The following is a 144,179-nucleotide window of genomic DNA, read 5'->3' on the forward strand; positions in this document are numbered from 1 at the left end:
ATAGCATAATCTCTTAAGTAGTACTTATTTTGAACAAGTAACTACTTCAAGTATGTTCTATTTAGTATGAATGTGTGTAGTATGAATGTAATCTGGATGTACTACATTCGCCATGTTCTCATTATCATGTGACCAGGGTCAGTTGCTTCACTGCCGTTCACAAATCCTCTCCCATGGTCTCAAGGGATAGTAAAGTGTCCAACCATACTGGTTGTGCAGACCATGTGCGTAGGGCACCAGTGGAGTAACAGGCCAAACATTCACCAAACTCCAAATAGCAATTTTTAACCTTTTTGCGGCTTGTTGTCACAACATTGTTAGAAGGTTGTCTGCTTTACGATAAAATTCTGTGCTTGCATTTGCATTGCCAACTTACAGTGACATTAGTTACAATAAAATTTCAACACACCCAAACTGTATAGTAGCTATATCCTTAATGGATAAAAAAAAAAAAAAAAAAATACTGAATGGGGTGCACAATACTTTGGCTTCATTTAGTGAGGCCCCCTTTGTGCACCTCCCCCCACTCTTAAGCGAATGGTACACTCCAAAGACACAGAGCATGTGAATCAAAATGAAAACACTGAGTGCCATCAGATATACACTAGAAAGAAAGGAAATCCGGAGGGTTACTAAAAAAGGCAGGTTTATCGTGATCCCGAATCAGTTTGAAAGCATCTGGACTTGTTTAAACAAATGATGTGAATCAGTTCCATAGGCTAAACATCGTGACACACCAGTTGTCTTATTAGAGCACAAACCGGATTCTGAATGCTTCGGAATGGGAAAAGCCTTCGCCACAAAGGATGCTAAAACTGAGTTATCAGCGCTTTGTGTAAGCGGTTAAAACCACTGATCTCGAGCTGTCACAACGGTAAGTTTTGTGTTATTTTTCTTTATCGACGTCCTTTGTTGTTCATATTTTGCGCTGTTATTATAAGCAAAGAAGTTTGCAAACCTAAATATGTCGTTAAAAATAAAAATTATAGTTAATTTTTTTCTTCTCCCAAGAGTATTGCTGGTTATGCTAAACACTGGAAGGTTAGCTTATATGTTGGAGGGTTTGTCCATTCCTTTGTCCACAATGCGTTTGATTACGATGGACAGAGTTACGTTGTTAAAATGTAGTGCAACAAATAAATGCTTTTAAGAATATCGTCTCAAAGATGTTTTCTGCCATTTTCATCTACACGCGATAACAATTTTTGGCAGCGAATTCGCTGAGGCATTGTTCAGCCCATTGTGTGTGTTCTTTTGTTTCTCGCGCTGTATACATTATGCCATATGGGATTGTTTTTCTCCTATAGTGTACATAACAGCTGAGTACTGTATCATGGGAGCAGCAACAAGCTGCAATCACAATATGCACTGCTTTAGTGCTTGGTTGTGTAGAAACGTTTTTCACAAACACTTATTAAGGTGAAAACAAGCGGGATTAATCGCGTGTTCGATAGCCGTGGAACAAGTCACGTGTTCCTCCTCTCTTATTGTTTTATGTCGTCACTGTACAGTGATATATACCCACACTTTACCAGTGAAATGTTTCTAGATAGACAATTCACAACCATTGCGTTATAATAAATTGGAGGTGATTACACAACTTTAATATTTCAGTGCTTTGCATTGTAACTTCTTTAAGGTAAATGTATGTAATGTGCCCACAAAGGGCCTATAAACAAGTCTGAAGTCTTCAGTTTAAGATTTGACTAGATGCTGAAAGATTTGAACAATGATTTTAATAATTAAAAAAATGAGAACATAATAGGTGTGTTTCATCATTCAAAAGTCATGGGAAAGAACTCTGTCACGGTCTTAATGATTTGAAAGTAGTAGTCTACCTCAGACTTTTGACAACATTATTGCATTCTGTCTATTTTCAGCAGCTGGGTTTGAATCCTGCTCTTTAAAATCGCTCTAAGAAAAGGCGTTTGGCTTTGTACTTTGGTGTGAACTAGTGTTGAAAACCTTTAAGCCATCTTACCTTATTTCAGACCTAATCTATATCAGCTAATCTTTCAACAATATTTGGATGGGAAAATAAGAGTGCATATATTTGAAACAATTTGCATCCTCCTTGTATTAGATTGCTTGCTATTGCGTCACTGTAAAAAAACAAATAAAACAAAGTTTTTTTTTTACAAGAAAATACAATTTCAGTCTTTCTACTGCAACATGTCAAGCTTAATTCAATGTGTTACTTGTGATTTGTGAAATTGACTTGCAATTTCTGTGTGAAAATTGTTTCAAAGTAAATCCTTCATTTATTTAAGTGTATGTAAATGAGTGTTATGCAACTTTCTGTTTTGGGCAGAATGGGATTTCGCATCAATAATTAAAAATGGTATAAACATCTATTTGTTTGACGGAAACCAGGGCTTTTATTTACACACACACACATGCACACACACACACTTAAACTTTCTAAAAGCTTTTATTGCTGCCTTGATTTACTGAACACCTCTAATGCGCCATAGAGAATTAATGTATTCTAAGTCTGGCCATTGTCCAACTACCCATCCATTATGAAACATTTGTAAACAAGGAAACAGCTTTTGTTCCCCACAAACAAGAAAGCATGACTATGTGCGGAAAATACAGTTTAAAAAAAGTAGTCACAACAATAAATCCTCATCTGTTCAAGGATGCCCAATATAATTATATAAATGTCCGGCCGTAAGGCACAGTTGTGTGAAACAATGCACAAAAAAAGAGAGGTTAAAATAATGGGTGGGGTGGAAAAAGTGTGAAGAGAGCGAAGTTGTATGAAAGCCAAGTGCTGTTTTCCGTAATGATGACTATTATGTAATAATAGATGGAGGAAGCAGCAGTGCCCCTCAGAGATCCGTGTCTAAATGAGTCAGGCTGAAGCACACAAAACATTTTTGTATTTGATTCGAGGGAGAGTGGAAGATGACGCTCAAAAGAGATATAGTGATGCAAAGAATGAATAGATTTGGGTACTGCAGAAAGAAGAATCCATGAAGATAGACCAGAGCGGGGAAAATGGAAAAAGACATGTAGAGAGGTGAGTTGGAGAGTTAGAGAAAGTTGATGATAAATCCATTAATCCATTTCACTGCTGTTCTGCTTAGCAGTCATAGTTCCTCCATGCAACAACACTTGAGACTCTATGAAGCTGGCTATATTAAACCAATAATATCAATAAAACTATAAGTATTAAATTCTAAAACATTTCTAAAATCATAATATATGTGAGGATCTTTTACAGATAAAGGTCTTACCAGACTCTCGTACATTTCATTTGTACAGAGAGTCTGGCCACTCTCCATTGACAAGTGTTTACTTCCTTGAAGGCGGGTACTCTGTTGAAGTTTAAAACTATTGGATCTGCCCAGAGCCACTCTGGATCTGCCATAACCAATCGCTAACGTTTGGTCGTGACGTATGTCATGCGCCGTTCGCCTCTGTTTCTCACATGGAAGTCCGTAAAAATAACTGCAGATTGTGCACGCCACCTCAGTGATAAAACCTAAAACTTGTGCATTCGGATTGTGATTTACTCACAGTGGAAGGGAGAGTTTTGTGATTGGGAACGCGTTGCTCACGTGGTCCGTAACATGTTATGCTGTATGCTGTAACATTGTATGCTGTAAATAAAATGTCACATGCTTGGTATGATGAGAATACATGCTGCCGTAAATAACGGCCCAATTCAAATGTTTACGTTACGTTATTTTTTGAGCGGTGATGAAATATATTGCTCTTGTAAATACTTGCCAGCATTTAAAGAAATACAAGTCTAGAAATGCATCCAAATTACAGCGAAGCGCAACCGCACGGTGCTCTGCAGTGGTCAAAAAGGATATAAACAGTGAATTTTGAAGTGATATATTCTTGAAAACTCAAGAGATGTGGATTCGGACAGCAATTTAATTACCACACGACCTTGGTGTTTGTCTAGGTAATTCAGCCGGGGATTTTTACGCGGGTGGTGGGAGACGGATGGCAATAAAATCACTGACTATCCCCTGTAAATGATGACAATACCTCCCAAACTTTGCAAACTTTTCCCCAACCCTGTGGGGAGGAGGGCCACAACATCATGGCCACCAACAAAACTCAGCAAAGCTTGTTCTTGCTCCGGCTTTAACTTCTGGATATTAGGCAGTGGTGCCACAACGGAATGAATGGCTTCGCTTGCATCTTTCTCCGCCGCCATTACTGAACTACAACTCAAACTAGCGCACGACATCAACGTCATCATTCTCAGCCACTCCCTCTGTTCGCTGATTGGACAGGTAAAAATTTGTTCGGAGAAAAACTAAGAATATACGGCAATCCCAGATGGAGTACTGAAGGAAAATGAAAATTGAGCGGAAGTATGTTGGAGGGCGGAGCCAGGTTATTTCAGATATCCATTGCCATAACTTTCTTGATGCTGAGAATGAACTTTTGCTACACTCTTAAAAATAAAGATTCCCAAAGGGGCTTTTTTTGCAGCAATCCCATAGAACACCCATTTTTGGTTCCCCAACGAACCTTTCAGTGAAGCGTTCTTAAAGGCACAATATGTAAGATTTTTGGATTAAAATATCCAAAAACCACTAAAACAATGTTATACATTTTGTTGACTTGTGTACTTACACTATCCCAAATGTTTCCAAGAATGTTTAAATCCAGAGAAATATGAAATTTTAACCAGGACACATTTTTCAATGACATCATACCCGCATTGCCCTCGATTTCCGTTTTTATTTTGTAGAAACCATGGAAACACCAAAGACGCTTTATTATGTGTTAAATTAGACAGGTAAGCAACTGTTTGGAGACATTTATTGACAGAAAACGAATCATTGTTATATTGCTCAACACAGTTAGTCTTTTTGTTTAAATCTTGTTTTCTTGATTTACCGCGAGTACCATGTTTTGCCATGCCTAATATTGATCTAGCTTACTGCAGTGTGCATCAAGTGCCTCATAGTAGCCGCCAAGTGAACGCAAAGAGTAGCATTATAACATGACTTTCAACACAGTCAAATGTATCTTATATGATAAAAACAGCGATGCGTATGCATGACCAGCTCTGTGAAACTTGGCTTTGTTTTAAATAAGAGACATTTTCATTTTCAAATAAATTTCTTAGTGAGAAGAACGTTTTAAAAATCGAAAGAACCTTATTTTCCCGGTATAAAGAACCTTTAGTGTAATGGAAAGGTTCCATGGATGATAAAGAGTCTTCATGGAATCATCAATGCCAATAAAGAACCTTTATTTATAGAGTGTATACTTTATATATATATATTATAGAGTACTGTTCACAAGAGGCAAGACATTTTCATGCAGTTTGTCTGTAATCCTTTTGTCCTGTAATTACATTCACTGTCTCTTTTGTTCGAGCTGTTCTTAGCTTTCCATTCTTATCTCGTATTTGTCTCCGATCCATTTTTCTACCTTCTGCAAGCAACATGTCTTTGTGCGTGGGAAAGAACCCTGGCAGATTGTAATTGTCTCATAGGCACATCACTCCTCTTTTATACATCTTTGGCTTTTAAAAGACTGTCTCTATAAGCTTGTACTCCATGTGATACATTAGAGCAGATGTTTGGTGAGTCATGTAATGATATAAGAGCCAGGCAAAATATTCCCCAGTGAATATTGTACATCTATCTACTGATCCTCTGCCATGCTATTGAGATTTATGGTTTAAATTAGTGCACCACACTGTCCTTTCTTTGCTGTGGATGTGAGAGACTGTCTTTGTTTGGCTTCAAAATGTTCTCTCAAGTGAAAAAAATGAAATGATTTTTGTATGAGCTATTGAGCTTGAACTGGAGTAAGTTTATCATTTTTATCCAGCCTTTCATAAATTCCCTTCAGCTGCATTTATGATGCATCATTTCTGAAAACGTAGTTTATCTGTTGAAGTCAAATTCCAAGCTTCTTAATGGGTCAGCAGATGGTTTAAGCAACAGATGACGTTTAAGCTAATGTTTGCTTGTAGACGCTGGTGTTGATTTGCAGTCGTCATGTTGGACTTGGCTGAGGAAGAACACTTTAATCTGAGAAAAGCCGTCTCTTTAGATCTCCGTCTCTCATCCCCAGCTAAAATCACCAGAGGTTTCCAAGGAATCAGTTCAGAGAAGAGAAATGGGCATTCTTATCTTGAAGATGTTTCTGGGTTTGGCTTTGGTGTTGGTTAAATCAGGAGTTGTAATAAAGGCTAGAAAAAATAGGGACAGAAGAGGCAAACTCCTCCTGGTGCATTGTATCATTAAAGTCAGCATGAAATGGATTGTGATCATCTTTTATTCCCTATTGTGGTGTATGGGCTTCTTGAACAAGAAAAAATATAGGGCAGGATTTGATTTTGTCCATTGGCAATTGATTGGTCTTTGAATCACAGTCGTTTGCGATCTCATTTGATTGACAGGAAAGGAAGTTATTTTGATGAAAGATTATGAGGGCTCATGAATTTAACTCTGTAAAGCCTGGCATATGAAATAATCTCAGAATGTAATTTTTTTTTTTAATGGAACTGTTTATTGAACCTTTAGACCAACATGTTCTCAAGAGTATTTGTATGCATTTTTATGTGATTCTCCCACACGTACATTAACTTGCGTTTCAATGTACACTGAAACGTACAATATTGACAGCCCTAAATGTAAATTATTTACATGTGAACGACTTTACAGACGTACATGTACAAATCGTGGCATTAAAGGGATAATTCACCCAAAAATGTAAATTTTGAACAAACATAAAAATACTATGGAAGTCAATGGCTAACGTCAACTGTCTGGTTAGCAACATTCTTTAAAATATCTTCTCTTGTGTTCAACAGAAGAAATAAACTCATACAGGTGTGGAACAACATGAAGGTGAGTAAATGATGACACAATTTTCATTTTTGGGTGATCTATCACTTTAATATTTTGATTCTATTGTATTAAATCGTCATTTCAGTGAATCATTTTTATTAAATGCATCAACTTAATATGAAATAATGCAAATTTTGAACGATTATGTTAAATGGGTAGTTCTTTGTTCACCTTCGGAACACAAATTAAGATAATTTAGAGATTTTTGATGACCCCTCCATAGACAGCAATTTAATTAACACTTTCAAGGAAATGTAGGAAAAAGATTGTTAAAATAGTCCATGTGACTACAGTGGTTCAAACTTAATTTTCTGAAGTGATGAGAGAACTTTTTGTGCACAAAAAACAAACAAAAATAACGACATATATACACATATATATATATATATATATATATATATTTCTTCACGTCTGTGTCAGTCTCTTACGCTGACCCAAATTCAAACCTAAATTTATTCATTGATCTTATTCTCCATTCTCAGTAGCGACCGTAAGCATCAAATTCTGCGTTTGTTATCAATTTAAAAGCTGCTTAAATAGTTTAAATTCTGCTCTGTACCTCATACAAAACTATTGCATACTGCTATAGAGGACTTTTGACATTTTTGGTATGAATAAATTATTGTGATTACACTTGTCTATCTGTTGTTTTTCTTTATAACTGTACATTTTTTTTAAGAAATGGTAGATTTAGTTTAAAGGTGGGTGGGATTAGCCTTTTGTTATTATCTTTTTAATGCTAGATTATTTCTAAAAGTGTTTTTTTTTTGCCCATTATTATGCTTATTCTTTTAATATTCGAGTGTTTGAGTTTAGGGGTGGGGTTAAAGGATCTAAAATATATCTATAAAATGGTTGAAGAGCAATTATACAAATATAAAAGTATATACATTTTTTTTAGCTGTAAATGCATAATGTTTCTATTTAAGTGTTGCTAGTATGTCCATATTGTGCATTTCAGCATGTATCCAAAATGTACAAAATTGTGCATTTTGTACCTGTAAATATTACATATTAATATCTACGTATTAACAATCAAACCAGAACAAAATATTTAATTTGCTAATTGTTGATATTACAGTATATTTGGGACTTAATTGTATTCACCGTGTCCCCCTGAGTTAGATAAGTCCATACATCTCCGTGCGTGCCATAACTCTGTCTGACGCACACACCGCTAGCCTAGCTTAGCACAAAGACTGGAGGTAAACGGCTCCAGCTAGCCTACAGCTCAATAAGTGACAAAATAATGGCTATTCTCTCATACCTGTGTAATAATCAAGGAACTTTGCTGCCGTACCATGAGTGCAGCGGTGCATTGATATTACACAGTGCCTGAAAATAGTCCCCAGCACGCTCTCTGTGCAAGCAGGTTGTCACGTTGGTTATGTTGACGGAAGTTAGCCTATTTTCAGGTGCTGTGTAATATCATTGCGCCGCTGCACCCATGGTACGGCACAAAGTTCCTTGATCATTACACAGGAATGAGAGTATAGTTCCTAGCCACATCGGTCTAGAAAATCACAACTTTTAATTTTCCGTCTGTCTTAGTACACGATGTGACTACACACATCACAACATGTAAATAGGAAAATGATGGCGTTATTTTGTCACTTACTGAGCGGTAGGCTAGCTGGAGCCGTTTACCTCCAGTCTTTGTGCTAAGCTAGGCTAGCGGTTGCTTCAGTCCAGTAAGTGTTCATTTTAAAATATTGCTAACTATATAAAATCAGTAAAGATTTTTACAGTAAAAAAGGAACATTTTTAGAAATATACTAAAAGGCTTTTTCCTGCAAAAATCTATAATATAACAGAAGCATATATTCAGCCAAGTTTTGATCATGTTGATATAATGTAGAGGCCTTAAAATTTGCGTATCAAATATATTATAGTGTTGAAAAATAATGTGCGCGGATAAATCATTTATAATAAACACTGTAATTTCATGGTGACTCATGGTGATTTAAAAAAAATAATAATTTTCCCCATTGATTTCTTCTAATTATTATGCCCATCTGTGACTTTGCCTTTTTATTTTAGCCTCAAAAGCTCAGAGGTCTTTATAATCGGGGTTCAGCAAAAAGAACATGATTTTAACTCAGAGGGCTTTTCATACACTGAACCTCTTTAATTGTGCTTAGTATACATTTTTAAAGCTTTTTTTTTCTGGCTGCAAGGGAGAATGACGCACTTAATGTATATCATTTTTCATATATCTCAGTAAATAGTTCTTTATCTATAGTTCCTGCTTTTATTTCTATTTATTCCTAGTTTCTAGATTTTTTACATGGCGGATAGCACCCTATCTTCCCTCAGGCCTGTCTTTACTCTATCCACTTCTGCTCCAGTGGACTGTCAGAGACTCTGTTCAGAGCCAAGCCAAGAATAGCTCAATAGATGCTCTGTATCATCCCCAAGAGCAGCCTGGGAAAATCACCAAAGCATTTGATATGGACACAAAGTCAGTGGCAGAGGTCACCCAGTCCTTTTGTAAGCTCGTTTTGTTTGTATGTGTGTGTGCATAAGAATATGCCTGCCCCACATGTGTATTAGGACAAATGTAATGTGAAGCCGAGGCTCCGGCATAATTACGTTATGTACTCACTTCATTTGTTTGCTCAGATTTACATGCTAATGACCGATTGTGCCCGAGGCCCATTGATTACAGATCCACCCACAGCACAATCAAGAGCAATCAGGGGTAAAAGGACTCCTAATGAAACAATGAAAATAATGAACAGATGATGATGAATTATCAGAGCAGAAGTGTGAAATGCCACTGCTTTTGGTCTTTTTTTCTTAGAATTTTCTTGCAATGTGCTCTTTGAAGTCCCTAGCTTTTATCACAAACCTAAGAAACTCTTTGTCCTGTCTGTGAAAAAAAGTGGAATGTGTTTGGAGGGGTTCACCCAGGGGCCTCTCAGCTTGACTGTGTGCCAAGAGCATAGAGTGCTCTGTTAGCCCCAATGCTGATGCAATGTACTTTTTTGAAAAAGTTAGGCCCCGTCCACACGGAGAAGCGTTTAGCTGTATATGTAAAAAAAAAAAATCGTATCGTATCAGCGTTTCGTCCAGACGGATCCGGCGGTTTTTTTTTAGTCCCAGAGTGGATAAATCTGAAACCGACAGCCTTGTTTTTTTGTGTGTACCATCAATTCGTATATTTTGTGAAACGGTGATGATGTCATTACGCCACGTCCCACGGGAAGACCAGAAAAAGACTAGAAGGGCTACAGCTACGACCACTGGGCATGTGCACATCAATATTGCGTCATTTGTATTTGCATTATTGTAAGGGTAGGTGTAGGCGTTAAAGGGTTAGTTCACCCAAAAATGAAAATTCTGTCATTAATTACTCACCCTCATGTCGTTCGACACCCGTAAGACCTCCGTTCATATTCGGAACACAAATGAAGATATTTTTGTTGAAAGCTGATGGCTGAGAAAGGCTTCAGATAGGCCTCCATTGGCATTCAGTACATTTATACTCCCAAGACCCATAAAAGGCACTTAAAACGTCGTTACAAAGTCCATCTCACCACAGTGACTGTACAATAATTTTGCGATGCGACGACAATAGTTTTTGTGCGCAAAAAAAAATCAAAAACACCTTTATCCAACTTGTTCTTGTCTTCCGTGTGTGCCTCCACGACGCATGCGCGAGAATATGACACAGATCCGGCGTTCGGACACATGACCCAGAAGCGATTTGTTTACAAGCAGAGGAAGGCGCGCGTATCTAAGCTGTTGAATTATACATTAATCGTGCTTTAGGTCTCGGCGTAGTTCTCAAAATGGGGTTAAAGTGTGCATTTCATGGATTCCCGAACCCCAGCGCTACGTCATATTTTCGTGCATGCGTTGTGGAGGCACACACGGACAAGAACAAGTTGGATAAAGGTGTTATTTAGATTTTTTTTCCGCACAAAAACTATTGTCGTCGCATCGCAAAATTATTGTAGAGTCACTGTGGTGAGATGGACTTTGTAACGACGTTTTAAGTGCCTTTTATGGGTCTTGGGAGTGTAAATGTACTGAATGCCAATGGAGGCCTATCTGAAGCCTTTCTCAGCCATCAGCTTTCAACAAAAATATCTTCATTTGTGTTCCGAATATGAACGGAGGTCTTACGGGTGTCGAACGACATGAGGGTGAGTAATTAATGACAGAATTTTCATTTTTGGGTGAACTAACCCTTTAATAAAACACATCTGGTAAGTAGCAAATTGATTTATTGTTATTTTATCGTGAGATTTTGCCTCACTTCCGACCGTTGCTGTACCCCTTCTAGCCACAACTCTCACAACTCAACACTTCTCCGTTTTTAGTGTATTTCTAGTCGGTTTCGGTGGTTTTGTGTTTACGCAGATATTTCTTGAGACGAGGGAACAAAAAGATTGGATAGGGAAAGCTCTGGCTTTGTGTGGATGTTGCCTTAGATTGGTATGTTCCACACTTCCACTCTATAGCATATCAAACAGTACAGGGCTGGTGTGTACTTGTGCAACTTGTGCCAGTTATAATGTGAAGCCGCAATAGCACTAAGGTGGTGATTATGTTGCTAATGATGATTGCACTCATAAAATCACACACTCTAATCAGTGACACACACATACACACACACATACAAACAGTATAGTATTAAAGGAGTAGTTCACCCCCCAAAAATTATTTGATAATCATTCACTCACCCTGTTGTTGTTGTTCCAAACCCATATGTTGTTTTTGTTTTCACTGGAACAAAACATTTTGAAGAATCATCAAACAGGTCTGTACTTTTAAAGCAACACTATGGGTGCGTCTCAATCAGCTCCCTAGTTCAGTAGTCAGGGCACTGATCAGGGAGTCGTCTATTTTAAGGGCTGTCTCAATCAAATAACCCAGGGTGCATCGATGCTCACTATGGTCCCTTAACCAGAAGTTCTGAAGCGCGAAACTCAAATCACATGAGCCAACTCACTACACATGATGACTGATAACGACGCGCGATATGTGTTTTTAAAAACAGAAACCATTATTTTATTATATTTCAGCATAAATATACATCGTTAGACAGGTAATGAACACAATCTAGCTAACATTTCTAAATTATTTACGGCTGAAATATTGCACGTATATGTAACAAGCAAAGTATTTATCATATTGTACTTTAAATACCATTACAAGTAATGTCAGAAAGATATCAGCTCTGCTGTTGTTCATAAATACCAGTAATGATGTTGTACAATGAAGATGTTGTCACATCGCCGGAAATAGAGTCATCAGTGTCCCAATGTGTAGTGAGCCAGCGTCTTTTACTGTCCTTACCAGTGCCCAAACTCGTGTACACGATATACTGATTCACGAGCTCGGGGGAACTAAATGAGACCCACCCTATGTAACTTTTGGCGCTCTAGCGGTTAACAAACAGAACATTGGCAATGTCTATGGCGAGTCAAGCAGGTACTGGGCTACTCCGCAGTGGTGCCGACCCGAACCGGACTAAAATAGTCAGAATATAAACGCTTATTATAAGTGTACTGTAGTGATTCAGGATAAGACAACAACACGGTTTGGAAAATTGATTCATGATGTACTCCCTCGTAAATTGGATCCATTTTGAGCACATAATGTTGGTTTAAGGCAGTGTTTCTCAAACTTTTTCTGCCATTCCCCACTCTGGAGGTAGTGAAGGGTTCCGAGCCCCACCTGTCCCCAATCGCCCCAACAAATTTTTTCCAAACTATCAGTATCAGTATTTATGATGGCCGATAAATTAATATTTGACAAAATTATAAAAATGGATGAAACACCGCTCAACCACATTATGAGTGTTGGTGTTTCATAGTTTTAATACATTTTATTTATCAGAACTTTAATATATTTTTATGTTCCTCTGTTCTGTTTTGACCATAATGCAGTTTAAAAATAAACTTGTTTGTTTTATCACATTATTTTAGAGAGGCTGAGGGATCATGAATAACTACAAATAACTAATGTAAGGGAAATCTATATGCGTTGTGTTATATGTGTTATATATATATATATATATATATATATATATATATATATATATATATATATATATATATATATATATATATATATATATATATATATATATATATATATATATATATATATATATATATATATATATATATATATATATATATATATATCAGCCGATATATCAGACGAACTTGACAAACTTGCTTACCATGTCATAAAATCTAATAATCGAATTCTCAAATATGTGCAAGTGAGTGTGTTTTGCCATTTAAAAACCTTCATAAATTATCTTGATTTTGATCTATAACGTGAGATGGGCGCCTATGTTTGTTTGCGTCGCAGTTCAGAGAGTCCTGTCAGTCGGATTCGCGTGAATTTATCAGTTTCTCCCGAAATACATGCAAGTAAGTGACCGGTGAACTGGGAGAAGAATATAGTAAACTTTTTAGTTACCTATACGTGTATCTGATATGAATAAAACGTCGGCAAATTATTTTTGAATGGATTGTTATTGCTGCGTCTAGTGACACCAGTGTGTAGGCCTATTTTACAAACTCTAAATGTATTGTTTTACTAGTAGGCCTACTTATGTGTATTTAAATGTTTGAAACCTAAAATAAACATTATGCATGATATGTTAAGCCACCTTCATTTATTTAGCGCATTTTACAACACGGATTGCTTCAAAGCTTTAGTGATAATCGGAAATAGGCTACATTTTGCTTTAGAAGAAAAGCTAAAGTAGGTTTTTTTATTATTATTATTATCAAGCACTGAGCGAGTGCTTTTATTATCAAGCACTGAGGCCCTAGCCCGGCCCGTGTCCGACAGCTTATCAAAATTCCGACTGAAGCCCGTGTTTTTTTTCCTTCTAATTTTTATCCTCCCTATTAGGCCTACACATTGTTGCAGCCATTAAAATAGTTCAGTTTTGTTTTTAATGTCAAAGTAGTTATATTTCGTTTCGTTTCTTTATTAAGTTAATTTAGAAAAATGTTTGAAGCATTTATTTGTTTGTTAAATCTTTTTTTTATTTTAAGTAACGACCAAGCGGCCAGCAGCCGACAGTTAGTTAACCACATGTTTGATTAATTTAGCCTCTCAAATCAAAACTGGACTTGTCTCTTGCTTATAATAAAATCCATAGATATAAAACATTTCAAGCATCACAATGTTAATTTAAATGTTTAGCCTAAAAAAGGCATTTTTTTTACAAGCTGAGGCAGGCTGCTCGCAACGGCGCTCACAAACAAAACGGGCTGATCGAGAAAAAAAAAAAAAAAACACACACACACGCTGTTTGTCCTATCCTTACACCTATCTACAAAATTATTATAAATCCGATCTTCAATTCCCGGTCTGAGCTATATGCACATTTAACGGAGTTCACGTCAACGAAAGCAACAGATGAGCTGCATTATATCAACTCATTTCAAGATCAAAGACCGCAATATGAGAGAGCGACCTGAACATTGGGAAGAGCATTTAGTCTCATTCGTTTTAATGAAGATGATTGTGTTTTTGAGCATCTAAGACTTAGCCTATTTTCTGTTTCACTTGCGGCCGTTTGCGTGTTGGCTTGCTTTACTCATTTGTGGCGATGCGTTGCATAGCGCCAGCCCCGCGCCACTCTAAACACTGAGCGAGTCATCTTGACAGTCGCGGTGTCATGGTCTCATGTTGTTTCCACCAGCGCAGCACATCTCATCTCAGGTGCACCGAAATAAAAATCCCACATGTGGGACCACTCAAAAGGGTAATAAAGATGGGCTCAAAAATGACCACATTTCCTCCCGTTTGTCGCGCCCCACCTGTCGCGTCTCTATTCCCCACCAGTGGGGCGCGCCCCACACTTTGAGTAACGCTGGTTTAAGGCCAATTCATGCATTGACAGACACTGACCAACGTGAGCAATCACCAGTTATAGTACGTCACTTCTCAGACATTCCTCGACCCGACAAATGCTGATTCATTCAACATGTTCAGCAGATGACAGATGTCAACAAGGGTAACACAGATCCAACAAAACCCGACAAAGTGTCTGTTGTCGTCTGTCTGTCTGTCTGTCGGTGCAGTATGAATTGGCCTTTAGTTCATAGTGACCATGTGCCCTCAAAAACACCAAGAAAAGGGATATGCCATTAAAGAGAGAGTTCACCCAAAAATGAGAATTCTATCATCCATTAACCTCGTCGATCCAAACCTATTATACTATTATACTTACATCTTCAAAACACAAATGAAAATATATTTAATGAAATCTGAGAGATTTATATCTCTTCATTCAAGGTCCATTTCACCAAAACTTTGATGCTTCAAACTTCATAGAGACATTGTAAAAGAAATCCAAATGCGTCAAGCGTTTTTTTAATCCAAGTCTTCTGAAGAGACACGATTGATTTATATGATGAACAGATTTCATTTAGGTTTTTATTCATATATAAACTTTGGCTGTGTCCGATATTGCCCCCTTATCCCCTAAATAGGGCAATATTTGAGGGCACAGCCATTTGTAGTGGTGTCCGAAACCATAGTGGACGTTATTGCTAGTTTCAATATACATTTTTTTTCATTACTGGAGTTGCCAGTTTGCTACATTTCAAATAATTATTAAACGGCAAAGCACAATATACAAAAGCGTCAGCCCTTCCGGCGCAAATTCACTCACTCGTTTTCATTCACTCCTTCAAGTGGAATAAATTAGTGGAGTATTGTAGGGAATAGTGAATGAGGGTATAGGGGGTGATTTCGGACACCGCAATTGATCACCCCATAGAGAACATCAAATATTGTAAACAGAATTACAAACCTCATTGGTTCCTGGCATCAAGGAAGCACATTTGAGCTTCTGTTTATCATGATGTGCTCTATGTATGTGCATTGATCAATGTTTATTAATGTTTATATAATATAAAAGTCTAATCTGTTCATCATATAAAGCAATCTTTTCTCTTCAGAAAACGTAGAGCTCAATACAAGTGGTTTTCTTTTTCGATCTCTTTATGAACTTTTCGACGGGAAAATCTTATGGGTTTGGAACACCATGAGGGTGAGTAAATGATCTTTTGAGCAATATGTCACAGAATCTGTAGAGTCTGTGTTTTATGCATGTGTATGGTAGTCATGATGTTCATAGAGCTGACTAGCCGCTGTGTTGGACTCCACGGTTGTTCTACTATCTCATCTCTGACTCAGAATGGTAACACACAGTGGGGCCGCTGTAGGGTTGGTTAGTCATTGTTAAGAGCCGACCGCCAGTAGACAAAATTGAAGAATGCCAGACTCAAAGACGCACACATTGGTTTGCACATGACTATGTACACATTGCATACAAACACCCATCACATTGCTAACATCATTGAGGTCAGCAGAAGGAGAAAGCCGGTCCAGTGCTAATGGAATTTAGAGCAGAAGCTCTCAACAAGATTAACGAGGTTTAGCAGGGCCATCGCCTTGTCCGCTAAATCACTCAGTCCAACAGCACACACATAGACTCTCACTCGCTTTTCTCTCTCTTTCACACACACAAACGCGCAAACCCTTCTCTCTCGAATGTACGTGTCCGTTCTGTTTATCTCACGCTGACACACGCCGTCACCCCTTCCTCTCTTTTATTCTCTTGCACGCTCACCCACCCCTCCGTTCAGCCTCGCACATTTCTCTACTCAACTGTCTGTCCCTTTAACCTGGCAACCATTGCCAGGGAGACCTCCACAATAGTGACTGCAGTGGAATAAGGAATGGACACTTTAGTAGGATGCTCCTTTATCTCCATTATCCAAAGCTCTCGGCTGGCATCTGCTCTCCTGCTGTCGTTCCTGACATAAGTGGTTGTTCAGGGAGCAGGAGCTGTGCATTTTTACCTGTCAGATGCCACCTTCCACACCTGAAAGTGCTCTGCAGGGAGCTAATGAATGGAGTGTTGTTATTCAGAGTTTAGTGTAGTGTGTGGAAGTATTATTGAGGCTTCTTTCCGCAGCTCTCGTAAGTGTTCATGTAGCTTATAGCGGGATTGAAATAAATGTGCATGTGACGGATGTGAGCGATTAGCCGGACCAACACGGTATGCTCATTGCTCACACAGAACAAGTTTAAAAAACCCTCATTCACAAACTTCTACTCATTTCTCGCCCCTGATTTATGAAATATTTTGACCATTAAGAGCCAGCACTCTCAGACCTTTTTGCCATGTTTAAATCCATTCTGCAGATTTCCCCTGAAATCAGTGCAGAAAATGTGATTAGAATTGACCTTAGAATGTCAAAAGATCTTTTAAAATGAATGTTTGATGTACCACGAAAACATAACCTTCACTTAATACATCAACAACATTACCGGTCAGCACTTATAAGGAGGAAGAAGGAAAGATCCAGTTATGTTTAAATACATAAGATGTTATTGTTTCAGTTAGAATGTATCTAATGGTAAAAGTATCCTTCCAATGGATTTCATACAGTCTAAAGTAAGGGTGGCTGATGTTTATTTTGAGCAAGATACTTGGTGGTTTCAGTCCTACACATTTCAGCACGGATTATTTTGTGATCCTGTCACAGCTTAATGTTTTGTAAAGAGGCTGTTATTCAAGGGTGGGGCCGAGTCAACTATACTGAATCTGACCGCAAACCCACAATGCACTTTGCTGCGTTCTTTCACATGCAAATAGAAGTCCTACAGGTTTACCTGAAAATGAAAATAATTTACTCGCCCTCATGTCATTCAGCTGAAGAATAAAAGATATTATATAGAAGATAAAAAATATTATTATATTTTGGGATATAATTTTTCGGAATGTTTTATACAAAGTGATCATTTTGCTTCCGAAGACTTAGAAGAATATGCAAATAAGTGATATGGATTAATTATACACTACTTTTTTTCAGTTCTGGGTCTCATTGACTTTTGTAGTATGGACAAAAACAGCTGAAAAATTCTTTAAAATATGGATTACATAGGAAATAACATCATAAAAGTTTGGAAAGACAAGATTTTCAAGAAATTTTCACGATTTTTTTTCATTTACAGTTAAATCAAAAAAAAATATTTAAACCGGTTTGACTTTCTTTATTTTGTGGAACGCAAGATATTTAAAAATAATTTTTGGGTGACCATTGGCTTCCCAAAAATATCTTCTCATAATGTTCCACAGAAAAGAAAGTCATACAGTTTTGGAATGTCATGAAGGTGAGTAAATGACAGTAAATTAACTGCCCATTTTAGTGAGAGAGTAGCTGTTTAAAACAAGGGATTGATCTTATGATTTCGCTAATTTTGTTTTCAGATCATCGTGTAATACACAATTTCCAGCTGGATGGTTGTGTATCTGTGAATATTGCCCAGTGTTCCACATATACATTAGCAGACATGTGCATAGTGGCATGATGTATTTTCAGGATCACCAGGTGCTTATAGTGACTGCTGTTATAGTTAACCTAAATGGAGACACATGGGGCTGTTTGTAGCATATATCTTTTCACATTCTGGTTTTTATCCCACACTCTCAGAAACAAAAGGTACAGTGGAGGGACAATTGTATAACTGTACCTTTAAAGGTACACAATTGGTCCTTAGGGTACAATTAAACCCTTGGCAGGCAAGTTCGGTCCTAGTGAGTCGCTGTCCAGCAGAGTTTGGCTCCAACCCTGAAAGACATCTATAGAAGCTCTTATTGAGAATTAACAGAGGTTTAGATGTTGGTTTTATTGAAAATATTTGTTCACCATTATGGTGATAAGTGTTTTCTTTAGTTGGGTAGTTTGACTCTTGGGTTTTTATGTGAGTTTGTGGTTTTTGTTACAGTGTTAACATAACATATAATCTGTTCAAATCAAAAGAAGCCATAAACAAAAATTGTCATGAAGAAAAATGTTTGACTAAACTCATCACTGACTAAAAATATGAATAAATAATATTCACCAACAATACTTTCTTGCCACAGATCAGGCATTCTGAATTTTGATTTTTAAAAACATTCTAGGGAGAAAAAAGTTTTGACGCACACAGATATCAAGACTCAACAATGGTGACATACTTAATGCTGCAATGCATACTGGGAGCCATGAGTTTTATACTGTGGTAGCATAGTAGGCTTGGAGCTAAACTCTGCAGGACATCAGCTCTCTAGGACCGAACTTGCCTACCCCTGACTTAGAGATACAAAAATGTACCCTTAAGGGTACCACCCCAGTGACGGCCACTTGTACCTTAAAAGGTACAATTTTGTACCCTTTTTTTGGGGTTTTTTTTTTGAGAGCGCAAGTCATTCTTTGTGCTCTCAAACACAGCTGCTAGTTTCAGAGACAGTCCCCATAGGCTGTACTCAAGCCCATCGCATTGTCTGTTATTGTTCAGTTGCGCAGCTGTTTACATTGATCTGCCACTTTCCATCTAATGAGAAGGGCACATACATATTGCGTGCATAATATATAGAGCTTCGTTCTGCTGACATTTTCTCTGCGGGCCTTTCAGCGGTCTCTGTAAAATATTCATGTGAAGTCACAAGCTCAATAGAGCCTTTTGTTCTACATCATGACTGACATCTACACCTGAGGCAGAAACCATGATCTGATGTCCAATGGGACGTACCGAAGGTACCATCAGAAGGTAGAGAGAGAATAACAGAGATTTGAGGTTTTTTCGTGATTGGAAAGAGGTTGAAGACAGCTTCTTTTCTTCAGACAGTTGGTGTTAAATAATGCTTTTTGCATGGAGATGGATTAATACCTGAGAGTGGATTTCCCAGGCCATTCCAGTGGTGAAATTTCATGTAATGTTATCTCTTTCTGTCAAGTGATGAATATTTGCCTGAGTGCTGAGAGTTGTTGTGTTGGTCCAGATCGATTTATTTTTCCTTGTAACGCAATCCTGTCTGAACTGTGCTACAAGTTTACCCATGCATGGATGAAGGCAAACACGGCTTAATAAAATGATCTCTCTATCTCTATCTCTATCTCTATCTCTATCTCTCTCTCTTGCCTGTATCCCAACCCCCCCACCCCCCGCTTGTGGCTCTTTTTTCACTGCTGGAAAATCCAGTTTAAGCTAGCTTTGGAACATTGTAGCTGGTTATTGTAGCTTGACATTTTCAAGTAACGTTACTTTGCGCACTCTGTTTCAGGTAAATTGTCCCAAGTAACACATATAAAAATACTATAATTTCAATGTTTATACATTATTTATAATTCCTGAGTAATGTTTACAAGTTACTTTTAAAGGGGACCTATTAGGCCCCTTGTTACAAGATGTAAAATAAGTCACTCCCCAGAGTGCGTATGTGAAGTTTTAGCTCAAAATACCCCACAGATAATTTTTGCACAAAAGGTACCCTTTAAGTATTTTTAACATTACTACAATTCATATGTGAAGCAATAATACGGATAATGTACTTGTACAATTCAGAAATTGAATAATTTTTTAATGTAGTAATGAATTATGCCCAGCCTGGACTGGTTTAGAAAAACAAAAAGGAATGGATAAAACAAATAAAATCATCCAGTCCTCAATTTATTTACTCTGCAAAAGCAAAAGAACAGAGTTAGATAATGTAACATTGCCATCACACACACAGTACAGCTTGAACCAGCCTGGACCAGTTTGGACCAACAGAAACCAGATCACAAATCACAGCTACCAGATTAAGCTGATATTTGGTCTCCTGTCCTGGTCATTTTTACTAGATTCCTCTCTTTTTCTTCCTGTCTTCTCTTCCCAGGTTTTCCCTAGTGGACCAAGTTGTTTTTTTGCACGTCCAGAAGGGGAGGGGTTTCCTTAAGGGGGAGAAAGAATTCACCAGCACTGGAAAAAATTGTAAGGCAGGCTAAAACATTGATTGGTTCTCAGGCTGTTGCCATGGTGGCACGTCGCTCTCCTCATCTCAGCCAAATGGTGTATACCTTTGTAGCATCCCAGAATTACACTGTTGTTATGACAACAGACAGGAAGTGAGGCATTGTTATCCCAGTTATAAAAAGGCTTTGTTTTCCATAGCATTTCCTGCACCAAACAACATTCAGTTGCACTGGAGAATCTCTCATAACCCAAAAGTTCTCTTGCGTGTAGTAAACAACTTGCAATAATAATCTCTTGCCTCATTGCCAATATGAGGTTACGTGTAGCATTTTGTATAGCCGAAGAGCTATATTGTTGTAAAATATGCATCAGGATGTAAATAAATAGGACTGGTGTTGCTGGAAATGGCACTTTTACGTTTACGTTAATGTATTAAAAGCTCTGCTTGACTTTTCAGTTCAGCTTCTTAGTCACTGACGAAAATAATGTCTCTGTTCATTATTGAAGCGTTTTTGTTTCCGTCAGATCCACAGTAAATTCCAAAGAGCAAGTGTAAGTGTGTGTCAAAGATTTGAGAGATTTTAGTTTAAATTAGAATAATGAGTACCCCAGAGTCTAAGTCAAGTTGAATATGTGCTGCGGCTTAATAGGGTTTGTCTTCCCTGCTTTCAACTGATTTTTAAGTTGGATAGTGTAATTTCAAGCTACAATCAAAGAACGAATAGAGAGAGATTAGATTTGTCTCTGAAAGGAGTGGAGAGGATATTTGAAAGTTATTATTCAATTCATTCAAAATGTCTACTTTTATTCATTGCATTCCAGTAGGGTTTGGTGCATTTTGGGATTGCAATATAATTGCCTCAAAAAGGTTGTCTGAAATGCAGAGGGAACCAACATAAATGATTCTTTGCGATTCAGACTTCAGAAATGATTATTAATTACCATCCCAAAAGGCACCAAACTCTACTGGAATCCTATGAAAAATATATCTTTTAATAAATTGATATAGTATATTGCCTGATGTCTGAATCGTAGAGGGAACCATCATGAAATTAAATGAGGCAGTGTTCCCCCTTCAACCATATTTTAGCAATGGACCATTGTTGGTGTGATGGAAACTTTGGTTTTGTTGTAGTGCATTTTTCTAAAGCAAGCAAACTCTTTCATTGACAAAGATACATTATATTGCCAAAAGTTTTGGGACGCCTGCCTTAACATGCACATGAAATGACATCCCATTCTTTAATATGGAGTTGGCCCACCCTTTGCAGCTATAACAGCGTCAACTCTTCTGGGAAGGCTTTCCACAAGGTTTAGGAGTGTGTTTATGGGATTTTTTGGCCCTTCTTCTAGAAGCGCATTTGTGAGATCAGGCACTGGTGTTGGATGAGAAGGCCTGGCTCGCAGTCTCCTCTCTAATTCATCCCAAAGGTGTTCTATCAGGTTGAGGTCAGGACTCAGGCCAGTCAAGTTCCTGGTGCACAGTCATGTTGGAACAGGAAGCCAAACCCAGACTCGTCCATCGGATTTCCAGACAGATAAGCATGATTCGTCACTCCAGAGAACACGCTCCACTGCTCTAGAGTCCAGTGGCGGTGTGTTTTACACTACTGCATTCAACGCTTTGCATTACACTTGGTGATGTAAGGCTTGGATGCAGCTGCTCGGCCATGGAAACCCCTCCCATGGGCTCTCTACGCACTGTTCTTGAGCTAATCTGAAGGCCAAATGAAGTTTGGAGGTCTGTAGCTATTGCAGAAAGTTGGTGAGTACTGTGCACCTCAGCATGCGCTGACCCTGCTCTGTGATTTTACATAGCCTGCCACTTTGTGGATGAGTTGCTGTTGTTACCAATTGCTACCACGTTTGAGCTTCTGCAAGAATCAATGAGGTTCATTCCTGTGTGTTATGCAGCACATTTGAGAACCAATGAAGTTAATTCTCATGTTACACAGCACGTTTGAGCTTCCGCAATATCCAATGAGGTTGCAAACAGTTGGCTGAGGAAATTTCACGAATGGACGTGTTGCACAGGTGGAAACCTTTCACGGGACCATGCTTGAATTCACTGAGCTCCTGAGAGCGACCCATTCTTTCACAAATGTTTGTAGAAGCTTCTGCATGCCTAGGTGCTTGATTTTATACACCTGTGGCCATGGAAGTGATTGGAACACCTGAAATCAATGATTTGGAGGGGTGTCCCAATACCTTTGGCAATATAGTGTATGTAGTCTTTTGTGTTTTGATGTTTAATGTAAAATGAAGGAGGAATTCTGTGGAAAATCTTAAATTAATGTTTTGTAAAACAATGATGTTTTGTTCTGTCCTTTGGGCTTGTGCATTGACAAGTACTCACCATACTTCTTTGAAGTACACACTTGCAAATATTGACTTAATAATAAGGTATATATGCTCATTGTGGTGCACTTAAAAGCAATTAAAGCTCCGCTGTCAACCAAAGCAGCACATACATCCACTGAGATGATAAAAGCGCTGTTTAGTTTTAGATTAGAATTATAATGCTTTTTTTCTCTCTGATAATGTGTCAGTGTGTTGACTTTAGAGGTTATTTATCCAGAGCACATTTCAGTTTTTAAAATGTCAGGCAATGCCTCTATACATTTTCGAAGAGTGAAAAGAGTCTGTACGGCTAAATGAAAAATATGACTTGACGCAAGAGTTGAATGGATTCAGACAGCTGCCTGTCACTAGACTGTCTGATGTTGTCAGAAAGATAATTTTTTTTAATTTGATCTGGCTATACCATGTTTATTTTGACAGGTAGAGTCAAACTGTCTCTGACGCTCATGACTTAATATCTGCACATCTTCTTCTCGTCTCTTTGAACAGGTAATCGTTGTGGATGGGCACCTTCTCTGCACCCTTCCACATGAGCCAACTTTCCCCGTTTCCTCGGCTCCCGTAAAGATACGTTACACTCTCTAACACACGCTGACAGCATGACGTCCACTGCCCAGATTCTGGCCTTTAAGCTCTCCCCACCCTCTCAGGATGGGAGTCCAGAGCGTCTGTTCAGCTGTGATGAGGACATCGAACGGCGCTATGAGGTGGTCCCGTCTGTCGTCTGCTCCATGTGTTGCCTCTTTGGCATCATCTACTGCTTCTTCGGTAGGTTGCAAAGGATGAATGAGCTGATTATATTTAGAAGATTGCAGACAGCAGACAAGACTGGTTTGGAGAAATGCAGATTTACATAAGAAGTATTACCCAGAATGAGCCCAGATTCTGGCATGACCTGAATGCATGGGTATGTTTTTGTCTCGTTATCACAAACATCGTTTCGGCTGTGGTTGTTATAGCCAAATTTAATTCACATAATAACCATCTGAATGTGACAACCAGACAAGGGTGACAAATCTATGTCCCTCTCTATTAGATCAGCTTTATCACATTCACTTGACTGTGAAATTTGCTTTCACTGCCCATTACTTGCTAGGAGAGAGAGATCGAGGACATCTCAGCTGTGACGAACAGCAGCATATAGAGTCTCTTCTCTCTGTGGCATTCAGCCCCCAATATGACTGTTAAAATGTTAAAACGTGTTATGTATTCTTCCTGCCCTTCCCCTGCCAATTTGGGCCATTATCAACATTTCTAAATTGCATCATTTGAAAGCAGATAACCTCTCAGTGAAAGCACAATGCTTTTTGAAAGGCTCTTGTTGATTTAAAAGCTACTTTTGTACAGTAACTGTAGCAACAGAATGGACATTAATGGCACAGAGCATCAAACACCTTCACCCAGTGTAATTCTGATGATCCCACTCATATTTCCATATTGTTTCCAAACAAAATGTGTATCCCTGGGATTTCAAGTAGAGTTGTTCCAGGAATTATTGACTGTATCTCTAAAAATAGGCCCAGTTACGGACAACGGTCTTGTTTCTTGTCTTGTTGAATATATACTAGGTCTGGGCGATAGATATGGCCTAAAACATTTATCACAATTTTTTTTTTTTGGATATCGATATTTAGCGATATTCATTTAATACCATTAATTGGCAAGGAAATGCATTCCATATGTTTGTTAGACCTTGAGAATGAATGTAAACATAACTCAACAGAATAAAATGAAATTGGTTCTGTTTTTCCCCGCCAAATTCTATATTTTCCATTTAATTTTTTTCTGGATGTTTTATGATTTAATACAAATTTATCATCAAACATTTTTCTAAATAAATAAATGTACAAAAATGAATCAATGTTATCAATATTTTAAAATGTATTCAAATGAAATATAACACTTAATTTACAACATAATTTTTTTTTTATGTGTAAGGTGCTGCAGTAAAGTAAGGTGTTGCGCACCATGACTAAAAAAATGGATGAAAAAATGTCTTGGTTGTATGATATTTCTTAAAATAATAATAATACAGTAAATTATATAAAGTACATTTTGATATACAATAGTAATATATGTATTTGATATATACAATATCTATGTATTATACAGTCAAACCAACATTTATTCAGACACCTTACACATTTTCTCACATTATCACAGATTATTCGCTATAGTTTACAAAAATGGTAATAAAATATGACAAGAACTCAAGCACTAAACTAAACTGTGTCAGTCAAATTAATCTCGATAGTTTTTATAGAAATGTATGTAATGGATTACAATCAACCAATCAGCTGTTCAATTTAAGTACACAATTAGATAATACCAATTTAGGTCAACCAATGATCAAGCAATGCTTAATTTTGTTCAGCCTGTGGCGTAAAAGGTCGCATTAGCAATAATAATAATAATAAAAAAAAACACTTAAGAAAAGGTCAGGTCAAAGTGTCGGAGTAATTTTGGTCCCAAATTTTTATACATTTTACTGGTAGTCCACTGTATGAAGAATTTATTGGCATAATATGTCACAGTTTACTTTATTTTGCTATCCTCACTTACATAAATGAACTATAGTGTCCTGCACCCTCTAGTAAAAAATTATATCTGGTGTCTGAATAATTTTTGGTTTGACTGTATATCATCATTTTGTTGTGAAGACTTTTTGAGTTTCAATGTGTATTTGATGATAGCCTTTCTCAAATGAAATGGTCAAATTTAGCTTTTCAGAGCTTTCTTCACCTGTAGCATAGATTTATGGTAGGAAATGGATGTGTATTTTGACGCCAAAAACTGACTGCCACCAGTGCCACGTTGATTTTTGCTGTGTGATGGGATGTTTGAATGATCATCGTTATCAATATTTATAGCAATGCTGTTTTGAGATGGTTTTATTTCCAAGACCTTATATATACAATTATTCTTATTGATTATCTGATAATAATATGGTGTTCTCTTCCAAAACTATCTCTTTATTTCCCTCACCACCTCCTCCTCCCCTGTCCTGCCCTCTCCACCCCTCTTCTCTTGTAGGGTACCGCTGCTTCAAGGCCGTAATGTTCCTCACGGGTCTAATGTTTGGTTCCATCGTCATCTTCATGCTCTGCTATAAGGAGAGGGTCATGGATACTCAACTAAGTGTGGAGGCCAGTGTGGGCATCGGCCTGGGCATTGGCACGTTGTGCGGTTTGGTCACTATGCTGGTCCGCAGCGTGGGGCTTTTCATGGTGGGACTTCTCCTGGGTTTACTGGTCGCCCTCGCCTCTCTGGTGGTTCTGGAGGAGTTTTACCACCCGAGGACAGTGTGGCTTCCCCTGGGTGTGCTGCTGGGTTCGGGCATGCTGTTCGCTGTGCTCACGTTGCAGTGGCAGCGCTGTTTCACCACCCTCTCCACCGCCGTCTTCGGATCAGCTGTGGTGACTGTGACTGTGGATTATTTTGTCGAGCTCTTTGCTTTGACACGGTACATCTACGAGAGGGTGAAGGTGGATCCACCTCGCCCCGTGTGTTGGTTCACGTGGGTGGTCATGGGAGTTTGGCCTGTGCTGGCGCTGCTGGGTGTTCTTATTCAGTGGAAGGTCACTGCTGAAGGATATTCACACACAGAAGGTAAGTCTGGCAAGCATGTTGCAATAATAGTGAAAGGGATGAAACGGTGTAAAAAAACTATATTTGCGCTACACCCTTATATAGTTAGGGTTGGGTATCATTTGGGTTTTTACGATACCGGTGCCAAACCGATACTTTTAAAACGGTACCGGCACCTAAACAGTGTCTGAACCCGATATTTAAATTGAACAATTTATTAAAAGTTTAAAGTATACTTAAATATGTAAATATAAATAGATACAAAACACAATTTACTTAACAAATTCACAGTAAAACCTAAGCCACCTAACCCAACTACAATAGGCCTGATTTAACACTAAATAACAGTTACAGTAATAACAGCAAAGTAGTCTGTATTCTTGGTATGCTACAAAACCAGCTTCAAGGTTCAGCTTTATTTTGAAATATGACCATATTCTCTGGCTTAATATTTTAGAACGCATTGCCTTATTGTTTCCAATAGTTTTTTTCTTTTTTATTCAAAATATTCACAAACTTGTTAATTATGTCAGGAACTATCTGATTTTCAAATATGTGTGAGTAAATGTGTGTTAGTTGATCTATAATGCGCGATGGGCGGTTTGGCCTCAGAGAATCGGATCTAATCACATAAATTCATCCTTATCTCACGAAATACATGAAAGTAAGTGGCTGCTGAACTGGGAGAAGAATAGAGTAAACGATATAGTTAACTATATAATGTGTATCTGATATGAATAAAACACGGGTCAAATTATAACTGTCTGAAAGGATTGGCATTGTCGCTATAAACATCAGTGTGTATTTTTTGCTAGTAATTATGTGCATTTAAATGTCTGAAACCTAAAATAAACATGTGGTTGAAAACACTGAATAGTTGCGCCAGCTAAAGTGCAAAAGCACGTTTGAATTGAAGTGGCACCGAAATGAGGCACAGAAATCTGCGTTCTGATTCGGTCCGGTTACATACTGGGTTTCGGTACCTAACCCTATATATAGTGTACTATTTGAGGGGACAGCCATTTGTTGTGGTTTCCGAATCCATAGTGGACAATGTCATGATGTGCACTTGTGCAGTCCCATAATGCACCGCATTAACGAGTGTACACAGCAGCCGATGGGGATCTCAACTCTGGCCCTCATGGTCCACTTTCCTGCAGAGTTTAGATCCAAACCTAATCAAACACACCTGAACAAGCTAATCAAGGTCTTCAGGATTACTATTGTAAGTTACAGCCTGATGAGTTAAATCAAGGTTGGAGCTAAACTATGCAGGAAAGTGGACCTCGAAGGCCAGAGCTGAGAACTCCTGCTCTAGAGAATACCCATGCATTGTGAGGGTCGCACAAAATGAACTCTTGCACCTTGCCAGATTCTTCCAGTGGACTCAGTGTCCAAATTCGCTAACTTGATTTCATTCACTCCTTCAAGTGGACTAGTGGATTAACGTAGGGATTTGTGAATGAGGACATAGGCAGTTTTTTTTACACAGCCTAGTAATCCTGAAAACCTTGATGAGCTAATTCAGCCGTGTTTGATTAGGATTGAAGCTAAACTCTGCAGGATAGTGACAGTGTCCCTTCAGGAGCAAGAGTGGACACCCCAGGTGTGACCGTAACATTACCATTAGTTCCTATAAAGAAGCAGTTCGCTCAATAATGAATTTTCTGTCATTTTTTTATAGTCTCATGTCGTTTCAAACTTGTATGTTTTTTTCTTTTCTTTTGTGGAAAAATCTAAAAAGTTCCAATTGTTTTTGTACATATTATGTAAGTCAGTGGGGTCCGAAACGTTCAAGCTCCAAAAAGCGTGAATACAGGTTTAAATTTTGATCTGTCTGTTGGAAAACTTGGAATATGCCAGTCGAGTCATATGGATTCATTTCATGCTACCTTTACAGTATGCAGTTTTTGGATCTTGAAACTTTTGGAGATAATTTATGTTCTGCAGCAGAAAGAAAGCCATATGAGTTTGGAACTACATGAGGGGGCACAATTCAGATTTGTTATGCTATCTAGCCCTTTAAGAAGACATCCCACTGTGGAATTCATTAAAACAAGGTGTCTTTCTGAAATTTCCCCCTGGGTATTTTGGGAGTTTAGGGGTGATGAGGTTTTTGGTGGTTATCTATTTATGGATGTCCTAGTTAATTATTGCAGTGGTAGTGATCCTGTGGAGATCAGACTGGCTCAGCTGTGCCCTGCATACAAGCTCCCATATCTCAGAGTGACTCAACGGGAAGGCCTGACCTGATATCCGTCAATGGGGACTTTTAAACTGCTTCATCACTGTCTTGTTGAATGCAACCACCAACATCTTCAGCACGGCAAGAGAGTATGCATGAAATTTCCAAGGGTAGCAGTCACACTCCCTATGACTGATAAGTAAGGCCACACAGAATTGCGTGTAGTTAGGGAAGTAAGATATTGCCAGGCATCGACAGGACCTTGAGTATTTCTCTATTAAAAGTACACATACTTTACTTTTCCTTTTCAGTGCAAGGCTAAACAAAACGTTATGCTGAGATTCAGAATTAAAGTGCGCACTGGGAAAACGGGCAGCCTGAACTGCGCTGGGGGTGGTTGCCATGGTTACAAGCTGGGCCCTTGTTTGGTGGGATGGGGGAGGGGGCTACGATAAGGAAGGGGCCGAAGAATAGAGACGAGAGTGGGAGGAGTGTTTTCTGAGGGGGAGAGCGAGAGAGAAAGATCATTACATGAATTCCCTGACAGATGGGCCACGAAGCTGTTGAGGCACAACAGAAGTGACTGAATGGGCAGAAATAATCCGTCTGTTTTTAATAATGACAGAGAACAGAATGTCGATTTAGCCCTGTGCAGAGCAGAATGTGTCAAAACACTCAACGGTTTGTTTATCAGCTTGGCTTTGGACCACCGTTTGAGAGACCCATCCAGTACACACAGCATAGTGTCTTTACAGCGTCGAATAACGCCTCTGTTTTGCGGCCTGTTTTTGACCTGATGTGCGAAAGCCATATAAGAACATGTCTCCCACACCTATTAATTCCTTCCTTTTCTTCTTCCTAAAGTCTTCATCAGTCACCAGCAGAGACGTGTGCAGTTAATGCGAATTCGCCAAAAGGAAGAGAGGAAGGAGTGCCGAAAGAAAAAGAAGAAAAAGACACCGAAACAGCCGCCACAGCAACAGAAGTACCACCATCCCCCTCAGACCAACCCTCATCCCCCCAACCCTCCACCCAAACTCCAGCATCCAGAGCCCACCCACCGCCGGAAACCCAACACCATTCGCCGCTTCGATGGAGATGTACTTTCTCCCGTAAGTCCATCTGCCAGTTCACATTATCTTGAAACCAGATCTGCGAAACCTGACATATGAATCTCTATGCCTATCTCTTCAATTGATCAGAGATTGGTTACATGTTCTCGCTCTCTTTTAGAGTTACATCCAGAACTTCCGTGACAGACGTACGGACAGGAGGGGCTACTCCCATGGCAGGTTGATTAGCGGGTCACATGTTGTAGATTTGGACTACGACTATGGCTCCCAAGTGCCCCTAACAGCCCATACAGGCCCCGCAGTGAGAGGTTGAACTTCTACTGGAACAAAAATTGCACTGAAAGAACCATTCCGAGAACGTTGCGGCCGGATCAAATCTAGAGCATGTGGTTACTTCAGCCGTCACAACGGCTGACGGGATGTTCATACCCAAATCGATTTGCTGTATTCCCATGATTTTTTTTTTTTCAAATTAAAACGCCTGAAAAGTTGCAGCAAATGGATCGTTTACCAACAAAACAACCACAGTAGGGCTCTGTTCTCTTGCAATTAACTCCATTTTATATGGCTGGAAATGGTTGTGGTATGTGTGTATGCTCCTCCGAGGCTCTTCTTCCCATAATTAGGCTGCCGTTTCACTCCGTCCGAGAAGAATGGTCTCATTACCACAGCAGCCATTTCTAAAAAGATCCGTTACGGGACCAAATACGGCCTTGGCTTGTAAGCGACTAAACTGTCATAAAACATGCACGAGTTCTGCTAGCCAGTTTACAGATTTAAACTTCCATCCTCCTGTTAATTTCTGACCTTGTAAAGATGTTTCAGATAACATTACGTTTACAGTACGGGCAGGGAAGTGTTTATCTTTTTATAACCGTTTCAAATGGCTTTATCTGCTCTGTGTCAGGGCCTACACGAATTCTGTCAAACTGTGTACGGTGAGCACAGTCTCTGTTCAATCTGAGCCGACCGCACAAAGCATATACTGAAATGTCCTGTGCATTTATGCCTGTTAGCCAATGCATGTGGGGAAAGTGCAGCCATTGCTCCTGATATACATTTTTCAACACGTTTTTAGTGGTTATATCCATTTACGGTGTAAGTATCTAGAGACTGTTTGGTTTGCTCCCGGTTAAATCTCAGAGGCTGTGGCATTGAGAGGAGCCCTAAGGATGTAACCGTGAACACGCTAAGGGGTTTTGTGTGGATGATTTTAAAAGTGTCCTTGTCTACTATGAGAGAGTTTTGAAAAGGGATTAAAGAAAGATGCCTAAGAAGGTTGGAAGAGATTTACAATGGTGGACTTCTCAGAAAAAGATGGTGTATAAAGCATGAAAAGGAGAGATCTAGACTGAGTGCGTCTGTATTTGGTGTGTGTGTATGTGTGTGAAAGCATTTGTCTGATACTGTGAGTCTGCAGCAGAGTTAAGTGTTCACTTCTGATTTACCTTCGTATTTGGATGCAGGGTGATTTCACACCCAGTTTCTCCTCCATGTTTATCAGGGCTGTGGGAGCAATGAAGAGTCAAAGTCTAATCTTTTCCTCACTCTGAAGTAGTGAAAGGGCTCAAAGGCTTAAATTCCTCTCTGTTTATCGTGTCTTTTAAAGTGACCGCTTGGCTCTCTTGTAAATTTTGTACATTGTCTGAATGTATATATGCTTACATGCGATTCTGTATTATTGCAAGTGCTTTGATTCTTTTTTTCTTCTTCTTCTTCTTCTAATCAGTGGTTACATCTGTGTGCTGACGAATTGTCTTTTTGAATTGTCTCATTAATAGTCATTTGTAATAATTTATTTCTAATTTATTAGATGAAGACTTCAAGTGGAGCTCTGTATGTAATTAAATTGATGTTGACCATTGTTATTATTGTTATTCCTAAGCATGTATTTGTACAGTACTGATAACCATAAATGTTGTGCTCCTGAAGTCAAGTACACGTGTGTGTGTGTGTCCATTTCTCTGCTGTTTTAAAAAAAGAAGTTGGCAGATAGATGGCAAAGAACGCAGATGCCTTTGAGGCATAGGGTGAAACGCATTAAATTGCGTGAACTAGTTACTGGCGGGTATGCGCCAGCTATAAAGACAAAACATGCTCAAGTAGCTCTGTGATGCAAAACACAATTTTCCATTTTTGAAATAAATGCATATCCCTGCAGGGGTGGAATTCATTTACACAGAGGAAAATGAAAAATCACTTTAAAATGGATTACTGTTGTCATCTTATTATTTTACTTGCAAATTGATGGAAAAAGGTTCAGATGTGATTTCAGCTGTGCGGTTTCATTTAATCTATCCGAGATGTCTCGAATTGCAGTTTTTCAAGATGCAGACTTTCTAACTTGTCACTGGTTTTAACTAGTAATTTATTCAAACCATGAGATTGAAATATCTCCTTGCTTTTCTGCAATGGTTACATTCATCTTTTTGAAGGTAAAAAGCAGTCTGGTTTATGTTGAGTCTCAGACAGAGAGGCTGAGCTGGTAACGTTTCTCTTTCATTTATGACTGCATGCTCAGAATACATGCTTTCTGTGGTGGTCTAGATTCTCTTGATTAGAAGACTATCTGTAGCTAGCTTTAGTGCGATTATATGCTCCCAATTATAGCCCTTTTTGTACTTTGAGATCTCTGTGTGACATTACTAGTCAGAGAATCTTTAATTCAATGACTAACAATACTAACAACCATTTTTCTAATCTGGTGATAAGAAAAGATTGTGCAAACAGGTTCATGTCTGCATCTTTGTGGTCCTTTGTGCCATATTACATCAACCAAACTGAAATATAATTTTGTGTGTGTGTATATATATATATATATATATATATAATGACCATTCCTAATATTGTGTTTGTCCCCCATTTGCTGCCAAAACAGCCCTGACCCGTCGAGGCATTTACATTTACGCATTTGGCAGACGCTTTTATCCAAAGCGACTTACATTGCATTTAAGGTACACATTTTTACATTTTGTCAGTTCTGTCAGTTCTTGCTTTCCCTGGGAATCGAACCCATGACCTTGGCGTTGCTAGCGCCACGCTCTCTTGTTCGAGCTACAGGAAAGCTCCACTAGGCATGTACTCCACTAGACCCCTGAAGGTGTGCTGTGGTATATACCGTTTCCATTTTCCATGAAAGGTTGCACATGGTCTGCAACGATGCTTAGGTAAGTGGTAAGTGTCAAAGTAACTTCCACATGGATGGCAGGACCCAAGGTTTCCCAGCAGAACATTGCCCAAAGCATCACACTGTCTCCTCCGGCTTGCCTTCTTCCCATAGTGCATCCTGGTGCCATGTGTTCCCCAGGTAAGTGACGCACACGTACCCGGCCATCCACATGATGTAAAAGCAAAACCTGATTCATCAGACCAGGTCACCTTCTTCCATTGCTCTGTGGTCCAGTTCTGATACTCACGTGCCCACTGTTGGTGCTTTCGGCGGTGGACAGGGGTCAGCATGGACTGCGTCTATGCAGCCCCTTACGGACCAGCCTTCGCTCCCCATGTGCATCAATGAGCCGTAGCCGCCCATGACCCTGTCGCGGTTCACCACTGTTCCTTCCTTGGAACACTTATAGGTACTGACCACTGCACACCGGGAACACCCCACAAGAGCTGCAGTTTGGGAAATGCTCTGACCCAGTCATCTAGCCATCACAATCTGCCCCTTGTCAAACTCGCTCAAATCGCTTGGCCATTTTTCCTGCTTTTAGCACATTAACTTTGAGGACAAAATGTTCGCTTGTTGCCTAATATGTGACCCTGGACCCCAAAACCAGTCATAAGTTGCACGGGTATATTTGTGGCAATAGCCAACAATACATTGTATGGGTCAAATTTATTTATATATATTTTTTGAATGCCAAAAATCATTAGGGTATTATGTAAATATCATGTTCCATGAAGAAATTTTGTAAATATCCTACCCTAAATGTATTTAAAAAATAAGTAGTAGTAGTAATATGCATTGCTAAGGACTTCTTTTGGACCACTTTAAAGGCGATTTAGATTTTATTTGTACCCTCAGATTCCAGATTTTCAAATATTGTCCTATCCAAACCGTACATCAATGGAAAGCTTATTTATACAGCTGATGTATAAATCTCAATTTTAAAAAATATATACCCTTATGGCTGGTTTTGTGGTCCACGGTCACATATTTCCCACCCACCAACAGGTCCTGTGATGAAGAGATAATCAGTGGTATTCACATCATCTGTCATACTGTTATGCCTGATCGGTTTGTGTATATATTTCCATATAAATGTAGAGTTCACAGATAAACAGCTCAATTTGAAAGTAACATTACTGGGATGGTCCTTAAAATTGTATCAATTCAGGTATTCAAAATGGTTTTGATTTTCCCAGCTTAGCAGCATTCCACTCTCTGTGAATTTTTATTTTCAAACCTACCTTGCGCTGACACAGAAACAGACATGTAAGCCTTAAACACATCATAGCCCTGGAGCTTTTTAAAGGTCAGAGTTAATGCTAATAAAAGAGTCTTATTAAGGTTAGGGTGATGCGTTCAGCCTGTCAGTATAAAGTGAGGCAACTGTAAGGAGAGCGAGTAAAGGATCTTCTGATGTGAGTCAGTATGGTCAGTACAAATGCTACTGCCTTTACATCAGAAACAAAAACACATCTGGATTCTGAACAGCAGGGCCTGTTTTTTCCCTGTTGTGTGTTTTATTTGTCTCTAGCAGTCGTTTTGTAAGTTGACACAGATTTCAAAACTGTTCTAATGTAAGTTTGAATATCATTTTGCGTGACCTTTATATAGCCTATGAAAGCGACTCTTCTTTTTTTTTTATTAATGAAAATTGTACATTTACTGTAGTTACAACAAGGCTAAAGATGCACCGGAGTAAAAGAAAAAAAGTAGCATATGAGAATCACTAAATTATTGAATTCTTGACAAAGGTTTTTCAGTTTTCTTCAAGGTAAATAAAGCAACAGTTTTTCCAATAATGGAAGAATATTTGATTTGGGTGTATGGCTGACTTTTCCATTTGTGACATGATTCAGTTGGTAAATATCATATATTAAGTTGTGTGCAAGATAATCAACATATTTAGAATGAAACCATCATTAAAAAAAATATTAATTTATTGTAAATCTATATCATTATGGGATCTCAACGCTTTCAGATTCTGTATTTTTTAAATAATTTTGTTTCTGTATTTTTAAAATATATTTTTATATTAAATACATTTTTATATATTTTAATTGCAGTATATTTATTGAACAAAAATGTATTATTTTATTTACCAAAATAAGCAAAAAATAGAACGAACTTTTCTACAGTGATTGTTATGAACACGTATCAAGACATTATTAAAAACGTATTATTTTAGCTAAATTATTTGTATAAATGATTATGCCTTTTGCCCCATGCTGGTTTTACCCACCCCGTGTGTGGGGTAAAAGGCCCACCTTGCCACCTCACATTTATACGATTTTTAAACAAAAAAGCACACTTTTCTTAACCATTAGATGCAGACCAAAGACCGTGAAAAAATGCAGACAAATACTCTTTTATTATCCTTAGTTAGGGGTTCAAGCATGAAATGCTGAAACCCTATTGTAATTGTAAGGATTCGTAAAACGCATCGTGCAGGCCAAACCGTAAGGCCTAGAGACATGAAACCTGGCCAGATGGTAGGCCTCAGTTTGGGGACAACCTATCAGAGTATGACCCCGAATGGCCCATAGGTGGCGCTACAGCAACCAAAAGTTCAAAATTGCTCATAACTCTTAGACTGTTTGTCCCAGGATCAAGTGTCTTATATCCTAGGAATCCTTGGCTCAGGGCGGAGAAAATGGCTATCTCCGATTTTGATGTAAGCAGGGAAAATTTTCTGCTATGTCGAATTTTGTCCAAAACCTACTTTTGCGAACTAGTCCCTGGTTTTTCGCCCGATCGGAACCAAACCAGTCTAGGACAATTCTCTGGACTCTCTAGATCAATAAATATCGAAAAAAAGTTGAACTTTTGCATTTGCGTGGCTGTAACAGGGTCATTTAGAAAAGGGGCGTGGCAAAATACACTAAAAAGCCTATAAATCCCAAATGAAAACTCAGAACTTCACCAAAATTGATAAGCATATGTGTCAGAACATGATGAGGAAGCTTGCAGAGTTTCATGGAGATCGGAGAATAGGTGGCGCTATAACTGGCAAAAAGCCTTCATTCTTATTAGGGGTTCAAGCATGAAATGCTGAAACCCTATTGTAATTGTAAGGATTCGTAAAACGCATCGTGCAGGCCAAACCGTAAGGCCTAGAGACATGAAACCTGGCCAGATGGTAGGCCTCAGTTTGGGGACAACCTATCAGAGTATGACCCCGAATGGCCCATAGGTGGCGCTACAGCAACCAAAAGTTCAAAATTGCTCATAACTCTTAGACTGTTTGTCCCAGGATCAAGTGTCTTATATCCTAGGAATCCTTGGCTCAGGGCGGACAAAATGGCTATCTCCGATTTTGATGTAAGCAGGGAAAATTTTCTGCTATGTCGAATTTTGTCCAAAACCTACTTTTGCGAACTAGTCCCTGGTTTTTCGCCCGATCGGAACCAAACCAGTCTAGGACAATTCTCTGGACTCTCTAGATCAATAAATATCGAAAAAAAGTTGAACTTTTGCATTTGCGTGGCTGTAACAGGGTCATTTAGAAAAGGGGCGTGGCAAAATACACTAAAAAGCCTATAAATCCCAAATGAAAACTCAGAACTTCACCAAAATTGATAAGCATATGTGTCAGAACATGATGAGGAAGCTTGCAGAGTTTCATGGAGATCGGAGAATAGGTGGCGCTATAACTGGCAAAAAGCCTTCATTCTTATTAGGGGTTCAAGCATGAAATGCTGAAACCCTATTGTAATTGTAAGGATTCGTAAAACGCATCGTGCAGGCCAAACCGTAAGGCCTAGAGACATGAAACCTGGCCAGATGGTAGGCCTCAGTTTGGGGACAACCTATCAGAGTATGACCCCGAATGGCCCATAGGTGGCGCTACAGCAACCAAAAGTTCAAAATTGCTCATAACTCTTAGACTGTTTGTCCCAGGATCAAGTGTCTTATATCCTAGGAATCCTTGGCTCAGGGCGGACAAAATGGCTATCTCCGATTTTGATGTAAGCAGGGAAAATTTTCTGCTATGTCGAATTTTGTCCAAAACCTACTTTTGCAAACTAGTCCCTGGTTTTTCGCCCGATCGGAACCAAACCAGTCTAGGACAATTCTCTGGACTCTCTAGATCAATAAATATCGAAAAAAAGTTGAACTTTTGCATTTGCGTGGCTGTAACAGGGTCATTTAGAAAAGGGGCGTGGCAAAATACACTAAAAAGCCTATAAATCCCAAATGAAAACTCAGAACTTCACCAAAATTGATAAGCATATGTGTCAGAACATGATGAGGAAGCTTGCAGAGTTTCATGGAGATCGGAGAATAGGTGGCGCTATAACTGGCAAAAAGCCTTCATTCTTATTAGGGGTTCAAGCATGAAATGCTGAAACCCTATTGTAATTGTAAGGATTCGTAAAACGCATCGTGCAGGCCAAACCGTAAGGCCTAGAGACATGAAACCTGGCCAGATGGTAGGCCTCAGTTTGGGGACAACCTATCAGAGTATGACCCCGAATGGCCCATAGGTGGCGCTACAGCAACCAAAAGTTCAAAATTGCTCATAACTCTTAGACTGTTTGTCCCAGGATCAAGAGTTTTATATCGTTGGAATCCTTGGCTCAAGGCAGACAAAATGGCTATCTCCGATTTGGATGTAGGCAGGGAAAATTTTCTGCTATGTCGAATTTTGTCCAAAACCTACTTATGCGAACTAGTCCCTGGTTTTTTGCCCGATCGGAACCAAACCAGTCTAGGACAATTCTCTGGACTCTCTAGATCAATAATTATTGAAAAAAAGTTCAACTTTTGCATTTAGGTGGCTATAACAGGGTCATTTAGAAAAGGGGCGTGGCAAAATACACTAAAAAGCCTATAAATCCCAAATGAAAACGCAGAACTTCACCAAAATTGATGAGCATATGTGTCCGAACATGGTGAGGAAGCATGCAGAGTTTCATGGAGATCGGACCGTAGGTGGCGCTATAACTGGCAAAAAGCCTTCATTCTTATTAGGGGTTCAAGCATGAAATGCTGAAACCCTATTGTAATTGTAAGGATTCGTAAAACGCATCGTGCAGGCCAAACCGTAAGGCCTAGAGACATGAAACCTGGCCAGATGGTAGGCCTCAGTTTGGGGACAACCTATCAGAGTATGACCCCGAATGGCCCATAGGTGGCGCTACAGCAACCAAAAGTTCAAAATTGCTCATAACTCTTAGACTGTTTGTCCCAGGATCAAGTGTTTTATATCGTTGGAATCCTTGGCTCAAGGCAGACAAAATGGCTATCTCCGATTTGGATGTAGGCAGGGAACATTTTCTGCTATGTCGAATTTTGTCCAAAACCTACTTATGCGAACTAGTCCCTGGTTTTTTGCCCGATCGGAACCAAACCAGTCTAGGACAATTCTCTGGACTCTCTAGATCAATAATTATTGAAAAAAAGTTCAACTTTTGCATTTAGGTGGCTATAACAGGGTCATTTAGAAAAGGGGCGTGGCAAAATACACTAAAAAGCCTATAAATCCCAAATGAAAACGCAGAACTTCACCAAAATTGATGAGCATATGTGTCCGAACATGGTGAGGAAGCATGCAGAGTTTCATGGAGATCGGACCGTAGGTGGCGCTATAACTGGCAAAAAGCCTTCATTCTTATTAGGGGTTCAAGCATGAAATGCTGAAACCCTATTGTAATTGTAAGGATTCGTAAAACGCATCGTGCAGGCCAAACCGTAAGGCCTAGAGACATGAAACCTGGCCAGATGGTAGGCCTCAGTTTGGGGACAACCTATCAGAGTATGACCCCGAATGGCCCATAGGTGGCGCTACAGCAACCAAAAGTTCAAAATTGCTCATAACTCTTAGACTGTTTGTCCCAGGATCAAGTGTCTTATATCCTAGGAATCCTTGGCTCAGGGCGGACAAAATGGCTATCTCCGATTTTGATGTAAGCAGGGAAAATTTTCTGCTATGTCGAATTTTGTCCAAAACCTACTTTTGCGAACTAGTCCCTGGTTTTTCGCCCGATCGGAACCAAACCAGTCTAGGACAATTCTCTGGACTCTCTAGATCAATAAATATCGAAAAAAAGTTGAACTTTTGCATTTGCGTGGCTGTAACAGGGTCATTTAGAAAAGGGGCGTGGCAAAATACACTAAAAAGCCTATAAATCCCAAATGAAAACTCAGAACTTCACCAAAATTGATAAGCATATGTGTCAGAACATGATGAGGAAGCTTGCAGAGTTTCATGGAGATCGGAGAATAGGTGGCGCTATAACTGGCAAAAAGCCTTCATTCTTATTAGGGGTTCAAGCATGAAATGCTGAAACCCTATTGTAATTGTAAGGATTCGTAAAACGCATCGTGCAGGCCAAACCGTAAGGCCTAGAGACATGAAACCTGGCCAGATGGTAGGCCTCAGTTTGGGGACAACCTATCAGAGTATGACCCCGAATGGCCCATAGGTGGCGCTACAGCAACCAAAAGTTCAAAATTGCTCATAACTCTTAGACTGTTTGTCCCAGGATCAAGTGTCTTATATCCTAGGAATCCTTGGCTCAGGGCGGACAAAATGGCTATCTCCGATTTTGATGTAAGCAGGGAAAATTTTCTGCTATGTCGAATTTTGTCCAAAACCTACTTTTGCGAACTAGTCCCTGGTTTTTCGCCCGATCGGAACCAAACCAGTCTAGGACAATTCTCTGGACTCTCTAGATCAATAAATATCGAAAAAAAGTTGAACTTTTGCATTTGCGTGGCTGTAACAGGGTCATTTAGAAAAGGGGCGTGGCAAAATACACTAAAAAGCCTATAAATCCCAAATGAAAACTCAGAACTTCACCAAAATTGATAAGCATATGTGTCAGAACATGATGAGGAAGCTTGCAGAGTTTCATGGAGATCGGAGAATAGGTGGCGCTATAACTGGCAAAAAGCCTTCATTCTTATTAGGGGTTCAAGCATGAAATGCTGAAACCCTATTGTAATTGTAAGGATTCGTAAAACGCATCGTGCAGGCCAAACCGTAAGGCCTAGAGACATGAAACCTGGCCAGATGGTAGGCCTCAGTTTGGGGACAACCTATCAGAGTATGACCCCGAATGGCCCATAGGTGGCGCTACAGCAACCAAAAGTTCAAAATTGCTCATAACTCTTAGACTGTTTGTCCCAGGATCAAGTGTCTTATATGCTAGGAATCCTTGGCTCAGGGCGGACAAAATGGCTATCTCCGATTTGCTCGTCCTTCAGGCGCCAATTTCGAGTAAATTGCATTTATTTGAAAAACCTATTTTTGCTGTCTTCTCCTAGATTTTTGGCCCGATTGGAACCAAACCACAGCAAGACTATTCTCTGGGGTCTGTCAATCAATAATCATCCAAAAAATTTAAAATTTCAATTAACGGTCGATAAGGGGAACCAAAATCTTTGATGGCACTAGGGCCATTTTTACTAAAATGGTTATAAATTGTGAACGGAAAGAGATTTTTTTGCTACACTTGGGATACATGTTCATGAGCTCATTTTGTGGTCACGTGAAAAAAATCGCAACAATTGGCCACTAGGTGGCACTTTAAAACGGTTATAACTTGTGAACGGAAAGAGATATTTTCGCAAAACTTGGGACACATGTTCATGAGCTCATTTTGTGGTCACGTGAAAAAAATCATGACAATTGGCCACTTGGTGGCGCTATAAAATGGTTATAAATTGTGAACGGAAAGAGATATTTTCGCTAAACTTGGGACACATGTTTATAAACTCAATCTGAGTGACATGAAAAATATTGTGACAAATAGCCACTTGGTGACGCTATAACTGCAAAAAATCATGAAAATAGATACAAGCGCACCCAACTGTTAGTCTACTGAAAATTGGCATGCAGTGTCTTTGTCCAGGGTGCCATGATAGTCTATGAGAACATCGGTGTATCTAAAAAAACTGAGAATACGTCAATGGCACAATGCCTTGAAGGAGCCTTAGAAGTTTCAAGCCCGTGTTTTTTTCACAGGAGTGTTCTCCTAAGAATCCTTGCCGAGTCCAACAATACCAAACATGCCAGGTTTCGCTTTATGGTTTTTGTAAGTGTCATTTAGAGCTTTAAAAAATGTTGGTTATCTTCAAAGCCGTTAGTCTGTTCGAGACAACAACAAAAAAACAAAGTAAATTTGAAAACATAGGTAAATAGCTAAACAATAACGCCAAAATGTTAAAATTATGATAGGAACTGACAAAAAAATTTATTAAATCCAATCAATTTCACCCATGGATCATTTTGATGCTCTCACATGTTTGAAACGAACAATGATGGGACTGGCGAATCCCCGTCCATACTGTCAATGACCGTTCGCAAAGACCCGCCCACTTTAGTTACTGTTGCTATGTCTGACAAGCGACGCCACTCTCACACCACACCAAGTTCTCACGCAGTGAAAAATAAATAGCGGATCAGAGAAAAGACTGCGCGCTGACAGACAAGTACTTTTGATATGAAACAAAGTCTCACCTATCAAATGTAGTCATTTTTTAGAGACATTTAAACAATAAATACCATTTTGTGACTCTTTAATGTGTCTGATAGATCGCTGTAGACTCGAGACTCAGTTAAAGCTGCTTGTGAACCGATCATCTCTTCCTTCTAGTTAATTTATATCATTAAAATAAACATGAATGAACATAAAACAAATGTTGTTTTAAAGTGCTAAGACGTCAGTACACTTTGTTTTTCAAATTTAAATCCTCCTATGTTAATCTACTAACTTTCCTGACTGCTTTGTTGGACAAAATGGCGGATTATGATTAGTCAGATCGCCTGTCAATCAAACTCCCTGCGAAGTGTCAATTGAGAATAGGCTTGTTTGAGATGAGCAAAATCTGTGCAGAACCGATCACCGGTGATCAGCGCGAGATGCATGCTGGTTACAAATCTGTCCGAGTGCGGTCCGCCTTGCTCTGATGTCATGCTGATGCATGTCAAAAATATCTTGCGAGCGCAAGGCGCACGTGTCAGATTCTGCAGTTGCGCGCAGTTGCTCTCCACCGACTGCGCTGATCAAAAGCATGATGGGAAACGACTTGCTGACGACAGCTTAATGCTCATTGGTTTAAACAACTGTGATGTATTGTTCTCTTTTAAAATGTTTGATTTTAAAACTCTAATATCATGTTTTATGTGTAAATGTTGTTTGTGAATATTCCCAAACTATCTGACAGTGCGATCTCTTTGGGTAATGCAATTTATTTAAAAAAAAAAAAAAAAAAAAAAAAAAAAAACATGTATGTATTAAAGAAAGAAATATTGATAAACATGTATTTGGAATGGAATTAAATAACAAGTACTTTGGGTGTCTTGTTCATTTTATTTATTTTCATATAAAAGCAACATAACTTGAATTACATCCAGTTTATTAGCAAAACTGTGCACGAGCATGAATCGCGTGAATCCCGCGATATCCATCTTTGATTTCGCAGGTGTCAGATCCACTGTGAGTAGAGAGAACTGTCCGGCTTGCCTGCGCTTTTTTCACTCCTCCCCTCACTGCAGCCGCCTACTCTCGCATACATTTCAGGCGAGGCAAGGCGCATCTCAAACAAGCCTATTGCCTGTGCGCACAATCCTGATCTAATCAACACATAGGAAAGCCCGGAAAATCCCACTATAATGTAAGAGAGCATCTTTTTTTATGTATTTGGACCTAGGCCTAACAATGTTTTATAGTGCGCTGTCCCCATTGTTTTTTTGTTGTTTTTTTTGTTTTGTTTTTGGTGAGCGTAGGCTACTCCTGATTTTGTTAGTCATCTAATGTCTTATATGCTGTGTATGATCATATCCTGCCCTATTCATGGTAGCCTACTCGCGGACATTGCGTCATCAATTGCGTCATCAAGGGGCCCGCCTTGATAATCCTACTTAAGGGTCCGGTGTTGGCTCGTTCGTTACGCCACTGAATATAATTGTCTAAACTCCTTATTAAAATTACATATTTACAACAAATCTGACACATATATACAGTATGGGCACACTTTGAGTACTACTAATAAAAGTGGTGGAGATCAGGCAAGACTATAAGAAGACTCAGGCAAAAGGTGCTATAACTGTAAAAACGCTTTAAAACCATATATTTCCTATGGTAAACTGCCTGTATAGGCTGTAAATCGACTTTTTCATCTATGATGGCAGTTGTTAAATGCTTGCTAAATAAAACTTAATGTCTTTTGATGCTTGTGTGTTTAAAGGCCTTAAAGGCCTTAACTGCTTGAACCCCGATAAATGCTGCTTGCAGCTTTAATTTTGATTGTCTTTGTGAGCCGCAATTGTTCTCGATGTCATCTAGACCAATAAGAGCCGAGCCCGAGATCTCCCTTTACAAAGGAGGAGGCGGGGACTTCTTTTCGATTTTCCAGCGGCTAGCTTCAATCAATGCAGATGAGTAGGAGTTATGGTTATAAATAAAGGCCTTTATTATGTATAACTATGTATAAAAATACCCGTGTACGTGGACTAGGCCTTAGTTGGATCTTGGACAGATTAATCTCAATAACTTTTTTTTAGAAGGAGATATCAAGAAGATTATTTTTTCCCCTGTTTACTGCCACCTAGTGGAATCAACAGAAACTTTCTGAAGGGACATAGATCAAACAGGTTCAAAATTACAGATTTTCAAATAAAACAAATATATCAAAATATGACTTTTTATATGTGTTTATCATAAAATTGTGACTAAATACAGTATAATATATGCAATATTCCACCACTGTGTTAAAATCATTTTATTACCATTTATATATGTGGGTAGGGCCCTATTTTAAGTTCAGATATGCCTAATTCTCAAAAAAAAAACACTTTAAGGTGTGCCTTTAGCCCTGTTGTACCCTACATTTGACATTTATTCATTAATTACAATTTCTGTTGGTTTGTATAGATTTTCCATTTATATTTTGTTCAATAATGTTTTGACAAAATGTCAATATGTGTTAACCTTTTAGCATGGGCAATAATAGGTGAAATGTCCAATACCTTTTTTGTAGGCAAGATTTTAAGGTATACCGAGTGTTGTTGTCTACACAGAAAATGCAATGTATTCGATTAATACAAAAGCACAGAAGCCTTCAACTTTATAGGAGGAAAATACAGAGCATTTTATTGTTGTCTTTTTGTAGAGGTGGAACACAGTTTCTTAGATTTCCCCGTTATGACCCAAACACACATGCACACGTACAATCATATAAACAGACACTCTGGGTGCGTCTCAATCAGCTCCCTAGTTCAGTAGTCAGGGCACTGATCAGGGAGTCGGCCCATTGACTTGTTATGTCCTGATCAGTGCCCTGACTACTGAACCAGGGAGATGATTGAGACGCACGCTCTGAGATCAACTGGCCACTTTCAGACTCCACTTGCACTCCAGACAGTATGTGTATTGCCCCGTTTCGCTCGTTCTCCCTCTCCCTCTTCAGCTCACTTTCCTTTTGTCTTTGTGTTTGTGCGTCATCCACACATGCTGTAATGGGTCATGATAATACTGGGTGTGTGCATAAAAAGCCTGAGGCCATCGGTGAAAATGTAAGCAAAGGAAAGGGGTTTTATGAAATTCAATCTGTTTCATAGGCTTTACATGATGTCCTGCTGGTGCTGTGTGGACTCGCTGACGACCTGAAGGGAGTGAAAAAAAAAGGGAATGATTAGAGAGAGGGTGTCTGGATAGGATACAGATGACTCACATGCTGCACATAAATGCTGGGGAAACACAAAAGTGCTTAAAAACGTGATGCATAATCAGGAACAGAGACAGTTGGGTGAGACTTTTCTATAAGTTAAAACAGCCCTTTTCCTGCTGCATATCAGTACGGGGCTTGTGCAAGACACATTCTGTCATAAATGAAGTTCTCCATATGTGCTGTGCAGAAACACTCTCTGTGATATTCAGCAGAGCAGAACGCAGATATTAACAGTGATACACATGAGAACTGGGGGATTCTGTTGTGCAACCCAGTGCTGGTTAATAGGGAGCAGAAGTGTTTGGAAAAAAGGACTGTGGAAACAGGCCATGGCTGAACTTACACACTGAGCACTGAGGGCGTTCATGCCCTTACTAGTTGTCCTAGTCTAGAGTGAAATAGAAAATGATTTGGATGATAATGATTATATACAGTGCGTGTTTATGTGTAGGCCTATAACACATGTTTTTGAGACTGGACAGACAGTGTGAGTTCCAATTATGACACAATAATTGTATCAAGAGGTTACTAGCCTGTTAGCAAGTGTTTGTTTGCGCATGTGTGTTACCTCGCCATCCCGGGTCTCAATGGTCTTGATCAGAACTGTTTTCTTAGAGTGGACTTCAGATCCACGCTGCTGTTGTTGCTGATGGTGCTGCTCTGGGCTGGTCTCTATGGCAACACAATTCACAACATCGCCATCATTAAACTCACCCCCACATAGGAAATGCATAAATACTGCGTCTGCATTACTGATATCAGCTGTGGTACTCAAAACACAAAGCACAAGGAGACTTAAGTATTAAAAAAAACAATGGTTTCGCCCCCCCCTTGTGGACGAAGAAGACATGAGTTTTGCTCAACAATCTTAATTAAAGGGATAGTTCATCCAAAATCTCAAATTCTGTCATCATTTACTTACCCTCATGTTCTTTAAAACCTGTATAACTTTCTACTGTGGAACACTGAAGATTTTTTTTTTATAAAGATGACGACGAATGCATGAATTTCATCCAGAGCCGCTCTGAGAGTCACTTCATGAGCATTTTACCATTTCATTTGAGAAAAACTATCATTAACACAAACTCAAAGGTCTTCATGGCAACTCGTCAAAATAAAAGTCCGGTTTAACTCGAAATTGTGACGGAAATAGATTACTGTTGTACAGTAGAATTTAGATACGTCTCAATGTAATAATAATGCTAACACTAATATAATAATAATAAATTATTAAAACTTAATTTTTTTGTGCAGCTTTTTGTTTGACAAAGTTTTTTAATTTTTTAATATGATTAAAAGATAAATAAATGTTATGTTTTTTGTTGTTGTTTTTTTTGTGCCTTTTTTATTTGATTGTCAGAAAAATTTAAATACACAACACAGAATTTCGGGGGGAAAAATTCTTAGAAATTACATTTTATTTTTTAAATTAATAAATTGTTGTTTTAATGAATTCAATGAATCTGACATGCTTTTTTTATTTCAAACATTTAATTAAACACTTGAAACAGAAAACAGAATGTGGTAAAAAAATTAAGCGGAATTGGAGAAAAAAAAATGTGTGTGTATATATATATATTTTATAGGGCCGTAAACAGATTTATTTTTTTTACTTTTCATAAATTTTTGTTAAATTGTATAATTTTCATGCTTTTTGATTACTAAAATTTCATCTTACCATTAAAATGGAGTCCCCAAAAAAAAAAAAAAATGGAATCCAGTAAAAAAACAACGTAATTTGGGAAAACATCAAACTGATTTTAAAGAGCCCTACTTATAGTTAGTATAATGTCTAAACTGTGCTATCAAATTAAAGTGTAACCCAAAGTAGTTTGGGACCCCAATGACTTTCATTGTGTGCTTCGCAATATAAATAGTTTTGAACAGCACAATGGTGAGTAAATGATGACAGATTGTCAGTTTTGGGTGAACTATCCCTTTGGGGAGTGTGAAAGTAGGCTAGTTTCTCTTTTAAAGAACTCACCTCTGAAATTCAAGGAAGAATAGGTCTGCACAGGCAGAGAGATCCTGAAAAACAAGATAAATAATAATAATATGAAATAATGTTTTGTTATATCAGTGAAGAACAACAAGCAAAATCTGTCCAAATATCATCTATCTCTTACCTGCTCTCCTCTCCTTCCAGAAGCTTCCTGTAGGTGGCGATCTCCACATCCAGTGCCATCTTAACATTCAGCAGATCCTGGTACTCACGGAGATGGCGAGCCATCTCATCCTTCATTTTTGCGATCTCATTCTCAAGGCGGGTAATGGTGTCCTGATAACCACCGGCCTCACTACCCAGCCGCTCCTCCATCTCCCTCATTTGCCTTATCAGAGACTCATTCTACAGACAGAATGATAAAAAGGTTGAGAAAGTGGCAGTGCGCCATCACTGTTGGTTCTTTAATTAATCAGATTTACTCATGGAGCAACGGGGGAAACATATTAAAGACTTCATAATTAGTAATAATGTGGATTCAGATGTGCAGAGGCTGAGCTAATATTTGTTTTGGCTGGGAAATAATAACTCGATTTAGAGCCCATGTGCAGGATCTTTAAGGACTTACGGTGCCTTTGAGAGAGTCGATCTCACAAGTGTAGGACTGGATCTGGTGACGGAACTCCATGGTCTCCAGCTTGGCTTGTCTCAGAGCATCATTGTTCTTGTTTACGGCCTGGCTCAGATCTGACACCTGTGGGTGGAACAAAATAGTTTAGCTCAAACTCCTGGCTACTGTCAGTCTAGATGCATAGATCTGAATATAGCCTTTGAATTGTATGTGTGCTATTTCTAAAATCTTTGATACAGACCTTAGACTTATACCAATCCTCAGCCTCTGCGATATTCTTGGCAGCAATACCCTCGTACTGCACGCGGATGTCCCTGAGGGCGGCAGTCAGGTCAGGCTTGGACATGTCCATTTGGATCTGCACCTGACTCTCCTGCATCTGGGTTTGCAGCTCACGGATCTCCTAAGGGGAAAGGTAAATACAGAGGTTGGCTTCAGAATGAACTTATTTATATTGTCGTTTTACTTGAAAAGTTGAGGCTTGGTTGGAGCAAAAAGAAAGTTAGTATCATTCTGAGAGTGATGCGGGAATCCAACCATAATGTAGGGTGACTATATTTTGATTACCGAAAACCAGGACACTCGGCCCGGCAATGAGATACTCAAATGATACCATAATGTGAACTGTTTAATTGCATGGGAGGAATGGTAAAAAAAGTGACTTTATTCTCATGGAACACAGCACACTCTAAAAAAAAAAGGTTCTATATGGCACCAAAAATGGTTCTTGGCTCGTAATCATAGGGGAACCTTTTTAAGTGCTATATAGCACCAATTTTGGTGCTTCAGTGGTTCTTCAGAGGTTCTTCACCGGTTCTTTGACTAAGGTGCTATATAGCACTGCTAACTAAGGTGCTATATAGCACCGTTACCATATACAGAACAGGTTAAGATATGGTGGACATTTTTGGTGCCATATAGAACCTTTTTTTTTAGAGTGCATGTTAATGAATGAGACTAAAAATAACGGTTCTTTATTGGCATTGATGGTTCCATGAGGAACCTTTAAAGCAGGGGTCTCCACACTCGGTCCTGGAGGGCTGCTGTCCTGCAGAGTTTAGCTCCAACCCCAATTAAACACACCTGAACCAGCTAATCAATGTCTAACTAGGGCCTTGTAAGACACTGATTAGCAGGTTCATGTGTGTTTATTTGAGGTTGGAGCTAAACTCTGCAGGACAGCGGACCTCCAGAACCGAGTGTGGAGACCCCTGCTTTAAAGGGATAGTTCACCCAAAAAATAAAAATTCTGTCTTCATTTACTCGCCCTTGTGTCGTTCCAAACCTGTAAGACTTCCATTCATCTTTTGAACACAAATGAAGATATTTTTAATAAAAGCTGAGACCTTTCTACCCCTCCATAGACCTCATTGGTTTTTGAGGAAGCTCAAATGAATGAACTTCATTGGTTCTCACACGTCAAGCGAACATGCTTGAGCGTCCTTTTATCATAAGTGGCGTGTGCGTTGATGAACGTTAATACGTGAATAAAGCCGAAATTCAATCTGTTCATCATATAAAGCGATCGTGTCTCTTCAGAAAATGTTGGACTAAATCTCTTTATGAAATTTTTTAATGTCAAAGTGGTAGTTGCATAGCTGTCAATGGCGGGACAGAAAGGTCTCAGACTTTATTAAAAAGATGTTCATTTGTGTTCCGAAGATGAACGAAAGTCTTACAGGTTTGGAACTACACGAGGGTAAGTAATTAATAAAATAATTTTCATTTTTGGGTGAACCATCCCTTTAATATCCATGAAACCTTTTCATTGCACAAAAGGTTCTTTATACACTTTTCAAAATAAAGGTTACGAAAGGGGGTTTTCACACCAATGCCATAGAAAAAACATGTTTGGTTCTCCAATGAACCTTTTCAGTTCTTCAAAGAACCATTTTTCTTTGTAGAACCTTTTTTTCACTATAAAGAACCGTTTGTGCAATGGAAAGGATCCATGAATGTTGAAGGCTCTTCATGGAACCATTGATGTCAAACAAGAATCTTAAGAGTTCTTTAGATTATTAAAATCTTCTTCACACTAAGAAAAATTGGTTATTTTAAGAACTGATCACTGAAAGGTTATTTGGAGAACTTATTTTGAAGACTGTAGCTGTAATTATCTTCTTTTTTTTTAATCTCTCTGTTGTAATTGTAGGACTGTGAGGCCTTGTAAGTCCTTTTTCTTTTTCCACCGCCCTGCTCACAGCTGTGTTTTAGAGAATCTGTCTGTTTAATTATAGGGATGCATCTGTTGCACAGCTTTACACTGTCAATGTGCAGCTGACACACACAGACCCACATGTGACCATTTTATCCTTACATGTCAAATAAAAAGCAGACAGAGCATTTAAAGAACTTGACTTCAGAGGCTCGTGACTAAAAGGTCAGTGGACGTGTCGTATGCTGGGCATGAGAGTGAGGGACGAACAGTTAGTCACGTACAGTCATGGAAAATGTTGAGGAATGTAACTTTAGATGTATACAAACCTCCTCATGGACCTTTTTGAGGAATGCAATCTCTTCGTGAAGACCCTCAATACGTCTTTCCAGGTCCAGCCTGGACAGAGTGGCAGCATCTACATCCTACAGTGAGCACAACAATTGTTAACCCCACATGTTTAAACAATGCAAAATATAAGAGGCTTAAATTCTGGTATTTTCAATCAAAGATGATGTAAAACGCATACAGCTCTAAAAGCAGAGAGGTTGTTCTCAGCTTCTTCTTTCTGGTGGATCTCCTCTTGAAGTCTGTGGAATACAGAGATATTAGAGTCTTCATATTTCGAAGTAAATATGACTTAAAACATATAGTACATTACAGTTTAATTTAAAGATGTATATTGTAATTTGTTATACAGGAATTCCTACATGGCCATAAAGAAAGCTTGTTCTAATGGCCAAGATGTTCTGCCTGTCCTCAGCCTTTGAGATATGCTGAGAGCGACTTGTGAAGTTGTCATTCCTTCATGCACAGAGATCAAGACGTAACATTATATTCTCACAAACTGCTTGGAGTCGCACGTATTCAGGTTGAATGTAAATGTCTCCGACTCCTTTGAAAGAGGTATGTTGTTAATGTGGCACATATCCAGTTTCATGAATGTAATTGTTGGCAGTCAGTTGGCATCTGATATTTTCATCAGAGAGATGAAAGGAGCTGCCATAAATCATACCATGTCAAAGGTGAAGGCTCTATGGGCACTAGAAAGTAATGCAATACTCATAATGTTTTAGTTGTTTTGCAATGCTAGGCAGCCAGAAACTTATAGCAAAGCTGAAAATTATATAATGAGTTCTGTATCATCTCTATGTGTCAGCACACCATCAGGTTCACTTTAAACCATGTCTATACATAGGGATTGCAAGGCTTTAAACAATTAGTGCTGAGAATGTGGTGGGCTTTCTGTGGGTCCCTTGAATGCAATGCACTCAGACAGGCCGAAATACACTATGAGCAAGATAAGGGTTATTTTTAGGGACACGCATTCTCTGCAGTGCTGGGGGGTGTATGAAGAGGCTAATAATAGCAGTCTAATCTGGGCAATGTGTAATCGGACCCTGGGTCCTTTTGCAAAAATAGGAATAACACTCTTATACTCTTTCCAACACATGAGTTACACCACTGGTTGCTACTTGGGGGTAACAAATACACCAACATAAGTGTGTTGTCTTTAACGTCTGAGGTGGTCCTGACCCCTATCTTTCCTGTGTGGTCTCCGTTTCATATCTACTGCTTGTGTTTTAAAAATCTGTGTCTATGTCATAGAACCCAGGATATTTTAATGCATTTCTTTCCAATGCATACCAATTATAGTGTTTTGGGGAGAAGTTTAGTAGTTAGATGGTATGTCCTTTCCCAAATTCCCAACACAATGACTTGCATGAGTTACTTATGAGCACCATCATGACCTACAGTTTTACACTATGTGGCTTCTTCCAGGGCCCACATATTATATAATAAATGTCACTATGTTTCCGTAAACTGTGCACTTATGTACGCTGAGAGAAATAAACCAATCACTAGTGTAAGAGATACACTTTTACTTTACACATTTCGTCTTACTGTCTGGATGATTAGAGCTATTATGGCAATATAACATTATTTCTGAACGTTCAAAATGTCAAAAAAAAAAAAATCTTGGTTATGCGAACATTAAGGAAACATTCCATTTTTAATTTTGCAAACATTATGGAAATGTTACTTTTGAATGTTCTCTGAAACCAGTAGTCACAAGATGTTAGACAAACATCCAAGCATTTCAGAACAAAGCATTCCATGAAGAATTCATTTTTTTGTGTGTGTGTGATTTTTGAATGGATGTTCTATTAACGTTACTGGGAGAATGTTTCTTCACTGCTTTGAGGGAACCTTGCCAGAACTTTAGCCACAGTTCTCTGTTAGTTAGGAATTACCTTAAACTTCAAGGAAGATGAACACATTGTCATGTCAATCTACATTTATCATACTTCAAATTTAAATTCAAAGTAAAGAATCTGAATGAATCGAAAGGTTTACAAAAAGCACAAATTCATAGTCCTGAATATTTCTTGAAGCGCTCACCTCTGTTTTAGTTTCTGTAGGTCATCGGCCAGGTTGTCTCTCTCCACCTCAACACGAGACCTCTGATTGGTCAGTGCCTCCACCTGTCTGCGGAGCTCTCTCATCTCCTCCTCATACATCTCTGCAATACGCGTGGGCTCGCGGCCCCGCATACGCTCAATCTCCACTGACAATGCTTGGTTCTGCTGCTCCAGGAAGCGCACCTTCTCGATGTAGGTGGCAAAACGGTCATTGAGATGTTGCAGCTCTGCCTTCTCATTAGTGCGTGTATTGAGGAAGTCCTGGTTCATGGCATCGGCCAGATTGAAGTCCAGCTTCTCACCAAAGCCGGCATAGGAACGGGCCACTGAGCCACCACCGTAGGCGGAGCTGGATGCGCGGTGGCTGGAAAAAATGGGAGAAGCGGAGCTCTTGCTCACCTCATACACTCTGGAGGACATACGAGTGGACCCAGCAGAACCACGGCCAGAGAAAACGGAGGAGCCCACACCAGAGCCGAAGGTACGGCGGTAAGAGGAAGCCGTCTCGGCAGAAGTTGAATACGCCTTGCTCATGACTGGGCCTCTAAGGTTTGTACGGAGTGGGTCGCTTAGGGCTGTGTGGTAGAATGAGGGTCAAGCCGCAAAGCTGGGCTATATATAGTGTAGCTACCACCCCATCTGCACCCACCCACATTTTTCTGTCGCTATTATCACCCCACACATTGGCCCCCACTTGTCTTTCTCTTTTCTAAACCTTTCTTCCTCAGCTGTCATGAGGTCTGGTTTCCAGCAGCTGGGTGGAGCAAATGGATAGGGCATGAGGTGGCACAGGTCACGTCATGTAGAATGTGCTGCCATTTCTTCTACTTACCAGGAAAAGCTCTTGTACCACAGTAAAAACATTACATTGATAATTCTAAATGTTAAATATGAAAGGTTCGGCATTTAAATTTGGATGTATTTATGCTAAAGTTATTGGTCATTTTCTTTTTAACGTTAATTCCAAACTTTCACCTTTGCAAAAATAACAGAATACTCCCCTTTTAAGCCACTGTCTTATTTTAATCTAAAATTAGATTTAATCATGACATATTGTCTTCAAAGCAATGATAAAGCCCCTAGACTGTAAAAAAAAAGATGGACGACACATCTTCACTCTCTTACATTGTAGAAAAGTGCTGCCAATGTCCCAATATGGTGATTGATGACATCTTGCGCTGATTCGGGACCTGAGTGTGCACAGTAATGAACTCGGGACCCGAGTCTGCGCAGTAGTGAGCGTGAAGTGGAGCCGCGGTATCATCAGAATCGGTTTGTATAGTTGACTGCAGAACAACTCATTATGTCGGTGTGAAATAAACATTACAATGTTTGTGACCAAGTAGAGAGAGCAACCATTGACTACCATAGTATTTTTTCCCTACTATGGTAGTCAATGGTTGCTCTCTCTGCTTGGTTACAAACATTCTTTAAAATATCTTCTTTTGTGTTCAGCAGAACAAAGAAACTCATACAGGTTTGGAATTGGAACAACTTTTGAAAAAAAGAATTTTCATTTTTGGGTGAACTATCCCTTTAAAGTCAAGCTCCAATCTCTTCCGAAAAATCCAGAAAAAAGTTTGTTGGTGCCTCAGGGACTACTTCGCTCAGAGAAGCTGTCAATCATGACGTCACACCCACCATTTTTTTTAGCATCAAATAACAAACTAAAACCAAACTTATTTAAAAAACGAACACTTGAACTTACACAAGCATGATAAAAAATACCTAAAATTACAGAAACTATATTTGAAAAAATGAATTTGAAGTGTAATTTGATTGTTTAGTTTGTCTCGCGTTCCATTTGATTAAATGGAGAGGGTGGGGTTAACGACCTATACTGGGACAAACCACCTGGGGGTGATCGAGACGCTTTCACTTCACTTTTCAGGACTTGTGCGGCACACTTGGCCCCTACTCAGCAAACAAAAGTACGTTTTGGTAATATTCCCATTAAAGGGGACCTCTCATACAAAATTCACTTCTACATGGTGTTTGAACATAAATGTGTGTCAGCAGAATAACGGTAATAATCCACCCACTCCTCTTTTTTAAATCCCCATAAATCATAAGCAGTGCCTCGAACAAGCCATTTACAGTTTCTGTACAATTTGATGTACTGGCATTGACCCGCCCTGAGTGACACAGTCTGCCATTTTTATCTCCTGGCCAGAGCATTGAAAAACAGCACTCAAGTAAGAAATGTATTCTTATTAAAGCAACTAAAATTATTCAGTCAAGAGCACTGAGTGATTTTCTATTTTTCTTTTGTAGTTTAATTCATATTGACAGCCTATAAAGTATTGATCTAATATGCACATGCAATTTTTACCCCCTGCTGTTTACGTTCACAGACATAACAAACTGTGTTTATGTGAACTTTGTGTGTGTGTGTGTGTGTGTGTGTGTGTGTGTGTGTGTGTGTGTGTGTGTGTGTGTGTGTGTGTGTGTGTGTGTGTGTGTGTGTGTGTGTGTGTGTGTGTGTGTGGACTGGTAATCATAACGTTATGGGGACAAAATGTCCCCACAAAGATAGCAATATCCGAAATCCTCATCCTTGTGGGGACATTTTTAGGTCCCCATGAGGAAAACATCTTATAAATCAGACTCAGTGATGTTTTTTGAAAATGTAAAATTGCAGAATGTCTCCTGTGAGGGTTAGGTTTAGGGGCAGGGGCAGTGTAGGGGGATAGAATATACGGTATGTACAGTATAAAAACCATTACGCCTATGGAAAGTCCCCATAAAACATGAAAACCCAACACAAGTGTGTGTGTGTGTGTGTGTGTGTGTGTGTGTGTGTGTGTGTGTGTGTGTGTGTGTGTGTGTGTGTGTGTGTGTGTGTGTGTGTGTGTGTGTGTGTGTGTTTTACATAACATTGTGTGTATTCGACAGTTTAAGTAAGTGCAATAACACATGAAAGAGAACTTAGTTTAATACTCACAATGTGCCCAGCTCGGGTGTGTGTGCTCTCAGAAAACCATATATGAGAAGTTTAGACTGAAATGGCTTTAAAACGCATGCAGATAATAATCTTTTATGATGATGAAGAACAATGTCACGTGAGCGTGAACGCGATAGAGATGATAATCAAAACAAACAGATGTTTTGTTCGTTTTTGATAAAAGTATCCTAGGCACGAGCTGTAGGCTCCGCCCTCTTCCGGAAAGCGGGGTGGGAAGCAGCAGCTCATTTGCATTTAAAGATACATTTTTGATGTTTTAGACTGGCTCTGATTACTTGGTTCCTCTTATAATTAGCTAGTTTTTATTATACTGATCGCAATCAGCATAAAAGAAAGCACCTTATGACAATATTCCTTTATTCAATGTTTTGACAGAGATCTTTTATTTCACATCTTTGATCCAGCTAGCAAAAATATGGTCTAAGAAAGTTTTGCTAACATTAAGTTATGAAAACATCATTCCTGAATGTTATTTTTTTCTTTTTTTAAATGTTTTTAACTCTTTTTCTTGGTTATTATATGAACGTTACATTCCATTTTATCATTCTGCAACCATTATGTGATTGTTACTTGTTCTCTGAACATTCTGAAACAAGTAGTAACATTTAAAAAACGTTTTAACAACGTTTTTCAACAAATTATCGAAATGCTTACATTTAAATGTCAACACTGTAAACACACAGCAGGCAGATATTATATAGTAACAAACATAACTGAATATAACATTACACACATTCTCTGCTGCTGTCCAGAGTCCTATTAAGAAGAATTTGTGAGGGTCGCCTATATAAGTATGATATTAATTGCAATGTTTAAGTTTCTTGAGGCACTTTTTGACCACAGGGACACCAATCACATACATTCCAATCACAGGTGCATTCAGAGATATACAAGATTTAACTCATATTAGCATTAATATTTATACATTTGTATTCTGTATAAAAATACAACTCTTAATCAAGTGTTTTGAGTTTGTTGAGTCTCTGCCCCATCAAGTCCGCACTTTTCCCAAGAGGCCCTTAGGAAAGCAGCCAGTGACTGGGCTCAGACTGGAAGTCTATGAATAGCCATGACAGCAGCAGCTGTGGAGTAACATCGCAACTTCTCAGGCACTATGTTATAGCCTGGGGAACAGGAAGAACTATGGGGGTGGAAGCGACAGAGATCTGATTTGGTATCACGTATATTTGATGACACAAATACACTACGTTTCATTACTCTGATTTCCCGGGTGCAGTGTAAGAGTTTATGACACAAGAAAAACTAATTAAGAACATCCCATCATTGAAAGGATGATGTGATATATCTAAAATAGTAAGCCCTCCTCACAAGATGGCATAATATTTTATATAGCTAAAAGCATTTAAAGACAAAAACATGAGATGAAACAGATTTCACATTTGCTAAAAGGGCAATGCGCACAAGTTTTCTAATTAAACTCACATTAATCTGAACATCATTTAACATTATCATTAATGCCATTAATGCAAAAGAAAGTAGAACATATTTCAGGATTGTCACCAACACAAATGTATGAAACCTCTTTATTTCATTTTATTGTTTGAACTCAAATTGTCATTTTTAAATGTTTAATTTCTGTTTAATAAAGCAAAAGCTAAATTGGGACCCCAGCCTGTATTATTTTCTTACACTGGGCGCCATTATCTTTCATTGTATTGCCATATATTAATTGAATATCTATACATTCTGTTCCACAGAAGATAAAAAGTCATCTGGAATGACGTTAGTAAGTGAGGTGAGTAAATGCTGACAGAACTTTCATTTTTGGGTGAACTATCCCATCTTGAAGACACATACAGTACCTCTGGTTGGGAATCATAAACACCAATCAGGCATAACATTATGACAGGTGAAGTGAATAACACTGATTATCTCTTCATCATGGCACCTGTTAGTGGGTGGGATATATTAGGCAGCAAGTGAACATTATGTCCTCGAAGTTGTGTTAGAAGCAGGAAAAATGGGCACGCATAAGGATTTGAGTGAGTTTGACTAGGGCCAAATTGTGATGGCTAGACGACTGGGTCAGAGCATCTCCAAAACTGCAGCTCTTGTGGGGTGTTTCCGGTCTGCAGTGGTCAGTATCTATCAAAAGTGGTCCAAGGAAGGAACAGTGGTGAACCCGCGACAGGGTCAAGGCTCATTGATGCACGTGGGGAGCGAAGGCTGGCCCGTGTGGTCCGAACAAACAGACGAGCTACTGTAGCTCAAATTGCTCAAGAAGTTAATGCTGGCTCTGATAGAAAGGTGTTAGAATATACAGTGTATCGCAGTTTGTTGCGTATGGGGCTGCATAGCCGCAGACCTGGGGCCGGTTGCATAAACCGTTAAGACTAGTCTTACAAGTTAGACATACATTTTTTTCTTTAAGACTGTTCATAACTTTTTAAAATCAGTTACATAAAAACATAGACTGGCCTAATTTGATACGAAAAGTAAGACTGAATGCCACTTGCCTAACTGCTAGTGGCTCATCCTAGATCTTAAGACACTGTCTTAACATAATGGCTTAGTTTATGCAACTGGCCCCAGTCAGGGTGCCCTTGCTGACCCCAGTCCACCGCCGAAAGCGCCAACAGTGGTCACATGAGCATCCGAACTGGACCACAGAGCAATGGAAGAAGATGGCCTTTTTTTCTTTTACATCATGTGGATGGCGGGATGCGTGTGCGTCACTTACCTGGGGAACACATGGCACCAGGATGCACTATGGGAAGAAGGCAAGTTAGCGGAGGCAGTGTGATGCTTTGGGCAATGTTCTGCTGGGAAACCTTGGGTCCTGCCATCCATGTGGATGTTACTTTGACACTTACCACCTAAGCATTGTTGCAGACCATGTACACCCTTTCATGAAAGCGGTATTCCCTGGTGGCTGTGGAAAACTGGTTCAGGAATGGTTTGAGAAGAACAACAACGAGTTTGTCAAGATTGGTCTAACATTGTTTAAACGTTACTATATGACTTGTTTCGGAATGTTCAGAGAAAGGTAACATTCCCATAACGTTTGAAGAATAATAAAAGAATGATGGAATGTTTCCTTAACACTCACATAACCAAGAAAAAATACTTTTTGATAATTTTGAATGTTACTTTTTTAGAATTATTCTATTGGAGCATTGGCAATGGCATACAGCTTCTTATTTGTACATACCTTATTTAATCAGAATGCAAATCATTTTTGTTGTATTATAGTAGTTGTTAATCCAGATACGTGTGTGTGTGTGTGTGTGTGTGTGTGTGTGTGTGTGTGTGTGTGTGTGTGTGTGTGTGTGTGTGTGTGTGTGTGTGTGTGTGTGTGTGTGTGTGTGTGTGTGTGTGTGTGTGTGTGTGTGTGTGTGTGTGTGTGTGTGTGGACTGGTAATCATCACGTTATGGGGACAAAATGTCCCCACAAAGATAGCAATATCCGAAATCCTCATCCTTGTGGGGACATTTTTAGGTCCCCATGAGGAAAACATCTTATAAATCAGACTAAGTGATGTTTTTTGAAAATGTAAAATTGCAGAATGTCTCCTGTGAGGGTTAGGTTTAGGGGCAGGGGCAGTGTAGGGGGATAGAATATACGGTATGTACGGTATAAAAACCATTACGCCTATGGAAAGTCCCCATAAAAGATGAAAACACTACATGTGTGTGTGTGTGTGTGTGTGTGTGTGTGTGTGTGTGTGTGTGTGTGTGTGTGTGTGTGTGTGTGTGTGTGTGTGTGTGTGTGTGTGTGTGTGTGTGTGTGTGTGTGTGTGTGTGTGTGTGTGTGTGTGTGTGTGTGTGTGTGTGTGTGTGTGTGTGTGTGTGTGTGTGTGTGTGTGTGTCAGCCCCACCCCCAAACCCTAAGATAAAACACTGGCCTCCTAAACCATTGTGGGTTTGAGTCCCATTTGGGATGGGTTTCAGAAGAGACTTCACACATTCTGTGTGTTCTGTTGTACATGTTGGTGTTGTATTTTAGGTGACAGTTCCATAGAAATAAATCTATATAGAAAATATACATAGCTGTCATTATATCTATAGAAAATACTTAATTTGCTGTGTTTTTGTTGAGCCACTAAAAAGAAATTTCACTGAAACATAATTTCTGATGGCGATGGTGGGGGAATGTGGTGTCTAAATGCCAGGACATGTGAAACCAGGCATGGGTATGGGGTTATGGGAAATGATGGGAGTTGCCCAGTGGGTCGTCTTTCAAAAACACCCTTTGGCTGCTCTAGCAACCAACCAAACAGACATACACAGATTCCGACAAGGTGAAATGCCATGTAAAAGGGGGTAAAGGCCAACATGACAAGGGATATTTGGACGCCGTTTGAAAGATGTAAAATATGCAAGGGTCCCTTTATAAAACATTGACCTATAGCTGGACTGAAGGGCTACATTTCATTAGACCTTCACATTTACAATCAGAACAAAAGCAAATTAATTTACAACAAAAAAAAAATCAAGAGAACATTTGTTCATAATATTTTGGACAGTTTGTAAAAATCCTTTTTTTTTCAATTTAGTTGTGGAAAAAAAGATTTTTTTTTAATGCAGAAAACATATTGTGCATTATATGGTCACGTTTAGCAGTCTCATTTTCATGTGTAAAGCAACACTCATAAAATATAAAACAGTACCTCAGGGTGCGTGAGAATAATACTGCACTGACAATATCTGAACAGTGGGTGGCACCACAGCTCAGTTTAATCATCACATCCTCGTAAAAAATGACGTGTTTTGTTGTTTCTGTGTCAATTGGTTGAAGATCATGGTGACGTATAAATGATGATGAATGAGTATGACATTGGTTTTCTTTTATTTCGTTTAATTAGCAATAAGAAATGTGATTTCTGAAACAATATGACTTGTGTGTGTGTGTGTGTGTGTGTGTGTGTGTGTGTGTGTGTGTGTGTGTGTGTGTGTGTGTGTGTGTGTGTGTGTGTGTGTGTGTGTGTGTGTGTGTGTGTGTGTGTGTGTGTGTGTGTGTGTGTGTGTGTGTGTGTGTGTGTGTGTGTGTGTGTGTGTGTGTGTGTGTGTGTGTGTGTGTGTGTGTGTGTGTGTGTGGGTGTGTGTGAAGACACTTCCATTTATTGCTTTCATTAGTTTGTTTTTATCTCTTTTGGCTATATTTGGCTATCAGATTATACATACGAATGTTTTGCTGAAGCTCATTGTTCTCATGAAGGTGTTTGTAGATATTTTCATCTATGTCTTGATTAATAAATAATAATAATAATAATAATAATAATAATAATAATAATAATAATAATAATAATAAAAACATTTGTCATCTTTTGACAGTGGTTTCCTACACCCCACATGGGGGAACATACAGTAGCCTAAACACAGATTAGTCATATGTTTGTCAGTTGTAAGCCTAATATAGAACTTTGTAAATGAAGACCTTATTTTTTACAAAAACAACTGAAACATTGCAGTCTTCCTCTCAGCTTACATGCACTACTACACTCTAAAAAATGCTGGGTTAAAAACAACCCAAGTTGGGTTGAAAATGGACATACCCAGCAATTGGGTTGTTTTAACCCAACGTTTGGGTTGTTTTAACCCAGCAATTGGGTTGTTTTAAACAACCCAAAAGCATTTTTAGAGTGTAGCCTACTGCACGAAATTATCACAATTTAACGTTTCATGTAAACATTCCATATCTGGAATGAACATAAAGGTGTGAATAGCAATAGCATCTGTCATGGGTTTGCCTTTAAGGAAAATTTCATTTGATATCCAATTTCCTCAGTGATATGTGATGTCATTTTCTTTTTCATCGTGGGAGGAGGAAAGTAGAACCAACAGAAGGATGCTTCAGTCGCCGAAAATAATGCTAAATAACAGACAGCCACACATCCTGCCCGCTCTTCCTTTTCACAGATCCCTAGCAGCAGTTATAGATGTCTACTGGCCCCCTCCTTCCTTTTGCATGCAAGACTCTTCACAAATCTCCTGGTCTCCCTATGACGTAATTGCGGGTCCCCTCCACATCGATGAAGAAAGATCGTGATTCCCGCTCCAGATCCGCACCAGAAATTCTGTCCATTCGTTACTGCCTCTGTATGTTTATTACTGCTTAAAACGAAAAGCCTACAGTTAATTTGCCTTACCTGACGCGTCCATCACTTATGCTACAAGCGTTTAGCACAACCCCGCGGCGCCTACACACAAAATGTGGATTTAAATTCTTGACGGAGGGCGATAAAACAACGCGTGTTGTCTTCAATCCCGTGGATAGTTAATACGATGCATCCACGAGTATGGAGAGCCCTGTTTTTGATGTCCGTATTCTGCCAGTTTGGAATGGCAGGCAAATACGGTAGGTGATGTCGGCTGAGGAGAAAATCTTCGAGAAATATCACGAAAAGAATTTCAGTTTCATTGTGCATAGGCATTGTGCATTGGTGTGGTTTTTAAGGCCTATGGCCATTAGGATGTGGCCACGTTTACTTTTATTCAATCCAGCAAATGCTTCTACTTGTAGGCAGAGATGGTTTATGTGCCATTCTTTTCAAATCCCTTTAATTAAAGAATATTTGCATATGTTTGGGCGTCAAGATATTGTGAGCACTTCTCCTAAAGATGCGTAAAGTGTTGTAGGCTTAGACTGAACTGTTTTCAGCTTTATCACGCAACTGGTGGGGATGGACAGTAGCCTATGGAGACGAGGAAGAGCAGCGTTTCAGCACCATGGAGAGGGTCAATGTTGATATTTGTTTATTTAGCATCTATCCACTTTATGTTTCATCACAGCTTATGTAGGCTTTACATCATCCAATATATAGCACCCCCTCTATCCAAGCATTATTTGGTTTGCAAAAATACTTTTTACTCTCCATCCCTGCTCTGACCAATAGAAATAACTCTTCTCTGTATCCTTGGCGACAAGTCGACGGCATTGGACGAGTGACCCATTTGCAAATATTTCTGCAATATATTCTGTCATCTACTAAATCGTATACATTTTCTAATTATTGAACGGAGTCTCGAGTGTACTCTCGTAGTTTGCTTAATAGACGTTGTTTTTCTTAAGGTTGTTGGTGTTTAATTTATTCGTGCGTTACTGGTGTGTTAACAGCCTATTGACACTTACTAGCTACCATTTGCACAGGCTGGTTAAAGCTTTAGTTCTGTGTAAATGAAATACAGCATCAGTTATTTATTTGTGACCCTGGACCACACATTTTCACAATGAGACCAGGTTGACAAAACCACATAAGGGTAATTTTTTTTTTTAATTTAGATTTATACATAAATCTTTAGCAATATCAATTGAGGATTGCTGAATATATAAGCTTCCCATTGTATTTGGTTTGTTAGGATATCATCTTCTAATAAACATTTTGATATATTTACAGTAGGAATTTTACAAAATATCTTCATGGAACATGATCTTTACTTAATATCCTAATGATTTTTGGCATAAAAGAAAAATGGATCATTTTGACCCATACAATGTATTTTTGGCTATAGCCACAAATATACGACTTATCACTGGTTTTGTGGTCCAGGCCAGGGTCACATTTATATATATATAAAAAAATCAAATAATCCCCGTTTTCTATATTCATATTTTACATTTGAACGTAGACATTTCATATTTTGTCTCTAACATTTTCTGAGGGCTGGTGTTGATGTTGAAACAGGCTCTTTGCCGTTCATTCTTGCATAGGTACCCACACCTTGTTTCTTGAGTCTCTAATATAAAGAGTCTCTGAAAGAGGCTTATTATAAACCAGGGGAATTTAATTGTACATTCAAGAAAAATGGCAAGTGACGCCTTTGTAAAGATTATAGGAAAATCCTTTTAGAATTAGGATTAGACTTGGGTTTAGGGTTTTGCTGCTTAAGCCTGATACTAATGTATACTGACAACTGATTGGAGTATTTTGTGCATGTATATTTATTATCATCTTAACACAAATAATATTGATTATTCCAGTTTGAGTATGGATTTGCACTGTCTGAGACTAAAATCTATCAGTGGTTGGTGTTGTTCATTATGTTTTATACCGGAATTCAGTGCACTTTTTAATCATTAATCCACACTCTAAAAATGCTGGGTTGTTTTAACACACATTTGGGCCAAATATGGATAAACACAGCCATTGGGTCACATTTTTTAATTAAATTTTTAACCCAACTGTTGGGTCTGTCCATATTTGACCCACAATTGTGCTAAAACAACCCAGCATTTTTTAGAGAGCTGATTTGGTGATTTTCTCTGACGTGATATGTCATCATTGGAAAGTGGAAATTGAGAGGTTGACATCACATTTTTTTTAATTTCTAAGAGGTTTATCATCCGTCTGAGTCTATTTGCTCTACTGGAAAATGGGCTTAAATATTAAGCAAACTTTACACAATATAATTGTCATTGAGGTAAACTGGAGTGTGTTGTTTCAAAAATAGCTCTTTGATGAAATTGTGTTTAGTAACCTTCACTCTTCATAGAGCTCATCAGTATTATGAGAGTATGTTTAAGCTACCTCTTTAAAAACACATTTTGGTATATACTTCCATTCAGAATGATTCAAAGCCTTATGCTTTTTAAATGGTCTGCATTTGTTTTTAGGCTGCTTTATTTTATTCTCCCACAGCTTTATCAGTCTGACTTTTTATCTTTGTTTGTCCTGCTCGGTTCCCCTGACAGCAGTGCTGTTGGCCAGCCTGCCGATTCCCACACACACATTCAGGCACACAAACACACACACACACACACACACACACACACACACACACACACACACACACACACACACACACACACACACACACACACACACACACACACACACACACACACACACACACACACACACACACACACACACACACACACACACACACACACACACACACACACACAAACACACACAAACACACACCCATATACACGCTCAAACATAGTCAGGTCATGCTCACTGGCAGTTATGTTTCCTTTTTATTTGATCAGCTGTGTTCAACACATGCCCAGAGCTTCTCTCCTCTTTCTATCTGCCCACACAGTTCTGCATCTTATAGAGGGAAACAAGCTACTGCAATCATAGGCCATCATGGATGAATGATTCTTGTCATTGATTCATCTTGATTCAATATTGTTTATATGCTTTCGGACTGTGTTTTTAAGCTCTAACTCTTGTGCCAGAGTCAGGTTTGTTCATAGTCCCATGCTGAGATGAATGTATTGGTGAAGGAAAGGTCACATGAATACAGTCTTTTCTATATCGCCACTGACAAAAATGCTTTGAAGTTTTCGATAGATGTCAAATTTAGGGCCTGGTTTACTAAAACAGGAAAAAGTGCGTGAAACCGCAATTATTTAAAAGCGCTGACGGGAGTAGAAATATCTGCGTGTGAGACTGACAATGGTTAAATTTAAGAACACGGATGCAGGAGCTCATTTCCATAATGAAAATTAGCAAATAGGGTTGCAAACAATCAGCCAATGATGATCAGGTGCAGATCATCTAAATGTAAAAATAACGCGGCTTGGCAAACCATATGTTCGAATAACGCCTGTCATCCAAATAAATGAACACAACAAGTGAAAAAATTCTTCCTTTTTCATATTTTTCATATTCCTTTCCTAGCAGCAACTACGCAACTGTTTCAAGCGCAAAATGGGTTGCCTTCACATGCTATCGGACATTAAAAATTGGACATGAATGCCCTCTCAAGGCGTATTTACTACAGGGAAGTTCAGGGATCATTTTGATTCCCATGTTCCTGAGATGGGCAGGCTACAAACTTTATTCTTTATTAGTTTTTCCCTAAGTCCCTTTAAGACAAGTCATTTCACTCGGCGGCCATCTTTGAAACGCCTCTCCGGCATGCAAGTGCAACTCATGTCTCTTTGAATGGGGAAACATCAATTTCTCCAAAACAGTTCACCAAGCTTACGATTAAATTTCATATTTGAAATCACCAATGAAATCTGACAAAAAACTGTCTCATAAATTTTGTTTCTAAACGCCCTAATCATGACAAAAAACGGAATTTTTCAGCCTGGACAAAGCTAATGCGCATGCGCAATCCAAAACGCGCATCTCAGAACACTGCCTGTTTCCATAGCAACCGGAGCTTCTGGCAGCTGTAGTGACACGATGACTTTACTAATCAACGATTGGTTCTTTAATTTAGAAGGCGGGGCTTATTCGCCATATTGGGTGTTACTCTTTGTCTCATTCATAAGTAATCGATGTGCACAGTCTTCCTATATATAAAGTCTTTGGTTTTTCCACAACTGCCTCATCGCCTTGTCTTGTTAGAGTAGTACATATTTACATATGAATAATAATTTGAAGCATATTGTATGTATACACAGCGAAAATAGCCTGTATTTGACCGAAATTCCAGAATTGTCGGCAAGCTGACTATAGATAGTGCGGGGAATGTTGTGGTTGTCAATGAATGGGACGGGTCTGGGCAGATCCAGTAGTTTTAAACTTCAACAGAGTACCCGCCTTCAAGGAAGTGAACGCTTGTCAATGGAGAGTGGCCAGACTCTCTGTACAAATGAAATGTATGAGTCTGGTAGGACCAGGCGAACGCTAAATATCATTTTGGCTTTAATAAGATTTTCCCAATTAATAGGCAAAAATAAGCCTGGTGTCTTCCATGGTTCCTGTTCTATCCGACAGCAAAGAACTTGAATGTGACGAGCTCGTAAAGTTGGAAATTTCCGATAGCATGTGAAGGCAGCATAAGACATTATTTGGGACATTAATGGGATAGTTCACCCAAAAATGAAAATTCTGTCATCATTTACTCACCCTGAAGTTGTTCCAAACCTGCATACATTTCTTTGTTCTGCTGTACACAAAGAAATATTGCAGATCTCGCCCCCTACTGACTACAATAGTAGGGGAGAAATACTATGGAAGTATAGGAGGTTGAAATCTGCTTTTATTTTTTCTGTTATCAGTGGAACTAAAAAGGAGTTTTTAGAATGACGCGCCATGTGCAAGTGTTTACATTGAAAAACAATGGAAAAGGAATGGAAAAGTGTGCATGTGAACGACCCTATACATTTAATATAAATAAATCCTATACATTTTGCATCTGAAAGGGAAACTCCTATACATGCATGAGGTCAGCCGCAAAAAACAACTTTTCATCGCTAATTTTTCACTGCGTGTCTTTAGTAAATCAGTAGTTTTAACGCCAAAAGAGGGTTTGCGCTGTTAGTAAATCTGGCCCTAAATGTCTTGTTCTATTTTCAGTTTCTTTTTTATATTTCACATCTTTCCATCTGTCTTTTTGTCTCTCTTGCATACAGGCTGTTTGTTTGAGAAGAGGCTGTGCTCTAGGGAGCAGTTCTGCTCTGATGGTGAGTATCACACTATGGGGGACAATATTTTATGTCGTGCATTGATACAGTAATTCTCTGAAGTTCATGAAACAAGGACGTGGTGCTGTCTTCTGTGTCCTGTCTCTATTTCTTGCTCTTGATGATCTAATCGCGAGTTCCGGATCATTGCTTGACACCACAGCTCTGCTACATCCTGCTACGAAGCAACAAGAGACGCATACACACAGATAAATAATTTACACTGCAGGAAATTTCACTCATTTCATGTTAGTCGACAGAAACCAAGATTGTGTTGGTGTGTATTTTTGTAGGCGGATGTTTATGTTATTTGCCTCAGAAATGCCTATACATGTCCACGTGGAGATGCAATAGGATCCAAATGTCTGAGGCCACTATAGAAAACCTTGTATTTTACAGTGCGTGTACTTACAATGTACTTATCTTAGAAAGTACTGGGTAATATAAGGTAACTACATGGGGTTAAGGTTAGGTTTAGGAATAGGTTTATGGTTAGTACCTAGTTATTACCCAGTTCTTGAAAGGCTATAAAAAGTACATAGTAACATGCGGAACATGACTGTAAAATAAAGTGCTATTTTTCATTACAAATGATATTATTAGTATAACAATTTGAATGAAAGGTTTTTGATTAAGGAATTAATTGAATATCAGAAGTTGTACCCTTTCAAAAGGTACACATTTGTACCTTATTTACCTCTAAAGAGGCATATTAGTACCCTAAATGTACCTTTTGAAAGTCTCCCTTTTGCGTGAATGACAGCAGCATTTGAGCTGCTCAAACTCCACAAGTTCACTCTAAAGAAATGGTGCTATATAGCACTAAAAGTGGTTCTTGGCTAGTAATCATAGGGGAACCACTTTAAGTGCTGTATAGCACCAAAATAAGCGGTTCTTTAAATGACTGAGGTGCTATATAGCACCGCTACCATATACAGAACCTGTTAAGATTTGGTGCTATATAGCATCAAAAGTGGTTCCCCTATGATTACGAGCCAAGAACCACTTTTAGTGCCATATAGCACCATTTTTAAACTTGTAAACAAGTGTAAAACTTGATGCTCCAGCATGATTTGAGAATGATCCAAAAGAGCGCCTTGTGCTTCATGGAAACAAGAACATCTGGCCATCTGTTCAAAGTTAATAAATCGTCGGAAGTGTGCATATTTGATTAGTGGCCTGGAAATAGTGTGGAATCGTAAATATTTTCTTCACCATTTTACATTTATTTGTTTGAACGTATCAGTGCTGTTTATTGTATTTTTCCTTACTGCAGTCTGAATGAACAGTTCATTAAGAATCCATATTACAATCCATGAAAGCTTTCCATCGGTTTACCTAAGGTCTTTACAGTGAAGAAAAAAAAAAAAAAAAAGGTTTAGATTATTAAAATATTCACACTCAGAAAAAAACGGTTCTTTTAAAAACTATTCACTGAGGTTTGTTGGGGAACCCAGAATGGCTCTTCAATTGCGTCACAGCAAAGCCCCCCGTTTGGAAGCATTATTTTTAAGAGTGTGTATCGATATATACCCAATATCGCTTTTTTGTGTTTTAATGCAGTTACTTGAAAATTCCAACTGATATCATTCACATATCCCATTATTTTACCCCATCACATCTGTATTACCCCAGCCATAAACCTCTAGTATTCTGTCACCTGCTCTTCTCTCTCTCCGTCAAGTCCCTCCCACCCCTGCTCCATGTCCCCTTGGTAACGGTGACATCATCAAGCCCATGGAAGCTGGGTTTACGCCCCCACAATCACTGATGACTCACTACCCGGTGCTTACGCACACCATCACGTCTCATACGCACATATACCCACACATATACCTGCCAATTGAAAAGAGGTTACACAAATACGAGGAGCTCTTTGAAATGCATTTCAAAGACTTGTGTTGGCAATGACGGTTATCTGGGTCTTGGATAGCTGTGCACGGTCAAGGCTTCCGTGTTCCCAACCTTATAAAATGATGAAAAAGGGGTGTATAAATAAGCTGTGTGTTTTTTTCTTTAGTGGAAAGCTGTTTGCTTTTTGCTCTTTGCTGTTTAAAGGTTTGACACCTTCAAACACATTGGCAGAGCTGGGTAGATTACTTACACATTGTAGTCAGTTACCGATCCCAAATTACATGACAAAAATGTTATTTAGTAGTAATATAATCTAGATGACTAATTTTGGGTAATATAATCGGACTACTTGTTTATCACATGGAATATGAGTAGGATAATCTTGTACCATATTGATATAAAAATCCAAAGGGAAAGAAAATATATTCCAGTTAATAATTCTCATAATTTCTCAATACAATAATTATTTGTAATCAACAACATGAAATGCATTAGATATTACATTACATCAGGGTTTCCCAGACTGGGGTTCATGGTGGATTTGCAGTAATGAAATCAAAAATGCAAAAAAATAAATACTAAAAACTTTACAACAGTATTTGTTTACCTGCATGTCATGTAATCAGAGAACCGTGAACTTCATTTTATTATTATCTATTATTATTATTATTGACCTAACATGTTAACTTAAAATCTAAGGGCTTTCTTCATATAATTATACTATGGCAAAGCGGTCCATCTGACAAAAAAAGATGGATAATCCCTGCTTTGCATGTAAATATGAAAAATTATGTGAATTTGTACATTTTAATGTGTTGGAAAGACAAAAGCCTTACAAAGACATTAATGCATGGTTAAACGATTGAGTGATGATTCAAATAATAATGAATGTGTTATCAGGAGCTGATTATATATGCAGTGTGAAAAAAAAACACTTCTTAAAAGTGAAATGATTTATGTAAATCCAGTGATCAAATGCTGTGTGGGTCTCGTTTTCAGTGGCTGGACTGTTGTGCAATTCCACAAACATGGAACACCTTCTGGAAGTATATAATCAAAAGAGTAACTGTAGTCTGATCACAAGTATTTTCAAACGTAATATAATCTACTAATACTTAATTTTTGGAATAGTATTATGTAATCCAGATTGCATGTAATCAGTTACTACTCAGCACTGCATATTGAAAGGCAGGTGTTCGTATTACTCTGAACATGTACAGAGACATGCTAATGAAAGAGAGGACAAAAGAGTGATTCACCGTTTATATAAGACACTCTGGCTATTAAGTGTCTTTAACAACTATGTACTAACATTTAAATTAATCATTTGATACAATGCACTATTGTGTGATTATTGTGTACACTCATATTTAAAAAATACCCACATGTAATTTCTGTAATTACATCTATAATTACACTGTTGTTGTCCCTTCTCTTACATACCCCCAAACCTGTCCCTAACCTTACCCGTATCCCACTTCAATTGCAGCGTGAACACAACAAGTATATTTTATTAAAAAAATTTATGTAAATACATAGTTGTACACACCTAACATAAAGTGGGACCAACACTCTTTATTGTTGAATTTCTGTGGCAAAAGGGGTTTAAACATAATAGACCTCAGGTATACACCTAAATATATAAAAAGAGAGATTCCAAATACCTTCACTTCATCCTTTATTCTGTCATTTTTACCATAAGCATTTGGTCAAAAATTGATTCTAACAAACGTGTTTTTTAATGTACACTCTTAAAAATAAAGGTTATTTGGTGGGGTGTATGGTTCCACGAAGAATTATTAATATCCAAAGAACCCTTCCATTGCATAAAAGGTTCTTTATAGCGTAGAAAGGTTCTTTAGAATATAAAATGATTAGGGGAAAAAATGGTTCTTTAAAGAACTTTTCACAAAACGGTCCTTCGGGAAACCAAAAATGGTTCTTCTATCAAAACCCCTTTTTGGTTCTTCCTGGCACCTTTATTTTTAAGAGTGTATGTAGCCTCAATATTTATGTATTTATGTGGGTTTGTCTATAGTAAGGTCCCATTAGTTAACGTTAGTTAATGCATTAACTAACAATGAGCAATACATTTGTTGCAGCATTTACAACCCCAAATCAGAAAAAGTTGGGACAGTATGGAAAACGCGAAAAAAAAAAAGAAGAAGAAGTGATTTCTAAATTTACTTTGACTTGTATTTCATTGCAGACAATATGAACACAAAATATTTCATGTTTTGTCTGGTAAACTTCATGTCATTTGTAAATATGCATCCTTTCCTGTCATTCAGACCTGCAACACATTTAAAAAAAAGTTGGGACAGTAAAGCATTTACCACTTTGTAATGTTGCCATTCCTTTTCACAACACTTAAAAGATGTTTAGGGACTGAAGACACCAAGTGATGAAGTGTTTCAGGTGTAATTTTGTCCCATTCTTCCTGCAAACAAGTCTTAAGGTGGGCAACAGTACGGGGTCTTAGTTGTCGCATTTTGCGCTTCAAAATGCACCACACATTCTCTATTGGAGACAGGTCGGGACTGCAGGCAGGCCAGTCAAGTACCCGTACCCTCTTCCTCCGCAGCCAGGACTTTGTAATGTGTGCAGAATGTGGTTTTGCATTGTCTTGTTGAAATATGCATGGACGTCCCTGGAAAAGATGTCTTCTTGAAGGCAGCATATTATGCTCCAAAATCTCTATGTACTTTTCAGCATTAATGGTGCCTTCACAGAAGTGCAAGTTACCTTTGCCAAGGGCACTGACACAACCCCATACCATGACAGACCCTGGCTTTTGGACTTGTCGCTGGTAACAGTCTGGATGATCCTTTTCTTCTTTGGTCCGGAGCACACGGCGTCCATTCCTCCCAAAAAATACCTCAAATACTGATTCATCTGACCACAGTACACGTTTCCACTGTGTGATGGTCCATCCCAGATGCCTCCGAGCCCAGAGAAGTCGACGGCGCTTCTGGACACTGTTAACATAGGGCTTCCTTTTGGCACAGTACAGTTTTAACTGGCATTTGTGGATGTAACTACATGTTGTGGTACTTGACAAAGGTTTGCCAAAGTAGTCTTGAGCCCATGTGGTGATATCGCTTATAGATGAATGACGATTCTTGATGCAGTGCCGCCTGAGGGATCGGAGATTACGGTTGTTCAGCTTAGGCTTGCGCCCTTGTCCTTTACTCACTGAAATTCCTCCAGATTCCTTGAATCTTTTAATTATGTTATGCACTGTTGAATGTAAAATATCTAAATCTCTTCCTATCTTTCTTTGAGGAACATTGTTTTTAAACATTTCAATAATTTTCTCATGTATTTGTTGGCAAACTGGCGATCCTCGGCCCATCTTTGCTCCTAAAGGATTAGACCTTTCTTGGATGCTGCTTTTGTACCAAATCATAATTACAATCACCTGTTGACATCACCTGTTTCAAATCACATCATTATTTAACTATTTTACCTCATTACTAGCCCTAAATTGCTCCTGTCCCAACTTTTTTTGAAATGTGTTGCAGGTCTGAATGACAGGAAAGGATGCATATTTACAAATGACATGAAGTTGACCAGACAAAACATGAAATATTTTGTGTTCATATTGTCTGCAATGAAATACAAGTCAAAGTAAATTTAGAAATCACTTCTTTTTTTTGTTGTTTGCGTTTTCCATACTGTCCCAACTTTTTCTGATTTGGGGTTGTATAAAGCTTTGTTAATTTTAACTGTTCCTTGTTTATGTTAGTTCAGGTCCATTAAATAATATTAACAGAGACAACTTTTGATTTTAATAATGCAATAGTAAATGTTGAAATTAACATTAACTAAGATTTATAAATGCTTTAAAAAGTGTCAAGATTATGTTAACTAATGTAGTTTAGCCTATTGTAAAGTGTTACCATTAGTTTTTGTAGTGTACAGTATTCTTTCACCGAAGCGGCGGTGTGACATCATTCTCCTGGGTCACTTCTATTGCAATGTAATAATGTACTGTGTATTTCCATGCCCCCAGGGCAACTGATCTATCGCCCCCATAGTGCTCTCACATCTCCGTCTGTGCTAGAAATAGCCATGAGTCATATTCATGGACAGACCTGCTCAGAGATATAGAAAATGGCCGGGTTCATGTTTAGAGCTCATCTGCGTTAAGGGATCAAGGTCTTTTTTTAAACCACACAACTGGAGGTTTAGTCAGGGATGAGTCAGTGGTGTATGTGTGGGATGTGAGCGTACGAGAGTGTGTGTGGAGTGGGTTGAATATGTTATGGGTGTTTGTTAGTCAAGAAACTGGCTCATTTTTCACTTATGGGTTATTTTGTCTGCAACATTTTAATGTGCCTCTTAGTCAAAAAATTTTTTTGGGACGACTGTTTAAGATGATGTTTCATTTTTTGACGTTGTTTATACTGACATTAATTTAGTTAAGAAGGTTCTTTTTTTGCATTATTTGATCATAATATTATGGAAATATTATAATTTCTTTCTCTTCAGTGTTCTAAATCTGAATACATTGTTTTTGTTTGTATTAAAGACAAGATCTTTGGACAGTGTCGGAGCTCCAGACATGACCAGGTTCAGTACCAGGTCTCTGTTCCTGTTCTTCAGAGACTGCAGGAAGTGCTCAAAGAGTTGATGCTTCAGGGTGAGTACACACACACACACACACACACACACACACACACACACACACACACACACACACACACACACACACACACACACACACACACACACACACACACACACACACACACACACACACACACACACACACACACACACACACACACACACACACACACACACACACACACACACACACACACACACACATGGTTTTCATGTTTTAAGGGAACTTTCCATAGACATAATGATTTCTGTACTGTACAAACTGTAAATTATATCCCCTTACACTAACCCTACCCCAAAACCTCCCCATCAGAGAAAAAATTATGCATTTTTACAGTTTCAAAAAAGATCACTTAGTGAAATTTATAAGCTGTTTTGCTCATGGGGACAAAAAAATGTCCCCACAAGGATTGCCATCTTTGTGGGGAAATGTTTTCCCCACAACATAGGGTTTACTTGGACATGCACACATTTGTTTTTTGATCATGACGGACGCTATTCATTGAATTCTGTTTGCTTTTATACTGCCTTTGTTTTGGTACCGACAAATATTCAAATATTTAACAGATTTTCTGAATCCTTATATTACCAGTTCAAGAATAGACAGACTGTCATCTACTTCCATATCTAATGGGGTGCGTTATGCGCTGTGCAAGGTGTATCAAAAGTAATAATTTAGTATAGTATCAAAGGAAATTATGAAGAAATAGATAAAATAGAAGTAGACCAAAGGAAAACAAATAATCAATTTCTGACAGGATTGAGCATCTCAGGTTTCAGACTTGTTTTCACACACACACATGCACACTGACTCACTAATAAAGACACTGGCAAGGCATGTACCGTATTTTAAGTACTATTTAACTGTACATGTAAAGCTTTACACGTACATGTTTACATAGTTTGTACATAGTTTGTACATAGTAAATACACTTGTGTGTATTTGTGTGCATGTGGACAGGATTCTCCTGGCAGGATGAAATCACCCAGCGCATCATTGCTAAGGAGCTGAGTCGTATTCCTCACGCTCGCACCCAAAAGATCCAGAATGCACAGTGAGTACCAGAAACAGATACGACTTTTAGTTTAAAGGAATAGCATCATTTACTCTCCATCATGTTGTTCCAAACCTGAATGACATTTCTTTATTGCAACATTTTCTCTGTGTAATTACAGTTAATGGATTCTGGAGCTCAAAATCCCCATAAAAGTATTGTGAATGTGCACTGTATTCTAAGTGTTTTAATTCATACAAGAGCTTTGTGAATTTTTAATTGTTATCCACTTCCCTACAATGAGCTGGGGAAGGATCATTGAGTCAAAATGAACTTGAGGATTCTGTAATTATTTTTTCATTCATGAATCACTACTTCCCTCGTGAATTTTCAAAGTAGAGCTTGCATGGTCAATATTTTATTTATGTTTGACGTTTTCGCATTTAGTGCGTAGGAGACACTTGACAAGAAGCAAAGTGGGAGAGAGTCGGGAAGAAACTCAAACTCGAGGCCTTCGGCTCCAACAGATATCAAGAGCTGTGTCCGAAATCGCCCCCTATACCATATTCCCTACAATACTCCACTAATATATTCCACTTGAGGGAGTGATTTTGCATAGTTTATGCTTGCCATTTAATAATAATTTGAAACTTAGCAAACTGACAGCTCTAGTAGTAAAGAGAAGATTTATCTTGAACTCTGTCGTGGAAACTAGCATGTATAAAACTTAATTAAACAATTAAATAATCCATTAAAAAGGAATGTCCATTAAAATATGTGCCCACATTGGACCAGCGGTTTGGAAAATGGATGATTCAGCTGCGGGCACCATCTTCTGGCAAGACGCGGGAATCCATTCGGCACGACCCTCACAGTGCATTATGGGTATTCCCAAGCCGTTGAGCGTTCATCAGTTGTTCACTCGTTATTGCGGTGCATTGTGGGATTGAATGAGTGCACTCAATAACGTGTCCACTATGGTTTCGGACACCACTACAACTGGCTGTTCCCTCAAGTAGTGCCCTATTTAGGGGTGTAGGGGGCGATTTCCGACACAGCCAAGATTTTCAATGAATAAGACTTATTACAGAAATATTGTTAATACTTTTTTATGGTCCTTTTGCATCCTTTAGAGCCTTGAAATGTCCAATGTATTGTGATTGTATAAAAAAAACATTCTTCATTCTCCTTTTGTGTTACACAGAAGAGAAAGTAATCTCTGAGTGTGTGTTATTGCTCCTGGAAAACTTGATTTCCGAGGTCTCGTCAGACCTCAGATGTTTGATCTCTTCTATTAGATTTAATGTAATTGACTGCATTTTTCAGGCCGCCACAGCCTGCAGCTAAGAAGGTCTATTCCAGCTCTAACTCTGAACCTGGTCCAGCTCAGAGCTACATGGATTACATGGTCTTAGACCCCCACCAGTCCTCCTCGCTCCGGATGCAAGCCCTACCAATGGACCCATACTCATATCTTCAAGTAATAGAAAGCAGCATACAAACCAAACATATTTATGAGACAAAATGGTTATCTTTTTAGACTCATTTTCTCATTGTTTTCTAACAGGAGGACATGACCCATTCACTCCATCCTCACAGCAGCATGGGATACCAGCGACCCCCTTCTCGAACCGTATCCCAGCAAAAAGACAGAGACCGTCAACGCCTGGAAGATGCGGTGTCTCTCTACCTCTCCTCCGCACAACCCTCTTTCCGCCACAGGGGGGCAGCAGCCCTCCCTGCCGCTCCATACTACGAGGATCTAGATTTCCCTTTGGAATATGGAGAGGACTACACCCTACAAGAACAGCCCAGCTCAACTCAGCGCACCAACAAGAAACTCCCTCAGGACTACAGTTCTCTTGCTGGACTTGATGGTGAGTACCTTTTTAATGATGCTTCAAATGTTAAGATGTTGTCATAGTGATCAATTCACTATTCATAGCTGCATGTACATTCATATTATGGAGCTGTTTATTGTATCTTACATAAACATGGTGTGTGTATTTTGAACTTGCTTGCTATCAGATTTACTTTCCTAAGTTTAACAATACACTATATATATATATATATATATATATATATATTTTTTTTTTTTTTTTTTTGCGAAAGTCAAGGCAAGGTTTCCTGTATCTTAAAATAGAAGCACTTGGTGCTAATATAACACCAAGGTCATGGTTTAAATCCCAGGAAATGCATAAACTAGTAAAAAGTTACTTTGAATCCATTGCAATTTGCTTTAGATGAAATGAAACAACATATTATTTAATGTAAATCTGCATTGTTTCAGCTGTTAGTGAAGATGCATGTTAACTTTGCACTATAAATACACTACATTTGCACTACTGTAATTTGTTGTTCCTTATATTTTGATGTTAGTGGTTGTTTGGAGGGATTGCAGAGTTAGTATTTCATTGCATGGTGCACCAAACGTTACCTGGATATATGACAATAAACTTGAATCTTGAATCTTGATCTTTGTGTTACAGATGATAAACTGGCGCAGTTGGCAAGTCTGTTAAAGGGTTTAGGGGTGGACCCGCGAGACCTGAGCCCTCAGCAGATAAAAAGACTTACTCTAGTGTTACAGCTGCTACAAAACATGGAGAACACAGGTATAGTGGCGTCACAACACAAACAGATGCTTATGGCATGCATGCAGACATATATGCATTGTCAAACTGCTTGAATCAGATCGAAAGAAATCCCTGCACCACTGCAAGTTTTTATTTTAATATCATTTAGATTTTTGGGGGGACAAAAGCACTGAGGGATGTTTTTTCTTATCTTTCTGTTCCTCAGATCAATCCCCAGGGACAGTCACGGTAAAAGAGGTAGGCACATCGAATTATTAATCTAAACGCTAAAAGAAACTTAAAGTACGATTTTTGGATTAAAATGTCCAAAAACCACCAGAACAATGTTATATATTTTGCTGACTTGTGTACTTACATTATCACAAATGTTTCCAATAATGTTTAAATCCAGAGAAATTGGCCTTTTTAACCAGGACACAGATCGTGTCCGTGCGTCGCCTATCACTGACATCATATTACCCTCGATTTCCGGTTTGTAGAAACCATGGAAACACCAAAGACGCTTTATATATTATGTTTTATTAGACAGGTGAGCAACTGTTTGGAGACATTCATTGACAGAAAACGAATCATTGTTATATAGCTCAACACAGTTAGCCTTATTGTTTAAATCTCGTTTTCTTAATTTACCTTGAGTACCATGTTTTACCATGTCTAATATCAATCTAGCTTACTGCAGTGTGCATCAAGTGCCTCATAGTAGCCGCCGAGTAAACGCTAAGAGTAGCATTATAACATAACTTGCAACACACTCAAATAATGTATCTAATATGATAAAACAGCGCTGCGTTACTCCACATATGCATGAACGGAAGAAGCGGAATCGGCATGATAAAAGCTCTGTGAAATCAAGCCGCCATCAAGCTAAGCCTTTGTTTTGAATAAGCGACCTCTAGCAGTGAAAAATGACATATTGTGGCTTTAACACTTTCACCTAGATATGTTTTTAAACATTGCTTTTAATGCACAGTTGAATGAGTCATCTAATTATTTGAATAACACTGCCTCTTATTATAAAGCTTGAAAAAGGAGCAAGGGAGTAATTAGCTGTACATCGCATTTTTAGGTTTTAAAAAATCAATGCAAGATTATTTGTTGCATGTTGACTTAGTTTTGTTTTGTTTTGTTTTTTTCTTGACAGACAATTGTAGAAGGCAGTGATAAAGTGACACAAAAAGGAGCCAAACCCCCCTCACCTGTTTCAGCTCTGCCCTCCACCCCACCACACCAGCGGACCCCTACTCAGCCCCCATCCACACCAGCCCCTGCCACTGTGCCTAAGGAAGTCAGTGTGGGGCCAACCCTGTCAGCAAAAGACCTGGATTTAAAAGAGAAAACAACCAACATCCTTAAAACCGTTAAGGATGGGACAAACTCCAGAGAGGAATATGGCTACATCGTCACTAATCAGAGGTATGAGTTACAGTTAAGCTCCTAAAACCTTTTATGTTTTTAATGCTGTACCATTCATTCACCTGAAATTGACTATGATGGAGTTATAGAAATCCGCCCCTGATCATTTTTAGACAGTTATCCATGAAGCATATTCCTCCTCTAAGTTTTAAGAAAAACACTATTTTCACAGTATTAGACAGGACAAGCTTCAGTAGAAAAGACTCCTTATTAATGATTGGACGGTTTTTGTTTCCTGCTTCAAATGTAATGAATGCAATGAATCAGAATAATAGTGCTGTCGAACGATTAATCACGATTAATCGCATCAAATAAAAATTTGTGTTTTCATAATGTATGTGTGTGAACTGTGTATAATTATTTTGTATATACAAATATACACACATGCATGTATATTTAAGTTTTTATTTTAAATATTTATATATCAAAGTCTATATTTATATATAATATAAATTATATACTGTATGTATATACATGCAAATAAATATATACATGTAAGTGTGTGTATTCAAATATGCATAATAATTATACACGGTACACACACATATATTATATTATTATCCGATATTAATCGAATGCAATAATCGTTTGACAGCCTTACAGTATTGACATTTGACATTGTCAAAAGAACATTTTTTTATATAGCCATTAAAGAGGCATGAAAATGTCTGTAGTCAATATACATTTTTTCTTATTTCTAAAATATTTCATCAGGAAATTGATCGTTGTGAGTGCAATCTCTATAAAATTGTTTATTATTTATTAAATAATTAATTTTATTTAAAATAATTCATGCAATTATGACTAGATATGTGGATTATTTTATTCTGTGAAAAATATATTTAATGTGACTACATTATCAATTTTTATATTAGAAATAGAAATAGTTACTCCAATTTATGATACCTATTTTCATATAGGATTTGAAAGGAATTTTATCAGACCTTTAAAAATATAGTTTAGTGTGTTTTCTGATGTGTTTCTCTTAATATGGCTCCCTTGAAATGTATTTAATTTATTTGTCTATTTGAATGCTCATAATAAAACAAATGCATAATATGTCTTCTTGTGTTTTCCCTCCAGTCATTTAAGTCTGTATGATGGGGTGAAACTCTTAGAAACCCTGGCAGAGAGAATCCATCTCTCCACGAGCAGTTTCATCAACATCAGGTAAAGCGTGTGTGTGTGTGTGTGTTTGCATTGCTGGATGGACAGACTAATAGATCGGTGAATAAAGGGTGCGAATAAAAGAAATAATTTGGCCGTTTGTCTCTGTCCATGTGTGCAGCGTGGTGGGTTCTGCCCTGACGTTCAGGATCAGACAGAACTCTCTGAATCTCAGCGCAGAGGATGTGGCCAATAAAGCCGGTGAGTGACAAGCCTTCTCGTTTGGACCGTTAAATTTACATCCAGCTGGCTGGGGAAAGGGACAGAGAGAATTTGATGAAAGGGGAAAAGAATGAGCAGGCACTTATTGATGAATTCACGCATTCACAAACATGTTTTGTCTTTCTATCGCAGTGGCTGAGAAGAAGTTCCTCGAGGGTGAGACAGGTTTGAAAATCATCCAGACTGGAGTGGGCGAGGTAAGAACGTCCTCCAATCATAAAAACGGCAAAAACCACACATTCACTGTGATCAGCAGGTCTATAGATTAGCGATTATGGGAACCGGTTGGTATAATGAGGCCCTCTCTCTTGTCAGTCAGCAACAGAATTGGCCACACAGGTCATTATTCTCTACATAACCGCCCTCATCGAGCAAACAGGCAACATTCTCATTGAAATTCATAGATTCTACAGTTTTGTCCATCTATTATGTACAGATCATGTACTGAGATATAATTCTCGGTTCTCATGAATCACTTTGGCGTTTAATACTGAACCGAACAAGGAGGGCATTTGAAATGAAATGTTTTTGAAATGGTCACCGTTCATCTCGAACTGTCCCCACTGTACCGTTCCCCCGTCTCAAGTCCTCCTGCGTTTTTTCCCGCTGTGCCTCATTTCTCTCCCTCACTCATTCTTTCTCTTCTTGTCCCATGCCATTCTCCCCTCTGCCATTCTCTTTTTGTTACCTCTGCCTTTGACCCCTCCCCGTCCCTTTCTCCCTCGCTCCCCCACTTTCTTGGGTGGCTTTTGTGCTCGGTGCATATTGAGGCGTTCTGCTCTCCCTCGCTCGCTCCCCTTTCACTTTGTACAGCTGTTGCAGGCCCTTGAATGCAGAATAATGTCTTTTGTTGCATCCGGCTGCTCATATTTTTAATTATTCTTTCTTGTTCTATTGTGGGCTGTGACACTTTCTTTGCTCTGAAGTGCACGGTGTATGCATGAGTGTGTGTGTGTGTGTGTGTGTGTGTGCGTGCACTCTCTCTGTCCTTTATCTTATAATTTTCTCTCTCTCTGCCTCGGTAATGAGACCTGCTTGCACCTGACTGTTTTTTGTCCGCCTTTTATGGGGATACATGCTATTCTGCTTAGGCTGTTTTGTCTCTCTGTGCTTCTTTCTTTCTCTGCGAGTCTCTTTCTTCACTTCTCTTCTCTTCTTTAATGAATTAAAGTTTTTACGTCCCATGGTGACACATTGCAATGCCCAAATTTTGGGACTCCCACTGAGATTGCCTTGAAATCTTAATGACAAATTTTGTTTGTACCATAGAACATTTATTTGTAGTAAATGTCACATCCAGAAAATCCTTTTTAATCTAAAAACCTCAAAAATATCCTAAATAAAACATATGTATTAGTCCACTTCTTTATAATATATAAAGATACATTCTCTCAGGCGCTTCATAATAGAAAATTTTATGGTGCCATTCATGGGACCTTTTTTGGGGGATTTAGTTTTACTTTTTTTGATTGTTTTAAATTATTTTAAATTTGAATAAAATTGTATGAATTAAGCAGCTCATAAACATATTTTATCACCAGAATTTTTTTTAATAACCTGTTATTTCTCCTTATATAGAACCTTTTTGGCATGAGTCAAGAACTCTAGGGTTATATATAGAACCCCATTGAACCTTTTTTTCAACGAGTATATCATTCGAAACACTTATTATTCTATAAATCATTGGCAGGGCACATTACCCGTATTGTCCCCAGCTTATTCCAGATGTGAAGGCTCAGTGTTTGTGTCCTTGCCAAACCATATTACTTACAAACCCCTTTTTGGGCCCATGGCACTTTCCTTACACCCCATTCGTTGTACTCCCTCCTGCTCCTGTTGCTTTTGGCCCATTTCCCCCCCCCTCCTCTCTCTCTCTCTCTCTCTCTCTCTCTCTCGCTCTCTCACGGACGACCTATCCAGGGCATCAGTACCTCCCCCACCCCACCATTTCACCATCAGCAACATGTGGAGCTGTCGCTACGGCAACGACGTTTGATGTGACAAGTGGCGGCATTGGTTGAATGGGGCTGAGAGGCAGCGAGGCCTTCATATGATTCGGACACAGCTCTCGGGGAGGCACATTCTCCCTTTCCCCTCCCTTTTCATGTCCTTCCCATTTATTTTCACTCATTTACCTTTTCGCTCCGGCACATGTATGCCACTCTTTCCCTCCGTTTTGGTTTCTCACGTCAACCAGCGGCTACTTGCTTGATGCTTTGCTAAAGTTGTTCGACCGGGGATGCGTGGACTTTGAGTAGGCTTGAAAATGTGAGATTGAAGACAGCCTTGCTTGCGATGTTGTGGCGCGTGTGATGTAAAGAGATATTCATTCTGAGCGTCCGGACAGCACACAAGATGTGTGCGGGTGAGTTCTGTTTCATACCAGATCTACTGATGCTGTTGGTCTTTATGTAGTTTTTTAAAAATGCTGAGATGCTTAATTATATATGCTGATAATTATCTGATGGTTGTTTTTGACAATATGATATATTTTATGAATAATGTAAAAAATTTATGCACATAGGCATAGGTTACTTATCGCTTTATTAGTTGATCAACTTACTGATGCCATTCATTGTGCGACCTGGTTTGTCAGATGTAATTGTCAACATTTGTAAAAAAATATATATATATTTAAATATATATATATATGATTTCTCAATGTTAAGTGGTCTCTTAATTTTTTCCAGAGCTGTATATATATATATATATATATATATATATATATATATATATATATATATATATATATATATATATATATATATATATATAAACAATTTTGAAGAATATATTTTTTCTCTTTTCCACATGTTGAAGTTGATAAAGGTAGAAATTTCACATTGTATTAAATGTACTCATCATAAATTACTTATCATTTTCCTCTTTTGCACACCCATGCACACCTTGAATTATAAGATCGGTCACAAACTGCGACACACTTGTGAATAATTCTGTATTTTAAGTGGAAGTGTTTTGAACAATATATATTGTAGGCTTTATCTATGAATGTGTGTAATTTTTTTTTACCGTGACTCAAACTTTTACTTTCACTTATACAGTTACTAAACAGTACCAGACTATACTTGTAAAAAGGCATTCAAATATTTCTTACTCTCTCTCTCCCTCCAGTTTTACAGGGGTCAAAATAAATTATGATTATTTTCAATCACGATAATCACGATTAATCGCATCTAAGTTTGTAAATATATAAATGTGTGTGTGTGTGTGTGTATATATGTATACACACACACACACACACACACACACACACACACACACACACACACACACACACACACACACACACACACACACACACACACACACACACACACACACACACACACACACGTGTGTGTGTGTGTGTGTGTGTGTGTGTGTAAACTTTTAGGTTAGAAGTGATTAATCGCAGTTAATCACGATTAATCGATTTGACAGTACTACTATATTTATGCAAAAACTCTATATCATAAATCATATCTTAACATAATAACAGAACTCAAAATAGTTCATTTTTAAATGTGTATTTACTATTTGGTAATATAACAATAATATTGATGATAATATTAGTAATAGTAGTGGTAATATTTCTAATTTATAATAACAATAATGGTATTAATAATAATAATAGTAGTAATAGTATTAGAAGTAGTAATAATAATATTCATGATAATAATAAGAGTGATTGTGGTAGAAATATTTGTGATGTATAATAATAATAATAGTAGTGGTGGTAGTTACAACAGTAATGTTCATAGTAATAATAGTAGTAGTGGTGGTAGCGTCAGTAATTTATAATAATAGTAACAATAATAATAAAAATAATAATAATTCTACATTTAGACTAGTCAAAAAGGTTGATGTGGATACTGTTCTCTAGGTCTGAGCGCCTCTCCACGACCGTCAGTGAGCACAACCAACAGAAACCGCCGACATGGACACCACCCTTCGTCCCTTCGTTCCGTGCCCCCTCCTCCCCGACCGCCAGTGACGCTCAACCCCAAAAGTTAACCCTCTGTGCTTTGTTGAGTCATAACAGGCACTAGTTGGTAATATTTGAGAATAAGATAAGAATTCAAACTAAAATAACAATTAACCACATGCGTTTGGTTACAGTTCACATCTTCAGCATTATGCAGCATGGCACACACACGAATGTGTGTGTTTCTGGTGTGCGCCCAGTGAAGGTATATGTGTGTGTGCGACGGAACATTTTTGTTAAACCCTGGTTTTAAGAATTATCTTGAATAGTGATGTCAGGTGGACTGGTTGCTGTGGTAACAGGGCAGAGCAGGCTGAATGAGTGAGATGATGTAATCCGTTTGTAGTCATTGCAGGTGCACCTAAGTTCATACTATTTCTCAAGGTTTCATGTAGCCTACCAATTATCAAAAGGTATTACTGTAAGGTCGTAAAATACATTTTATCGCATAACATGTTTTTATCACGTGCTGCTTAAATGACCCACTCAGTTACTGGAATTAACTGGACATACATTTCATTGTTAAGCCAATAAGCCAAAAAAATAGTCCCAAAATCGAACCTTTCTTTTCATTATTTTGTCATTTCAGCCTAGATTGTGTTAAATTAAATGAACGGTTATGTTACACTCCGTGCTAGTACAAATATTGTTCGAAAGATGCAAGGGATAGAAAAATCCTTCATTATAAACAACTCTCTGAAGGGTTTTTTAGAGTAAACGTAATGAAAACCGCACACCTTCTGCTGTGCAATATAAAGGCTGAGAGACGACGGCTGTGATGAGAATTCTGACGAGTCATAGTCTGAACGCGTCTATCAGATAACAGCAGAGTCCTGCTGAATTGTGAAATCAATTGACAGGGAGTGAATGGAGCAGAAGATACATAATGGGACTGATGAAATCTTAGATCACAGAGAGTCTCAGAGATGGTCGGCGCTTCATTTCTCACTCGGACATCTCGGCCGTTCCCGAATTGCCTATTGTGATTCAGAGTGCGAAGCTTTTAGTGATCTTTGCCCCCGAGATCTTCCAAAACAAACAAGCACATACACACACACACACACACACACACACAGCCATGCATGTGTGTTTGTGTGTGTGTGCATCTTCTTTTTCTGTGGCTGAGGTCAAAGGGCTCGGTAGATGTCAGAGGGGTCATGGGGAACGGCGGAGGGGTCCTGGGACCCTGAATCCTATTTTCCCGCTTCTTGAGGAACAGATGTTTGAATTATGCTTCTCGGCTAACAGCTTATTGTGATTCAAATGCACATTTGTATTCGTAGCGACATGTTCGTATGTGTGGAGTGTGTGTTGAGCTTTTCTTTACGTAAATATGACCTCACTTGTGAGGTTATCCCTCACTTATCACCCTCTCCGGACCCCTTTCACCCCTCCTGCGCAAGAGTTTTACTCTCTCGTTCGCTGTATCCATGCTTTCTTTCCTTGAGATCAGTTGCCTTCTCTCCCGCTTTCTCTCTGCCTCCTCATTTCTCTGCCTGCCCCTCTCAGACCTTGGGGGGCCTTTGTCCTCTTGTCCTAAACCAGCTCATTTTTCCTGCCTGCTCCCGTGCTCCATTCTAAAAGCCTGTCAGTCTTCCTTTCGGGGGCCTCTCTGGAGTAGCAGGTGAGGCGCCCCACACCCCTTATCTCCTCCTCCATTGTCCTTCCGTCCAGTCGCGCACCCTTGCTTCAACACCACCACCCCCTCCCTCCTTCCACCTCCTTCAATCTCTTCTCTGGAACATTCTTCTAGCTTTTCAAGAGAAAAGGCCGAATTTGAGTGGGAACAAGAGGGATAGAATGAAACGTGTGAGGGAGAGTGGGTGTGAGGAGGACAGGGAGCGAGGGGGGAAAATGGTTGATGAATTTCGAGAAAGGACAGAAAAGAAGGGAAAGCGTCCTGACCTCTTTGTGGTCAGACTTAAGTGCTCATTCACGCAATCTTTTTCTTTTGCTAGCTCAGCTCTAACGGCTGCAGAGCCCATTTCGAAGGTCTGAAGGTCTGTTCTGCTTTCTCAGAAAAACCAGTGGGTGTCTGTGCGAAAATTATAGCCACTGTAAGAATAGATTGTTAAAAGTTCATGTTGCATTTTTTCCTGTTTTGTTCTACGACAGATGTATAGTAGCCTTTTTTTTTTTAAATGGTTACAGTTTTACTAGTACATTTAAGTACTGAGTAATATTAATTAACTACATGCACTTACTATAGGGTTAGGGTAGGATTAGGGTTTGGTTGAGGGTTAGTTGCATGTAATTATGCATAATTTACTGTTATTAGGGGCTGTACATGAAACATATGTAACAATGACACTGTAAAATAAAGTGTTTCTATATTACGTTTAAATTTATAAATGTAGTTATTAATGAAATTAATCAAGCATACATTTACCTTTAAAGTGCAGTTTTGTGATTACGTATTTGGTAACACTTTATTTTACGATGATGTAGCTACATTGTACTTAAACAATTACTGAGTAATATTAATTGACTATGTACTCAATTATGTATTCATGTACTCACTATAGAGTTACATTTAGGATTAGGGTTTGGTTTAGGGTTAGTTACTTATAATTATGCATCATTTACTGTTATTACTATAGTAAGTACATGTAGTAACGTGTAACTACGTCACTAAAGTAAAGTTTTACTTTTTACTGGTACTACATGTACTTACTATGCATAATTACATGCAACTAACCCTAAACCAAACCCTAATCCTTACCCTATAGTAAGTACAGGTAGTTAATTAATATTCCTCAGTACTTAAATGTATAATAATATATATACACTGTAACAATGACACTTTAAAATAAAGTAACACTTTATTTTAGTGATGTAGTTACACATTTTTACAGGGTTACTATAGGTTCTTACTATAGGGTTAGGGTTAGGATGTGGTTAAGGCAAGGTCGTTACCATGTCTTGAACATTAGGGAGTGGATTTTATACATTTTTATAAAGCATAAAGAAACAGAACAGTGAACGAAATTATAGGTCTAATTCTAGTTGCGAAATAATCCTTTTGGGACTATTTGCAAACAATATTTGCATTAATTTGTGTCAAATATATATTATTAGTCCCGAGATTCTTCATATTAGTGAATAAATACATAGATCTGCTGTTGACATTCGAATTCCCCAGTGGTCTGGTGGTCTTTGATTTGATTGGCCATCTCAATCATTTCGAAATTGACGAGTGCTGTTAGACCGCTGAGGCAAACCAGACTAAAATGTAAACCTTTTTGTCATAATGCATAATGAAGTGCAGCAGAGAAGTGCAATAAATGTTGGGGGTGACAATTTGGCCATTTCTAATTATTGGGGGGGGACTTGTCCCCCTCAATGTCTATGGTGGTTACGGTCCAATTATGCACAGTTTATAGTAATTACAGTAATAACTACATATAACATGTAACAAGGACACATGTAGTGTAGGACACATTATTTTAGTACAGAGAATGTTCTCTTTTATTTGAGTAATTTTGGTAAAATATAATTTATCATTAACTTATGTACCGTAGGTTTCTCGATACACACGTAAATATACCAAAATTATAAAATAACTAAAGGTGATAATCAGAACACGGATTCAAAAAGATGTTTCTCTCAGTAAGTATTACGCACTAATGTGGTTTCTTTAGATTACACCACATATCGCTTCATTGAATAGCGTATAGGCGTATTGACAATAGCATATTTCCTCTCGTCTCTCATTTCCTTTGCTCACCGTGATGGCCATGGATTACATTGAGCATTCTGCTGTTGCCATGGTAGCGCTACGGCCTGTTCTCCCCTGCTGAGGCTCCCAGACACCATGGCAACACCAACAGGCAGGGGTTGGAGACACGGGGGCAGAGGGCTGGGAAGGCGGGTGCATGACATCAGCAATCATTGCGTCCCTTCGTTTTCTTGTTCACTTGATGTGCTTTAAGTACAGATTGTGAAAACGGGTACGAAAGAGAGAGACGGAGAGAGATGGAATTAAAATAAAGGAGAGTATGAAAGAGATCCCCTCAGAGTGATTGACCCCTCCATTGTGTGGGGGATTTCCTTAATTGTTTACTTGCTGGTAATTATTCAGCGGGGCGGGCGGGTCAGTGACTTTCTCTAATTATTTCAGGGTGGCACGTGGCTGTGCGTGTGTGTCTGGGTTGCCAGGGTAATTAGTAGTCGATGATGACATCCGACTTGTTTACCCAAACAGAGAGAGAGACAAAAGAGGGGACGAGAGACACTGTTTTGTGCCAGAGAAGCCACACGAACGCTGCACCTTCCATGCACGGAATGAAATGCTTGTATTTTAATTTTCTTGTGTGTAGTTTTGCTCTGCGGTCGCCCTCTTTGCATTATGTTATCTCACGTTTCCTATATTTCTCTGTTTATTTTTCTCTCCCTCATCATAGAGGAGCGAGGGGCGTGGCTTGCCCCAGGCCACACGGGTAGGGGAGGGGTCGCGTGGTGTCATCCTGACAATGGTCGCCATGGCGTGTGTGGGCACGGTGTTGATAGTCGCCCTGGCGGTTGCCTGTCTCCGTCACCACACCCGTCAGTTAGCCTCTGGCAAATTGGGTCTGGGACCAGAAGCCGGTGCAGAAACACACTTTGATTACCAGGTAACACATGTTGTTAAACACACACTGGGTTCAACACAAATGCTGAGTGACACCGAGATATTTTTTATCTTTTTTTCTGAGAAGGAAATGCAGTTAAGGATAAAAATGTATACAAAATGACCCAATACATTGCACATGAATATATATATATATATTGCCATAAAACAGTAACAGTAATATTGTTTTCTATTTTAATATATTTTAAAATGTCATTTTGTGATGGCAAAGCTGAAATTTCTGCATTATTACTCAAGTCTTCAGAGTCACATGATCCTTCAGAAATCATTCTAACATGATGATTTCCTGCTCAAGAAATATTTCTTATTAATATCAATATTGAAAACAGTTTTGCTGCATAATATTTTTATGAAAACCACAATACTTATATCACGATATGAGTAATTTTATTTCATAATAATGATATATATCACAGTATAGTTATTTTTGCTTTAAATAAGGTTATGATATCAAAAATGTTGTAATTATTGTCACAATTTTCAATATCACAAAAAATAATACTAGTCTAAGTAAAAAGAAAGCTTAATGAAGACAAGTAAACAGTGATAACACTTGCATATAATTTTCATATAGGAAAACAACGTACAATAGAACAAATACACAAATGAAATGTGAAATAAATAAGAAATAGTACATAAATTGTATAAAGTAATCAAAAGTATAAAAAAAAAAACCTGCATAGTCTTCGGTGTGAATTAAATATACATTCATTCTTATTAAAGTTACAAAAGTGATTCAGTCAAGAGCAGTGAGAGATCTTTTTTTGTTGTTTGATCAACAGACGACAGCAGGTATATTAGGCTGCTGTCACTTTAAGACTAACTGCACGGATCCAGAATACTCGTGCACTTTATTTCTCAGCCTTTTACATTCACTTAAGACATAAATGACTGTTTACTTGAAAAGACGGTCATTTTGACACACAAGTATGTGAATTTAACCACTCAAGCCCGATTAGGCAGCAAAAAGAACTTAGTTCAGTTCTCACATGCTCTATGATCAGTGGCTTCATGTACATATGCAATGTGCATATAGCGAAATGGGTTCTCTTTTTCGCTGCTTACTGCACTTAACCTAACAAATTTCTACCGGTTAATCGTGTCTACAGGTATAATCACATACATATAGAAGGATAAAATAATGTAATATATTTTACCATTGTATCAAGAAGTTCAAAATATGAGCTTGAGACTATAAGTGGCATTTTAAGGATGACAACAGCAAACACTAATCAGGTGTAACTGGCATATAATCAGCAGTGTAATTGCATTTAAACGTTGGCCTTGGCTATTAGTGATATTGGTAATTGTACAGTGATGATTATTGATCTGAAAATGTAATTTGAAACATTAATGCTCAGTCAGTAATGATAAGGTTTCCCTGCATCTCGCAGGAGCTGTGTCGCCAGCACATGGCAGCCAAGTCATCGTTCACCCGTCCGGAGGCAGGCGGCAGACGGGGGACCGACACATCTCGAGTCAGCAGTGTGTCGTCTCAGTTCAGCGATGGACCGCAGCACAGCCCCAGCTCTCACAGCAGCACACCGTCCTGGAGCGAAGAGCCTGCACAGTCCAACATGGACATCTCCACTGGACACATGATACTGGTACAGAGCCACACACGCAAATTATATTTCAGACTTTACTTGGCTTGTGTGTCATGTGGTCATCATACTTTAATTAACAGGAATTATTGCACTACAGCACATACAAGTTAATAGGTTGCAGTACTTGCACAAACTGTGTCTGTATTTAAACATGCACAACATTGCAGTAAATTAAAGGTAAGAAGAAGAACAACTATTACAGGGTTTTATGTCTTCATGTCTTATTTTAGCTACTATATGGTCAGCTCTGAGGTTTAAATCGAGTCCTGAACTGTAATCAGGGGTCTTTTTTTTATTAATTGCATAGAAACAAACTAGCCTTTTAGAAGCAGACAGTGAAATGCTTAAAGTCCACTCTGGTGTTCAGGCATATATGGAGGACCATCTGAAGAATAAGGACCGTTTGCAGAAAGAGTGGGAGGCTCTGTGTTCGTACCAGGCTGAGCCGAGCTCCGTCTCTATCGCCCAGTGTGAAAGCAACATGGAGAAGAACCGCTATCCTGACTTTGTGCCCTGTAAGAGCAATGTGCCAACATTTAGTGATCTCATCTATATACTGTACACTAAAAAGTCAGTAATGACGTCTAGAATGATTTCTGAAGGATCACGTGACACTGAAGACTGGAGTAATGATACTGAAAATTCAGCTGGATTAAATGACAGTTTAAGATTTATTCAAATAGAAAACAATTATTTTAAACTGTAATAATATTTCACAATATTACTGTATCTTTGATCAAATAATTGCAGTCTTGGAGACTTCTTTCAAAAACATTTTAATCTCACCCACACCAAAGTTTTAAGCAGTAGTTTACACTGGTAAGAAAGGCATCAGATCTGGAAAATACAAATAATGTGTTTACAAGCAACATTCAGTACGTTTAAAAAAACTCTACTGTTATGTTTTAGATGACCATTCGAGAGTGAAACTAAAGGCGGAGGTCAACCCCTCCAAAGAGGACTACATAAATGCCAGCACTATAGTAAGAAACAACCATCTTTATCCCAGTAAAGAAGTATAAATATACTGCATATATACTGGATATGTAAATATTTGCAGCAAAACACATTATCTCTAAAAAAAAAAATGTAAATGAGTGATCATGTCACAGGGAAGGGTCTTAATTTTTCTGTCTTTACCCCAAGATTGATCATGATCCACGTTTACCTGCTTATATCGCAACTCAAGGACCTTTACCACACACTATTGCTGATTTCTGGCAGGTAAGTTGCACATGTTGACAGTAATAATGATGAAATTAAGATTTGGATTAAAAAATGTACTTTAAATTACTAATACAATACTAAATGGAATGTACAGAAATGTAAATAAATGATAAACATGATAGTAAAATGCATTTCATATATAAATCATCCTTTGTGTACTGACACTGTGTTGCATATGTTAGATGGTATGGGAAAATGGCTGTACTGTAATAGTGATGATGACCGCCTTAGTGGAGGATGGAGAAAAACAATGCGAACGTTACTGGCCTGATGAAGGATCATCTCTATACAACATCTATGAGGTGAGAGACAAACATTATTCACTGCCCTTATGCTTTTAGTATTCTCAAGGCCCGTTCACATAACTATATTAGCGTCCACACAGCTGATGTTATCGTTCTGTTTATTCCAAGTTCGTGCTTGTCTGTCACTTTAAATGCTCGAGCTCTTACAGCAGGATTGATTCTGATTGGCTGTCAATTTTTTTTATCGTTCATCAGCTGCATAAAATCGTTCTGAACGTGATTCCAACGATATCGTTTCTCTGTGTCATTACTCTGTTATTTTTAAATACTGAGAACGGTTTTTAGAAATGTATCTTTATAGTTATCGTCCTTGGTGTGAACTTTATCACCTATTTTTTTTCTCGTGTATGTCTCAGGTGAATCTTGTGTCTGAACACATCTGGTGTAAAGACTTCTTGGTTCGTAGTTTCTACCTGAAGAACGTTCAGACGCAAGAGACCCGCACTCTGACCCAGTTTCACTTGCTGAGCTGGCCTGCGCAAGGCATTCCCACATCCACACGCCCCCTGCTGGACTTCCGCAGGTACTGCCGCCACCCAACACCACCTCATGCTTCCAATACCGCTGACAAATGAACTCATATTGTGATAGGACTGCAAACAGATCATCACACACACACACGTCGTGTATTTTCTCAAGGGAGGTAGCAGCTCCTCAAAAATATTAAAAATATTAAAATATTACTATTTATATAATATTATTTCCAAGTAATTCTCTCCAATAGCAACCTCAGTTGAATAAGGTTCGGATGGAGGCAGCCTCCTTTTTGCCTCCCTTGAGCTCAATATGTTCTCATAGAGAACAAAATGATAAATTCACATGACATGATGTTTGCAACCGATTGGTAAATGGTGGAAATTAATGGACTAATTACAGAGTAAACAACATCTCAAATAGGTCACATCGATTGAAATTGAACAAATGATCTGCGAGTTTGATGATTTTAGTGAGCACTCGGTTAAATAAAAGGTGCACCTCTGTGCCTGTGACCATTTTTACTACTAATAACAATAGCCAACAAACATCTAAACAACAAATAAATGTGCATTGTAATACTTTATAATAAGGTCCCTTAACTAACAATGAGCAATACATTTGTTAAAGTATCTATTCATTTTTGTCAATCTGTTTTCTTTAGATATTAATTTTAAAAAAAAGTTAGTGAATGTTAGCTCAGGCAATATTAACACACCTTTTGATTGTAATGTATTAGTAAATGTTTAAATTAACCACTAAATGTAATAAATGCTATAGAAATATCTATCATTACTTCATGGTAATTAATGTAAACTTGTGTTAACCAATGAAATCTTATTGTAAATGTATAAATGTAATGAGTAAATATCATTTCTTATTTAATATATTCAAAAATGTTTCTTGTTGATAGTGTGAGGTCAAATGTGTTCCACGTGCCTTCGACTTAGAAAGTATTAAACCCAAATGAAAGCAATTTACATTAAACTAAAACAACACCAACACACATACACAAGTGTGTCATCCACATTGGTCTCATTGCAAATACTTTCCCTACTGTTTTTCCTCACCCTAATATGAGGATCTGCTTCACACTTGAGACTCCCTAATTATCTATGGATGTTTTCTTTACCTTGAAGTCTCGTTCTCCCCAAGTTCCTCTCCCTTGAATGCATTTGCACTGCGGAGTTTCTCTGTTTGTGCTCGACATGCTGCCACGGGCCCTGCTTTACACCCCCCAGTCTTTCTCTCCTCCTTCCGTCACTCTCTCTGTCTCTGATGGAGATCGGTAGGTCCCTGGACGTAGCACACCTCCCAGTGTCATTTTTGTGATTTGCAGCTAGTAGTCTGGGTCCAGTTGCATAGTCACAAAAATGATCATTGGTAGGTGTGAGTGCAGCAGGAGTGAGGCTTAACGGATGCTCCATCTCCTCTCTCCCCCTTCCTTCCCCAGCAACACGCACCGGTCAATTCCTCTTTGTCGGCAGAATAATGAATTGTAGGGCTTGACAAATTGACAGTTATGCTCATTATGACATGCTCGGTTTTCAATTTTTCTTACTCTCTTCTTCACCCCCACCCTTTCTATTCTTCCTTTTGCATTATGCATCTTTTTTTTTCTCTCCTTTTTTTCCAGAAAAGTAAACAAGTGCTACAGAGGACGCTCATGCCCAATCATTGTGCACTGCAGGTAAACGGCTACAATGTGTCTCGCAGGCTCACAATATGGGATGTTTTATTACCGTTTTCCCTGAAAATGAATGATTTAAATGGTTTCCTGTTTCAAACAGCGAGGGTACTGGCAGAACCGGCACCTACATTCTTATTGACATGGTACTCAACCGCATGGCGAAAGGTAGGCGCCTCATTACTCTATCTAGCTGTTTCATTTAAGTGCGCCTTGTATGCGCTACATGCTCACAGGATGTTTGTCTGTTTTAGGCGTGAAGGAGATTGACATTGCCGCCACATTGGAGCATATTCGTGACCAGAGACCAAGTATGGTACGCACTAAGGTATGTATGAAGCGCTTTTCGATTATTTCAACATGTGATTATGCATGTTAGTATGAAATCTTCCCAGACCACAACATAGTGTCGGCCCACATCTGGTACCGGTGAATTCCACATGTACCAGATGTGGGCCGGATCTGAGCAGACACTATGTTGCGGTCTGAATTGTTTCAGCCATGAAATACAAAAAAAAAAAAAAAAAGGTAAATGCAACTTTTTCTCTCACAATTCTAACTTTTTTCCTTGTCATTTTGAGTTTATATCTTGAAATTCTTTGTTTCTTGTAATTCCCGAGTTGACCAACTTGCAATTCTTACTTGTTCCTACAATTGCGAGTTTAGAATTCAGAATTGAGATATAAATTCGCAATACTTACTTTTCTCGGAGTTGCGAGTTGATATTTCACAATTCTGAGTTTATAAAGTCGCATTTCTGAGTTTATATCTAAACTGCGAGAAGAAAAGTCAAAATTGCGAGTGTTTTAAACTGAATTGCAAGAAATAAAATTCGAATTGAGAAAAAGGTCAGTTTTGCGAGTTTATATCACACAATTCTGAGTTTATAAATTCGCATTACTGAGTTTATATCTAAACTCGCAATTGCGAGAAAAAAAGTCAGTATTGCGAGTTTATATAAAAATTCTCCGTTTATAAACTTGCATTTCTGTTAATATCTAAACTTGCAATTTCTAGAAGAAAAGTCAGAATGGCTAGTTTATAAACTCGGAATTGCAAGAAATAAAGTTATAATTGCAAGATATAAACTCGCAATTTGCGGGAAAAATTGTCTGTACTGCAAGTTTATTTCTCTCAATTCAGAGTTTATACCTAAATTGCAACAAGTCAAAATTGCTAGTCTACAAACTCAGAATTGAGATATAAATTCGCAATACTGACTTCTCGCAGTTCCTAGTTTATATCTCACAATTCTTAAGTTGAGTTCTTAAACACGCATTTCTGAGTTTTATATATAAGTCGTAATTGCGAGAAGAAATTTTTAAAAAACTGAATTGCAAATAAAATAATTGCGAAAAAAAGTCAATATTATGAGTTTTTAATCTCACAATTCTGAGTTAATATCTAACTCGCAACAATGCAGTTGCAATTGCGGAATTGCGAGAAAATTTTTTTTTTATTTCTCCGAATTTTTAGGTATAAACTCAGAATTGAGATGTGAACTCGGAATACTGACTTTTCTTGCAGTTGCTAGTTTATCTCACAATTCTGAGTTCATAAACTTGCATGTCTGAGTTTACATCTAAACTGTCAGTATTACGAGTTTATTTTTCACAATTCTGAGTTTATAAACTAATTTTTCTGAGTTGATATCTAAACTCGCAATTTCTGAAAGAAAAGGTCAGTATTGCGAGTTTATTTCTCTAAAATTCTTTTTTCTCCGAATTTTATTTGATGTTTTTACAATTGTGAGCTCCGAAATCAAATTCCGAATTGCAAGATATAAACTCGCAATATTGACTTTTTTCTCATATACATATTGCAATTGTGACCTTTTCTCATAAATTCCCAGTTTGCATCCTGGAATTCGGACTTTATTTCTCACAGTTCTGAGTTTATATCTCGCAATTCTGAGTTTATGTCAAAGAAAAGTCAAAATTGCGAGTTTGTAAACTCTGAATTGCAAGATATAAATTCGCAACTCTGCGAAAAATGTCAGAATTGCGAGATATAAACTCGCAATTACCTTTCTTTTATTCCGTGGCAGAAACAAACTTCCATATGTTATTGTGTATTACGCACTAAGCTTGACTCTTTCTTCAGGACCAGTTTGAGTTCGCCCTGACAGCTGTGGCAGAAGAGGTGAATGCCATTCTGAAAGCCCTTCCTCAGTGAGCCACATCCAACTGTCCCTATTACATCCTTTCGACTTGTACTCACCTCTTTTCATGCACCTCATTCTCAAAAGTCGGAAAATGAATATTGTCACACTATAAAAGACTATGAACGCTTTCTGTACGCTGGAAACACTTTACAGAGGCCAAATTCGTCAGTCCTAATAGAGTTTCAGGGAAAAACAGTGGTTTTAAGAGACATCTGCGTTCCACACAAACATAAGACAGTGATTTAAAAGTGACCTAATTTCTGAACATTGACCGTATAATGTCTTTTTTTTTTCCAAATAAATATACATATAAATGTTCGATGTTGAAAATGCACAGTCTTAACCTTTTGTTGTTCTTAAAATGATTTCTTTATCATGGTATGGCCAAAAATGCACTTCATGCATCAAATGTAAAAAAGACAGAAGAACCCACCCTGTCTCATGCAGTCAAACATGAGAACATTATGCACAGTCACGACGACTCACATCTGAACCCAAGAGTGGTTTGTTTCAGTGGAATGTACCTGAAAGGCACCTGTTATCTTACGGTTCCTGTCAAATCTCTCACAAACGTTCAGTGCTTTCACATCCTTAATGTCTAGTGCAGCCTTTACGTCGTGTGATGATCACTGTAAATAAAGCTCCGTTTGTCTATTCCTGTAGCAAATGTTTAGAAAATTATCAAAAAAAGAGAGAAATATATGACTATCATTTTTAAATGGTTCTAAATTAAATGTGAATCTGTGTAGCAGCACTGCTTGATGTTTGTGGCTTTTTCTTTCACTATGATTATGCAGATTGAACTCTGCTATGTAACGTTATTAACAAAATGGCTGTGAATGTAGAAAGATGTTTTTGCCTAATGACTGTGCAGTTAAAGGGATAGTTCCCCCGAAAATGAATATTAGCCCATGATTTACTCACCCTCAAGCCATCCTAGGTGTATATGATATTCTTTTTGCAGACGAATACAATCCGAGTTAAGCTATATTGGCTCTTCCAAGCGTTAGTAAATGGCAGCCCAAAATTTGAAGCTCAAAAAAAGTGTATCCATCCATCATAAACGTGCTCCACGCGGCTCCGGGGGGTTAATAAAGGCCTTCTGAAGCGAATGGATGGGTTTGTGAAAGAAAAATATCCATATTTAACACGTTATAAAGTAAAATATCTAGCTTCCGGCGGATTGCCTTCCGTATTCAACTCACGAAAAAAGCGTAACTGGCACAACTATGACGTTGGACGTAGCTTAAAGACACACTTCCGTAGTTCAACGATCACCCGTTTATTCAACTGCACTTCCGGGGACTTCATAATAAGAGTTCCCCTTTCCTTTTGGTAATCGGTCAGGTGCAATCTTAAACTAAATTCAGCACAGAGGTTTAACATGTGCATGAACACATTTTTAATGTCTTAAACTTAAAAGCGTAAGCATTTTGAACTGCGAGAGGTTTACACTTTCTGCATAAGTTGAATACGGAAGGCAGTCTGGAGGAAAACATTTATATTTTTAATACACAAACCCATTGATTCGCTTCCTTTATTAACCCCCCGGAGCCGTGTGGAGTACTTTTATAATGGTGGGATGCACTTTTTTTGGCTTCAAATTTTGGGCTGCCGTTATAAAGCTTGGAAGCGTCAGGGTATTTTTTAATATAACTCTGATTGTATTCGTCTGAAAGAAGAATGTCATATACACCTAGGATGGCTTGAGGGTGAGTAAATCATGGGCTAATTTTCATTTTTGGGTGAACTATCCCTTTAAGGCAACTAGCAGATGGTGACAATGCTACCTAACCAAACCTAGTCATTATTTTTGGTACTGTTTGGAGTCAATAATGGCACAGAAATGACACATTTCACCTTAAAAAAACACTTAGTATCCTTGCATGCCTGGGCAAATCCACACTAATGTTCAAAAGTTTGGGGCCAGTTCAGGTTTTTTATAAGACATTTAACATTTCTATTTTAAATATATGCTGTTCTTTTGAACTTTCTATTCATCAAAGAATCCTGAAAAAACTAAATGTATCCGTTTCCACAAAAATATTAATCAGCACAGCCGTTTTCGATCATAATGAGAAAATAATAAGGAGCATCAAATCCACATATTAGAATGATTTCTGAAAAGCAATGCCTGTTGAAAATTCAGCTTTGCCATCACATGAATAAAGGAAAGCTATTTTAAATTGTAATATTTCAAAACATGCTATATTTTTGATCAAATAAATGCAGACTTGGAGAGCAATTTGAAAAATCTTACCGATCCCAACCGTTTGAACAGTAGTGCATTAAAAAAAACTACAGAATAATGGGTTATGAAATACAGATATTTTAATTAAAACACAAGAAACCTTTCAGAATAAATAATAAACCTTTTTCATTAGTTATGAAGATTTTAAATTCTCAAATATAGCATTTCAAGTGCAACTATACATTCATTGTAGGTTTGAAGCATTCATTATTCAAAATGTGAAAGGACAATTTTGTCCTTAAGACACTTGAACTTTTACATGAGCTCACATATTTAACTAGTGCAGGCCATAAATATAATTTATATATAAAAAGGTATCCAGTATTCCCTCTCCAAGGCTCACATTAACACACATACATACTTAGCACGTACATTATTGACCTTTATGTAGTGTTGCCTGGGATTTTTTTTCCAAATAAAACTTTGAAAAGGGTCTGAGCAGCAGGTGAGCCAGGCAGAGAGAGAGAGAGAGAGATAGACAGAGAAGCAGAAAGAGAGAGCAGAGCACCGGGAAATGCTTCACCTGTTAAGAGCAGACGGATGAATGCGTTATTAGTGTTGCCTCACAGTCCCGTGTTGTGTTTGGTGAATTACAACTACACAGATGAATGAAACTGAGACTAATTAAACAGAGTATTGTTTGCCATTTTGAGTGTACTCAGATGTGTATGCACAAATGAATCAATATTTTCCTGGAGTACTGCATGATCTACAGCAGGAGCAGCAAACTCTATACACAAATGCATGGGGAGAAGATCTAAAAACTATGTTTAAGTCATGAACAGAGTTGCAGAGACGTCTACACTACGTTTTACCTCTGGGGTAAGAGGGGTCACAGCCACAGGTCAGCCTGTGAAGGCCTGGAAGTCGGATTCTGTAACGGCAGGGAGAATGAGTCAGGTAAAAAGACCAGGAAAAACAAAATCCTAAACAGTAAATGCAAATGAGGTTTACAAATGCAACTCGTGAATGGGAATGAATGACAACAGTCCCACTGAATTACATGCTTTTAGTGGACAGTCTATCGGCGAGAAAAATAAAAGCCATTCAACCTAATATAATGCAAGGCCTCTCAGCTGTAAAGAAATATTGTATTTGAAAAAATCTGATTCAAAGGCATAATAGTTTTAATAAAGAGCTGCTGTCCATTTAGATCACAGAAAAAGCAAATGGAGAAACATTAGCAGTCCATCAAAAATACTAAAAATGAATTCTTATGAGCAGAACTGATTTAATACAGTTTATTGTTCTTCATATTAGCAACAACATCATGTTAACAACAGCATTTAATAGCAATTGCGTCATTTAAATGGCACTTTCTGAGGACTGAATATGCCCTCTGAATTCTGTACTGAGATAACAATGTTGTCTCACATATCATTTTCAAATGTGAATAGTAGTTGTGTGTAAATTACTTTGTTCCCTCTTTGCAGTTTACAATGTACACAAAATATATATTTCTTTCATTAATATTCATATAGCATCACATTCATTCCCTTTTTTAGTTTGATTGTTTTGATTGTTCATTTTGTATCACAAAGCTGAAACGAACTGCACAAGCAAGTAGGGCTGGGTAAAATTTTACGAACCGATATTGATTCTTAACTCCCAAGAATCGATTAGTCATCCTGTTTTCAGTTGATGAATGAATGGGAAATTGTAGCGCGGTAACTTGGTGTGTGCGGCACACTAATATCCAATAAATCGGAATCATCTTTGTGCTTTGTTACTATTGATATGAAACAAAGGTCCATTTTATTACGAAATTCAAAAACAACTTACCGAAATCCGTATCATATCTCATGGAATTGGTCGATCAGTGTTTCAACCGCGGAAAGACGTCAGTAAAACAGCTTGTAAACAATGTCATGTCACATTTACCTCAGAAAAACTATATCCAGTGTCCATAAACTCGTTAGTCAGCTAGAAAAATTGACTCCAGAGAGGAGTATTTTGATATAAGGCTACATATTAATACAAATTTTGGTAACACTTTACAATAAGGTTCAATAGTTAACATTAGTTAACTACATTAGTTAACATGAATTAATAATGAACTGCACTTATAAAGCATTTATTTATCTTTGTTAATGTTAATTTCAACATTTACTAATGCATTATTAAAATCTTGTTAACATTAGTTAATGCACTGTGAACTAACATGAACAAACCATGAACAGCTGGATTTTTATGAACTAACGTTAACAAAGATTAACTAATGCTGAACAGAGGTGTTGTTCATGTTAACTATTGCATTAACTAATGTTAACTAATACAACCGTATTGTAATGTTTTACCATAATTTTTTATGTTCTTAAATATTTAATGTATGTTTGAATAAATCTGGCAAGTTATGACAGCCACCATTTAAATGTTATAGTTATATTTCTCATATAACTTTATTATTATTATATCAAAAAAAATGTAAGTGTCATTTAAGTGTTTGTATACAAATAGACCCTTTTCACAGACTGTGATGAGGCATTTTAACGGTCATCAATATCGTAAATCCTGCAAATTTTTTTGTATTTTCATTAAAAAAAAATTATGTACATTTATAACACTAATACTTTGTATAATATTACTTTGCATCAGATTACAAAAAACAAGTTACCGCTGCTTTGAGGGTGTTTCTAATACAGCGTCTATAGACTTGGTCGGTGTCGTGTCATAGCTGTGGGCGTGGCGTGGGGGCGGAGTCGGCGTGGGGGAAAATAGTCCATTCTCCCACACTGGAAATGCATGGCGGATTTAGAATATGTATTAGCCTACATGCATTTAACGTCTTAAAATGATCATAAAACTTGTCTTGTGCTATGAAATGTTTTTCTGAATATGCCGCGTGCAATGCAAAGGGCGTTTGTTCATGTATTAGTTTTGGGCTGGAATAGAAACATGAAATGCGGCAGGTTTTTGAGCCCGTAAGTTACAACTTCAAACCACGACTCACGACTTTGCAGCGTTCCAGGCAAAGTCACGCCAAAAGGCCTGAGTGTAAGGAATTGTGGTAGCTATATGTAAACAAAAGGTGCGTCCCAATTCGCATACTTATGCACTACTCTATAAGGTTTTTAAGTATAAATAGTGTGTTCACATGCAAAATTCCAAAAAGAAAAAATGCACTTTAAATACCCGGATGATGCACTAAATTAACAGGAAAAACTAAGCGTGGAATGTAGGACACTTCATGCACTCAACTGTCACAGATTTAATTACGTAGTGGAGGGGGAGGCACTACCAGATTCTGATGTTGAATGACAAAATAACCATGTAAAGTTCATACACTACACGGTTGAGTGCATAGTGCATAAGTACATAGTGTATAGTGCGTCATTTGGGACACAGCTAAAGCATGGCAGATCGTACGGGGCTCATTTACAATAATTTCTATCACCAAAGGTGCTTACTTACTTATTTGAGGGAAACGGAGGAGAAAAAACGGCGCATACGGAAAGACAAGCTGTTATACCTTTTATTTTACGTTATTTGTATATTTGTGTCATAAACGGCGCATCCGTAGGGGCTGCCATTGTTGTTTCGCGGACTATGTGACGTCAGAGCTCGTAACTGGGAGTACATCGATCTAGTACGAGCTCACGGGTGGGAAGTCACGGGTTTGACTGCCGTTCCTGTGCACTTTCACAGGTAGAAGGTTGGAAAAATACAGATTATGGGTTGCCTGGAACGCTGCATAATGTCAAGCGTTAATTTACTGCAGTGCCGCGTTTAACAAACATTTGTCAAAAGCCTAAAATCCAGTTATATGATGAGCTGTTTGGCATCAATGACACGGGCTTAGATAAAGTTTAGACATCCATCAGTTTTCTGTTGTCTTGCATGCATGTGGCTTTATCTGTTTATTTGTTCGTTATTCATGTACAGCCATGTATGAATGAATTAGTTCAGCATTTACATTTTACAAATCAAATTTGGGGGTGGCATGTCAGTGTCACAATATTATTCAAATTACTGACAATAGCAAGTTTTTTTTTGTGCTTTTTTATAGCAACCGTCTTCATCGAAAGACTGGATGATTTATGAAGTAGGCTATTATATTTGGGGGAACAGCATGTATTCTGATGAGAAAATGTCATTCAAGTGTCGTACATGTAATGTGACTATTTCAGCTTGTATTGAAGCACAAACATGAGCCTTAATGAAATAAAGATGACTTTTGAATGATTCGTACATTAATAACCTCACACACTATGTGATAGCTTGCATGAAAACTGCTTTAATGATAAGTTGACTGCTTTTTGACGGAGTTCAAGCCCCGTGACATGACTATATTGGTGTTTTTGTTAAACTTTTGCCATTGAAGCAATGAAATTTCTAATGTTTTCATCTTGACATCATCATGTAGTGCATGTTTAATTGTGATGGACGTATTGCACAGGCTTTCGGAATTGACGGCTCCGTCTGTTATTCGGCAGTATAAAACTTCAGATCTTTCTTTTTTACTTATTAGAGGTGCAGAACACCACACAACTTTTTGGCATTGCACCAGGCAAAAATCAATCGTAAACATTACAAACAGTAAAGATAAAGCATCTAACAAGGTCTACGTGCGTTCATTCGAATGGCTTGTTTTCCCACACGGCATAAAGGGATATGACGTTTTTGTGAGCGTTCCCAGTAATGCCGACCAAGTCTATGGGAGTGATGGTAAAAATTAACATCTTTCTCTCTTTTCACTGCCGTTATCAATCTCACTCTATTCTTTCCCTCTTTTTGAAATGTGTGAAATCACTATTGTGGATTTTTGTATTCTCTCATTCACCGCTATAAAAGTTAACCCAACTATGAAGACTTCCGCTCTGAAAAACAAACCCGGAAATGTGAAAAGGGTCTATCAGTTCATTTTTACCTCCAATTTTATAGTAGGCTAATGTAGCCTAGTAGGCTACAACTGACTCCCATAGTTTACTAGTTAAGAGATTTGCTTTCCTTGAGAAAATTTGCCATGTATTGCACCTGATACACATCCAAAATAGTCGATACTGAATCAAATCGAAACGAAATCTAATCGAATTGCAAGCTTGTGAATCGAATAGTGAAATGTATGTCAATACCCAGCCCAAGTACAAGCAAGTAAAAAAAAGTATCATATGCTTCTTTGGCTAACTTATACACAAACTGGCATGTGAAATACAGCACTGGCAACAATAGCCAAGCATTTGAATCCTAACAAAAAAAAAAAAAAAGCACCAACAAAATATCAATACTGATTAATTCTGATGCGTATAAAACTAAATGATGAGTCATTGTCAGTCAGTTATTTGGCACATTCTGATGAACTGAGATAATTTTGGATCTACATTCCCTTATATGTCACATTAGTCCTCTGAGGCAGATTATCTTTTGTCTTTGTGCAAAATTTCCCCATCTCCGAAAAAAATCACATTCAAATTCAACAGGTACCTCTGAAGGAATGCACCGTAAAAATCAGAAAGCATCCAGACAAGAATCAGAGAATCTCCTTTCTAGAAGGAACAATAGCAAACACTGATGAAATAGAGCACTTCACTGCTGGAAGAATAAATGGACGTTCACTGGGAATGGGAAGCCAACCAATCAGCAAGATTGCTATTAAAATGCTCTGCAATACTCAGAAAAGCTACATAATTTGTTTAGAGCTGTGGCTCTCAAACTTTCTGACTCCCCCATCGTCCACAACAATTTTCAAAGGTCCCATAACTTTTATAGTTTTTTTCAGAATTAACTGGTTAAAGATTAAGGATAAGAATTTAATAATAAAAAAATTACTCCGACAATTTTTATCCGATAAAGTATTTTAGAGCTTGGCATAGCTAGAAATAAATGTTTATTTATTATACAAATGCACATGGAGTTATAAGATTTTATGGTAATACTTTCATTGTTAACATTAGTCAACTACATTCATTAACCTTAACTAAGATTCATAAATACTGTTAGTTCATGTCAATCTCAACATTTACTAAAACATTTGTAAGGTCAAATATTGTATCTGTTAACATTAGTTAATGCAGAGTGAACTAACATGAACATGAACCTTTTTATTAAATAACATTAACAAAGGATAAAAATGCTGTAAAAATATATTGCTCATGATTAGTTCACGTTAGTTAATGCATTAACTATTGTTAACAAATGAGGTATTATTGTAAAGTGTAGGATTGCTCATATATCCATGTTTTCCAAGGCCTCTTCAAAACAGAACAGGGGGTGAATTAAAATAGGAAATATCTTGATTTTTGGCTGAAGATTTTGACTCATTTTGAGTCCACCCAAATTAACTTTAAATGCAAGTGAAAATGCAAGTACAGAACATTTGTCTTTGTTTGGCAGCAAACAGTCATGTTAATACTGGATTTAAATGTGGTCCAAGTGATTTCAGCAATTATAATAACTTTTACGATTTTGCTAACTTTTACCATTTGCATGCTCTCGAATATCCCAAAATCGCACCCTCCAAAAGACATGTCAGCCAACCTGATGCCAGCAATCCAAAAGATTCACATGCATGGCAGTGAGTGTTACTGAAAAATGACAATATTTTTACTGTTTACACAGTCAAGGCTGGCAAATGATATTCCAAGACACCTATTTCAGTGACATCTGAGTGGCATTCTGCATGCAGCATTACAGTACCTTCAAACTTCCTATAAAATGTCCTGTTATTGTGGAGTATAAACACATTTTGGCACCTGTTATTCATTCCTCAAGGCAAGAAAATACAAATTCAACAAGTCATTTTTGTGCAATGCCATAAGCCCTGCCACAAGAGACAAAACTGTAGGTTAAAGCACAGCCCAAAACTGAAGGGAGGAGTAAAAAAACAACCATAGAGAGAACATAAGGTTAACACTGCTTATTTCACACACAAGCATGATTATTCTCTTACTAACAAACCATACACTGACACTTCCTCTTCTTCTTAACCACATTAGTCCCATTGGCCGCAATTTTATCATTCTCTTTATCCTGTACAACACTCTCTGGGTGCAAACTTTCTGAACCCCTAGCTAGACCCTGTTCTGTTAGTATATCTTCTGGAGATGAGGGGGTGCTTTGGTCTGAATCATCCGTCACTTCTCTCTCATAATTGTTTTTTTGACCAGCTCCCTTCTCATTCCCATCACCTGGTTGCTTCCCCCTCCCTCCCCCAGCACCTGAGATCACGTCCTCTGCCCGCCGCTGGGCATCCATCTCTGACAAGCTGTAGGCCAGCGCCATCTGGAGGTCCTCGTCCTCGTCCTCACTGGCAACGGGGCAGTGGTAGAACGGGGCAGCGCTGAAGGATCGTAAGGCGGGGTTTGGAGAGCTGTTGTTGGGGGGGTGGAGCAGTGGCTGTTGGGATTGTCTGGACTGACTGGACTGCTCTCTACGACTCAGTTCCAGAGCTAAAGCCATCTCATCCTCCACACCTAGACACACAAACACAACTGTATGTCAGATCGCTTCTACAGCAACTCCTCAACATGGAAATTAGGAATTTGCATATATGGAAAAACAACAAGCTGGCGTAAAATGTAATGAGTTTGCTAAATGTATTCGCAAGCCTAAGCTGATGTTTTGAAATAAATATTTGAAGGAATATCCATTATTATTACTTTATCTAACTCCAATAAAGTAACGTGACTCCAAAACGTTTTAAATTAATTTAAATTTTCTGGTATTGCGAGGATAACTAAATTAGAGGTTTACTTGAGAAATTACTAAAACATGCAATCTACAGTACCAAGTGGATTAATAAGAATAATTTCTTAGTTTTCACTGTATTAAAAGGGAAACATCCTTAAAACTTTTAAAGCAAGATAAAGTTATTTAGTAGACAACAAGCATAAGGCTTGTTTATGGATAAAGACGTACTAAAAATATGTTTAAGCACCAGACTGCAAGATTGTGGAGTTAAGAACATATCCAAAATATAATATACACATACATGTACCACTGTGCGGGAAACAGCATAACAGCCTTTTTCCTTCAATATGCAAGGTTTCCACTTTTATAAATGGTTATGACTTGCACATAGACTACTATTCAAATGTTTGAGGTCTGTAAGATTTTTTAAAAATGTTTTTGAACATTAAAAAGTCTCATATGTTCACCAATGCTTCATTTATTTGATCAAAAATACAATAAAAACAGTAGTTTAACTACTAATAGTTTAACAATTTTAATTGTAAAATGTAATTTATTCCTGTGATGGCAAATCTGAATTTTCAGCATCATTACTCAGTGTTACATGATCCTCCATAAATAATTCTAAAATAATTACATAAGTAATTACAATTGTTAATACATTAATTTCTTTCTTATCTTATTGTCCCCAAATGTTTTAATGGTACTGTATGAGTATTAGTACTGCAAACGAATCGACTTTCCCAGGCAGATTTATCTGCAAGTTAATAATGTACATTTTTACATGCACATAAAGTACAGAGATTGCTTTTTGGCTCAGCCCAATATTATTATTAAACGATAGCAAAAAATTAATTACCATTGATGAGGACAGTTTTTAGAACCCCGTCCTCCTCAACCTCTGTTCTCTCCTGGCCATTTTCTCTGACCCTGAGGGAAGAAATGTTATATTTATAAAAATAAAAAAATTTATATTCTACACCAATTGCATTTAAATTACTAATTTAGTCAAAAACAGCGTTTTCCTTTAATCTGCCAGATTTACTGTCATACATCACTGATTTCAAATAAAGACTGTATTACATTGTTAAATTGTACCACATATGGAACAAGGGTAACAGCAGACAAAATCAGTATAAAGAGAAGCAAACTGACTTTTTTGTGGTGACACGTTTTCCATTGACAATGCGGGTGGAAGTAGAAACAGACTTGAAGCTTGCCCCTCCCATGCTGCCCATCCCACCCATTGAAGAAGAGAAGGAGGTAAAGTCAGCTGTTGATTAAAAAAACAAAAAACAAAAACAAATGCAGCTCTTAAGGAATAAAAAATACAATTCTCATAAAGTGACTACATTGCCATATCAACAACATGCCATGGTCTAAATCTACAACAGAAAAGTTTCACCAAAATTGTCATCAATGTTATTAATGCATATTCAGCAAGTTCATCTAAATTAAGTATTAATCTTATAATTGCAATAATTGAATACAAAAAGAGCATGAAACAAGTTTAAAAACCAACCATTTGCTGAGGGGAAAGAGAAGAAGCGACTGGGCCCAAGCCTGGAGGAGGAGCTGTGAAACCCACTGTGCATTCCACCAAACGGGAAATCATCTAGTGGGAAAGTGTAGAAAAATGCAAGAGGGCTAAGGAGGGTAAAGTAAGGGAGAATGCGACGAGTCTTTGAGACAGTGGTTCTCCTCCTTTTTGACTCTAAGGCCCCCCTTTGTCTGAGACTATATTCAAGGGCCCTTTTATATAAGCTGATATGTCTCTCAAAAGTATGATGACAAATAGACAAATGTTGGTAACCAAACAGTTGATGGGCATTTTTTTTGTTTTCCATACTATGGAAGTCAATGAGGTCCATCAACTGTTTGGTTAGTACCAACATTATTCAAAATATCTTCTGTTCTGTTCAGCAGAAGAAAGAAATGCATACAGGTTTGGAACAGCTTGAGGGCGAGTAAATGATGACAGAATTTAAATTTTTGGGTGAACTATCCTTTTTATGCAAGTACATTGAACAAAATTATAAACATTACACTTTTGTTTTTGCCCCCATTTTTCATGAGCTGAACTCAAAGACCGTAGACTTTTTCTATGTACACAAAAGGCCTATTTCTCTCAAATATTGTTCACAAATCTGTCTAAATCTGTGTTAGTTAGCACTTCTCCTTTGCTGAGATCATCCATCCACCTCACAGGTGTGGCATATCAAGATGCTGATTAGACAACATGATTATTGCACAGGTGTGCCTTAGGCAGGCCACAATAAAAGGCCACAAATGTGCAGGTTTATCACACAGCACAATGCCACAGATGTCGCAAGTTTTGAGGGAGCGTGCAATTGACCTATCGGTAAGCCCCACCCCCTTAGTTACTGTTGCTAACTCGGACAAACAAACAGAGTTGCTATATCTTACAATGACAGCTGTCAGTGTGAAAACTTTATCCCAAGATGTTTTTGAACACAGAATGTAGCGTATATCCCGTCCGAATGATGGCCAAACTTTATTGATGGTTTATGAAGTTTATTATGTCCTTTTTCACTCCAAAAATCATCGTAAGAGCTGAACAAACAAAGCATAAAAAGTGCGCATTAACGTCTCATTCACAAACTATCTCCCTCCGTTGCATTACCATTAACATACACAGCAAATTACACAAGTAACCTCATACAACTAACAGTAAACAAACATATACACAGAGCTTATGACTTTTCGGTGGTGCAGTTAATAACTGGTAAACTTTGTATCTGCAAAACAACTCTAATAAACTGCGCGCGAGCTCTCCCTTTCACTACCCGTAGTCTATAATACCCATCAAAATAGGAGTCCTCCTTATAAGACAGATAATGTAGACCTTAAACATATCTAAAATTAAATGAATTTACATATAACCAGTTTAATATAGAGAGGCACTGAAATGTAGACCTTCGTGTTTTTGACCTACATTGTACATGACGTGAGAACAGTTAGTTATTTCGGTTTATATGTTCGCAGGGACTTTAATCGTAACTTAACAAGAGTATGACAAACAGAAAATCCTCTCAGGATCCCTGGAATCAGTGCTACAGTACCTCAGGCACAACATTTTTGTAGCATAAACATCATCAAACCGATGAGAGCTTTGGGTTTTCCAATGTTTCTCTATGGCGCTGACACCTAAAGATGTCCGAGTTCCGGTCCCAGCGCAACTGATACTCAACTGCTATTGGCTCATCTGCATTCGAGGGGAGGGGCTTACCGATAGGTCAATTGGCATGCTGACTGCAGGAATGTCCACCAGAGCTGTTGCCTGTGAATTGAATGTTCATTTCTGTACCAAAGGCCTTTCGGAGAATTTGGCAGTTCTTTCAACCGGCCTCATAACCGCAGACCACGTGTAACCACACCAGCCCAGGACCAGTCCAGTATCTTCACCTCCAAGATCATCTGAGACCAGCCACCCGGACTGCTGCTGCAACAATCGGTTTGCATAACCAAAGAATTTCTGCACAAACTGTCAGAAACCATCTCAGGGAAGCTCATCTGCATACTAGTTGTCCTCATCGGGGTCTCGTCCTGACTGCAATTCGTCGTCGTAACGACTTGAGTGGGCAAATGCTCACATTCGATGGCGTCTGGCACTTGGAGAGGTGTTCTCTTCACGGATGAATCCCGGTTTTCAGCAGATGGCAGACGCGTGTATGGCGTCGTGTGGGTGAGTGGTTTGCTGATGTCAACGTTGTGGATCCAGTGGCCCATGGTGGCGGTGGGGTTATGGTATGGGCAGGCGTCTATTATGCAGAACGAACACAGGTGCATTTTATTGATGGCATTTTGAATGCACAGAGATACCGTGACGAGATCCTGAGGCCCATTGTTGTGCCATTCATACACGATCATCACCTCATGATGCAGCATGATAATGCACAGCCCCATGTTGCAAGAATCTGTATACAATTCCTGGAAGCTGAAAACATCCCAGTTCTTGCATAGCCGGCATACTCACCGGACATGTCACCCACTGAGCATGTTTGGAAGGCTCTGGATCGGCGTATAAGACTGTGTTCCAGTTCCTGCCAATATCCAGCAACTTCGCACAGCCGTTGAAGAGGAGTGGACCAACATTCCACAGGCCACAAATCACCAACCTGATCAACTCTATGCGAAGGAGATGTGTTGCACTGCGTGAGGCAAATGGCGGTCACACCAGATACTGACTGGTTTTCGGACCCCCCCAATACAGTAAAACTGCACATTTTAGAGTGGCCTTTTATTGTGGCCAGCCTAAGGCACACCTGTGCAATAATCATGCTGTCTAATCAACATCTCGATATGCCACACCTGTGAGGTGGATGGTTATCTTGGCAAAGGAGAAGTGCTAACTAACACATTTAGACAGATTTGTTAACAAGATTTGAGAGAAATAGGCCTTTTGTGCACATAGAAAAAGTCTTAGATCTTTGAGTTCAGCTCATGAAAAATGGGGGCAAAAACAAAAGCGTTGCGTTTATAATTTTGTTCAGTGTACATGTAAATAATTTGCTCCATAGAGCTATAAGGCCGTCTAGTGGCAAGAGACATGAAATGTTTTTTTTTGTTGTTTTTTTTCGGCAGAGACACCCAAAATGACCCGATGTGAGATATTTTGAGCTGGCTATTGCATGAATTGGAGAGTTATTTTGAATTTAAGTCGAAAGAATGTGATTATATTATTTATTGATAATATCCAGTAATCAAAAGGGGTCATATGACGGTTCTAAAAAGAACATTATTTTGTGTATTTGGTTTAATGCAATGCGTTTATGCGGTTTAAGGTTTAAAAAAGTAATTATTTTACACACACCGTACATTATTGTTGCTCCTCTATGCCCCGCCTTTCTGAAATGCGCTGATTTTTTCCAAAGCTCATCATTCTGAAAAGCGAGTGTGCTCTCATTGGCCAGAAATCCAGTGCATTGTGATTGGCCCGAATACCTTAAGCGTGTGACGGAAATGTCACGCTCCTTACCATATTTGGAACATCAGCCCCCAAAGCAATATTTACAGGTGATAATATCGGGCCCGAATCTGATCGATCAACTTTATTATCAACGAAGCTTTTGTTGCATCCATTGGGGACATACTTACTGATTATAATTACTTATATTGTCTTTTTATGCATCATGCCACGCTACGGGGGGGAGAACACTATGTAAACATAAAACCATGTTTGGATTTGTGATTGTAGAAACGACAAACAAGCGCTACTCCATACTGCTCAAAACTTCATTTTGAATAGTAAGTAGCAAAACTCTAAAAAAATGAAAACATACTTACTGGCTGTGTCTGAGAGTCAGAAGCGCCAGACTGTACTTGAAAAGATGGAATTGCCCCACTTTTTAGAATAAGCCTTTTTCAGTCGGCCTTGTCCTTCTCCCAGGTTCTGGAAACAGTCTTTTGAAAAATGTGTAGCACACAGTCGAATATTTGGGTTGTACTGATCTGGAACAGTGTTGTAACTAAAGCTTAACCACTGTTTTCTTATTGTGTCCTCTTTTGGAAGGCCAAACAAAGTAGTTTGGCTTTCGCAACGAAAAACACAGAGTCTCCCCGACATGGTGATGCCGGCGGCAACAATACTACAGCGAGAATAAAAGTTATGCCTTCTTTCTTTGCGTATACATTTGGGCGATGTTATGAAACTCTGCTCCCACAGACTTGACGTAGATTTGTGGGGAAATATTTGAACGAAGCGTTTTTAGGAAGGTGTGGCTGAGCCTTAACTTTTACAAAGAATTTATCTTTGGGTTTAAGGCTTTGTAACTCAGTAGATCTTATACATGCACAAACAGCTCAAACACACTATATAACAAGAAGACCGCGTCATATGACCCCTTTAAAGGTAAATAAAAAAATAATAATAAAATATATTATAAAAAATTAAATGATATAAGCTTTCTGGACAAAAGGGGCTTCAGGTCATTTTGACCCACGAGGGAAGGATTTGAACGACTGTTAGAACTGTATCTTTATCGTTATAGTTATCATCCTTAACTCCCTGAGAACCCACCAAAGAAGTCAGCGAATGGGTCCTGCCCTCCGAAGAAATCTCGAAACACCTCATCTGGGTTGCGGAATGTGAAGGTGAATCCTGGGAAGTCATCAGGAAATGAAGAACCACCAGAGCCTATAAAACATAAGACCTCACATGAGCACATGTAACAATAAGACGGTATCAAGCAGTGTAAAGTTCTCCTCACCTGAGCTCGGCATGTCCGATCTACCGTATCTGTCGTATGCATCTCGTTTGCTTTCTTGGAAATGAGAAAAAAACAACAGTGAAATGTAACACCCAAAGTAACCTAATCCTTTCCTAACAAGTGATTTAACCATTAATAACATTGTTGTAGTTAAAATTTCCAGTGTCCTACTGTCTGAAAGAACTTCATAGGCCTCTGCTATCTCCTTGAATTTTTTCTCTGCCTCTTCCTTGCTGTCTGGGTTTTTGTCAGGGTGCCACCGCAGAGCCAGTTTCCTGTAACTGTATACACACATAAATAAAGAGTTAAGTAAACTTAGCTTGACTGGCATCTCAAGATTGCGAGATCAAGATTGACATATAGGTTCAGTCTGAACCGTTCAGATGCCATTCACATACTGTAGGACACATTCTTGCATCCTTCAGTGCTGTTTTATATATACAGTGGGGAGAACAAGTATTTGATACACTGCCGATTTTGCAGGTTTGCCCATTACAAAGCATGTAGAAGTCTGTCATTTTTATCATAGGTACACTTCAACGTTGAGTGACGGAATCTAAAACAAACATCCAGAAAATCACATTGTATGATTTTTAAGTAATTAATTTGCATTTTATTGCATGACTTAAGTATTTGATACATCAGAAAAGCAGAACTTAATACTTGTTACAGAAACCTTTGTTTGCAATTACAGAGATCATACGTTTCCTGTAGTTCTTGACCAGGTTTGCACACACTGCAGTAAGGTTTTGGCCCACTCCTCCATACACACCTTCTCCAGATCCTTCAGGTTTCCGTGCTGTCGCTGGGCAATATGGACTTTCAGCTCCCTCCAAAGATTTTCTATTGGGTTCAGGTCTGGAGACTGGCTAGGCCACTCCAGGACCTCGAGATGCTTCTTACGGAGCCAGTCCTTAGTTGCCCTGGCTGTGTGTTTCGGGTTGTTGTCATGCTGGAAGACCCAGCCACGGACCATCGTCAATGCTCTTACTGAGGGAAGGAGGTTGTTGGCCAAGATCTAACGATACATAGCCCCATCCATCCTCCCCTCAATACTGTGCAGTCGTCCTGTCCCCTTTGCAGAAAAGCATCCCCTTTTCATCCCCAAGAATGATGTTTCCACCTCCATGCTTCACAGTTGGGATGGTGTTCTTGGGGTTGTACTCATCCTTCTTCTTCTTTCAAACACGGCAAGTGGAGTTTAGACCAAAAAGCTCTATTTTTGTCTCATCAGACCACAAGACCTTCTCCCATTCCTCCTCTGGATCATCCAGATGGTCAGTGGCAAACTTCAGACGGGCCTGGACAGGTCCTGCCGTGTAGTTCTGGGCTGATCCCTCACCTTCCTAATGATCATTGATGCCCCATGAGGTGAGACAGGGTATATACAGAACTTCTTAAGTTGAATTTAATACCTTTTACTACCTTTTTTACTACCTTAAACATTTTTTTTTAATACCAGCGCGACTTCAAGCTGCAACTATAGTAGCGTAAATTAAATATCTTTCCAAATGGAATAACATATTGCATCCCAATGTAACGAGGTCATTATAATTTAACATCAACTGCCCACAGAGATGAGAATAGAAATAAAGACAGAAGAGGAAGGAAACATCTTCTTCATAGTTCGTGCAGTGTACAGAGGGAAACGAGAGCAATTTTCACGGCGCAATATAGATTTTTTTTCTTTTTTGTTTTAAATCATGAAGGCGAGTCAGTGGATATCACACAAAAACGCAATGTGCGCAAGAGTCGGTGAAGTCTCAAACCTGGTCAATTATTCACTACAGAAAGTGAAAGTAAAATCTGACAAGGTTTCGGCGCATATTCTCACAGAGACAAGAGATATCTCGTTATTTATATAAATCTGCTTTAACATATGCTGATAACGTATAGCCTATAACTGTCTGAATTTATATTCTTAATATTTCTCTTGTGGCCCATATTGTGAAACAAATTAGAAGAGAAGTATAGGCCCATTTCGTGTTAAACAAGTTGTTTTTGAAATAAAGCTGCTCTTACTTTCTGATAATACTGATATTATTGTAGTGTTCTGACATATTATAGACTGATAATCATTTTAATTATAGGCCTATAATTCCTTGTTTAATTGGGCAAAATGTATTTAAATAATGAGGAGTAAGCTTAGCTAATCTATCTATTCTTTTATTATGCAGCGTCGGTTATGCATTGATGCATTATGAAATTATCTCGGGGGCAAATTAAATGTAATATCAATTTAATAATAAAAGTAGGCCGACCATAATAATAATAACAATCATTTATATACATAAATTGTAAATGCTAAATCCTCTTGATATCGATAGCTGATGCATTTGATAGGCTATCTCTCTGTTATAGGTTTTTCGCGCATATTTCACTCGTATAGTGAGCAGACAAGTCACGCTCGACGATCCGAGCCATGGTGTGAGCCATGGTGCGAGCACACAAACCGTGAGCTTTGGCTTTACATCGCATGCGATCTACTCGTTCAGTGTGAGTAGATAACCTTGCTGAAATCGCACAGTGTATGCCCAGCTTTAGGCAACTTGCATATATCGAAACAGCTCTTCAATGCCATCGCTCAAATATAAAGAGTGGTGTTTAGTTGCAAGGTCTAATTGTCTTCTTGCAAACGTGGCAATAAGCCTCGCGGCTGTTGCAAACTACTGGCCTAAGCCAGTCTTTAAATCGTGAGTCCTCCAGCCAGAGGTCCGAAAACTTGCATTTCCCCATGCTTTACTTTGGAAGCGAGCTCGCGTACATGCTTGGCACCAAGCCAGCCGGGTACCCAGTTTGTTTCAGCGCGCACGCGCGAACGAACACCAACTCATATGATATCGCGCAGGTCCTACTCTCAACATATAAATAAATCCACGCGAGTTTTAGAAAAAAAAAAGGGCCTGTACTTAACACAAATTGAAAATGTATCTAAAAAAAAAAACTGGGCTCGAAAATGTAATACCTCGTCAGATGACGTTTACTACTTTTTACTACTTTTTAATGCCCTTAATTTTGGCTAATTTCATTTATTACCTTTTACTACCTTTTACAACCCCGCTGACACCCTGTGAGATCTTGCATGGTGCCCCAGACCGAGGGAGATTGACTGTCATCTTGAACTTCTTCCATTTTCTAATAATTGCGCCAACAGTTGTTGCTTTCTCACCAAGCTGCTGTAGCCCATCCCAGCCTTGTGCAGGTCTACAATTTTATCCCTGATGTCCTTACACAGCTCTCTGGTCTTGGCCATTGTGGAGAGGTTGGAGTCTGTTTGATTGAGTGTGTGGACAGGTGTCTTTTATTAGAGCCCGACCGATATATCGGCGGGTCGATATTAGGCTTTTCCAAACTATCGGTATCGGCATTTATGATGGCCGATAAATTAATATTTTTAAAAAAATAAAAAAAATGGACGAAACACCGCTCAAACACATTGTGTTGCCGTTTCATAGTTTGTCCACCAGAGGGCACTCTACAACATGCCGGCTGGCAACACCAGCTGATCCAGCAGAGTCATGCCGAGCTTCAGCGCTGTGAGCGTTGCATTCTCAACACAGATCACCCGTGAAATGCATGTAAGTTGGCAACGAGACATACATTGCTTGAATTGAATAACAATTAAAAGAACATTCCCATGCCATGGCTATCAGTGGGAGACCGTTAACATTAATGCGCCTTGGAAATCACAACAAACTTATTCTGCCTAAATAAAGTAATGATTACTGTATTTATAACTAGTATATTTGTAGTTCCAGTCCCTGCATTGCAAATCGTAAGTTAGGCTCGTGAAGAGTGAACAAAAGTGCGTGACTTCGTTCAGACGCAGCATTAACAAGTCAAATAATGGATTTACTGCATCATCATAATTAGTAGATTTTAGAAGGCAGGCAGCAAATGATGATTGAAAATGGTTTGTTGTAGCTTGATGGATAGAATTAAAAGAGTGCATGTAAAGGGATAAGCAAGTTGACATTGTAATTATAAGGTGGCTCATATTTATACTGTATATAGTTTATATTTTGCTGTTGTTGTTATTTATCAGAACTTCTAGAACTTAACTGAATATTTTTTTTCCAGTCTTGCTCAAAGTTATATTTATAAAGCTTACCACATCTATTAATACTGGTAACTTAGATTTTTTGTTTTTGTTATTGTGTTTTCGTCCAAACAACTTTTAGTTTCATATCTTAAGTTTGTATTTTTATACATTTTATTTATCAGAACTTTAATATATTTTTATGTTCCTCTGTTCTGTTGTGACAATAAAACAAACAAGTTTATTTTTAAACTGCATTATCATATTTTAGAGAAGCTGAGGGATCATGAATAACTACAAATAACTAATGTATAAGGGAAATCTGTTTAAGTGTTTTTTTACGCGTTTCTGTTATTTTATTTATTTATTTTTAATATATATTGGCTGATATATCGGAATATCTGATTTTTAAGTGACCAAATATTTGTATCGGTATCGGCCTTAAAAATCCTTTATCGGTCGGGCTCTATCTTTTATACAGGTAATGAGTTCAAACAGGTGCAGTTAATACAGGTATTGAGTGGAGAACAGGAGGACTTCTTAAAGAAAAACTAACAGGTCTGTGAGAGCCGGAATTCTTACTGGTTGTTAGGTGATCAAATACTTATGTCATGCAATAAAATGCAAATTAATTATTTAAAAATCATACAATGTGATTTTCTTTTAGATTCCATCTCTCACAGTTGAAGTGTACCTATGATAAAATTATCTCTACATGCTTTGTAAGTAGGAAAACCTGCAAAATCGGCAGTGTATCAAATACTTGTTCACCCCACTGGAAATATGCACTACACTGACATAGTGATTCATATTTGCTTATTAGCATCTTGCACCAAAAATTCAACATTTTGTTGCGCTAAGGTACTGCATGTTAAAAAAAAACAGTTTACATTTTTTAAAAGTCCTGACTCCTGTATGAAAGCCCCCTTTTACAATTCAGGCATCTAAGCTTGATAATTGTACTTCATTTTAAGGAAAATCAGAAAATGAATACTTTCATTATTACGCCAATAAGTGGCAAACCTGTGAATCCATCAGTTATTCTGTTAGTGTGGCTTATGTCAAAAATAGTTTGAGGAATATACCACAGCTGTCAGAATAAGATGATTAAGTTGATTATTAACTTCTTTTGTTGTAATATATATTCAACACTACAAAAAACTTCAAAAGTTTGGGGTTATTTAGATTTTTTTATTTTTTTTATTTTGAATATTAAGCAGCACAACTGAGCATCAAATCAGCATATTAGAATGATTTCTGAAGGATCATGTGACACTGAAGACTGGAGTAATAATGCTGAAATTTCAGCTTTGCCATCACAGGAATAATTAAACTTTAAAATATATTCAAATGAGAAAACAGTCATTTAAAATTGTAATCATTTCACAATATTACTGTTTACAATACTACTTTAGATCAAATAAATGCAGACTTGCTAAGCATAAGAGACTTTAAAAACATTTCATATCTTACCAACCCCAAACTTTTGAATGTACTGTTGATGGATACTTTATATAGGTAAACTGTAAGTCTCAAAATACTCAAATCTTCACTTGCATCTGTTAAGAGACACATTTAGTAACATACAATAGAAACAATGTCAAAGGCCATCCCACACTGCAAACTACTGATAAGTGAAGGCAGTTTTAACTTACGCTTTCTTGATGTCATCTGGAGAAGCATTTCGAGACACTCCCAGAACATCATAGTAATCCACCATTGCGGCCTTCAGTGTAGTGCACCTGTTATTCAAATAGTAACAACAACCTCAATATTAATCACCAGAATGTGTCAAGAAGTGTTTCTGAAACCCTGCGTGTCACTTACAGTCATGTTGACACAATTAGGCATGTGTGATCATTCAAATCAAATGCCATGACATAAACATACTGTAGCAACAACTTGGTCATACCCTGTGTTCTTGACAAGGCAATGTATAGTTATCGGTTTAGCCATCATTTTAAATATATCACATGCTTGTTATGGGTTTGTTTGAACAACTTTAAAATCCGAGCCATTTTAACTTTTGGTAGGATTTATTCAAAGGCAGTGTTATGAATGACAACAGATCAATGAACTGTTGCTGTAGATGACAGTTTATCACAAACTGCTGGACTTTATTAATAGACTGAATATAGACTGGCATTCCCCTGGAGTCTGGCCTGCCCATGTCTGGAACTCTCTGGAAACCGGACACAATGTTATTTCAAGCCCAAAGTTAAAAAGCGATTTGTGCGGGTGGGCCATATGGCCACTGACAGCTGGTGCTGCTGAAACACGCGTGATCATCAGAGATACACACAACTCCATATAAATACAGCATTTTAGAGATACGACAATCCCTATGGCCGCCCTATTAGAATAACTTTTACCTTTTTTAGAAGTATATCCAGCCAGGAGGAGCCGTGCTTCTGTAAACAGGACTGAGATATTTTCGGGTGAAGCCACGGGAGCGACAGTCCGTTCCGACTCCCAAGACGCCGATCACAGGAACTGACGCGGTTTTAACGTACGCCTGAGCACAGAATTCCGTCAGAATCACCCATTTACCGTTGGCACACCGGGCTTCATTACTTCAGCGTGTAACCGATACCCAACTTCTATATGTGTCTGTCCTTTGCCCTCTGCTGCGAAAGCGGTGCGTCACGATCAGCTGAGCTGCAGTGAAAAAAGAAAACAGCGCGTCGTCTCTAGAACATGCCTGTGTTTGTTTACGTCACTGGCCCCGCCCACTAGAGGAGCCATGTGTAGTGCAGAGATGGCAGCACAACAGGCACGAAGTAGCCTACCTATCAAAACGAACTACTATATTAATAAATGTGTTTTAAACAAAGATATCACATCCTATCAGGCTCAAAATACCTAAGGGATTATACGAGGCCTACTATAACAAATGTCATAAAAACAGAGACCATATCAAATGGAGAGGTGGACTTACAAATTAACATTGTTTAATTAAATGACTGCTGAATAAAGTATTATTAAAATACATAGGTCGTGTAATTCATGCTATGCTATTTAAAGGGTTCACCAATTTTTTTTTGCTGTCCATAGACAGCAATTTAATTAACACTTTCAAGGCACAGAAAGGTAGTAAAACATTGTTAAAATAGTCCATTTGACTACAGTGGTTCAACCTTCATTAAGCGACAAGGATACTTTTTTGTGCACAAAAAAAAAAAAAAAAAAAATCACTGATTTCTTGTTGTCTGTGTCAGGCTCCTATGCAGTTTACTTTGGCAAGCACCTGTATTAGCATCACAGGCATGCATTGTGGTGCTCATGTGAACAGAATTGGCCACTGGTAAGCTGGTGTTCTGGCGTAGCTGACAACTCGGAAGCGCTGCACTTGGATTTACTACGTCAATAGTGTAGGAGACTGACACAGACGTGAAGAAATTGTTGAATAAATTAGTTATTTTTGTGTTTTTATTTCTTCGCACAAAAGAACCACTCACATGGACTGTTTTAACAATGTCTTTCCTACCTTACTGGGCCTTGAAAGTTGTCAAATTGCAGTCTCGGATTTCATCAAAAATATCTTAATTTGTGTTCCGAAGATGATTGAAGGTCTTTCGGGTTTGGAACGACATGAGGGTGAGTAATTAATGCCAGAATTTTCATTTTTGGGTGAACTAACCCTTTAAGGATATATTGTTTATGGCCCTTGTTGGATGGCCAGGGGCCCGTTTCAGTAAGGAGGTTCAACCAACTCTGAGTTTAAACCTGAACTCTGAGTTGACTTACTCTGAGATGGGAAACTCTGAGTTTTGGGTTTCAGAACAGCTCAATTGAGGTAGTTCAATCAACTCTGAGTAGACTGACTCTGAGTTAAGCTCATGCACTCCAACTATGAAAAGCCACGATCAATGGAGCTCCGAAATTACGATTCACCATGGCAACAGCACCCAACAAAAAGACGTTCCCATACTTCCGGGTCAATATGTAAGTTTAATTCGTAATTATTTTAATTAAAATTAAATTTTTATGGTATCCAAAAGGCAAAAAAAGAATGTGGCAGCAGCTAAAAATGAAAAATAAAAACAATTAAATCAGGTAAAGCTTTAAGCATAAAATGTTCATGGGTGTTGGTTTAATGACTTTACAAACATTTGACATATTAAATAAATATCATTCAGTGTCCAGTGTGCAATAGCTTTTCCCACATAGACCCTTTTCACAGACTGTGATGACGAGTTTAACAGTCATCAATATCGTAAACCTGCAAAGTTTATATATATATATTAATGTATGTACATTTATAACACTAATACTTTGTATTATATTACTTTTGCATCAAATTACAAAAATCAAGTTACCGCTGCTGTGAGAGTGTTTCTAATACAGTGTCTATGGGAAAGATGCTGAAAATTAACATCTTTCTCTATTTTCACTTCCGTTATCAAACGCAGTCTATTTTTTCCCTCTTTTTGAAAGTTGTGAAATCACTATTTTGGAGTTTTTCTTTTGCTATTTGAGCAAATGGGGACACAAAAATATATATTTAATGTATTCTTTCATTCACCGCTATAAAAGTTAACCCAACTATGACGACTTCAGCTTCAGAAAACCAAGAAATGTGAAAAGGGTCTATGCTCTTTCCACATAATGAAATGTCCACCCGTTACATTTATTAATTAGGGTAACTTCTACTCAGGCCAGCCAAACACCAGCACCACTGACAGATGAAGAGGAGATGGAGGAAGAATATTAACATCCAACAGGGAAAATAATAAAGTATTTGTAGGAAATAAAGATGACCACAAAAATTGTAAATAAATGTATTTAACAGCTGTGGTGGTGGTTATGGCATAGGCCTGTATCTCGTATTATCATCTGGCAGCATCCTTCCATTCCATACCATACAGTAATCCGTTTTCAGAAAGTGTGATGATGGGAATATGAGTGTCATTAATGCGTCCAACCACTGGAAATCCTAAAGGAAATTCTAATTATTAGGGATACTTCTAAAGGTTTATCAAGTTAACATCAGGATTCTGTATAAAAGGACATGCCATTTTTTGTCACTTTGACAGTGTCCTCATGATGAAAATATAAGAAATGAATGAATGTTCCTGCACTGCAAAAAATGCTTTTCTTACTATGTATTTTTGTCAAGTGGCAGATAATTTAATTTGTTTTAAGTAAACTTTGCTTACTTTAGATTTAGATTAAATTTATAATTTTTTGATATTTGTACTTGAAATACGACCAAAATACTCAGTAAGAAAAGCATTTGTGGCGTTTGAATGAATGAAGTATTTAAACACTGCTGGCACTTTAAAAAGGGGGAGGAGATCGAAATAAACTCTGGGTTTACCAAAGAAAACCTGCTCCTGACCAGGTTAGGTTCACAGAGTAAGTTACCCTGGTAACTGACTCTGAGTATAAGTTACCTCTCTTTTAGAAACGGGCTTGACTTACCCTGCTTTCTCGGGTTTGACATACCTCCCATTCTGAAACAGAAAACCCAGTTTCCCTTATTTCAGGGTTAACCTACTCAGAGTTTTCACTTAACCCCCTTTCTGAAACGGGCCCCAGATGTCAGAATAAAAGAAAAACATATACATTTTAATGTTAGACCGTCTCAATATAGCCTAGATTTCACAAACTTCTGCAAAGGTAGGATCTACCTTGCTTTCAGCAACCTAAAAATTGTAAAGCTTCAGGTTTAGTAAACTCTTTACCCAAACATTCTTGATTTTTTCCCCCTCAAAATTAATTTATTTCTTTAAGATGATAAAGATTCCAGTTCCAGATAAGAAACTACATTTCATAAAATATTTCTTCCGAGACGCTATACGATGGAGGATTCTTTTCAATGAACCTGTGGAACTGCACTAAACAAGTAATTTCAAATTGTACATTTTTATTTATTTAGTTAGTTAATTTATAGAGCTGTATTCTTTTTGTATTTGGTTTAGTAAAAATGATTTAAAAAATGGTTAATTTTTCGAATGAGTCTCCCGTTAACAATTGAATTGTTCATGTCTGACTCAAAATAAATAATTCATAATTTAAATCATATGAACAATAGCACAAGAGATAACATTCAAGTGCTGCCTGTGAAGGAGCATTTCATTGTGATTGTAAAACTGACAGTGTGTTTTGAGTCTGGCCAAGGCAATCTTGATTGTGAATGAATATATTTAGGCTACATTTGCTGTTTAATTTTCATATTGCTGTTTCCCCACAGGAGACTATTCGTCTGGGGGTTTCCCTGCGATCCTACTTAGGTTGGTAAAATGGATGGATGCTGTGGTTTCACCAGAAAGTGGCAGCAAAGCTGTGTCTCAGATCTTGTGGTCTCAAATTTAATAGGCATCCACCTGCCTGTTTGTCACCATGGTTACTGACTGATTTAGTATTCTGTTCAGTTGTGTCTAGTTAATTAGCTCTTTTGTTTGCTCAGTGTGATGCATCGATCTGCCTCATCAAACCAGTCATAATTTTAAAACATTTATGATCGCAAGCTGGAGGTTTATGCAGTCAAATTCTGTCATCATTTACTCACCCTCAAGTTGTTCCAAACCTGTATGAGTTTCTTTGTTCTGCTGAACACAAAAGAAGACAGAGTGAAGAATGTTTGTAACAAAGCAGATAAAGCAACTATTGACTACTACCATAGTATTTTTTTTCCTACTATGGTAGTCAATAGTTGCTCTATCTGCTTGGTTACAAACATTTTTCTAAATATCTTCTTTTGTGTTCAGCAGAACAAAGAAACTCATACAGGTTTGGAACAACTTGAGGGTGAGTAAATGATGACAGAATTTTCATTTTTGGGTGAACTATCCCTTTAAACACACCATAAGGACTAAAGGCAACTGTCAACTAGCACATGCGCTCTGCGTGTATGTAAATATCTGTCTATATCTGCAGTTATCAATAGTCTATTTTCGGCATTCAAAAAGGGAATCTGAAACTAGGACTGCAGATAAACAAACCTTTAAACAAATCAGTGCTTGCTTACCATTTTGAATATCAATCCTGCAGATCACTTTCTTTATGTAAAAAATTATGTATAATATAAATACCGGTCCTCAAATTTGATTGGTTGAGTGCGGTTACAAGCTGAAGAAAGAATACAGTCTTGTCACCATATAAATATCAAATATAAAAATCAGTTATCAGTATAAATAATCAGTAATCAGAATTTTCTTCCATTCAGGTAATTCTGATGTTGTTGTTGTTGTGTCAAGACAGTGATCTTCTTCCAGGAACATCAGGGGCCTGTACCATGATGGTAGTTTAACAAACTCAGGGTTACAGGATTAGTTTTGAGTTGACAAAACCAAACCAATCTATTCAGGCTTTGTTGGTCCCATGATGATGATCATCAACTTTCTCTGTCAACTCAGGCTTTGATCCTGAGTTTAGGAGTTTAGCTGTGACATCAGTAGTGAACAGCCAATCACATGTTGTGGATCAGTAAAACTGAGATTAACTTCACTCTTCTGCAGAATATACATGATTGAAAAATATTAAGAATTGAAACAAATTTACACAGAAGAAAAGAGCTGTCGAGGACAACTTTAAGAAAAATCTTATACATCAATGCAAGTAAAAGTTATGAAGTTAGTTTAGTTGATATATAGAGAGAATTGAACATTTATGCTCACATGTAATTTTTTATAGATTTAGTTATTGAATTTAAAGCTTATTTGTATGACCTTTATATAGGCTATTTATTTTAATATTAACAAAATGCATATTAATGATTGATTTACTAAAATTATACATGTGTAATTGATTAAGGGTATAATAATTACATAAATTATTTTTAAATAATTCAAAATTATTATTATTATAAATAAGCATTGTTAAAACCCAGAGGGTTAAGTCTTTAATAGCCATTTGCTATGTAGTGACCTTTAATTTGGAGAAGAAAAAGGGGAGTGACTTTATTGCATCAGATATGTGTCACTTTGCTCACAGCTGATTGGTCCAATTTCAGTTTGATATCTCTTATCCAGAACATAACCTGCCCTGGAGCAGGTTAGCTGTGGAGGGTAAGTTACTATGGAGATGAACACAGCTAAAAGCCAAACCACTTTAATGGTACCTTAAACCCAGGATTGGCACAAACTTAGCTTAAACATATCTGGCTAGCCAGCTAAACCGGCTTCATGGTATAGGCCCCAGGTCAATCTTCTGCTGTCCAGAATCAGGTGGTTTGTCTTCGTCTGGCACCTCAGCTGAGACCTGTCCACTATGGGGTGACCCTACCAGAAGTTGTGAAGTACCAGTGGCGTCGCTCTCAGAATCACTGATGCACACAAGCCCTCACAGCACGTCAAGCTGCAAACAGTGTGCAAATCTGCTTAAAAGCAACAGCATATCAACCAGAGCCATAGAGAGAGAGAGTTGCGACAACTCCATAGACTCCAATGGAACGTTTTTTTTTTACAGCAATGGCGGCTCGCGGAGACTCTCAATAGTTCCCGGAAGTAGCAGCCGCGCCACAGAGTTACAGCAGAACAGACCGTTTGTGATGCACTTTTAAAAGGTAAGACGTTTAATCAGTAAGATTTTAAATGATCAGCACATTTTAATCAAAATAACTTGTACATTAAAGCCTGCTTGTGTAGATTATTCATCATTAAAATATATTTTGTTGATGTGTAATAAAATTATTGAAAATCAATGCATTTATTGACTATTAATTACCAAAAAGCGCAATTCTGTCTCTGTGACTATCAATTTGAATTGCCCGTCAAAGCACTTCCTGGAACTATTCGAGGTCTACATGAATCACGTGACTATCAAGCGTTTTGAACTTCCGTTGTCGCAACTCTCTCTCTCTATGGCTCTGATATCAACCAACCACTCAAAACATCTTAACAACTATGTAGCAATGTATGAATAAACACTCAGAAGAGTCCAGCAACCGCAAAACAACACACTTAACAACCACGAAGAAAACCTTGGCAAGGCAAACACGTGGCAAGCGCATGTCAACACTCATGAAACCACACAAACAACCATGGACACATCTGGACAACCATGTAGCAAAGCACTAAAAACACTTAGAACAACCTAGGAACTGAATATCAATGCACTGACAATCACAAGAAACATCATAACCACACAACAATGTGCAAAAGACTTACTCTAGTATAAGAAATAAACCTTACTCTACAAACTGAAACTTACTCTATACATATTAATATATTGTATATAGAGAAATATATACATATAGTATTTAAATTTGGCTGACAATTATGCCTAATTTTCTAATAAATAATTGCGTTGATGATTAATTGTCATACAAATTGTCTATTATTGAATCCTTTACAAGTTGTCACTTGCTATAACAGATTAATACACTTTACACCTTTAAATATTCAAGTAATTTATTCAATAAAGAATCTTTCAGAAATGTGTAATTAAAAGAACAAAAATATAATATTATGAATGCATGGATGAACTTTATTTTTAATGAATATCCAGCTCACGTGGGGAAGACTTTGCGTTTGTTACTTCATTTCACCACGGATTCGTTTGTAAACAAGAGACTGGATTTGCAGACAGGATGAGATTACACGAATGAATGAAGCAACACCCTAATGTGAGGAAAAATGTTTTTAATTTACTATTTTATATACTAATATAAAAAAATAACATTCCAATCAATCGCGGGTGGATGAGAGATAAATCATTGTGTTTGTTTGATAAAGATATTTTGTGAGCCCTCTGGGTCGAATCATTTCGGTTGCCGTTTCTCCACACGCTTTCAAAACAATTCCTCGTGTAGCCTACTCACAGGGGAGCAGAAGCTCATTAAATATGCAAAACTGATCCAATCATAGCAGTGGGCGTTTACTTCCAAGTCTTCACTGCAGCACGCCCATCAAAAACTAGTGTTTCTTGAGAGAGCCTCAAAACCAGGGTAGAAAATAGCCCATTACTTATTCATTATGATGTTTTTGAGTGTAAAAACCACACAAATGTCATAAGTTGACATCAGACAGTATAACATTTTTTAAAAAGCCAATTCATGACACCTTTAAGCAGGATGTCTACCAAATATAACCCTTAAAATGACTTTAGTTAGTGTGATCTTGTGCAGCCATGTTGACTGTTACTGAGCGAGACCAGAACATTTTTAGGTTATCAGACCAAATATTTTACAGTGTACTTCCCACCTTCTTCAACTTTGTGTCATTCCTCTGCCATCCCCATCATCTCTTTTAAAAGCTGGTCTTTTATGTCATCTATAATTGCAGCTTCTCCAAAGCGGCCTCTGAATCTTGGGTCAAAAAGGGTGGCCTTTTTCAGGAGCTCTTGAAGTGGAGCTGGGCTATACTTTTCATCAAGTACAGCACACGTTTATTTCTTGATATATATTGCAAGATTTGTCTCCTTGGAGCCAGGGGATAAAAGAGTTTGTCTTTTAAAAGGTCCAGCACAGGCTTCACTGGAAACAATGTAACATACTTTTCTCCTGATAGAACATCTGTGAAATCAGCCACAGGTTTCAGTGCAGTATTAACGGGCTCAAGGACGGATAAATCCTGCCAGGTTGGGTTTAGGTGCCCATGTTTTCTGTCATTCTGCAGGTATTTGCTCCAGAACTCTGTCAAATATGTGTTGTTTCATACCCCATCGTGTAGAAACATCCTGGAGGAAATATGACATGTTTGTTATAGTTTTTAATTATACAAAAAATATATGCTTTCTTTTTTTATAATATAATTTAAAGTAGAAAGATGGTTTGAGAATTATAATATATTTTTTAAAAGATACATTTACATTATTAGTTATCAATAATATACAAAATAAAAATATACTTTTAACAAAATAATTCACTCACCAGAACCAAATTATGCTGAGGAATGTTGGTCTCCGTCTACGCCTGTTTCAGGTCTCTTCTTTTCATCCAGCTCATACCGAAAGTTCTTACCAGATTTCTGCAAAGTCCTAGGGCACGTCCTGTATGCGTTCCTTACTTTGTGACAGCCAAGTGGAGATTATAGCCAAAGCAATTTAGCCATGGCCAGCCAAGTTTGCCTGCAGCCACAATATTAGCATCATTATCAGAGGCATTTTTTTCTTATCTAATTCCCAATCTGATAAAAATGCACTCAAGAGTTTCTAAAAGTGTATCGGCACTATGGTTCTGTGGGGTGTATCTTGTTTCTAGGCACTGTACTGCATACCTGTCAAGTATCCCGTTTTGGCCGGGAAAGTCCCGTATTTTACCCTTCTTTCCCGCCGTCCTCCCGTATTAGTATTTTCCTGTAAATCTCCCGTATTTTAACCTGCGTTATTAAAAAACAATAATACCGGAGTAAAAAAACAAAAACATTTCCGATCTGAGCTCTGTAACTAGCCTCGCGATAACTGTCATCTGCAGTAGCCTACAGTATAGGTGTCAGTTGTCGCGAGGTTAGTGTGTGAGGTCAGATGACGAGTGACGCGGGAAAAAAACAAAACAGAGACGGATGATGGACGTAACGATAGAGACGCCGAATACGAGGCACTCCTGCCAAAAAAAAAAAAAAAACCTAGTGTAAACACCGTGATCAATGGGACAGCGAATTTAATTATAAAATGTAAGTGACAATGTTAATTAATTGTTTATGGAACTGGCGTATGAAATCAGTGTCATTTCCAGTCGTGATGGTATTCAGGAAAACAACACTCTTGTTAGTGTAATGTTGCTTAACTGTATCATATGTTATAAATATAATAACTACACCATTTTAACCATGTATGTTAACTGAGTTTCTGTCGGTGCTCATTTGTTTTCGATTTTCTCCTCGAGAGGCTGCGCAAGCCTCAACAGCAGAACATTGTTAACATCAGTTCGTTTTATATTATTATCCACTATCGATCGCCACTTACACTAACTGAATGCAGAATCATTATTGCACTTGGTGATTCCCTAGTTATTTTTTGTTTTGACATTTTACTCAGGATACTTGTCCGTTGGGCAAGTAAAATTATTTTTCACTCAACAAGCGTTCATGTCGAGCCCTGCCCATAGCAATGCAAGTTCAGAGAGGGTATTTAGCATGGTACAAAAGATTGTTACAGAGAATAGGATGACATTAGACAACAGAACTGTTTGTGCTCTACTCTCATGTAAAATGAACCACTCTGGCCCAGCCCACAAATACACTCCTTCCAAAACAGTCTTAAAGAATGCAAAGTCTGCAACAGATTTGTACAATAGCTCACTAAAAGAGTAAAGAAAAGTTATGTGAAATTAAAAGAAAAACTGTAAAAGAAAAGCAATATGAAATGAAAAGAATGTGTGGAATGAAAATAAAATGTAAAGACAAGTTAAATGAACAGAAAATATGCAAATAAGCCTTTTAAATAAATGCTCATCATATATACCCTTTTGTGTTTTCATTTGGGCTATAACACCTGTCTTAAAATGTAAGGGATATGGAGCTTGGTTGGGGTGGTGGGACTGCTTGCGGTGGGCGCCGAAAAATTTCCCTTATTTTCAAATGCAAAACTTGACAGGTATGGTACTGTTAGGCACATGTATGGGGTCATATTTGCACTGGACTGTCAGTTGTTGAAACCCCTGAGGACTTCATCCTTCACTTCTCTGTATAAATTTGGGATTGCTGTTTTGGAAATGTGTGTTTTTCCTGGCAATTCATATTGCTTGTCCAAGTTTTGGAATATTTCTATAAATGCTGTTTTTTTCCATAGGCTGCATTTCCTTAGTGATGTATCTCGTTAAACTCTATCAGTGATACTGTCGTTTTTATATTTTGTAACCCATTCAAAGGCATGCACTATTGTCACCTGACTTGAAGCTGTGGACGGCGATGGGTTCCTCAGGCTCGGGCTCTTCACTGATGTCCACGTGGATTCGAGGAGCGCAGCTTCTGCTGGTTGTGGAGGAGCTCTCAGCGATCAGGACGTGTCCATCAGGCTGCTCCGTCTCCACCACTGAAGGGCGGTTGAGTGCCTCCCACAGCCGCTGCTTGATCTTCAGTCCCAGTTCAAGACTGTAGCGACGGCACCGTCCACTGCGTGTCTTCAGCATGGGCTCCACCACAGAGCGGTAGATGTCCTGGTATTCCTCCACGCTGTAGCCGTGAATGGAGACAGGCTCTTCCTGCTGACACACGTCCACTGAAGAGACTGAGGCTCCTAGACGGATGTCAGGAAGGACAGCAGCGTTCTTCACGTAGCGCTCTTCCAAACAAGTAGGTCTTTAAGCTTTGGCAGAGATGCAGCTGTAAGAGTGATCTAACCTGATTACAGCTGCCAGCTGTGAAAGCTCACAGGAGTCTGGACTGGAAGAGACGCCCTCCACCAAGAATCCCCTCAGGTGTTTGGGAAGAGCCCTGGTTCTTCTCGGGCGACTTTGCACCATACTGATGAATCAAGAATAAAATTGATGAAACTTGGCAAATTGTAGAGTTGTGAAGATCAAGCTTCAAGGTTTCAGGGGCCACGTACACACTGTAAAGTTTCAGGAGTGACAACCGATTTTAATGCAAGAGTGAGTCTAACATTGCGCAGCTTCTGGTTGTGAAAACGCCGGGGTTTCAATTCCTGAAGAAATTGGATACGCTTTCACAGGACAGAATCTGTTGGTTTTGTGTTTGTATATGTATTAACATAATATAACAAGTTTTTAAACTTTGGTAACTTTTTAATGTTAACTTTTTAAAATGTTTTTAATGTTAACTGATGCCTTCGTCTTGTTGTAATGTGTTAGTTTAGCAAAATCATAACTACGGTGCAATAAACTGTTTGTCAACATTTGTACATGGGAAGTTTTATATTTCTCCATCATTTTTTAATCCGATTATGCTGTTCGCAATACTTCATGGGATTGCCTTTGATTTTAAGTTTTTGAAAATTAAACAAAATGACAAAGTTTGTAATGTTACTGGCTTGGTTCATGGCTTATAACTCTTTTTAAAAATATGTATGGGAAAAAATACTTCCAGGAACAAACGCCACTGAAAAAAGGGGGTGGGAACTATAACTCTATTCAACCGGTCTAAAATGAATAACAGTCTAAGGGATGAATTAATCACCACAGTCATTTCTGTAAAGTACAAAATTCAACAAGATTATTTTTTAGAGAGAGATTATTTCTTGAGCTCAAGACTGACACCTACAGGCTTTTTAGAAAAGTATTTTTGCACACTATTTTTCAACAACAAGGATAGTTTGATATACTTTAACTTGTTAGTCTATATAAAACCCTCAGTTTTCTCCATGAAGTTAATTTGCTTTTCCTCAGTGAGTAGATGAAGCTGTATTTCTAAACCCATTGAACTGTCTATCCATAGTCAAGCATATGCACATACTATATAAAATCTGCTAAGGGGTCACGTCACAATTCAAGTAAAAAATTAATAATCTTTTATTGATTTTTTTTTTAAATCAAACTTTGATAAGCAAATAATTAATCTTTTAAATAACCGATAAGTTAGTATTTAAACTACATTTTATAAAAAATAACCTGTCTACTTTATAATATCAATTTGGACTACAGAGGCTTATCTCAAGATCACTCATTTAAAAGTTCATCACCATGATTATGATAAATAGATCAGGGAAATATTATTAGAAATGATGAAATATATTAAAATCAAGAGATTTCGAATCAGTGCAAGTCCATTAAAATGTCCGCCAACCCATCACGTTAAACGATGTTCACTAACCCAGCTTTTCATTTGGATTGTGGTTTATTCGCTTTAGCATGCAGTTCTCTGAACATTCCGATTCAATTTCAGCAACTGAAGAACAAATTTATACTCACGTCGTTATGTATTATGCACGTTATATCGTGTCTTGACAGTGATAGACAGCAAGTTGAGCCCGCCGCTTTCTCCCTCTTCTCAGAAAGCGCCGCGGTGACGTAGTCAAGCATCCGGTAAGTGTGGGTTTTCACGTTTGTCCCTATACTAACGTTTTCTCTTTAGAGACTACCGTGTAATGTGCACGTTCATTTTGACAGACATCGATGTGACATTCAAATTATGCGGATTTGAAAACAAATGGATCGTAAAGTCATAATTATTTATTTCTTAACCGGCAAGTATTCAGTGAAGTGATTGATGCTCACGAGTGAGTTTTTAGTTCTAGCATGAGGGAGTGAAATGTCTCGGTTTTTGTTTTTTGGTGTAATTGCAAAAAGTGGACACGTTTAAAATGCTTTTGTTTAGTTCATTTAGTTATTTTGAATTAAGTTATACTTATGAATTAATAATTAAGATATAACGTAGTATTATCGTGGGTTAAATAAATTGCATGTTACTCAGAGACTGATAGAGGCTTGTCCTTACATTCAGTTTCGCCAAGTCGTTGACTTGAAGTTAATTTTTACCAGTTTTTAATTTTATATATATATATATAGAGACAATAAAAATAACTGCACCAAAGCCACTAATTTCCTGGTAAAAATTAACTTCATTTTCAAAAGTCAACGACTTTGAAAGTCAATAGGGACCGAAACAATATTAGACTATATTAAAATGAATATGGACAGGAAAATTAATGATAATAAAAAAATTCAATAAAATGTTTTTATTTTTATTTATTATGTTCTTACTTATGGTTGTTCCATCAATCCATCATTGACACACATAATCAGTTTGAATTTTCTTTCATTCAGGTAATTCTGATGTTGTTGTTGTTGTGTCAAGACAGTGATCTTCTTCCAGGAACATCAGGTCAATCTTCTGCTGTCCAGAATCAGGTGGTTTGTCTTCGTCTGGCATCTCAGCTGAGACCTGTCCACTATGGGGTGACCCTACCAGAAGTTGTGAAGTACCAGTGGCGTAGCTCTCAGCATCACTGATGCTAGAGAGTACCCATAATGCACGGTGATGGTCCCGCCAAATTAATTCCCATGTCTCTCCAAAAGATGGCATCCGTCCCTGAATCATCCATACATTTTCCAAACCGCTGGTCCAATGTGGGTTCATCGTAATATCATACAGGTATACCTTTTTATTGATTATTTAATTGTTTAATTAAGGTTTATACGTGCTAGTTTCCATGATAGAGTTCAAGATACACCTTTTCATTACTACTGGAGCTGCCAGTTTGCTACATTTCAAACTATCAGACTGGTAACCCAAAGGTTGCAGTTTCGATTCTCACCTAACCCCCAACCGCTCCACGGGCGCCACAGCAAAAATGGCTCCTAATGTGTGTGCACTTACTTAGAAGGGTTAAATGCCGCGGACAAATTCTGAGAATGGGTTAACATACTTGGCCTTCACACTTTCTTTTTTCTTCTTCTTCTTAGAGAGTACCCATAATGCACTGTGACGGTCACGCTGAATGAATTCCCGCCGCTGTGTCTCACAGAAGATGGCGCCCGCAGCTGAATTATCCATCCATCCATTTTCCAATGTGGGTACAGCATAATAACAAACGGGTATAAATTCCTTTTTTATTGATTATTAAATTGTATAATTAAGTTTTATACATGCTAGTTTCCATTCAAGATACACCTTTTCATTACAACATTTCAAATTATTATTGAACAGCAAGCATTGATTATGCAAAAGCGGCAGCCCTTCCAGCGTCCAAATTCACTCTCTCGTTTTCATTCACTCCTTCAGGTGAACTATATTAGTGGAGTAATGTAGGGAATGGACCCTTTTCACAGACATTGATGATGCGTTTGAATGGTCATCAGCATCGTAAATTCTGCAAAGTTTTTTATATTTGATTTTTAAAAAATGTATGTTCTTTTATAACATTATACTTCGCATTAACATTTGCATCAAATTACAAAAAAACATTTAACACTGCTCTGAGTGTGTTTCTAATACAGCGGATGGAAGTGATGGTAAAATTGACATATTTCTCTCTTCTGATTGCCGTTATCAATCTCTCTCTATTTCTTCCTTTTTTTGAAAGTTATGAAAAGACTATTGTGGATTTTATTTTATATATATATATATATATATTAAGGGTGCTCCGATCAGGATTTTTGGAGCCGATCGCCGATCACAGGAAGCAGTATCTGCCGATCTATTTGAAGCCTGCTTATTATCATGTAGAATTATTGATAGGGAATTTTACAGACATTCATTCAGGGCCTGAATTTTTTTTCTGACAATGGGGGAATCCCCCCCTTAGGTGACTCTTGTCATATAAATGTATATAATTATCTCACCTAAATATTTGATCATGCAGTGCATTTTCGTTTTTAAAGACACATTTTCAGGTAGGTCTAACATTAGTATTGAGGTAAGAAATACTAAAGACATTTAATAAGGAATCAAATGTAAATTAACATTGGTCTTCCCTGAATAAATTAAATTAGATTAATCCTTACACTTAAGGTTGCAAAAGTTAGTCATTCAAGAGCAGTGAGTGTCATAAAGGTTCAAACAAACAAGAAGACAAAGAGAAACTCAGAGACAGCAGCAGTTTATTCGACAGCTGTCACTTTAAGAGTGAACACGGATACGGTTACATGCAGCAGCACAAATGTTCACTCGCGAGTCACGACGGGGTTTACGTGCACACTCGTCAAGACGGTAATTTAGTACATACATTTGTGTGTATCTGACCATTTCAGCACAATTTGTACTCGCAAGCTTTTTGTGAGATGGCCTGTGTGTGTGTGTGCGCGTGTGCTCACGGTCTGGAGAGCACGCGAGTGCTGAGCGGTTTGAACACTGGCAAGACTTAAAAATAAATGTAAATTATAAACTTTAGTGACGATGCGACACTGCCTCGATTGTGTAAGTGGCAAATCCTGTGTCAACTGTGCAGCTCGATTTTAGTGCAGATGGGATGCGCTGATGTGAAGCCATTTTAGCATTTTGAGAGGGAAAGAGAGAGCACGCGCACACGCGGTGATTCACTTGCGCTGTTTGTGAACTTACGTCTCACAGAAAGTTTTCAAATGACTTTGTAAGTTATTTAATACATAAATATGAATTGCACCTCACCTTCAGCATTATAATTCTTTTACCCGCGCCGGAAAGAGAATGAGATGGTGTCGCTGCATATCATGCCCTAGCTCTCACGGCAGGCACGGGTTTTATGTTTCGTCAGCATGCGATCGGTTCATGAGATCGGCCTTTTTAGAGGCCGCCGATCAATCATCCCAAAGCGATTATCGACCGATAGAGATCGGTTGCCGATCAATCGGAGCACCCCTAATATGCCTTTATTTCTTCTGTGAAACACAAAACTAGTGTGAAAGTGTGAAACACTTTCAAAGCCTGTGATTAAAGGGTAACTTCAGTGATTTAGCATTAGGCTTTGTATCAGTAGAAACCCGGTAGTATTCAAATTATGGTACTTTCCCCCCTCATATCCCCCTGAGACGAGAGAATTATGCATTTTATTTCTGGAAAAAATCCTCCGATGACGCAAATATCGCCATTTTGCGTCACCGGAGGATTTTTTGGCCAGAGGCTAAAGACTACAGCCACTAGATGGAGCTGTTTCGCATGTTATCAACCCGCCCATAGGGGAGAGATCTCACGCACAGAATGTAAGACACAGACGGCCGCATGGACAATCATAACGGAGCAATGCAGAGCAAAGTGAGTGTTTCAACTTTTCAATGATATCCTGTGATAGTTTAGCTTCCATATGCGATCTGAAAACGTGCCAGACTGGTGCTTAACGTTACCGCAGCTCTGCTCAGCTCTTCGTGATGAATGAAATCTGACACTGCTGCGTCTGTGCCGTGACTTTCGTTCGGCTCACTTTATTGAAAAGACACGTTCAGTTTTTAATTGTAGTGTTTATTCTCTAACTGAACGAAATGATTGTATTACTATGAAGATCAAAACGACGGTGTACGGAGTGGCCTCGTAGGGCAGCGAAACAAGTGCATTCTGGGAGTTGTTGTCTTTCATCCACATGAGACAAAAATACATTTTCTGTCTTTTCTCAGTCTAGAAGGCACCAAATGCAAACAAAAATTCACATTGCTACTGCATAAATGACCCAGTTTAAATACAAAGCTTAATGCTAAATCACGGAAGTTACCCTTTAATTGTGGTTAATTATTTTAATCAACTCACATCACTAGTTTTTAACAGTGGTGGACAGTAACAAAGTAATATTTTCAAGTAGGCTCACTAAACTCACTACATTCCAAAGCATAAGGTCATACTTTTTACTCCACTACATTTCATAAAAGATATTGTTACTCATTATTTTAAAATGAAGAAATCGTCACATGCTCAGACACACAAAAGCGCTGTCCGATTCGTGCACAAACTGATTCTTTTCTCGATCATCCTGTTAAATCGGTTTGCAAATCACATCAAACAATTCATTTGTGAATTGGACTGATCGGATTGCAGCTGTTCTTGAGTCAATAACTCACTGATTCAATGATTCGTTCAGAGCGAGTCTCCAGTGAACGGAATTTGACCGAAAGTCTGACTGAAAACTAGCCAAGATCCTCTCTGAGTGCGGGGCTAATGGTGAACAGGAAGTTACTAATTTTGAATTTTAGGATTAATTATTGTAACTGAAAATATTTAGGTCACAACTGTCAATTGTTTGTGAACTTAATCTGCTCTGTTTAAGGCCACTGAAATGCTTAAAGGTGCTGTATGTAAGAAGGACATCTTTGTGTTTGAAATGGGTACTGCAGTCCAAATTCAAAATATTGTTTGCCCCGCCCCCTCCTCCTCCTCAGACTCGACACTCAAGCGGGTTGCCAGGGTTGTGAGGACACACAACAGGACCGCGAGGAGACTTACACACTGTAAGTTGATGAGTTGATTTTTCCACGTTTTAATGTGCTTCCGTTCATAGAGATTTTTAGATGCCGAGGCTTTGCGATCTCTGACCCAGTTTGTCTGCTGGTTTCCATGGCAGCAATTATGCTATGCAAACCGGCTACCTGTGGTGTCAAAATACTATTGGGTAAACTGGCAATGTGTGTTATCGCACAGATCAAAACAAACACAGACATTCTGACGTGGAACGCACATTTCAAAGTAAAATAACTGTTTTTCAGATAGACGAGTATGTGAACTCAGCATGTTTCTTTAATATCTGCAAACATATTATGGTATATTTAGGCTTTAGTTCAGTCAAAAACATACATACAGCAGCTTTAATGTGGACACGTCCACGTCAATGTGTCTACAGTGTCGGTTTTAGGAAGCAAAGAAATAATGAAACATTAATATAACACAAATTAGAGCGGCACGATTAATCGTAAAAAGATCATAATCTGGGTTTAAATACCCACGCCATCTTACTGCGGTCATGCCATCTATGCTTTCAAATATATATTACATGTTTTAAAAATTAATAAAAAATTAATTAAATAAAATTAAATCACCTGATTCTTGTTCTACACCTCCCCAAGAACCACTGTGGTGATTTTCATGTTGCTTAACTGTTTCATTCTTTAATAATTATATGCCAAAATCATGACCAAATAAAACAGAATTAAAGAATAAAATGAGCAACATGAAAATCACCACAGTGTTACTTGGGGAGATGTCGAGTATTAGCGACAGAATGCGTGAGGTTATTAATGTACAAATCATTCAAAAGTCTTCTTTATTTCATATTGGAAAGGGCTGGGCTCATGTTTGTGCTTCAAGCTTATGAGTAGTCACATTACATGTACGACACTTGAATGACATTTTCTTGTCAAAATGCTGCTACCCCAAATATTACACGACATAATGTCCTACCTCATAAATCACCCAGTCTGTTAATGAAGACAGTTGCTATAAAAAGCTAATAAAAAAACTTTGCTATTGTCAGTAATTTGAATAATGTTGTGACACTGACATGTCAACTCCAAATTTGCTTTGTAAACTGTAAATGCTGAACTAATGAATTTGTGCATGGCTGTACCAACAAGAAAAACGTATTAAAGGTCCCATGACATGAAAATGTCACTTTATGAGTTTTTTTAACATTATCATGAGTGCCCCTAGCCTGTCTATGGTCCCCCAGTGGCTAGAAATTGTGACGGGTGTAAACCAAGTCCTGGGTGTTCTGCTCTGCCTTTGAGAAAATGAAAGCTCAGATGGGCCAATCTAGAATCTTCCCAATATGTCGTCATACGGGGAAAGGTTACCTCCCCTTTCTCTGCTTTGCCCATCCATAGAATTTGGAGAAATGGATTCAGTTCATTTTTGACATTTAATTCAGTCGCAATGTCAGCACAGGCTTTACAAACAGACTTTTACCATATGGATTCGAATTTCGACAGCACCGCCACAAACAGTGAGTAACAGTGTTCATTAATGCCTGATCTGTGATCAGTGGTTTCTGATGTGTAGCTAATTATTCAAGTTCGCACAGACTTTCTTTCTAAATCGTTTAATACTGTTTATGCATCAGTGAATCAAGCCAGACTACCGATCGAAGAACACTCTCTTTATAATGTTCGGATCTCTCAATCACACGTCGCGAGTGTATCTGCACACTTGCCCAAACTGCCGTTATAATGAATGACGCTGTTATGCTGCACAATGAAGCTCTTACTGTATTCATATCGATGTCGTGTTTGCTGTTAGTTGTGGCGAAAGCATTTTGTGAGAGAAATAGCGTTGCAATGACGAGATCACTGCATTCACGCGATCAACAGACTGTCTGTGTACTCAATGCTCATCACTGCAGACTTTCATGTGATGGGAAAGATCTAAAAATAATGCTATAATCAACACTTTCACGATTCGTTCATCTCGACAGCTGAAATAGTAAAAAAAAATGTAGTAAAAGTATTCGAGAGGGTTTCCACATGTAATACGCTTTTCAAATGCAAAGATGTCAGCCAATCACAGCAGTGGGCGTTTACACTGAAGTCTCACAGCTGACACGCCCCTTCAAACAGAGCATTCAAGCCAGAGCTGAAATCAGGATAGAAAAATGCCTTTTATTTCTAAATTATGACATTTTAACAATATAAGTACACCTCAGGAAACATTATAAACATAATTAAAAAGTCCACGTCATAGGACCTTTAAATATTCAGATAAAGCCACATATATGCAAGACAACCGAAAACAGACGGATTTCTAAACTTGATCTAAACCCGTGTCATTGATGCCAAACAGCTCATCAATAACTGGATTTTAGGCTTTTGACAAATGTTTGTTAAACGTGGTACTGCTGTAAATTAATGCTTGACATTAGACTCTGCGCATTTCCTGTTTATATTCTAGCCTAAACAAACTAGTCTATCAAGTCTATGGACCCTGTACGAGAGAGGAGTAACGTCGTGAGAGACACAAAGAGTGACTAAAAAAACACCCTAAATATGTTTAAAACTACAAATGAACTTTCTTCTGTTGATTCTTTTTTGTTTTTTTTTATGTTACAATTTCAACCCTCCTCCTTTATCCGGGCTTGGGACCGGCAAAAGTGACCCAAAAGAGACACTCTGGCGGAGTTACTAATTTTTTATTTTATTTTATTTTATTTTATTTTTTTGTTTTTTTGTTTTTTTTCTTAAGTTTGGTTTTTGGTCTTTTTAACATTTTTAACCATAACATTTTAAAAAAAAATTTTGTATGAAATCTGCATTAACAATCTAAATTGACCAAAAAGAGACATTAGAAAAAACTGTTAATGGCAATGTGAGAAAATGATGGTAACTAGTTTGACCCAAATTCAGGTTAATTGTTTTTACATTTACATCCCGCCCTGAATGTAAGCCAGGGCAGGATCAGCCAGCGGTGGCTAAACTTCCCACATTCATTTGCAGTCTGGACCCGAGGGGTGAACATCTCGTTCAGAATCGTGGGAGAATCATGATCTCTATTTGAAAAAAAATTGTGATTCTCATTTTATCCAAAATCGAGCATCTCTAACACAGATTAAAATAACACATGCCCGTTCATCTTCCACGCTGCTATAGCAAATGTTATGCATTTAGTGTCTGTTTTTATATTGTTTGTCAACGCACATGACATATTATGTATCTGCATCCACTAATCTTCCCTACTGACTAGTGCTCGCTATTTACCAATTCATAATCATTCATAATTATTTTGAGAAAAAGGATTATAGAAATATATATATAATATGAAATTAAATTAAATTATATAAGCCTGTATAAAATGACAAAATAAACATTACTTAATTATCATTAAAAATCAAGTACTTCTGTACTTTCGCTCAAGTAAAATTGAAAAGGAGTACTAAATACTTTTACTGGAGGAATGTTTTATACGTTTTTGTACTTTAAGTACTTCGTCCACCTCTGGTTTTTAACGTACATTTTGATTATTGATGTATGAAGAACAGTTTATGAAGTTCAGATTACTGTGATAGTGTTTACCCGTTATTAATTGTATTTTAATAATTTTCTCTGCTCGCCTGTATTTACATTTACATCTACATTTACATTTAGTCATTTAGCAGACGCTTTTATCCAAAGCGACTTACAAATGAGAGCAAAAGAAGCAACTAGAACAGTCAAGGGCAACAGTATGCAAGTGCTGTAGCAAGTCTCAGTTAATCTAGCTCAGAACACACAGGACAGTTTTTTTTTTATTTATTTTTTTTAAATAAATTAGACAGACAGAAAATGAATAGAATGATATTTATGCGATCGTGCCTGAATTTTGAAGTGAATTATTTCATATTTATCACAATTATGCAAGAATTTAAGAAATTATAATATAATTAGTGGTCCTCAGATTTGATTGGCCGAACGCTGTTACAGAAATGCTGGAGAAAGAAAGAAGCCTTTGCTAATATTAAATTAAAATAGTGCACTATTTGAGGGAACAGCCACTTGTAATGCCATTTGTCCACGAAAAGTGGGCGTTATCGAGGGCTCTCATTTAATCCCACAGTGCACTGCAATGACAAGTATAATCGATGCACACTCGATAGCTAGAGAGTACCCATAATGCACGGTGACGGTCACGCCAAATTCATTTCCAGGTCTCTTCTAAAGATGGCACCTGTCCCTGAATCATCCATCCATTTTCCAAACCGCTTGTGTTACCTTGTTCTGTTCCATCGGTTGCTTCCATCGATCTATGGATGACTTCCACACATAATCAGGTTGAATTTTCTTCCATTCAGGTAATTCTGATGTTGTTGTTGTTGTGTCAAGACAGTGATCTTCTTCCAGGAACATCAGGTCAATCTTCTGCTGTCCAGAATCAGGTGGTTTGTCTTCGTCTGGCACCTCAGCTGAGACCTGTCCACTATGGGGTGACCCTATCAGAAGTTGTGAAGTACCAGTGGCGTAGCTCTCAGCATCACTGATGCACACAAGCCCTCACAGCACGTCAAGCTGCAAACCGTGTGAGAGACCCTAACCTAACCTACCCTAACCTAACCTAACCTACCCTAACCAACCACTCGAAACATCCTGACAACCACGTACCAATGCATGAAAAACCACTCAGAAGAGTCCAGCAACCGCAAAGCAACACGCTAACAACCGCACAGAAAACCTTGGCAAACGCATGTCAACAATCAAGAAACCACACAAAACATCCCGACAACCACGACGCAAAGCGCTAAAAACCACTTCAAACAACCTAGAAACCGCATATCAGCGCATTGACAATCACCAGAAACATCCTAACAACCAGACAACAATGTGCAAAAGACTTACTCTATAAAAATAAAATTGGCTCTACAAAATAAAACTTACTCATAGAGCTATAAGCTTACTCTATAACTATATACAGTATTTACAAAGGTTGGTCCCGCTGGGGGAGACTCCAGGTGACGCTGGGATGATTCAGTGTCTGGGCTTCTTTCTTCGGGGTTCCTCAGGCTCGGGCTCTTCACTGATGTCCACATGGATTCGAGGAGCGCAGCTTCTGCTGGTTGTGGAGGAGCTCTCAGCGACCAGGACGTGTCCATCAGGCTGCTCCGTCTCCACCACTGAAGGGCGGTTGAGTGCCTCCCACAGCCGCTGCTTGATCTTCAGTCCCAGTTCAAGACTGTAGCGACGGCACCGTCCACTGCGTGTCTTCAGCATGGGCTCCACCACAGAGCGGTAGATGTCCTGGTATTCCTCCACGCTGTAGCCGTGGATGGAGACAGGCTCTTCCTGCTGACACACGTCCACTGAAGAGACCCAGGCTGCTGGACGTGGACGGATGTCAGGAAGGACAGCAGCGTTCTTCACGTAGCGCTCTTCCAAACCTGTGGGACTTTGAGCTTTCTCAGAGATGCAGCTGTAAGAGTGATCTCTCAGGTGTTTGGGAAGAGCCCTGGTTCTTCTCTGGCGACGCTGCTTCATGATGATGACTGTAGAAACACTTTCCAAACTGGACAAACTGATAAAACTTACCAAATTGTAGAGTTGTGAAGAGTTTGTAGCACGTGTGATCAGGCTTCAAGGCTTCAGAAATAGTTGTGTTGATTTCAAATATCAACTCGATATTATTCAACTGACATAGAATGATGAGGCTCATTTAAATGTAAACAACACTTGATATCAGCAGTAAGTCTATCAGAGCAGCATGAGCTCTATGTTACATGTACTATATTACCTTTATCATATATAAATATATATATATATATATATATATATATATATATATATATATATATATATATTGCTCATCTGTGTGTGTATGTAGCATTGGCTCTGCTGTGTAATCTGTATATATATGACACAGGTTTGCCTACATATTTTAGATACGCTCATTATATTTGCTTTAACTGCCTTTTCCTTTTTAATAAGCCTGCCTGCACACAGTTTAATTGCAAAATTATAAATAATAAGGGAAAACAAAAGCCCAAAATGATCTCCGACAGTTAAACAAATAGTTTAAAAACAGACCTGCTGTGAGCTACAAAGTTTTAATATATAATATATGGTTTTATTGAAGCCATCAGTTTGCATTATTTCTTTCAAACGACTTAAATATTTGTATTCAGGTGCATATTTTGCACGTAAAATATGTTTTTTCTGTATACACACAATGTACAACAGTTTTATATGTATCTGTCATTTTAATACAATTACATCAGTTGTTTCCATCATTAAAGCAGTATACAGTTCATTGTGCATTTAAAATTACAATTTGATTGTTACGGTTCACAGTTTAAAACTCTTTACGTGAACACTTAAAAAATGGGAAAATGATTCAGAAAAATACTTCCGGAACCAGATGTGCATACGCTCTTTGAAGGCAGTGTCTGAGATCGCCCCTAAACCCTTAAATAGGGCACTATTTAAGGGGACAGCCATTTGTAGTGGTGTCCAAAACCACAGTGGGCGATATTGAGTGCACTCATTCCATCCCACAATGCACTGCAATAATGAACAACCGTGCTGTGTCCAAAATCAAATACTTCCCTACTAGCCTGGATGCCAGCAGACTTTAGCCCAGCCCGCCAACATTTGAGTTCGGGAAATTCGGTCTGGACTTGATCCGTTGTGGAGCAACTATGCCTGAACAGGAGCTGTTCGGACCAATCAAATTGTCAGGGCGGGCTTTATACGATGATGGACAGATGATAAACAGTAACGTTAACATCCACGTCACCAAAGAGAGCTTGGGTTGAATTCGTTCTAATCCTAAACGGAGAATTTGTTCGTATATGCGTTCACCTTTACTATTTCTCTCAAAAATGATCATTGTGTTGGTAAGTACTCTGTGTATCATTAAATTCTTTTACAACACCGGCAAAGCTCGTTTACACTAATCTTCTTCTTCTACTTCTTCCAGCGTGTGTGCAGTTGAGTTCTGTTGACAACTATGCATTGCTCTGTTGCTCTGATTGGTTGTAGGTCTATCCAATTGAGTTTTTTTCTGGTTCGGTTGAAACACGCCCCATATTCACAGCCCATTGGAGCAGTATCAGAGTACGACAACGTCAGGCTACTTCCCTACTATATAGTAATGCGAAAAACAGTATGGCAAAAGAGTAGTACACCTATGTCCGAATACATAGTTTTCGATAAACAGTAGGCCTACTAAGATAACCTGCTATTTTTGCAGAGATTCTGTAGAGCGGCTTCAATGGACACTTTAATATCACAGGAGATGATTTATAAAGGAAAGTGAAGTTGGTAGGTCACGTGAGTGTCTGAAATCGCCCCCATGCGCCTAAATAGTGCACTATTTGAGGGAACAGCCACTTGTAATGGCATTTTTCCACGAAAAGTGGGCGTTATCGAGTGCTCTCATTTAATCCCACAGTGCACTGCAATGACAAGTATAATCGATGTACACTCGATAGCTAGAGAATACCCATGATGCACGGTGACGGTCACGCCAAACTAATTTCCATGTCTCTTCAAAAGATGGCACCTGTCCCTGAAATCATCCATCCATTTTCCAAACCGCAGGTCCAATGTGGGTACATCGTAATTACAGGTGTAAATCCCTTTTTATTGATTATTTAATTGTTTAATTAAGGTTTATACATGCTAGTTTCCATGATAGAGTTCAAGATACACCTTTTCATTACTACTGGAGCTGCCAATTTGCTACATTTCAAATTATCATTGAACACAAGCAACAACTATGCAAAAGCGGCAGCCCTTTCAGTGCACTCAGTGCCCGTATTCACTCAATCGTTTTCATTCACTCCTTCAAGTGGACAAAATTAGTGGAGGAATGTAGGGAATAGTGAATGAGGGTAAATGGGGTGATTTTGAACACAGCCAACAGCTAGAGGGGCAGTCGTGGCCTAATGGTTAGAGAGTCAGACCGAAAACTGGCAGGAAATGACTGAGATACCCTTGAGCAAGGCACCTAACCCCCAGTCGCTCCCAGGGCGCCGCAGAAAAAATGTCTGTATGTCCAAGGTTTGCAGTGTACGTGTTTGTGTTCACCACTCACTGCTCCTATAATGTGTGTGCACTTAGATGGGTTAAATGCAGAGGACAAATTCTGAGTATGGGTTAACATACTTGGCCTTCACACTTTCTTTTTTCTTCTTCTTCTTAGAGAGTACCCATAATGCACTGTGACGGTCACGCCAAATTAATTCCCGCCGCTGTGTCTCACAGAAGATGGCGCCCGCAGCTGAATTATCCATCCATCCATTTTCCAATGTGGGTCCAGCATAATAACAAACAGGTATAAATTCCTTTTTTATTGATTATTAAATGGTATAATTAAGGTTAATACATGCTAGTTTCCATTCAAGATATACCTTTTCATTACTACCGGAGCTGCCAGTTTGCCACTTTTCAAATTATTATTGAACAGCAAGCATAGATTATGCAAAAGCGGCAGCCCTTCCAGCGCACTCAGTGTCCAAATTCACTCTCTCGTTTTCATTCACTCCTTCAGGTGAACTATATTAGTGGAGTAATGTAGGGAATGGACCCTTTTCACAGACATTGATGATGCGTTTTAATGGTCATCAGCATCGTAAATTCTGCAACGTTTTTTATATTTGATTTTTTTTAAATGTATGTTCATTTATAACATTATACTTTGCATTAACATTTGCATCAAATTACAAAAAACTATTTAACACTGCTGTGAGTGTGTTTCTAATACAGCGGATGGAAGTGACGGTAAAATGGACATATTTCTCTCTTCTGATTGCCGTTATCCATCTCTCTCTGTTTCTTCCTTTTTTTTGAAAGTTATAAAAAGACTATTGTGGATTTTTTTCTATATATATTATATACTATATACTATATATATACATTATGTAGTCTCTCATTCACCGCTATAGAAGTTTACCCAACTATGACGACTTCCACTTTTGAGAAACCCGAAAATGTGCAAAAGGGTCAATAGTGAATGAGGGGTGATTACGAAAATGTTGGTTGGAGGCTTTTTTATTTTATTTCAACGATAAGACGTGACAAAGAATATGAATGATAACATTAATTTAACGTTTTCAATTCAAACATACTGTTGACGAAAATATCATAAAGGAAAAAATACGTTGCAAAGAAATGATGACACTGACAAGAGGAAGAGGAGTAAAAATGTCACAGTGTGTCTGTCATGAAGGCTGTAAATGCTGAATTGTGCAGGTATTGCTCTCCAGAATCAGGTGGATTGTCTTCAGTCATGCAGTAGCATTCGTTGACATCAGTAATGA

At 38.2% G+C, this 144,179-nt stretch overlaps 5 protein-coding genes across 11 annotated transcripts; 2 read left to right on the plus strand and 3 right to left on the minus strand.

Moving 5' to 3' along the window:
• Positions 1–204: 204 nt before the first annotated feature.
• tmem198aa (transmembrane protein 198aa) lies at positions 205–32,035 on the plus strand. Of its 2 annotated transcripts, XM_079821506.1 has the most exons (6): positions 545–874; positions 6,806–6,842; positions 23,469–23,747; positions 26,013–26,588; positions 29,617–29,864; positions 29,986–32,035. In XM_079821506.1, the coding sequence occupies exons 3-6, from the start codon at positions 23,579–23,581 to the stop codon at positions 30,136–30,138; spliced, it is 1,146 nt and encodes a 381-aa protein (XP_079677632.1). In that variant the 5' UTR covers positions 545–874; positions 6,806–6,842; positions 23,469–23,578; the 3' UTR covers positions 30,139–32,035. The 2 variants fall into 2 exon arrangements, with proteins under 2 accessions (XP_079677631.1, XP_079677632.1); XM_079821505.1 differs by lacking the exon at positions 6,806–6,842 and having other exon boundaries at positions 205–874.
• Positions 32,036–44,057: 12,022 nt separating this feature from the next.
• desma (desmin a) lies at positions 44,058–52,540 on the minus strand. Of its 4 annotated transcripts, XR_013816860.1 has the most exons (11): positions 51,805–52,465; positions 49,931–49,991; positions 49,731–49,826; positions 47,488–47,649; positions 47,244–47,369; positions 46,800–47,020; positions 46,658–46,701; positions 45,242–45,345; positions 45,017–45,061; positions 44,297–44,608; positions 44,058–44,236 (listed from the first exon to the last, which is right to left on the minus strand). XR_013816860.1 is itself a non-coding variant. In XM_079821436.1 (10 exons), the coding sequence occupies exons 1-10, from the start codon at positions 52,356–52,358 to the stop codon at positions 44,567–44,569; spliced, it is 1,455 nt and encodes a 484-aa protein (XP_079677562.1). In that variant the 5' UTR covers positions 52,359–52,540; the 3' UTR covers positions 44,058–44,566. The 4 variants fall into 4 exon arrangements, 2 of the variants coding, with proteins under 2 accessions (XP_079677562.1, XP_079677563.1); XR_013816859.1 differs by lacking the exon at positions 45,017–45,061 and having other exon boundaries at positions 51,805–52,467; XM_079821436.1 differs by having other exon boundaries at positions 44,058–44,608; positions 51,805–52,540.
• An 8,065-nt stretch (positions 52,541–60,605) lies between these two features.
• On the plus strand, positions 60,606–95,837 carry ptprna (protein tyrosine phosphatase receptor type Na). The gene is made up of 23 exons (XM_079821441.1): positions 60,606–61,108; positions 66,071–66,121; positions 72,510–72,620; positions 73,569–73,662; positions 74,929–75,082; positions 75,170–75,479; positions 76,092–76,217; positions 76,405–76,436; positions 77,341–77,612; positions 78,696–78,782; positions 78,901–78,980; positions 79,134–79,198; positions 87,390–87,599; positions 89,011–89,223; positions 89,591–89,738; positions 90,133–90,206; positions 90,370–90,447; positions 90,633–90,752; positions 91,112–91,278; positions 92,866–92,919; positions 93,020–93,084; positions 93,171–93,244; positions 95,020–95,837. The coding sequence occupies exons 1-23, from the start codon at positions 61,036–61,038 to the stop codon at positions 95,089–95,091; spliced, it is 2,730 nt and encodes a 909-aa protein (XP_079677567.1). The 5' UTR covers positions 60,606–61,035; the 3' UTR covers positions 95,092–95,837.
• dnajb2 (DnaJ heat shock protein family (Hsp40) member B2) lies at positions 89,253–117,891 on the minus strand. Of its 3 annotated transcripts, none has more exons than XM_079821444.1 (11): positions 117,599–117,891; positions 116,882–116,968; positions 111,359–111,468; positions 111,188–111,241; positions 110,998–111,114; positions 106,480–106,572; positions 106,113–106,230; positions 105,817–105,887; positions 104,486–104,740; positions 98,147–98,205; positions 89,253–89,736 (listed from the first exon to the last, which is right to left on the minus strand). In XM_079821444.1, the coding sequence occupies exons 2-10, from the start codon at positions 116,944–116,946 to the stop codon at positions 98,177–98,179; spliced, it is 912 nt and encodes a 303-aa protein (XP_079677570.1). In that variant the 5' UTR covers positions 116,947–116,968; positions 117,599–117,891; the 3' UTR covers positions 89,253–89,736; positions 98,147–98,176. The 3 variants fall into 3 exon arrangements, with proteins under 3 accessions (XP_079677570.1, XP_079677569.1, XP_079677568.1); XM_079821443.1 differs by lacking the exon at positions 89,253–89,736 and adding an exon at positions 97,388–97,854; XM_079821442.1 differs by lacking the exons at positions 89,253–89,736; positions 98,147–98,205 and having other exon boundaries at positions 100,826–104,740.
• A 6,676-nt stretch (positions 117,892–124,567) lies between these two features.
• Positions 124,568–130,074, minus strand: LOC307129191 (uncharacterized protein). The gene is made up of 4 exons (XM_079821405.1): positions 129,979–130,074; positions 127,998–128,575; positions 126,043–126,239; positions 124,568–125,849 (listed from the first exon to the last, which is right to left on the minus strand). Exons 2-3 carry the CDS (start codon positions 128,239–128,241, stop codon positions 126,175–126,177), a joined length of 309 nt encoding a protein of 102 aa, XP_079677531.1. The 5' UTR covers positions 128,242–128,575; positions 129,979–130,074; the 3' UTR covers positions 124,568–125,849; positions 126,043–126,174.
• Between the last annotated feature and the right edge of the window lie 14,105 nt (positions 130,075–144,179).

The sequence above is a fragment of the Gobio gobio genome (assembly GCF_949357685.1).
Source record: "Gobio gobio genome assembly, chromosome: 7".
Lineage (NCBI taxonomy): Eukaryota > Metazoa > Chordata > Actinopteri > Cypriniformes > Gobionidae > Gobio > Gobio gobio.

Excerpts from the sequence above, each read along its gene's own strand:
- tmem198aa (XM_079821505.1), top strand. The coding sequence starts at position 23,579 with ATGACGTCCACTGCCCAGATTCTGGCCTTTAAGCTCTCCCCACCCTCT. Across the intron at positions 23,748-26,012 it reads CATCATCTACTGCTTCTTCG|GGTACCGCTGCTTCAAGGCC; the intron begins GTAGGTTGCAAA and ends CTTCTCTTGTAG. Across the intron at positions 29,865-29,985 it reads ATGGAGATGTACTTTCTCCC|AGTTACATCCAGAACTTCCG; the intron begins GTAAGTCCATCT and ends GCTCTCTTTTAG.
- desma (XM_079821436.1), bottom strand. The coding sequence starts at position 52,358 with ATGAGCAAGGCGTATTCAACTTCTGCCGAGACGGCTTCCTCTTACCGC. Across the intron at positions 49,992-51,804 it reads CTACAGAAACTAAAACAGAG|ACTTCAAGAGGAGATCCACC; the intron begins GTGAGCGCTTCA and ends TGTATTCCACAG. Across the intron at positions 47,370-47,487 it reads AGGATTGGTATAAGTCTAAG|GTGTCAGATCTGAGCCAGGC; the intron begins GTCTGTATCAAA and ends TTCCACCCACAG.
- ptprna (XM_079821441.1), top strand. The coding sequence starts at position 61,036 with ATGCATCCACGAGTATGGAGAGCCCTGTTTTTGATGTCCGTATTCTGC. Across the intron at positions 87,600-89,010 it reads AAACACACTTTGATTACCAG|GAGCTGTGTCGCCAGCACAT; the intron begins GTAACACATGTT and ends TGCATCTCGCAG. Across the intron at positions 90,448-90,632 it reads CTATTGCTGATTTCTGGCAG|ATGGTATGGGAAAATGGCTG; the intron begins GTAAGTTGCACA and ends TGCATATGTTAG.
- dnajb2 (XM_079821442.1), bottom strand. The coding sequence starts at position 116,946 with ATGGTGGATTACTATGATGTTCTGGGAGTGTCTCGAAATGCTTCTCCA. Across the intron at positions 111,469-116,881 it reads CCAGATGACATCAAGAAAGC|TTACAGGAAACTGGCTCTGC; the intron begins GTAAGTTAAAAC and ends GTGTGTATACAG. Across the intron at positions 104,741-105,816 it reads AAAAACTGTCCTCATCAATG|GTGTGGAGGATGAGATGGCT; the intron begins GTAATTAATTTT and ends TTGTGTGTCTAG.
- LOC307129191 (XM_079821405.1), bottom strand. The coding sequence starts at position 128,241 with ATGCTGAAGACACGCAGTGGACGGTGCCGTCGCTACAGTCTTGAACTG. Across the intron at positions 126,240-127,997 it reads CGTCCACAGCTTCAAGTCAG|GCAAACTTGGCTGGCCATGG; the intron begins GTGACAATAGTG and ends TTGTGGCTGCAG.